General features: G+C 41.3%; 13 protein-coding genes and 1 non-coding gene across 17 annotated transcripts in view; 10 read left to right on the plus strand and 4 right to left on the minus strand.

Annotated features, from left to right (window-relative positions):
• The first annotated feature begins 700 nt into the window (after positions 1-700).
• On the plus strand, positions 701-8,122 carry matcap2 (microtubule associated tyrosine carboxypeptidase 2). The gene is made up of 7 exons (XM_076157163.1): positions 701-800; positions 2,265-2,947; positions 3,811-3,954; positions 5,289-5,421; positions 5,807-6,112; positions 6,300-6,397; positions 6,834-8,122. The coding sequence occupies exons 1-7, from the start codon at positions 776-778 to the stop codon at positions 6,990-6,992; spliced, it is 1,548 nt and encodes a 515-aa protein (XP_076013278.1). The 5' UTR covers positions 701-775; the 3' UTR covers positions 6,993-8,122.
• Positions 8,123-9,561: 1,439 nt separating this feature from the next.
• eepd1 (endonuclease/exonuclease/phosphatase family domain containing 1) lies at positions 9,562-30,295 on the minus strand. Of its 2 annotated transcripts, none has more exons than XM_076157141.1 (8): positions 30,097-30,295; positions 29,030-29,970; positions 20,806-20,857; positions 14,655-14,765; positions 12,999-13,133; positions 11,828-11,966; positions 11,137-11,331; positions 9,562-10,547 (listed from the first exon to the last, which is right to left on the minus strand). In XM_076157141.1, exons 2-8 carry the CDS (start codon positions 29,878-29,880, stop codon positions 10,360-10,362), a joined length of 1,671 nt encoding a protein of 556 aa, XP_076013256.1. In that variant the 5' UTR covers positions 29,881-29,970; positions 30,097-30,295; the 3' UTR covers positions 9,562-10,359. The 2 variants fall into 2 exon arrangements, with proteins under 2 accessions (XP_076013256.1, XP_076013257.1); XM_076157142.1 differs by having other exon boundaries at positions 30,235-30,261.
• Positions 30,296-33,749: 3,454 nt separating this feature from the next.
• Positions 33,750-47,871, minus strand: septin7a (septin 7a). Of its 2 annotated transcripts, XM_076157078.1 has the most exons (13): positions 47,775-47,871; positions 44,688-44,794; positions 40,449-40,549; positions 40,210-40,344; positions 39,250-39,367; positions 38,948-39,040; positions 38,600-38,696; positions 36,973-37,024; positions 36,708-36,833; positions 36,311-36,331; positions 35,219-35,354; positions 34,968-35,113; positions 33,750-34,775 (listed from the first exon to the last, which is right to left on the minus strand). In XM_076157078.1, the coding sequence occupies exons 1-13, from the start codon at positions 47,782-47,784 to the stop codon at positions 34,739-34,741; spliced, it is 1,179 nt and encodes a 392-aa protein (XP_076013193.1). In that variant the 5' UTR covers positions 47,785-47,871; the 3' UTR covers positions 33,750-34,738. The 2 variants fall into 2 exon arrangements, with proteins under 2 accessions (XP_076013193.1, XP_076013194.1); XM_076157079.1 differs by lacking the exon at positions 36,311-36,331.
• Positions 47,872-54,836: 6,965 nt separating this feature from the next.
• Positions 54,837-57,757, minus strand: ssr2 (signal sequence receptor, beta). The gene is made up of 6 exons (XM_076157240.1): positions 57,674-57,757; positions 56,758-56,915; positions 56,545-56,643; positions 55,984-56,092; positions 55,813-55,890; positions 54,837-55,215 (listed from the first exon to the last, which is right to left on the minus strand). The coding sequence occupies exons 2-6, from the start codon at positions 56,913-56,915 to the stop codon at positions 55,105-55,107; spliced, it is 555 nt and encodes a 184-aa protein (XP_076013355.1). The 5' UTR covers positions 57,674-57,757; the 3' UTR covers positions 54,837-55,104.
• A 2,602-nt stretch (positions 57,758-60,359) lies between these two features.
• Positions 60,360-69,178, minus strand: LOC143005778 (low-density lipoprotein receptor class A domain-containing protein 4-like). Its single transcript, XM_076157161.1, has 4 exons — positions 68,816-69,178; positions 64,732-64,883; positions 64,305-64,355; positions 60,360-63,838 (listed from the first exon to the last, which is right to left on the minus strand). The coding sequence occupies exons 1-4, from the start codon at positions 68,913-68,915 to the stop codon at positions 63,311-63,313; spliced, it is 831 nt and encodes a 276-aa protein (XP_076013276.1). The 5' UTR covers positions 68,916-69,178; the 3' UTR covers positions 60,360-63,310.
• trnar-ucu (transfer RNA arginine (anticodon UCU)) lies at positions 64,569-64,659 on the plus strand. Its single transcript is given in 2 exon segments — positions 64,569-64,605; positions 64,624-64,659. It is a non-coding gene; the product is annotated as a tRNA-Arg (tRNA).
• A 2,459-nt stretch (positions 69,179-71,637) lies between the features above and the next one.
• thap7 (THAP domain containing 7) lies at positions 71,638-77,105 on the plus strand. Of its 2 annotated transcripts, none has more exons than XM_076157160.1 (5): positions 71,638-71,708; positions 73,475-73,554; positions 73,740-73,877; positions 74,824-74,934; positions 75,049-77,105. In XM_076157160.1, the coding sequence occupies exons 2-5, from the start codon at positions 73,475-73,477 to the stop codon at positions 76,487-76,489; spliced, it is 1,770 nt and encodes a 589-aa protein (XP_076013275.1). In that variant the 5' UTR covers positions 71,638-71,708; the 3' UTR covers positions 76,490-77,105. The 2 variants fall into 2 exon arrangements, with proteins under 2 accessions (XP_076013275.1, XP_076013274.1); XM_076157159.1 differs by having other exon boundaries at positions 71,655-73,350.
• A 1,205-nt stretch (positions 77,106-78,310) lies between these two features.
• Positions 78,311-87,035, plus strand: LOC143005731 (uncharacterized). Its single transcript, XM_076157089.1, has 2 exons — positions 78,311-79,888; positions 85,051-87,035. Exons 1-2 carry the CDS (start codon positions 78,467-78,469, stop codon positions 86,500-86,502), a joined length of 2,874 nt encoding a protein of 957 aa, XP_076013204.1. The 5' UTR covers positions 78,311-78,466; the 3' UTR covers positions 86,503-87,035.
• A 10,558-nt stretch (positions 87,036-97,593) lies between these two features.
• LOC143005803 (zinc-binding protein A33-like) lies at positions 97,594-99,580 on the plus strand. The gene has a single exon (XM_076157191.1). The coding sequence runs from the start codon at positions 97,726-97,728 to the stop codon at positions 99,157-99,159; it is 1,434 nt and encodes a 477-aa protein (XP_076013306.1). The 5' UTR covers positions 97,594-97,725; the 3' UTR covers positions 99,160-99,580.
• Positions 99,581-104,585: 5,005 nt separating this feature from the next.
• On the plus strand, positions 104,586-106,196 carry LOC143005812 (E3 ubiquitin-protein ligase TRIM35-like). The gene has a single exon (XM_076157204.1). The coding sequence runs from the start codon at positions 104,737-104,739 to the stop codon at positions 106,165-106,167; it is 1,431 nt and encodes a 476-aa protein (XP_076013319.1). The 5' UTR covers positions 104,586-104,736; the 3' UTR covers positions 106,168-106,196.
• Positions 106,197-113,542: 7,346 nt separating this feature from the next.
• LOC143005819 (nuclear factor 7, brain-like) lies at positions 113,543-115,331 on the plus strand. Its single transcript, XM_076157214.1, has one exon. It carries the CDS (start codon positions 113,693-113,695, stop codon positions 115,124-115,126), a length of 1,434 nt encoding a protein of 477 aa, XP_076013329.1. The 5' UTR covers positions 113,543-113,692; the 3' UTR covers positions 115,127-115,331.
• Positions 115,332-120,929: 5,598 nt separating this feature from the next.
• On the plus strand, positions 120,930-122,919 carry LOC143005820 (E3 ubiquitin-protein ligase TRIM35-like). Its single transcript, XM_076157216.1, has one exon. It carries the CDS (start codon positions 121,086-121,088, stop codon positions 122,517-122,519), a length of 1,434 nt encoding a protein of 477 aa, XP_076013331.1. The 5' UTR covers positions 120,930-121,085; the 3' UTR covers positions 122,520-122,919.
• A 7,764-nt stretch (positions 122,920-130,683) lies between these two features.
• On the plus strand, positions 130,684-133,544 carry LOC143005801 (E3 ubiquitin-protein ligase TRIM35-like). Its single transcript, XM_076157189.1, has one exon. The coding sequence runs from the start codon at positions 130,790-130,792 to the stop codon at positions 132,221-132,223; it is 1,434 nt and encodes a 477-aa protein (XP_076013304.1). The 5' UTR covers positions 130,684-130,789; the 3' UTR covers positions 132,224-133,544.
• Positions 133,545-141,361: 7,817 nt separating this feature from the next.
• LOC143005795 (nuclear factor 7, brain-like) overlaps positions 141,362-142,875 on the plus strand; it is a 2,061-nt gene continuing 547 nt past the window's right edge. Inside the window, exon 1 of the mRNA XM_076157180.1 lies at positions 141,362-142,875. This exon is cut by the window's right edge and continues 547 nt beyond it. Within this exon, the coding sequence (XP_076013295.1) occupies positions 141,428-142,864 (1,437 nt within the window). The 5' untranslated portion in view covers positions 141,362-141,427 and the 3' untranslated portion in view covers positions 142,865-142,875.

A 142,875-nucleotide genomic window follows, 5' to 3' on the forward strand; every position in this document is an offset into this window, starting at 1 on the left:
AAGTCGATTAGTAAAATAAGCTATTTATTTTGAGCTGTAACGTACATTTTTTGCAATCGAAGCTACATATGTTGCACATTTTGCATAGTTATATCTGTATCCCTTTGTTTCAAGCCTGGTATGTTTTACATTTCTAAAGATCATCAAATGTGTTTAGATTTGCTGCTTTTGGTAAAAATATGGCATTACCCAAACTGCCACTGGGGGTCGCTGTAGGAGAGACGAAGTATCGTACTCTATCTTACAATAATGTATAATGTATAGCTTACATTATGTTATTTGCCGTTTTGGGGGCCTATTAAATATATGTTGATATTAAAGGGACTACGTTGAAACATCCTTTCCCCCAAAAACATGATTCATCAAACTGAGACTACTACAAATGATCTTTGCAGGCTGAGTCCATGTGCTCCTTAAGTGTCCATCCTTAAATAGACTAATAGAATGATGTGACAATAGGGCGTTTTGATATTAGAAACACGATTTTTGTTATTGTTATCCTCAGAGAAACTTCATTTCCCATGAGCCTCGTTGTTTCTGTGTAAACCATGGGAACAACGGAGCCCAAGCAGAGGCTTTCTGGAGGTTACGTCCCTGTTTCTCTGTGCGTCTGAATGAGTGTAGGCGGGACATGTAACTCCAGCTGGTCACCATGACAGTGTGGTCAGAATCATTCCTGCGACTTCTCTTCATGCGTCTCCACTGCAGATCATTCAACACTAGCTAACTACATCTACCCTGGGAGTGTTGACACATTAATTACCCTGTCCTGAGGATGTTGAAGCCTATAACCATCACAGGTAATGTTGCCTCTTGTGTTTTGATTGTTTATTATGATTTGTAATTTCGTGCTAATTTAATAATTCTATAAACAAATAACAAATTACTATACTGGTTACTATAACAATAATAAATATAACAATGGTAGTAATGTTCAAATCAATAAAATGTGTTGTATGCTAGAGGTCTGTTGTCGTGATTTATGGCAATATATGTATATATATACACTATATGGACAAAAGTATTGGGACAAACCTCTTAATCATTGAATTCAGATGTTTCATTCAGTCCCATTGCCACAGGTGTATAAAATCAAGCACCGAGCCATGCAGTCTGCCTTTACAACCCATTTGTGAAAGAATGGGTCGTTTTTAAGGGTTGATATCTCTGTATCTCTGATATTGTTATGGAGCAGAATAACTTTTGTTTGCAATCAGCTGTGTTACGTACAGTGATCGAGTCATTTTAAACTGACTATTGTATATACCATTAATAAAATAAACGTACTGTAGAGAAACAAACATTACTCATTATTGCATTCTTATTTTACTGTATACTCACGTTATTATTCACTCACTGTGCCTTATGAACCTTGATGGCATTCTGAAAAGGTGATATAAGGATGATCAGTCAAACATAAAGCTAAATATGTTTTTTTGAGAATGGCAATTTTACAGAACAGTAAATAATTATGAGGCAACTTATTCTTCAGTTTTACACAAATTGGAACATCCTCTAAGCAGGCAGGAGTAGAGGGAGGAATAGATCCAGCCAACAAAAACCACAGATGCTTCACACTGTGGAGATAAATGACACAATGCACCACACAAACTGTTTACAGAGTCACACATTTCATATTTTATATTACAAATGAACAGCATAACATTTACTGTGATGTGCATGAACTCTCTGGAGGATGTATTAGGTAATACTGTTTAATATGTTGGCTGAACACTTTGCATCCAGTAAGCAGATGAAACAAAAAATAGTTCATTTGCCAATCATTGGTGAGTCTATGAGGTCATAGGTCTGCACTCTTCCTGCCTGAGTGTTCCTGTTTGAATGGCGAGCGTGGTACCGAGTTGATCAGGTCATTGGGAGCCTGCGGTCTGATTCCTGGTCTATATGTCATTCTTGTTCTGATGAGAATTCTTTCCTCTTTTAACAGTTGAAGAAAAGTGATGATGCAGTGCAGGAAACCTGTCAGATTAGATACATCTACATGAGATTACATCATCATGACTGAATAGAAATGGAAGAATGTGCTCATGTTAAAGTTGTAAAGATCAGTTCATTACACAGCTCACCAGTAGCTATAAGAATATATTCAGTGTTTGTCTTGGCCTTGGATCTAATTTTATCCTGCCTTGATAAGATTACACTGTCTCGCTACTTATGAGAATTCTACATGGGGAGGGGATTTCAAAATAGATAGTACACAGTTGTATACCTCCTGATTGCATTCTCATTTTCATTTCTTGCAGAAAGACTTCACCCTCAACAGGTAGAAATGTCCAAAAAGTACATCTTCAATTCTGCTGATATGCCAGTGAGATTTAGCAATGTATACCTAGAGGAGATTACCTCTACTATCCTTAAAGACCTCCTCACCTCCAGCAGTTTCAATGTCCTGGTGCACACTGAGAAGAAAGGGAAGAGAATAAAGCAGTATACACTCAAGAGGCCAAAGATGTCGGTGAAATCGGCCTCCACGTGTATGAAAAGTAACACCAGAGCTCGGGACGGGAGCGATGAAACTGTACAGTCTGAGGATTTCCCCTCAGACGGATGCTCCTTTCTCCCAGAGCCAGAGCCAGAGCCAGAGCCTGAGCCAGAGCCTGAGCCAGAACCAGAGCAGAACATCACAGTTGTGGGCAGCAGCCTGACACTGTCCCCTCGCACTCCTCCGCAACTCAAGAAGGTGTGCAGCCTCTACACACCCCAAACTAAACTCCCGCCTTTGCCCAAAGCGACGGTTGCGCGGGAAGCGGAACATGTCAAGAGACTCTGCATCCTATCAGCCGTCAAGCCATCCAATGTTGAGAGGGAGAAAGCAAAGTTTTTCAAATCTGACTTCACCTACAATCCCCAGTTTGAGTACAGTCACGCTGTTCCTCAGCTCATCCTGGAACGATACAACAACGCCTCAGATCGCTTCCTCCCACAGGTGAGCATTTTTGCTTTATTCTTTATTTGACCAGCAGAAACTATCTGCACCGATTAATCCCGACGGGTGCCAGACAGTACAACTAGGCTAACTACGGCTCCAGATTGTTCAGAACCATGTAACTAGTCTGACCTACTTATGCGAGAGTTTGACCTGGCTGTCTGCATCTGTCTGTAAGGGGAGAGAGAAACACCTGAAACTTGAAAATGTTTTGTTTTTAACACTGTTAAAAACAAAGTGCGAGGAGTCACTAGTTTCAAAGAAAGATGATGAAATGGCTGGTGTTAGGCTCTTGACATGTCAGGGACCAGGTAGGATTTTGTCACCATAGAGACTCAAGTGTCAAAGCTGTTAATCATCAGGCCAGGAACAGGATGTAGTGTTTAGTTCAAGAGGAAGTGGGGATTCTCATCATGGTCACAGACTAAGCTTGGCCGAAGTGGTTCAAAAAGTCTTAACAAACGTTGGAGGATCGTTTATAAAACTAAATTATCCACACTGAGACATTATATGTTCCAAATCCTGTTTATTTGAAATAGCTGGAAATAATCCTAAAATATCGGATGATGACATGAGGCTCAAGTTTGGATAGAAGAGGAAACTGTTTAGGTAACACAAGTATACAAGTTGTAGGACAGGCATAGAGGAAGTAAGTAAAGTGATCTGTGCAGGAAGTGTATTCCTACTCCTGTGTAGTCTGACGCCAATTCACACGGGGTTTGCTTTGTAGTAATTTCATCGTCAAAACACAAATGAATGCAGTTCAAACCAAAATTGCAAGCAGACTAAATTAAGGTAACAAGTTGCTGTCAGTGGTGCATTGACGCAGCTATCAGACGAGCTGTGTTTCGTCCCTCCCGCAGGCGGTTCGCATCATGGAGCTCACCTTACAGCGGTACAGCAGTTACAAGAAGTTTGAAGAGGTCACAGGCGGCGATCTCCTTACCAGGGCCCGCATCTCGTACAACGTCAAGAAATACCTGGAGAAGGAAGGCTGCATAGGGGAGGTGAGACAGCTGGAGGACACTGGGGATTTGCTTTACGTACACACTCAGGTTTTTGCTGCCGTTTCTGTTTTCTCTATTTTTTCTATTTCCATATATTGGTGTATAGACAGCTTATAAGATGTGTGAGGGGAATGTGGATCATCAAAACAGTTTCTTACATTTCCCACAGCAAGTTAAGTACAGAGGTTTATGAAAGAAGGAAAGGTCATGGAAAGTCTGGATTACATCATAATGAGATTGTGCACAATAACATTACATTGACATTACATTACGAGCATTTGGCAGACGCTTTTATCCAAAGTGACTTACATTACATTACCACCCTTCGCAGAGGGGGGAGCAATTGAGGGTTCGGTGCCTTGCTCAGGGGCACCTGGGCAGGGGCTCGAACCGGCAACCCTCCGGTTCCCAAGCGGAAGCACTACCCACTGAGCCACTGCCTCCCAATAACATCACTAAATTACAGTTTTTTATATATTAGTTGTTTTATTATGTTCATATCTAGCATTTCCTGATTTACCTGTTTTTTGTCTCATTAAATTGATGATTGACAGATTGTGTGTTTACGTTGACACTGAGGCGATAATTGGCCATTTTTGGGAGAAAAGTGAAATAAATTGAATCTGTCATTGCCGCTTACATCTCTTACATACCCATCTGCAGAAACGTCACTGTGGATGTGTCTATAATAAGAGCAGGAACAGGCCTTCAAAGTTAATCTGCTGTAGGGAAAAGTCTCCTTGTTTGTGTGGAATTGTGTTTATATAACACATTATATGAGCCAGTTAGTGATGTTCCACTGAACATGAAGCTACATTCAGACTTAGTGCTCAATTCTGTGCTGTTCACATTGATCTTTGAACAAATCACACTCATGAAGTGACCCGCCTGCACAAAAGAATAACTTAACCTCACTAACTACAAGCTTTCCCAGACATAAACAATTGTCATCCAAACATGGAGGCCACAGTATTATTCGAAATTACAAAATGTAAATGCGCAGAAACCTTTGTATGTGCGCATGGAGGCTAAAGAGGGCTCAGATTTTAATGATGGCTTTCTATGCAATCACAGTAACTAATTCTGTAGAGAGAGTTACACAGGTTAGAGACTCATGAGAGTTTTCATTTACTCTTTGCATTTGTGCACAAACACAAATCTCAGGCAAAAGAGTCAGGTTACAATGCCATAGTAGTTATAAAAGTTGCTTTTAATTGTGAGTTAAAAAGTTGGAACCGGGTTTCTACTCTGATTTGCCAATTAAATGTAAGTCTTTCTGAAAGCCTGTAGTCTTGTCTTCAGCATTTATGCAACACTGCTGTCTGTGTACACAGATAGCGGTCCATGTGACAGATGACCTCCTGTCCCGCGCCTCCATGACTTCGGTGAACGGCAGACACACACTGAACATCAACATCTCCACTGCCCGAGAGTACTGGTTGGAGGGAATGCTGAGGCACGAGATCGGTGTGTAGCTTTCATGCGGAGCTCACATTGCATTCTAAATGATCCCTTCCACCCAGACATGTTATTTTCCACTAGATGTTTAATTTTGACTCTGCAGATTGTTGCGCAATATGTCACAAGGTTTCCCGTTCAGGAACAAATATGATACAATCACTATTATTATAAACTACTTTTATAATAATTATCCATCACCTCAGATGGATAATGACTATATTGATATATGATATATGAAAACACTCAATCAGTCTTGTTGAATTTACTTAAAGGTTGATATTGGTGAAGATTTGATCCAGTCCACTTGAAGTAATATTGACTTAAACTTTAACATGAACACATCTATATGTTGACACGTGTTTTTGTTGTGGTCTCCCTCTCTGCCCAACAGGCACACACTATTTCCGTTGCCTAAACAACCACCAGCAACCCTGGAGCAGCAGCACGGGGAGGAAAAAACACCACCTGAAGCCTGTGAACCCCACAGAGGAGGGTCTCGCCAGCATCCACAGCGTCCTGTTCAGGAGAGACCCCTCTCTGTGGCGTGCTGCCTTGCTTTATTACGCTGTTTACCAGGCCAGCCAAATGTCCTTCTCCCAGCTCTTCGACAATTTGGGACACTTTGTCCAGGACCCCAACACCCGCTGGGACTATTGTGTTCGTGCCAAGAGAGGCCAGACCAACACAGCACAGCCAGGTCAGTATCAACAGGAAATACCATCATCATATGTGCTATTTGTCACAAGACAGCAAACTAGAATCAAAAACGTTTAGCAGCTCACAGATTATACCAATATTTACATTCATTAAAAGATAGAATTTCAGTCAGTTTATCATACTATTAGACACTAATTGGACATTTTCTTTGTCTTCTCCCTTTGCAGGCTGCTTCAATAAGGATCAGGTTTACCTTGATGGCATTATCAAGATCTTGAGATACAGAGAAAAGATTAACTTCCCACTGCTGATGGCTCTAGGAAAGGTGAGGCTTTCACTCGTCTATGGCTTCATTTACACCTTCCACTGACGTGCATTCACATTATCCAGATATCAAGAACATATTGTGACCACACATAGATACGGATTGGATCTTTTGTCACAAGATATTCAGGTGTAAACGCAGCGCATATAGTGGAGGCACAAGTTTCTCCTCTTCCTGAGTCCACTTGCTCTGTCCATAAAGGTACTTTCAATGGTAGGTGTGATTGAATAGATACCAGGGATTGTGGACACTGAAGGGCCACACAGAGAATTGACGAGTAACTTTTTTTAAAATGGATGAAGAGCGTCCCCAGAGCCAGGAAGGAGGATGAGAATGAATAGCATTACGGATAGAAAGCATTCAGATAATGAAAACACATGCTGACGCAAAGTGTAAAAAATTTCACAACCTATTTTGTCCCCGTCTCTGTGCTCAGGTGGCGTTCGAGGATGTGGATCGGCTGAAAGGTCTTGGTCAGCTGGACAACGTTCGCATCCCGCACTTCATGCAGGACCGGGCCAAATATGCTGAGCAGCTGCAGAAAATCATGGCTGTCAATCAGCTGACCGACAAAGAGCTCAGGGTCATCGTCTGAGCCCGGATTCTGCTTTTGCACAACCCCGTCCAAACCGTGATCAACTGAAGGGCTGTGACACGCTTGAAAAAACTTTATTATTGACTTGATTTATTAATTTTACTAAATGAGCAAAACTTCTCAAATATATCAGGTGAATCAAGTGTGTATAAGTGGATGATTATTACTTTCTAGATAAACTAAATTGGTTGCAAATACATTTAGTCATGACTAAAACATCTGGACTTTTTTTGCATGAATATGACTCATAATTAGATAAATGTTAATAATTAGAAATAAACTTATTAACTAAGATCCCCCAAAAATACTGTATAAATCTTAATATTATTATATTATTAAAGGCTCATGCTATTCTTACTTATATAAATGATTTCTTTTCTTGCTCCTATGAGATAAGAGTCTTACACTGGACCTGTTGCACCTCTGTCTCTTGTCAACATGAACACATTCTTGCATTTTCGTCTCCTTTCTCCTCAGATATTCATATAACCTGTGGTGGCTGTTTCTGAGTGCAGTTTTTCCAGATTTAACATAGATGACTCAGGACAAAGATGGTGAGTGAAGAATGGTGCACAACTGAGATAATGATTTGAATCTCAGCAGAGTGAAGAGGAAGTGCTTCATCAGCGCTGTCAGCACTGTTCACTGCAGCACGTTGACCTTGAGCTGGCAGACTGTGTGAGGGTGTAGAGATGCCTGTGAGCTCCACGTGACTATTTATTTGCACTATCACACATTTTGAGGGTAGTTACTTTGTTGAGGCAATTTATAAAAATGAAGATATATGTTTTACGAAATATATTTTGTTGTGATTTGACTGCTAGTTGTTTGTATTGTTCGTTGTTTGTAAGAGTCATAAAGTTCAATATGTGACATTTTTCTATATGAATGATTTTTGTGATGTTTATATATAAATATTAAATGTAAAAGCTTTGGGTGGATGCATTTATAACAACATGTTTTTACTCCTGTGCACTTTATACATACAGAATTATGTACTTGATTGATATCACACTGTTGTGTATGGAAAGCCATTAACCTGGGTTCATTTTAATAAAAATACTTTTTATTTAACACACAATTCATTATTACCTCTGCCTGGATCATTTCAGATCTCTGTCTGATCCGTCTCTGGAGTTTCAGCTCCCAGTTTAATAGTTGTATTAGAATTCAGCCTTGATATTGAACTTAAATTCATGTGTGAATTCATGTTTGAATGTAACTATGTATTGGCCTTTGTTTACCTGATCCTGGTTGCTCTGAGTAATGAATATGATGTGTTCTTTTGTTTGGGACTTATTTTGTGTCCACTTCCCTGAACTATATTGGAATAGTTAAGTGTATTTTTTTTTTTAAAAGTTAGAGATCAACCCAACTTCAGCCTCAAAACAACACACACAGCATAGTATAACATAGTATACAGTATAGCATTCAAACAAAAGCTTGAAAAATAACAATCTTTGACTTTGAGGTCAAGCTTAAACAATCATGCCAATTACTACTAAAATAATTTGAATTTGGATGACTCAACGTCTCAATGTCCTCACCTACATCCGCTGCTGTCAGAAAACACTCTGCTGGCCTCTGATCCCTGAATAAAGGTCTAGTTTCAGTGGAGAACTGGAAACCATTGGGGGTCAGTGGTGACTGACACCTGCAAGCCATGACATGCTGGTCCAGAGCCAACGATCTTCACTCCAGTCACACACACACACGGACACACACCTCCACCTCTGCACACTGCATTCTCTCTTCATGTCTTCACAAAGACTATATGCAAAAAATAAGGCTTGAAAACATTATTATTATTATTAAATGAAATTTTCGATATTTGGTTGTAAAAACAAATTAAAAAAACAACTTTATATGTTTATGGTGAGGCCTGTGGGAAACCTAAGAATTACTTTTTTGAGATAAACCTCATCCCCCACTAGAGGGCAGTAGCAGATATTAGATTTACAACAAATACAAGATACAGTCATTCTTTTGCTGACATGAAACTGCTGACGCTCTTTGACTGTATCTTATCAGATATAGTTCATGTACACAACCCCATCAAGAAAGCACAACCCAACGTATCAGTGTATGATAAATAACTGCTGAGTTGCACCACTGTGTTTATTTGCAAAGTAAACAAAACAGGTTCCAAATATCTCTCATTCTGATGTTTTCATTTTTAGCAAACCTGGCAAAACACAGCCAGGTCAACCATTGGCTTACTCCCATTGATGTGTTTAGTAGGGTCACCTGCAATGTGTCCTGCTGCACAGGGACATCAGTTTTGATTGATTGAATGTGGTGACCAGAACAGTTTAAATGCCAGGGAGTGTCTACAAACTATTCAGCAGCCTGGCTCAATTGATTAGAGACCATATCAGCCCCTCACAGATGCTCTGGTCATCGCCCAGACAACCACCTCACTTACATCATCAGGAAGGCTTATATAATTCTAATGAGCTGCTCATCTGAGTGAACAGATATGTGTGAAGGCCACACACTGAAGAAATGTGTCATATGATTGAGAATAGATACTGCAGCTAACTGCATTAATGAGACTTCACACACAGACTGAACATCTATCAATTTAATTTCATTGTATATACATATAGAAAATGTTTGGCACAGGTCTTTAAAGAACAGCATAGATATTTTATTTTTGTCTCAATATTGTATGGCTCTATCACTTACCAGTTACTACTGATGACATGGATGCCACCTTCTAATTAGACATACTATTTAAAGAGTTTATACAGTGGTACACTTACTCGTTATGGCTTTATAGAGCTGTAACAACTTTTGGGTTGCCAAGTTACGATAATACCATCGGCTGGTTGTCCTCCCCCTCTATTGTTGGGCTTTATGTAATTTAAAGAGAAGCTACAATGGACAGTTTGATGTCTGATGACTTATTGAAAAGAACAACAAGGAATTTGGGAAAGAAATTGTGTATTAACAGTATAATAACATCGCTAATGAACATCATTTATATCAGCGGTGGTGATGGCTTCTTATAAAATGAGAATTCGATAACACTAATAATAACGGCCATTAATAAATTAGATAATAAGAGTTTTCTTCTGAACCAGCAAACCCAAAAGTTGTCCTGATTAATTTCATTACTGTTTAATAAATTACTTTATTAATTAATAAACCCATATTTTACATCATATAAACTGTTTATGAAGTATGCATTATTAGAAAGTGGTACCACAAAACTCAACCCAAAAGGCAATCTTGGCACTTCTTCACATTCATCCGGAAACTCTTCCAGCTCGGCACCCGGACGGGATCCATTCATGATGATGTCACAGGCTCTGTGTCCCTCTGATGCGTTCTCCAACTGTGGTCTGTGTGACTGTGGACTGTGTCATCGCTCGTGTTTGGGCAAAAGATCTTCTCTGTCCACCACCATGCCAGGCCTGTTTAGCTCCTTAGGGGCCACGTCAACAAAAAACTCAGCCGCAACCGGGCAATGATCCGACGCCACGCCGCCCCAGGACCAGTTGTCCGGGATCCAGGGGTTGGTTAGACCCTCCCGCACGACCATACAGTGGCCTGTGAAAGACAGAAGACTTGAGGTCACTTCAGAAGGACACATAGTGGTATTGTAGTTATTTGATTGCTGTAGATTTTAGTTTACATTCAATGTGAGAGCTCAAAGAACTCAAAGTTAAACTAAAGGTAACTATCAGGAACTGTTATACAACTTTATATTATAATGTATTCATTTATTGTTATTTATATTCATCACTTATTATTGATTGTTATTGTTATTGTTATTTGTTATTTGTTATTTGATTGCTGTAGATTTTAGTTTACATTCAATGTGAGAGTTCAAAGAACTCAAAGTTAAACTAAAGGTAACTATCAGGAACTGTTCAGTTTGATTATACAACTTTATATTAAAATATATTCATTAATTGTTATTTATATTCATCACTTATTATTGATTATTTACATGTGTGATTGAATATTGTGATTTATGTGTATTATTGGTTATTATTGCTGATGCTGTTTATCATTTATTTACATGTTGTAATTGTCTTGATTGTTCCTTTCTTGAGCATCAACATCAGGCATCAAACTCTCAGTTGGACCACCAGTTGCACCACTGTTCACACACACACCCACACAGTGCGCCTACCTGAGTAGATCTTCTTCAGGGAGCGGCTCACCCAGATGTTGTCCAAGCAGCGCGTGCCCTGTGGCGAGTGGGTGCTGATGTTGGTGAACTGGGAGAATGGAACCAGAGCGCAGAGCTTCTCCTTCCTCAGGATGTCCAACTCGGAGCTCTGAGGAGGCGAGCCAAAATTTCCGAGCACCAACAACTCCTTCTCACCTGCAGCAAGAGGGAGGAAGAGGAGGAAAAAGGGAGTAAGTGCAAATCCTCCTCTTTACTTTCAAGTCTTGTTGCACTGGCAATTTTACAGAATTACAGATGTTTCAGGATAAACTGTCGCGAAAAACACTTTCTAACTACACTTATTATGTATTATGCATGTATGTTTATGTATTATGTATGTCGAGGAGATGTTAGTGGCTTTTATAAGTGTTCCATGGATCCATTATAGTCTATTCTATGGACTATTAATATGGAAAGTGTACACCAAGTATCTCAAGAATGCTACAATATACAAATCAGTGACTTAGTTCTGAAAATAATAATAATAACTTTGTAGGATCCCCAGTGTTTAGCTTTCAGGCAGCAAATACTCAAATCCACATCATCACCAGGTGGACTCTCCTCATACCTCACACAATAACACACTCGTATATGGATTCCTATTAATTCCATGTATGTCTGTTTACAAGCATAAATGTAGTGAAAAACTGACCTCTGAGTGTTTCCTGGATGCTGGCTGCAAAGCGTTGGCTCATGGCTTCATCTGACAAATGGATCTTTCCATTGGACTCTCCAGGCTGTGTGGTGGTTTGCATGTGAACGTTCACCACAGTCAGTTCATATGATCCAACCTAATGCAAGACAACCGTAAGTACGATATCAGACATAAGAGATGATCCTGTCTAGGGGTGGGCTTAAGCAATATGTTGGATTGAAAAACCAAGGTTATCAGTCAAAAGGTGGCTATTTGTGGAAAAATGCATCGCAAAATCTTTGTTCTATGTTTGTTTTCAAGAGAAGAGGATTGAAGAAAGTATTGAAATATTAATGAGATAAATCAGATATTTATTGTGGGGTAAATAATTGCTATATTGCGTAATAAATATAATCTATAGATGAGTCGACTAATCGAAAAAAAATAATCTGTAGATTAATCGTTAAAAAATAATCGTTAGGTGCAGCTTTAGCTAATCCTGTCAGGATTCAACATACTTTTACAGAACACAATGTGGAGGTTTGATTGACACTGATGAACTGAATACAACAGTGACAGCAGTAACACTATAGGGTGCAATAATAAATCAGAGGGTATCTATAAGATCAGGTGTTCACTCAGGTGTGTTTTATTAGTAAGGAAGAACATGAGGAAGACCAGAGTCGTTGCTAATATATTGTATGTTGAACTATGCAATAGATAATAGTAGAAATAATATTTATGTGTGTGTGTATATAAAGTTAGCGATTAGACATCTATGGGTTTGAGAATGTGATAGTTATGATATAATCTAAACAATCTTCTGTGGTCATTATTCCAGTACATTCCAGTTTTTATGCAAACTAAACAAACCTCTATGCTGCATGGTTAACCATATTTAATGAAGCATGGAAACACATTCATCACAGAGCAGACTGCTGTACTTAAAGCTCATTTTGTTGCACATTTTGCAAAAAAAATCCCCAAAATTCATAATTTGCTGGGTTTTAGACAGTAGTGATGTAATTCAAGTGCACTGCATTCTCATCAGTTCAGGTTAAGATCTATAAGAGAACAAGTGCAGCATTTATCAGTAAATATAGGATCAGAAATGATGTATGACTTTGAACCAATATATCAACATATATGTAAGGTGCTGCTGTGTGTTGCGGAATTCATCATAACTTACGGAGAAGTGAGCCAGGTAGAGTTGGGGGTTTGTGTGATTGCTGTTGCCGTGGACAATGGGAGATTCCAAGACAGACGCACCCTTTAGTTCAATACCGGAGGAGCTGTCCCACAGAAAGCCAGAGTAGCTCGCTCCCTGAAAACAAACAACGGTTCAAAACAAAGCAAACAAAAATACACAACACAATACTGAGGATTCAATTACATGAAACGGTATTGTTATTATCTTATCTATATTTTTGGAGTGTTGTGCTGATTATAGTTGTATTGCATTGAAAATCCTGTGAGCTATTTTTCTAGCGTCTGTAGTTCCCTATCTTTTTTTTATGACTTGGTCAAATATTAAACTCCATTTCTATGTGTCTATTAACAAACCATAAAAATAAAGCAGCTGCATACAGGTGCCATTATTCAGAGCAGTACCTATAAAAGCTTTTATGATCTCTATAAAGGCTGAATCATCCCAGAGTCTCAGTCAGAGAGACAGTGAGCACAGGTGCCTGTCAAAAGGCTGCACTTGAGTCTACACACTGATGATGTATTCAGGAACAAGCACTCATGCATAGCAGTTAAACTGATGTGTTTCAAAGAGACATGATGGTGAATGAAAATGTGTTGATGAATCTTTAATAATATCGGGAAGGACATTTTACTCCCCTGACAGGTAGGTTATGTTTCTGCCTTGGCTTGTGTGTGCATGTGTGTGTGTGTGTGTGTGCGGGGTTTGTTTGTTTTAGGAAGTAAAAGACAAATGGTTATTGACAAATTTTTATGAGGCTTTGTGGCGAGGTAGGCTGTCGGCCAAGAACATCTAGCTATAAAACTTTTAATCTTATTTTTAGGTTAAAGACAACCATTCAGACTGCTTGTCCTCTGTTAATACCCGGTTACCACTAGATGATAGCAGGGACTACATAGCTACAGATACAGAGCTACATCCAGAACATCATTATCACATTATCAATTTACATTTACATCTCCTAAACTAATAAAGATTGAGATATTCAATTTATTATAGGGAGGTTTTCATGGTAAAGGACTTAGATTAGATTATAAATGACAAATGGTACACACACATGCAGATTTTGGATGTTTTGGTGAGTTAGTTAGTGGTTCAGTTGTGTAGCATTGTGATGGTGACTTGGGTGAGTTGCTGCAAGCTAGCACTTTCCTTGAAACCTTTCCTAGAGTCCTTGAAACCATAAAGCCTTGGACAAGAATTATAAAACATCCCATCTCATCTTTTACTGTCTGGAAGACGATACAAGAATGGATTTTGTTGGAATCAAAATGTCTTCATTGCTTTGTCCAAAACTTTTAGGATAGATTATTTTTAGGGCTGGAAAACAAGTTCACAATTCCTGTCTTTTCCAGGATTCTCAGAAACACTGGGCAATAAATAACTAACTGAAACCTATGACAGATCGCTGTTGCTTCACTACTCCATCTACCGTCACAGGCAATGACATCATCGAGGAGATGTAGCCTAAGGTGCTGCACGCGTGAAGGTGTAACTCCATAGAGGGCAGTGTAGCAGCACTTTCCCCATCGCTGATATACAGTATGTACATGTTTATTTGTGTATATTAAAGATGACAGGAGTGCTGTCCCCCTGTCTGTCTGTGTGTGTGTGTGTAGTCAAAGATGGCTGTGGTACCTTGCTGAAGTGTCCCGTTGGTTTTTCAGATACAATACTTTTCCACAGACCTCGTGGCCATTTCCACTTGCGTACACTGAGCAAGGTTCCCTGGTTCAGCTCCACACAGAACTGCAACACAACAGAGACAAGAAAAATCCCTTCAGTATCACGTTTGAAGGCAATAAAAAGATGTGACAGAACTTTGACGCAATAATACAGGTTGTATGTCTGCAAACATTCCCCTGGAACAATTAGTGAAGCCCAGTTATGTGTATGTGCACAATCAAGGAAGCTAAACATGTGAAGAATACTCTAAACAAGCCATACCAAGCCTGAAGCTCAAAGGACCCAAACTACACAATATTACTACGAGTAACTTTCAGAAGATCCCTTGCAGTTGTACTTTGGGCCAATTCTTGTTCCTAAGTCATTCAACAGTGGTGCTTTGTTCTTCTTCTTCTCCTGTAACTTCTCTAGCTTGATATTTTGTATGCCGAAGCTGCCCCTTCACCTCTGTCTGGGGACAATCAATCACAGCTGTGGATCATTTGCATGCAGTCAATGCAGTCAAACGGGAACACACTGGTTATTGTGGATTCTTTAGTCAACAAACGATTTACAGAACAAAGGCAACTATACAAACTTCATCAATCAGGACATAATTCCAAAATAAAGATTATTTTTTGTCTTTTTTTAATTGTTCCTATTTTAAGACAGCATCACAAAATTATTATCCAACTCATTAAATATAGAACTTGAACCCTGAGTCTGTCATCATAGAGGATTTCTTGTTTATGACTGGAAGCACATCGGTGAAGAAATGTTTATGTACGGACTGCTTACAAATAAGCCGACTGAGCATTTTTACACAGTAAAGGAAGTCATTCAAGTTCATATTTCATTTATGCTGCACCTCATTTCAAGTCACAATGTTGAGATTGCCCGCAGATACTGCTGAAACAACAAATTTCATTTCGCACTAGAGAAGCAAGAAACTGTTTTAGTGCTGGAACTGGAGCTGTGGAACATTCCTTTTAAAATAGCTGCTTTGTTTGTCCACAGGAAATCAACAATATAGAGATTTCAAGACTTTTGATGTGTACACAAACACTAGAGACTGTTTTAAACTGGAGTCTGATGAAGATGTGCAAGAGCTTCTATGTTTGTGCGGATAAGGACCTTGATCCCTCTCACACCTGTGTGTTTGTACAGTAGGGTAAGTACTGTCTGTGTCGCAATACTATATATAGACTTTTATTCTAATCCTTGTAAGCACGTCTCTTTATAAACTAGCTGCCTGCTCAGGGACGACAGGTGAGAATGAGCCTCTTTGCCTCGTTTACAGAAATGTTATTTACTGTATGAACACCTCACATTACAATGCGACCTCAGTATCCAGATACTCTGGCTGATGACATTCACACCTTTAATCAACATGCTTTCTTTCTCAGTATCTCTTCTTATCTGCACTGTAATCCGGTCTCAGTAGCCCATCCCATTACCAAAACATACCTGTGTTTATAACTCAAATGGAGATAAGAGAAAAACTGAATTATATGATGGAACTGCCGTGATCTTGGCTGTTTCATAGTTTAAAACGTTCAAAAACTGTTCAAACTAACCTGTTGAGACTTATATGGCTTTCACAGGAGCTCAATAAAGACGCTGTGTAGAATACAGAGTTTGAATATGTAACAGGACATGGGGTTAAGTTAGAATATAGTGCTTTCCTTTATTCTAACACTGGAGGGCAGATCACCATTTTTACACTGTACAAATACAGTCACTAAGAAACAATACAAAGTTGAATGAACTCTAATGACCCTCTCCTCTCAGAGGAAATACACTCAGAAAGAAGGAAGCCTTTGTGTGGACATAACCAAGCAGTAGTGGTGTAACGTGCCGGAGGACGTGTCTCACACTTGCAGCTCGGTGTTGAAATTAAAGACACAGAAGTATGTAAAGCGACAGACGGTGATTTCTAAGAGGAACCTGCTCAGAGGCTCAGACTGCTGCTCTGACGTACCACCGGCTCTAAATTTAACCAGTGAGGAAGATGAGTCTGATGGTGGGATGCCAGGCGAGCCAGAGGAACTTCCTACACAGAAACACCCACACCTAATGATGATCCACCGACACTTTGATACTACATGTCTGCCAAGAGTTGAAATAAATTAAAACTGACTGTCCACTGACTTCCCTTTATTCAGTATTTAATCAAACTGACACTGTGGTTTTAAATAAAGCAAATGAAAATGGTCTGGTCAAAAGTATTGACACCCATAACCTCATATTTTGCAGCACACCATCGCTGTAATCAAGCTGTCTGTAGCTCTGAATCAGACTTCTACACTAATTGAACTGAACTGAGACAGAGCTTTCTGAAACAAGAACAATAAGAACAACTATGTACAAACTCTGAACATTTCATCTTGATGTAGGATATTTGCTAGCTCTTTATATGTCCTGACAGCAGTTTGGTTTCAGTGGTGACAGATTTCTGGCTTGAGAAAGCAGCAAAGTGACATTACAGTACTTCCTCCACAAACTAAAATCTCTCTGACCAAGAGCTGCTTGTTGGTGTGCACAAGTATCTCTGAACCTGAAGTGCGCATCCAGGGGAAGTTTATTTTGTGGCCGATCATCATCCTGCTCAATAAAATGGCATATGATTACTATAAATGGATCGTTAACATTTTACGGTCTATATATAGGGAGGCAGTAGCTCAGTGGGTAGAGCTTCAGCTTGGGAACCGGAGGGTGGCCGGATCGAGCCCCTGCCGAGGTGCCCCTGAGCAAGGCACCGAACCCTCAATTGCTCCCCCCTCTGCGAAGGGTGGTAATGTAATGTAAGTCGCTTTGGATAAAAGCGTCTGCCAAATGACCGTGATGTAATGTAATATATTATATTACATGAGGCAAAGTCTGTAGAGTAGATAAAGCGGAGAAGGACTCGTCCTCTCTAGCTCATGTTGTACATTCAGACTCACTTCCTTTTAATAATTCAGTGAGTAGGTGAATTTGTTAACAAAACCAAAACACAACAATATCACAGAGTGAGGAAAATGAGAAGAAACTTGCTCTCGTGGTCTCTTACTTTTTGTTCCCTTTGGTCTAGCAATTTACAAAAGCCTATTTTTTTTGTGCTGCTGTTGCAGTACTTGTTGTTGCGGCAGCTGAGAGGAAGTAAACTTGGAAGTAAGCCGTTGCGTAGCAACCAAACACATACAGTACTCCTACATACAGAAACACACAGAGAAATGTAAATTGGAATGTGATACAAACACTACTGATCGTGCTGCTGGAGCCAGAAGGAGCAACCTGTGGAGCCAGAGTCAAAGAGCTTACATCCATTTTGACTGAATTATGTCAGCTTTTACTTGATGAACCAGGTTGTCCAACATTGTCATTCCAACTTTCCGACATCCTTCCTATCCCAAAGAAGCCCAGATCTTGATTCTATTGAACATGCATGTATGGACGGTCTCTCTGTGAATGTACAATTATTAAAATAAAAATTAATTAAAGTGCTCCTGCAATGCACTGCAACAAAATCTGAGTGAGCTGCAATGTGGTTGTATTAAACCATTACGGAATATGAAATAATTTAATGAATAAAGCTATTTTCAAACATCAGGAGGTTAGAAAACCCCAACAGGATTTACTTTCTTCATCATCATCCTCAGGGGCCACTGGGCCTCTGGGGTGCACAAGGATTAATTGCTTTTGGTAAAACAGAAAGCAACGTCATAATTCAGCCTGCCATTTCCAAAGAGCAGGCACAGCATGGCAGGGAGCCCGAGCCTGAAGGAAACACCCAGCAGGCCGGACAATCCTCCAGAGCAACCCAACAACCTGCACACACAACTGAGATCTCCCTCCAGTACATTTATGAAAGAAGTACAATCTAGTGCCTTAATGCTAATGATTTCATAAACAGAGAATGCAATACCCGTTTGCCATTATCTAAAATATAATATAGTAATTTAATCCATAAAACACAGCAACTAATCCATTGTATAATCTATATTCTGCCTCTTCTGCTTGTTGAAGCATCTTCATTGTTAAATTTCCCATGCTTCTGAAAAAAGGAAAGTTGGTTGGGGGAAACAGTTACACAGTACTTAACATTCATTTGATTAGCTTGATCAAGAGCTAGATTGTATTTACTGGTATCATTTTACATCCTGAGATGTTATTTCACATCTGCTTTTTCCATCCTTTTTGTATGTTTTAATTCACGTTTTTTGAGTTTTCTACATTTTATTAAGTTCTTCTCTACACTAGTTTTACCTTATTTACTTTTTTTTTTTGCTATGGTTTACACTTTATTAACTGATTTACTTGTTTTATCTGTTCATAAAAAAAAATTCTGATCTTTTACTCGTACTATTCTATTTCTATGCATTGGTCTCATCCGTCTCTATTGGCCTATTTCAGTTGTTCTTGTTTCTCTGATTTTGAATTTGTTCAACTGTTTGGGGAAAACACGTGGCATCCCTACAAAAAAAAGTGCTATACAAATACAATTTGATTGACATGTTATTATATGAGCCCTTCCAGCTATTTGTTGCACAGTAACAAACAACATTCTTTTAGATAACTACATGTCCCATTCCTTTATGATATTGGACAGATTGCCATGAAATCTGCTGTGGATTTTCTTTTAACCCATAGCATGAACATGTTGGTGTCCCCAGGCCTTTCCTCTAGTGGCACCATTGTTTTTGCAGGGGAAATGCTCTGAACCACTTCCATTAAGGTCCCTAAGGCTTTTCTGAGAATCATACAGTAAACAAGGAAGAGTAATAAAAAGAACAGAGAGTGTAACAACATAGAATCTATTGCAGAAACTATTAGAGTGCAGAAGAAGACATAAAGAGATATATGTATACATAAAATATATAAAATACAAACATTGATAAAAGTGGAAAGGCTCTCAACTTTGGACACATTCAGATAGAACCTAGTAGTAGAATAGTTTGTAGTATGTCAGTAGTTTTGTCCTCTGGTCTTTAAGCAGTCTCATGACACTGCATCACTAAAGGGTGAATAATGCTGCTCTGTATGATCACACTTTCACTTCCCTAGCTTAGGTTAAAAAGAAATTCTCATGTAGAGATGGGGATTCGTTCCTTGAAACACTTAAGTGAACACAGAGTCTATGGTGATGAAGGGGATGGATCCTAAAGTCTAAACTCAGCACAAATGTAAAGTGTGCACATCACCATAGGAAACCTACATTCTCTTCTCTACATGAGAGAAAGGGATGCAGAAGTTAATGCATGAAGAAGAAGCTCACAGACCCTAGAACCTGACTACAGATCAAGACTTTTCATTTTACTAGATGTAGCGGGCTTACAGTAGCAATCACATTTATGGATCACTGACCCAGAATACAGACTGAATGACATAACATGATTGTGTTGTGGGACACATTAAAGATGGTGGCGTCTTTTAAGGATTAACACCCAACGCTCCACTGTGATTTTTAGTAGATATGGGTGGGGAATGTAATATTCCTCGTGATATGAGACTAGATCTATTTTGGTTATTGTAACATTAAATTCTGTAACTGCCAAAGTAAGAAATAAACAATATAAAACAATACAATAATTATACTATGTAGGCTTTCTCATTTCCAGGCCCGTTCCTCTGAGTGTAAGTGCCGTCACGTGTGGTTGCATTTAGTCGGTTTGCATTTGAATAAAACCCACTGTTGTCCCGCTCAAGCCGTCATTAGTGGAACTTTAGCAACAGCTCAGAGTTAAGAGTTGTGAGATAAGCTGTTTAAATTCCACAAAATTCTACATGTAGAATCCTAAGAAATGTTGAAAATACGAAAATATGAAAAAAATATGAGATGGACGTTGAAATAACAGGGTTTGGCAACTTAAAATGAGTGGATTAGTATGTATCCAACAATGGTGTCGTTACTGTAGAGGACACAGTATTTAAAGCACTGAAAGCGCAGGAGGGAGGCATTTGCATAGCAACACAGTAAATAAATGGGCGACACTTCTGCAAGCGTTTCTGACGGCATTCCCCTCAACAATGACTCACTGCATTTACGAGGCTGCAAGTAAAAAAAAGCACCCAGCGTCACCCTCGTCTTCCCCACACCAGTGTAACAGTCAGAAAGCAGTGAGGTGCAGAGCTACAACGTTACCTTATCCAGAGCCTCTCGCTCCAGCAGGTCCTGCACCGCCAGTAACTTGATGCTGGAAAACAGACAGAGAAGATATTTATTTAAACATTTAAACATTAGATTTCCACTGATCCTAGACTAAAAATAGATGTTAATTCAAACGATTCAAAGGCTTTGCAGTGCAATAAAATGCCTCGATCCCTATGTCTTTACCTGCTGGCCTCAATTATTCCACAAAATACAATAGAAGCTAAGTTTATTAGGTAAAAAATAAAATAAAAGAGAACAAAATTAATAAAGATTTCACAAAGATTTGAATAAAGACTTCTGAATTTTGAGGCAGAGTGACATCGTTTCATTTCATACCATTGTATCTCCTAACCTTGAAACATGCCCAAACATCTCAAATCCTATGCTGTAGCTCGAAAGCAATTTATTTTAATAATCTATTTTGCAACAGAAGCCATCTGATGCCATCATTTGTTCCTCAGAAAAAGACTTGCAGAAGTATATGTAGATAAAAAAAACATTGATGATGAAACAAAACAGATGACACATTAGATTCTACAATCTCTCTCCATCACACTTTGGTGGCAGTTGTCAGTTTCTTGCACTTTTTATAATGTTCCAGTAACTCTATCTAACACTATTTCGTCCCACTAGTTTGTGAAGAACAATTGATTGTTTTAGGACAGATGGTAGAGTTCAGAGTTTCCATCTTGTGCATACTGGCATATTTACATTGAGTCATGTAGTCATAGTGATGTACATACGAGGTTTCCATACAACAAAGAGACTAAATCGAAGCAAGGAGGACCTCATAGATCATCACTGTAATCCATCAGCGTCACCCGTCAGTAACATGCATGAGTACTTACGCTACAAAACTGGCTGCAATTACAACACGAGAGTTAAATTCATTTGACTTGCACCCTTAACACATAAACCAAAACATTACTTCATCGGAAAATAAACGTCTTCTTAAGCCAGGAGAAAGAGAATCGAACTGACTGACAGACAGAGGGACTTTGTCCTACATTCAATGTGCCAACACGTTATTGCAGAGCAGAAGGAGGAGAGGGGAGGGGAGGGGGGGTCCACTGCCCAGTAAACATTTATCTGTTTGCTTTAAAATGCTCTTCTAGACCAACAGTCAGCACAATAAAAAGCAATAAATTTTTGAAGAGGCAGCCTGATTCTCTGTAAATCACCTCTGTCTTCAGCAGCTTCATTTGTTTTTAAAGGGGAACTGCTCTGCGGCGCAATTTACAGAAGTGAATAGAATCTTGCTTATGAGTTCATTTGGATTAGCGGCCTCCTCACATGAGGACAGTCATTTTGCAACTCATTAAAGTGCATACATACCTCCGCCAAGGCCCAACAGTCCTCCAATTATGGCTTTGTCTCTGAATTATAAATTGTAATTGGTTTATATCTAGACCATGATCAATTTTGACATTCTTGGTGGAGGTAAAGTGTTCGAAAGCCATTTATCATCATTTATATTCAGTTCCCCTTCACTATTTGTCTCTTGTGCTTATGTTTTATGTCAAAAGAAGCTTCTCTCATTGAGCTGAATAGAAAAGTTGACAATCACGGTCACATTGCTCAACTTAAAAGAATATGATTTATATTCTTTAGATCTATAATGACTTCTGCAATTTGTAATATGGCTGTATACCTTTCAGTCTAGACCTCAGTACAAAGATTTGAGATGTGAAACCCGAGCACTGGCTGCTGGTGTCAGTGATCAGCACACCTCAGCAGTGGATTCAGCTGATGAAGGCTTTGTCAGGTTAGTCAGTGAGACACTTCAGTCTCTTGACCCTTTGTGAAACCAGTTTGACAGACATGGTTGTTTGTGTTTGGGTTTGCCATATAAGTCCACGAAATGTATGACATATGCAGAGTTTAATTAGGCAGATGTATAAGACTTCAATGCACAATGTTACATTATAAGGACAGTGTGTTTCCAGCACTCACCCTTCTTATCAAAGAGTTGTTTTGGCTGTGCTTGTGACAAACGAGGCCTCACCAAGCTTCTCATTCACTACTGATCCAATAGCTGTGTGTGTGTATTCATCTGCTGGTATTATGTCATTTACCACCAATGTCTGTATTGTATTGTCCAAATTCTGACGCAATATGTTTCTCCAATCTCAAACTGCTCACTGTTCCCAAACTTATATGTTCCCAAAGGCTCATGCAGTTATCCTGAAGGTTTTAGTGTTTAGGTTTTTTGTATTTTCCAGGTTGTAACCGACATAATATGGCTCCTTAAATATGCATCTTGTCTATAAGAACAAACCTGTGATATGTTTCTGCTGATCATTCCAACAATATACCTATTATAATATATATATATATATTATATATATATTATAATGCTTAAAACGAACCAATATCTAAGCAACTTATCACGTGATAAGTAAAATGTCTCATAGCTTATTGCTTATCTTTGTCTTTCTCTAAGCCTCCACATCACTTTCATCAACTAATGTCAAAATGTGGATACAGTACAGTCCGCTAACTAAGCATGAAACAGCAAGTGGAAAAGAGTGACGTGACTTTCATATTTCCATGTCAGATTGCACAGATCCAGCCACAGCAGGCCTCAGCTTGATGAAGTCATAACAAGTCCAAATGGCTATAATTGTGCCTCACCTTAAAAATAAAACCGAGATTTTTGAACACGAGTATTTATAGGCCTTTTCTTAATTAGTTTCATGTTTCTGCTGCTTCACCGCCTGAACGGCCACGATATACTGTATACATCAAAGAGACTCGGTCTGCTCACAGGCAACAACTAACTCCTCTTACAACGGCCTCTATAATCAGTGAGTTCACAGATCCTGTTTTCAGAACAAACAGGCCTACAGTCACAAAGACAACACCCCTTTCCTCTGCTCTAGGTGTGAGCACAATGACAAAACCTCCCTCAAAGATCCTGATCCACACTGGTTGACCTTCAGGATCAGCACTGAAAAGCAAAAACCTGCAGCTCTCTCTTGCACTCTAGCAGTGCATTTAATAATACAGAGGTAGAAAATAACCTTTTAAGTGCATTAATAATAAAATCTCAGGTAGAACCTCCTGGGACTAATCTGCACTTTCACTGAAACAGAAAACCTTCAAGCAATCAAGAGGACACATGGTGGGATTTTCTCAGCGACACATCTGCTGAGGCCATGAAGACACAAACATGAGCCGATGACGCAAAACAGACCGCCTGTGTATCGTCAAATGAAGGCAATGTGAGGGCAAGGACGAGGCATTATCAGAGGAGATACCTTTGAACAGAAATAACACCTCAGTGATGGACTGTAGCCTGATTAAGAGCTGGAATATCCTCTGAGGACAAGCTGAACGAGCACTCGGACTGTGTTATGTTTGGGGAGGCGTCTCAGGGATTATCACTGTCAGCTGCAAACCATCAGGCCTACTTCTGTAAAGTTTACACCCAGACCAAGACTCCAGCTGTCTTATTTTGAGCTTGTTTATCACTACACTACACTTAAGGAATAGGTGTGTGTGTGTGTGTGTGTGTGTGTGTGTGTGTGTGTGTGTGTGTGTGTGTGTGTGTGTGTGTGTGTGTGTGTGTGTGTGTGCGCGTGCGTGCGTGCGTGCGTGCGTGTGTGTGTGTGTGTGTGTGCGCACATACTGACCAACTAAGGGGGGTTACTTATCTAACCTACTGTTTACACACATATGAGGCAAATACAGTTTAAAAAGGAGTGAGACAGCTCTTTTTTTAGGGCGATTGTTTTATGAATAGCTTACTGCTTGCCCAACATGGTAACGCTGCGGCTGATTTATGAATTGTCCCCCTCCCGTTATTACCAGATGAGACCATGCTGGATGTTCTATAAAGGCTCCAGTGAATCCTTGGTGGTGGGGTGTGTGCTGCCGGCCACTGCCCTTAACTCACTGTCCGGCCACAATAAAGTGCTATGGCAATGGAAATTTCCACATGAGCACCCAACATCCTGCGTCAGCTCAGCATAGCTCATTTGCAGCACCCATCCTCATGACCTCACCACCCATGCAGGCCACAGCCTCTCTTGCTTTCGCTCTGGATTGCTTTCATGAATCAGGGATACTCAGAACAATTCCATCACTCACACAAAAACACTGTGGCTGTGAAATATTGCTCTCTATGCTCTACACATTATCAATTATGTAAAGGCTTAAAACACATGCTGAGTGTACTTCTTGTAAATTGCATGCTGACTAAAATGGCTTACTACAGACGCTGTTAGTGGCTACACATAAATGCATCACCATAGGTGGCTAAGACATAATCCTCCCACATATAATATATGTGTTCAAAACGACTGGGAACTATATGAAATGGAACAAATACGGTTTGCACTAAGGCTTACAACATGCAACTTCATGAAGCAGAGTCCCTGAACCTAACATGACCCTAATAAAGTCTTTATTATTAGTAAAATCTTCTACTGGTGTCAACTAATTACTGGCAATTATCATCTGCATCTGTTTTCCTTTAACCTTACTTTTAAGTGTAATTATACATTTGAAGTCCTGAAGGCAGCTGGGATTAAATGGATAACGAAAGAAGTCAAAACTTGAAAACGTGCTGTATTGTATAAGTGTTAATATATAGTTGTTGGCAGTTGGTAATAAAATAGGTGAAGGATGTGTGAAAATAAGCAACAGAACCTTTAAGAAATGTGGTAAATATTGCGTAACTCAAATACAGATGCAGCTAAAGATGTTCAAAAAACATTCAAATGAAAAGTATTTACATATTCTTTCACACTGGGCCGGTTCAGTTTATTCTGATCAGGTGATTACATGTAAGATGTAAAAACAAAAGATCTAATTATCATATTCCCGGAATCTCATAGGTTTATGAGGCTTACAGTCCTGAAGAAAGTAATGATGATCTAATATGCAGCACACACTAATGAGCCACTAAAGGGATTAACAACAATGTGATGACAGCAGCTGTGATCTGTAAGATCCATGAGTACACATACCACCACAACCTCATTATCATTTCATTAGTGTATTGGCTGCAGTGTAAACACAAGCAGGCTGGGTTAATGTATGCTCTCTGACAGTATGATGGAATGAGTGACAGAAGGAATGAGTGAGAAATGAGTGTATGGTGCTTTGTTGTGTTTCCATTTTCACTCTTTCATCCATCATCATTATCATCATCATCATCAGGTAATGGTCACTTAGATCAGGGGTCAACTACGCACACAGCTGTCCAAATCAAAACCATGGGATTACGATGACGCAGCCTCAGGTAACCTTGCTGATTGGGTGAATAAGGCTTGGATGAGATCATTCATGCAACCAGATCAACACCTGCAGCTCATTTCACCATAAATCTATTGTTTTAAATCAGAAAAAAGTGCATCTTCACTCACTTCAATCACTGTGGAATTGAACAACTTTCTGATACGACTTTGAGACTAGTTGGGGTTAAAGACAAGGGAAGGAGATGCGATGACAAATTGGATCTTTACTCTGAACTTTGTCATTTTTAAAGAGCCTGCTTCAAGATCAGACCACAGGCAATAAGGCTCCTACCTGCTTTAGTTTGAGTCTATGACCCCAGTGCTTGAATAAGGCACAGACTGTACAGCAGATATCAATGGAGCAAAGGGAAGTGACCCAGCGTCTCTCTCTGAACACAACACTTACTCACTGCAATAACCTGATTTGATTTGGGGTTTAGGATCCGGTCTGCATGTAGAACGCGCTGTGAACGCTGATATAAACATTGTCATTGTCTCTCTTACAGCACCGCTCTCTCACAAATGATCCTGATTGTGAGCTGATCGGGGGCAAAACGACAAAGAGTCATTGAAAAACAAGTTAGAAAAGACGACGCAGAGAGCAGAACACTCCTGAAGCAAATGCATGAGTCATTCTGACAACTAACCGCTATTCAACACTTCAGCAGCATTTGCACACCACTGTCCTGCATTCCAAATCATACTAACAGTGGATTTTAAGGAGACTATTACCCAAAGAAAATGTATTTTAAAGGGTTTCAGTCATTATAGCATTAGGGAATTACTAGATATAACAGATCTGACCACCAAAGATCTCAAGAAAGCTTCTACTTACTATCTGACATACTACCGTCACAGAAATGTAGTGGAGAGTAAAGTACCATCACCTCTGATTGTAGATTTTAAGTCGTAACCTGAGTAAATGTACTTGGTTGATTTCACTTCTGCTGATAGCGACTGATTGACTTCACTGTGTGACTCTGACTAATTGCTGATTCTTCATCTCAGCGGGCCTGCGAGGCACAATGTGCTGTGGAACTTTTGGTTAGCAGGAGTTCATTGACCTCTTGTAAACTCTCTGCTTGTGCCTGGAGGAAAGCCAGATGTCTGTGTAAACTCAGCCAGGATCTTGTGATTGCTCTCACAGTGAAGCCCAATCTCTGTGCAAACATACAGTTTCATCTGAGCGGCCGCCGCCTCCTCCTCCTCCTCCTCCTCCTCCGGCGGCGGCGGCGGCTAGCTGTTCCTTCATAACAATCAACCCTCTAATCAGGGGTGTTACCCACGCTTGTGAACTTAGGGGCATTAGCGAGGCACAAAGTAGGGAAGTATTAGCAATTTATTGATGACTGAGTGATCCGAATCAGAAATCAAACCCTGCGTGCCAAAGACACACACTCTCTGTCAGGCTATGGTACAGCTTGACACAGTCACACTGTAATAAAAACATTTCAAAAACATGATTTGCAGGTGGCACCTTCAGCAAATAAAGGTCCAGACATGATCAGTGCGAGGCGTCAGTAAGCTAGGCAGCGGCTTGTGACCCAATCAAATGTCACATATAGGTTGAATGTTGATTGATTTGTGTGTCTGGTGCAGGTTTACAGGGAGCTGAATCCTGCTCTGGCTCAAAGGTACACAATGGAAATGTCACTGGTCTGACCCAAACCCTTAACCCTGCCTGGAGCAAACTAAGGGGACGACTCAGTCAGGCTGTGTTTCTTAATGAATACGATATAACTGTATGTCATAGAAAACGACAAACTCCTGTCCGGTCTTTGGGGTGGAGGTCAAGGCCTCACCAGAGCACACAGGGTTAAACCTGACTGAAGAACGTGTTTACGTACTGCTACGTATCTCAACAGCTACCGCACATCAATCAGTCAGAGCTCTTGACTGTGAGTTTCAGGCAAAAGCTGGTAAATCCTGTCTAGAAACTTGTTAATGATGACGGCCACAAGTTGAGTGTATTAGAAGCTCAATTGGTAAACAAAAGCTGTTGATTGAACAAAGACTTGTGACGTTTACAGTCAGTGATGCACCACAGCGAGGTAATTGTCTTCAAGCACATGTTGTCACTTTGTAAAGCAAATGCACCGTCACACCCAGCTAAGGAGTGTGTGTGTGTTGATAGCCGAGTGAGCAAAGTCAATAAAAAGTGTGTCATCGCAAGCAGACACACTCTCTTTATTGCTGATTGCATGTTCTCCCAGTAGCTGCACTACTTAAGGTCGGACACTGATCTCTACCTTAAATCATCTCTATGTCCGGCAGAAAGGTTGCACTCGGGACAAACGCGCAGTCTCTTTAAGTCGCTGGATGGAGGTCATGTTGCCGTGTGTTCACGTGTGTCACGCTGTCCCTACATCCTTTAGTTCAGACGGAAACAGGTTCAGCGTAGAAACGTGTCTCTCTTACAGATTGGACACGGTGCTGTAGGCTGTGCATCATACTACAAAGTGAACAAGCGGTACAAAGCCTGCGTCATCACAGGTCATAAATAAAGAAAACAGTTCAGTCATGTGTGGCTGTAACATACATGATGATTCATAAGTGTAAGATCACCCAAATTATAAACTTGTGGGTTCCATTATTGCATAATTCTATCTTCCGCTGATGCATTTGAGCCTGATTTTGCGTATTTGCGTATTGCTTTTTAAACGTTAACAGGCTGTTTCTGTTGTAAAAAGCCACTTTGTTACTTTTGTGCTTGCAAGAATCTCACAAAAAGTGTCTGATTCTATGAGAGTCGTGTTCTTTTGGATCAGTCTAACTCTGTGTCAGTCTCTTGTTTAACTTTAACCCACAATTCTATGCATTAAAAATCATTTGAGAGTTTGAGACCCTACCTGACTGCTTAATGGAGGTCACTACTCAGTTATTTAAAGGAAATACTGTTATACGATGAGATGTAACACGCTTAAGTTGAGCAAAGATCATGATGCGAGCACAGTAATCCTGAAGGTACTCACTCGTTCTCCAGCAGGGTCATGCATACCACCTCCCTGACCCCCGGGTTGTTGGCCTTATCACAGGAGCATCCCTGTAAGCTCCAGGTTGCCAGGCGCACCACGGGCTTCCCGTCTCTCAGCCCGGGAAGGGGCTCCACGCTGGGTCGCACCGAGGCGATCTGAGTCGGTCCTCCGAGCGGAAGGTCCAGATCGTCGCTCTTAAGGCTCAAGGAGGTCGGGCTGGAGTGGGACTTGGTGGTGATGTGGGTCAGCCCTCCGTTGGTGTTTGTGGATGGAGCCCTGGATCGCTCCACGAACACCTGGAAGCGGATTTTGTCCAGCAGGGAGCTGTTGATGTGGTTGACCCGCACTAGATCCTCGATACTCTTGAACGGGCCGTGTTCCGACCTGTAGGCCACGATGTTCTTGGCGATCTTCTCCGTGATGCCTCGGATGCTCATCAACTGCGCCGGTGTAGCGGTATTGATGTTCATGCCGGTGCTGGGCTGGTGATCCAGATCTTTGGGCAGCGATGACGGGGAGTGCTGGGATGAACTGGTCCTACTGGAGACGCAGATTTCCAGTTTGATCACCTCCAGTTTTGTGGCTCCGATCCCGCTCACCAGCGCCAGGTCCTCCACCTTTTTGAACCCGCCAATACAGTCCCGATACTCCACAATATTCTGAGCAACTATGCGGTTCACTCCCGGTAGAGTCATGAGTTCCTCCTCGGTGGCCGTGTTGATGTTCAGCCGCTCCTGGTTGACCATGATGTGACCAAAGTTACAAGCGGCGCTGAATTTACGTTTGCCGCAGCTGAAGTCCGTGGGATCTTTGGGAATGGAGCGGTGACAGCCCAGACTTCCACCCATGGCTGGAGCGGGCCAACCGGGGCTCGGATCAGAGCAGCGGACCGGTGCAGGTAGAGGGCCACGGCAGACAGCGAACACACACACACATACCTGCGATCAGAGACAGAGAGACAGAGACAGTCACGCAGAAATAAGCACACATACATGCAGATATCAGCTGTTTCATTAGATGACATGTTAACAAATTAAACCTTATATAATCACATACGCACGTACAGCAGTTTAGTCTGAGTCTTTGCTACATGCTGATTGACCGGCTCCGCGTCTGTCTGCGCACCGAGCACACTGCGTCTCACCGCGTCGTCCCCCCCGTAGGACAGATAAGAGTAGCGGGATGTGTAAACTTTGTCCTACCGGGTGTCTGTCCACAGGTCAGGTCCACGCACACTGAAGTGACAAGGACGCGACACACATCTGATCAATATAAACCACGGCGCACGACATGCGTCAACTGTACGTGGATTCAGCAATACCGGAAACCTGACAACGATGTTCTAAAAATAAAAGTCTGGACCAACTCGATATTAATGCCTATGGATTTAGAATGGGACGTTATAAAAGCTCTTTTAGGTGTAATGTGTACTCTAGGTGGCCCAATACTTTTGTCCATATAGTGTTATTGTATGTTATGAGAATTTAATTTTGTACTTATCTTGATTTCGTATTATTATAATGACGGTGGTGATGATTATGATTATGATTATGATTGTACCATTATTCGTATCATTAATAACAATCATAATCAACTCTTTTGCATAGCGTTTTATATATTTTATGTATCCTGTATCATTTACTTTACTTGGTAAGTAACGTCTGAATAAGATCCATAAACACAGGTCAAATGTAAACAATGGTTTCCATGACATTAAATGCAAGGCCCATAACCTCTTGATTTCCTTTTGTGCCCCGTGGTATTGAAAGGAAGTTCCGCTTTTAATTTGAAATCGACCCCTAATGCTTTCAAATGACGGTTCCCTCGCTCGGGGGAGTAGGGGGCGTGGCTCTAATAGGACGAGTTCAGAGGCAATGATTATGTAAAGCAGAGCAGTGAGATTGGTTGAGTTAACGGAGTGAAAGTGTGGGAGCTCACCGTGACACTGTGGTTAGAGTCCTACGACCGTGCTCAGTGTGTGGCGGACACACACTCAATCAGGTCAGTGCCATAGGAGCTGTCAGACTGACATACAGCTCTGGTGCTGCTTTAACACAATGGGAGATGTGGGGCTCTAGGTTGTACCGGACACAGTGGGGAATACAGTGGAAGTGTCTCCAAGTTATCAGCAGCAATTCAAGAAAGGTGCATGGGTGATGAAGAAGCTGTTAACTGTATATGAACTCACTCTATATTAGAGACCCCATTCACGTCAAATCACAATTAAATAGACAAAGCAACATGCCGGTCAATATGTCCTAACACGTGGACTATTGAGTCACCTATGAGGGGCCTGTGGCCAGAGTTCAACCAGTCCTGCGATGTTTCGATCAATGGTGACCAGGGGGAGGTGACACAAGTGGAAAGGTTCCACTCAGGACCAAACAAAAAAGAGCACCAATCAGAGCATGCAGCTGTGTTAAGATCACTACAGCATCTATATGGGAAAGAAGTGTGTTGCCTTTTATGTCATGGGTTCATTTCCACAAGGCATATCTAGTGAGCTCTACATTGGAATTGGTCCTGTACCTTTGATGAGTGCACTGCAACTACATACATATAGCTTTACACTGACGGGTAAAGAATGAGCAAAGGCTGATCATGTTCATTTGTTTAAGAACTGCAAGGAGAAGAAATTAGTTTATTCAGATGAAATTGGTAAAAGGACAATGGAAAAAAATTTGGCCAATTTGTGGGACTGTCCTAGTTTCAGATGAATTAAGAAGTAAACTAGGCTGCTTTTCAGATTTAGAATTATTTTAAGGAGCAATACTTATTTTAAACACAAAGTTCACAAGTTGATCTTGAGGCAGTGGACACTATCTTACTGAATGAATCCTCTTTGTCCATGTTGAAGGTGTCAGTAGAGGCAGGTGATGGGACTAATACGCCCCTGACCGTTAATATCTGATCTATCTATGAGATCGAAACTATGGCGATAATGTTTGACTCAACCTTGAATGAATCATCATTCTTCATGTTCCAGCCTCATGTATGAACAGTTCCTAACTTGTCATATGGGCTGAGCTGTGGGGCTTTTAGGGAAAACTGTTGTAACTGGTTGAAGGTTCCTTCACTGGGGTGACACTGGGGAAGCCGGCCAATCAGCAAAAAGCACAACTCGGCTGGGTGGATTGTGGCGTGATGGTGTGTGTGTGTGTGTGTGTGGCTGCAGCCTGGCAGTTTTTGAACAGGATTTATCCACAATGAATGTGAAGTTTATGGTTAAATGAATAAATGGAGCCAATACTAGTATCACTACCTCAATTGGGGACATTGGCAGATCAATGAACTTGAAGTGATCACGTTCATCAGTTCCTTTTTTTAAAAGGGCAACCTGATTTAAACTTTTACGTGTTGTGAGTTAGTTTGTCCTTGAAAGCAGCTTGTGGTTGTGTGGTGGTTGAGGATGTTTAGGCTGTACTAAGTTTGAAATGTTGTAGAAATGCAAAGGTGTACTATTAACTTCCCTTTTAGGTTCTTTCGGTTGAGTGAAATTAAAAATTATTTCAGGTAAACAAAAGTAGGAATGTATGTATTGGTTTGGAAAATGCATGTGTATGCAACCTTTAAGTCATTAGAGAAGACATGAGTGGACATATTTTTTTCAGGAGGTTTGGTTGCCCTTTAGTTTGCTTTAAAAACAAATTAAGCTTGCAATTGCTGTTATTGTACGTTCAATTGATTTATTATCTAATGAAGTAGTTTTTATTCTTTACTGTAGTACTTTCTGAAACTGAGATAAAATGACAACATTCCTTTAAATAAAGCAAATAAGATCACGTTTTAGTGTTGGTGGAGCAAAGCGTGTTATTAATTAGGCTTTGTGTATGTAGTTTTATATACTAGATGTATATACAGTAGGAATGTACAACATAGGGTTGGCGTCTCTTTATAAATACTATGTGAGCCCTACCATTAAAACTATAATTGTACCTTAACCAGTTCTTTTAAAAAAACATCTTTGGGCAGATAACAAATTTAAAGATGCAGAAAAAAAGGGCAGCTCTTTCAACTGACAAGGAATTAAAACCATGGGTTTCTTACACACTATGACCTTTCCGCTTTAAACCTAACTTCCCCTGTGTCAAAAAGCTTCTACCCATGGAAAACTGTTATATGGTTCTGAGGTCATGGTTGAATAATGCAGGCAAAGCATGAAACTGGATAAGTATAAATGACACACACTTCCGTTTGAGTTGAAATTGACATTTAGAGTAAATCTGCATAGTGTGGCATTTTGTCTGTAGCATTTTGAGTATAGTCTTAACAGTTTCTGTGAATGATGGTTGTATCAATGCACAGCCTGCAGATAACCAAAGACTATGTTACCGACAGCAATATAGCTTGCAGTCCTGATAAAACTCTAATCAGGGTTGTGTTTGCGTAGCGACAACATGCAGATGGTTTCAATGGGTGAAGGGCAGAGAGGGGCAATATGTTGCAAACACAAGCCAACAGTCAACAATCAAGCCAAGTTCAAAGTTCATACAGTCAGATAATTTACCTAGAAAGTCCCTAAATGTGTTAAGTGCTTTAAATGGAAGGATGGTGTAGTGCTGCCACCTACTGGGGGGCAAAAGCCACCATGCAACATTTGTTCAGAGCAACAGCAATTTAAAGATTCCTCCTCTTCCTCCTCCTCCCTCCCTCTTTAAAATCCAACATTTCCCATTTATAGATATAATAAATTCCTCAATAATGTCAACAAGATGCGTTTTCCCCATCACAATTTTATTATGTGACTTTGTACACTAAAAACAAACATAAAATACAGCTGTAGTACACAATCAGGGCCGAGTGTGATGTGAGGAAGAGCTGGTACGATGATGGAGTCTGTGTCGGTACAGCTGAGTGCCGTTTGACTGGAAGCCTCTCCGCTCCTGTTCAGAGTCCTACAGGCCAAACTCTCTGAATCTGCCCTTACGTTGCGTTAGAAAACAGCATTTATATACAATCGGCACCAGGATGTCAAAAAATCAAGGTGTGCTGGTTTAATAATGGATAAGCGTTGAGTTCTTCTTACTATTTTACACTCAGCATGAGTGAAGTCGGGGGGAATTCATGACGAGCTTCCAAAAAGGAGGGGATAAGAAAACACTGGCTATGATACAACAAAGTCAACATTTCAAAACCGGGGCCAATACGTAGAAAAAAGAAAATACACAAGTAAGAACACGTTACACAAAAAATTGAAAAAACATTGCTGTCCATGATTATACGTACAATTTATAGTACAATAGGAAACAACCTGCTCCGGAAATCTGAAAAGGTACAAAACAAACAAGTGCCTGAGGTGAACTTCAGCCTTATTAAGACTGCCAATGTGCAGTGTGTGAAAGGTTTTTGGTTGATTTGGCATCGAGGAACGCAGCACAAAGCGGTAGGAAGAACAAGCTAACTCTTTTTTTTGGTCGTCTTGTAGCACAAGTTGTGTTTTCTGTGTAAATGTTGTTTGCGAGAGATCAGTTGTTTTAAGGAGGAGGACGGGACGTTACACTTAAAGATAGTGGAGTGTTTGACAGGTCCCGACAGTGAGCTACATGTACACTGCTCCCTGGCTTTCACTTTATTATTATTATTATTATTATTATCATACAGTAATATGGTCAAACAGTGGATGTAGTCGACTGACGTGTTCTGACAATAAAGGCTAGTAGATTGACAGATTTAGACACCGTAACACCGTGAAGTCCTCCAAAATGATTAAAATATCTTCTTCTTTTTGTTCTTTTCCAGGGTCCTGTAACACCACAGACAAAAAGCACAGACGGTCAAACAACCAAACTGGTTCAAACAGACTGAACAACCTCAAGCTGCTGTATAGACCCGGGTTAGGAGCGTTCATCATTACTAATGTTACCTCGAATCGCCCCTGTTCCTCATAAACAAGTCAATAAAGTTAAAGAGAACTGGTTCACGGCGCAGGGTTTACCTGGAAGCTTCTAGTTTCTGCTGCTCCAGAATCCTCTGCTGGTTTTCCCAGTGGGCCTTCTCTTCCTCATGGTGGCGGCGCTTCTCCTCCAGTTCTTTGTGCTGGGCCTCCAGGTTGCGTTTCATTTGTTCGTGACGTCTTTGGAGCTGCGGGCGTATATATGAATCATAGATCAGCAGTGTAATTGAACAAACACAAACAAAGTAAGCATAGTAGGATCATTTACGATTTCCTTTTTTTGTTTTCCATACCTCGACCTCAGAGTCTCTAAGTTTCTGGAGTTTTTCTTTGACCTTCATCTCAAACACTTGTTCCATTTCCTGTTCCATCTTCTTCATCTTGGCCACGTGGTCCCTTCTCTCCTCTTCCATCTGGGCTAGAGGACTCCTGGTGACACACCGACATGTTCATACACACAGCACATGGTGTCGACAGATAAACACACACACACTGTATAAACACCTCCGGGTCGTCCTATGCCAGGGCTCACTGTCAAAATGTCCTGTTTGTGACATGTTGATAATGAGCCCTTGTATATAAAAGGTGTGGCTAGAGGTACACAACTCGCTGATCTCCTACACAAAGGCTTGGGCCCGTGTTACATCTTTGATTACTATATGAGGGGGAAGGGTTATGAAGCCTGAATTTACACAAAGCCATAGACAAAACGAAGAAAGAAGAAGAATGTTTGGGTGTGGAATACAGGTCGGGGCGCGTCGTCCAATATGTTCCTCAAACCACAGCAGAGTGATCTATACTGGGCAGAACATCCGTGTTTCTTCAAGGCTTTGATATTGTGATGAGTGGCATGTTGAGGATTTGACATTGGAGTCAAGAGCAAGCCAAAAAAGCACAACATCAAAGTCCACTATTTAAATGACAACACCCAACACCACCGCAATCATTTCCTCATTCTGCCCTTTCAAGCCTGGTTTGAGGAACAATTGATAAGTGATTATGTTAGTTATTAGTTATTAGTGTTATTATGTTAGTTATTAGTTGCATATAGCAAGTGGTTCAAGTGGCTCGACCTCAGTCAAGACACCGAACGTGGTCAAGAGGGAACGTGTGGTGAAAGTGCAAAGTCAGCTGTAAGTAACTCAGTGTTAATAAGCTTTAGAAAAGGGCAGAGATTAGATATGTTAGTGAAGGATTGTAGCGCTACTTGCAAACATGAAAAGACAATCTGAAAAGACATTTTTGCTATGATCAAAACAAATGTCATGGGGCTGCAGGTAATAAGGAGGCAGATAATATCACATGGGAGGAAAAATGAAAAGATGGTGGGAGAGAGAAATTCAATCTCTGGAGAGCTCGTGAAGAACTGAAAAAATAACACTTACATGCCATCGACCGTCTCAGGTCTAAAAACAAACAAACACAGACACTTAGCATGCAGTTATAATCCATGCGTTAGCTTGTGAGAGGATGCAGGTGATTCCCGCCGACGGGCAGCCTTTGGATCAAAAGTGTTATAGCAGGGAGTCACATGGTGTCGCCATACAGTTAGAGCTGTCAATCATGTCATGTGTTGATACTAGTGGCCTGATAGCAGGGATTAGTGCTGGGGTTTCAGTCAAACGTATAGAAAGGCTAGGGTCTCTAGAGAACTGAATATAAAATGTCGATGTCTCAAAGCACCAGGTGTCTGCTCATCGCATTTCCTGTCATCATCCATGTGCGAAGTATAAATCAGCCTCAACTTCACTTACAGTACAGTAATACTAACAACAAACTCACTTGGTTAGCTGCCCCTTGTTTTTGTTGTTGTCGACTCCATTGTACGTGACTGCTGCTAGTTTTCTGCTCCTGTAGTTTTCATAATGGACGTTGTTTGTTACATCCTTCAGGTCCTGCATGTGGGTCCTGCAAAACAAATACATGAACTATTTAAATCAGCCTCAACTGTAGACTTTATTCTGTAGAATAACTGGTAGACCAGTTGGGAAATGTTATAGATGCCAAACATTAATTCTACGCAGACATTGGGCTCGGAAGTGTTTACCTGATGAGCATGTTCCGAAGGATCGTAAAATCACAGTGATCTCCATTCTCCACTGTGAATAGAAAACAAAATTTAGTATGAATACTATGGATCGACAGATACGATATTTCGTTGAACCCTGACCCTGCTTTCCTTTCTTGAAAAAGCACGTAGAATAATGGAGCAACAAAAGTGACAAAAATGTATTTGACATAGTCACTTAAGTCCCTAAAATCAATAATAGAACACTGGGTGGTGAGTGTTTCTGTTCCATGATTCAACAAATCAAACCATACAATTTGCTGGGCTCTTAAATATGTGTAGTGTAAAATATGTTCTAATCCAATAGAATTAAATCCAATTAAGCCATGACAGAATTTGAGTTTGTTACGTAGACTATAGAAAAAAATAGTCGCTTATTTTTGAGTTTCATAAAGTGTTTATTTACTATTTTATTTGCTTACAAAACTAAGAGTGTCCCAGGGAAAGGACTCTTCTTGCTGCCCTGTATAAATCGTCTTTAAGATAAGTTTTACTTCTTAATTTAAACACCTTTTCCTAGCTCAGTAGGTCTTTGGATGGCTGCAGTTCCTCAAACTGACAGCAGGTGGCAGGTGGCCTTTTTTTTCCACTCCCACACTCACAGTAAGTCCCGGCTGCGGTCCCTTGAGGTTTGTGTTGGGCTGCTGTGGTGGAGTGACTTGCATAGCTTCACAGCGGCCTTGCCCTTGCACTCTCCTACCTCATTCCATATTTGTGCTGACATGAAGCCAAAAACATTTCTGGTATTTGGGAACGCACTGCCCATGGGCAGCAATCGTTGGCAGCTCACCCAGTTTCATAGTAGCAACTCCACAAGCCGTCCACTAGGGCGGGCAATGTTTTGTTTTATAGAACAGTTACATAGATCATGTCAATATTTGATTTTCCTCTACTGAAACAGTCAAACACTGTGGTTTCTTATCTTTTTTGGCCTACAAACACAAAAAAACACTTGATATACACGCGCTAAATCAGTTTCACAGTGTGAATAAGGAAAGAATGACCTTAGCAGGTCATCCTAATCCACTATTTCTGTAAAAACAATCCAGCGAATGAGCTCGGCTGCATTCACACCGTTGCTGTGACCTCAACTATTAAAGCGGTATCATGATAACGTGACTGCAACTTCCTGTCTCACACCAAAGCCTGCAGTTACTTCCGCTGCTGAAGAAATGTTTCAAAGCAGAAAGATAACCCGGTATCAGAGGTAAAAAAAAACAACTAAAAGCTAAAGTCTGTGCTCTCTGCTTAGCTGTGTGCTGTGTTTGTACTGCTTGCCGTCATGCGTTGTCATGCTTGTCAAATTCTCTTATTGTCCTTTTTTGAACAATGGCCAAACGCCTTTTCTGGGTAACATTTACAGAATTCATAGTTTATTATCCTTGAATACAAAGATCAGATATCTGATTTTTGTGATAGTGCTGTTCCACAAGTTTCATTGAAATGTGTGTGTGTGTGTGTGTGTGTGTGTGTGTGTGTGTGTGTGTGTGTGTGTGTGTGTGTGTGTGTGTGTGTGTGTGTGTGCGTGTGTGTGTGCGTGTGTAAATGTATGCAAGAGATCCGATTTAGCTGAGCAATATTAACGTGTTGACCTTCAACCTCTCACCTTCAGCCACACCCCAGGGGTACTGCCTCCCACGCACTCGTTTTCCGTTGACCTCGATAATGGTGTTACTACCGACCACAGCCAAGGGTAAACGATCCTACAGGAGAGGGGGGGGGGATGGGGAGACACAACTGTTACATGGTAGACCCATAATAGCTAAAAATACACCCCAGCCTGTGAGAGTGTACACGCACACACACACACACACACACACACACACACTGTACTCATGTCATAAATCACAAGACAGTGCATCAGGAAAACAGAGTGACGATATTAACAGAATTATGTGGAACAAAGATTATTAATAGCTTTACTTGGACATTTATAGATTTGTTTACTACAAACCTTGATTTTCTTGACCAGTCTCATCTCCTCTTCATCATCGGTCTCTGGGAAATCATAGATTTTGATTTTGTGTTCCTGAATTTCTCTCATGATCTATAGGAAGTAACGGAGAAGTATGAGAGGGGGAGAGATTGTTTGAATTGACGCAACGTACAATATCTGTACATCAATACACAGTTTGTCATAAGTTCACAATGTTGGCAAGTAATCAGTAAACATACTCGGTGATTTTGCTGACAGTTGCGGTGGAAAACGGCAAAACATCAGACAATATACCAGCAAAACATAAACCTGAGGCATACCTGCTTCTTGAACTGCTGACACTCCTCAGGCGTCATCGTGTCGGCTTTGGCAATGAGCGGAATGATGTTCACTTTCTCATGTAACCGCTTCATAAATTCAATATCGAGGGGCTTCAGCCTGGATAAGGATGATAGAAAAAAATAAAGATTTTGAAGCGAGTGGCTCTGGTTTCAGTTGGTTGCTTAGCAGTAAACCTCTGTCACACAGAGTCGACAGGCTTCATAACTACTCTCTAATGTAAACTGAAGATTTGGGTTGGAAAGGGTTTTGGGCAGTGTTTTAAAGGAGTACAGTCAAAATACTTCACTACAGCGAGTGTGTGAGTATGTCTAACAGAACCAGAGAGTGAAATATAAAGATTTTTGAATATACTTACTTTTTCTTCACTACAAATTAAAAGCAAATCTATACTTTTATGCCACAATCTTTGTCATCACAGGTACTTGCAACACTATAAATTCTACTTCTAAGGGCATTACCTGACCAGACACCAGATCAATCAGACGTTAATATAAAGACAATATTTACAGGCTGAACAGTGATTTCCTGCAGCACAAATTAGATCAGTGTTTGCAAACAGCGTGAGCGTGAGCGTTTGGCAGCGGCGTGAGCCAAGACACGGAATGGGAGCAGAGGGGTCTCCAGGTCAGTGAGCTCAGGACAGATTACACTAATGTTATTCCTCCCTGGCAGTTCTGGTGGGAGGCCACAGGCAGAGCTGCACGTCTGGGGCTTGGACTACTTAACTATTGGCCAGTGAGTAATTAAACGAGAGAGTTATGACAAAAACTAATTGATTATTGATCAGTACGGTGGTCCAAAAAAGTCAATTAGGGAAATTGACCAAGAGTTCCATGTAGAGTTCCTTGTAAAACAAAAATTTGGTTTTAACTGGACTTTGAATTTCTAAAAAGAAGGGCTTTTGATGAGCTGGACATTTCAGTCTGTGTGGTACATACCCATGTCCAGAGGGAGCGATGAAGTACAGGCAGCAGTGTACTCTGTTGTCTGGCATCAGCCGTCTGTTGACTCGAGACTCTGCGTTGAGGTAATCCTCGAACTTACTGTCGATGTGGTCGATGACAGGCTGCCAGCTGAGGACGGACACATCGGTCGTGGAAATGTAAAGAGCGGTGATTCTGCGTACAAACTGTACTGTGGCTCGCGTTGCACTACTAGTCAAGTTGGCTGAACTCACCAGTTACTGTTGTCAACTGCATCGCCGAACCCCGGGGTGTCAACAATGGTGAGAAGAAGTTGGACTCCCCCTTCCTTTATCAGGACCTTAGACTGTTCCACCTGCAACATCACACAAGTCCAGTCAAGTCTGTATTTTTACAGCCCAAAAGAGAGTTGTTACAACAGTCAATCCCAACATTTTTAGTGTTGTTAGTTGTGCTTATATAACATTTACAGGAATAGAAGCCAATGGGTTACATGGAATAATAGTTACATTTTGTTTTTGCTCAGCGTAACCACCAGAATTTTGACATTACCCCAGAAAGTCTTGGCAAATTGGAGGATTCCAAACAAATCACATTTGGTCTGATCCAATCAAACAGTTGTACATTTGCCCCTGAAAGCCCGGTCCATTCTGACATGTGGGAAACCAGACCCCAGGCTCAGGGGGAACAAAAACATAAATGAAACATCCAGGTCAAAAAAGGGGGGGGGGTCTTGGCACTGTATTCAATAAGAAGAATAATAAGAAGATGAAAGTTTATTATCCCGAGGGAAATTACTGACAAACACGCCCTGGGTTTGCTTCGGTTCATTTCAGGTGAAGCTTGAAGCTATCAGATATCAGAGACTAAGAACATATTTGTAAGAGTGTGTGTGTGTGTGTGTGTGTGTGTGTGTGTGCGTGTGCGTGTGCGTGTGCGTGTGTGTGTGTGTGTGTGCGCACATAGGTACAATATTTCCAGAAAGCTGCTTGGTTCTCAGAGGAGCAGGACCACATTTGAGTTTAACCTCAGCTAAACTAAGCTGTCACCTCCCACTTCAGCAGCCCCGCAGAACGCCCGCGGTACGGCTATTCACTGGGACTGGACGGCACGCACTCCCTACGCCACATTTATATGGCCACCGCAGTTACAGAACAGCCGGGATCTGAAAACACAGCAGTCTGCAAACCTCCTCAACCCACACAGAGAAGTCACTCAAGGAGAAAGACCACGAGCTGGAGTTTAGATGCTATTTTGGCCCCATTTGTTGTTGTTGTTGTTTAGATAACCCCTACAACAACTGTGACTGGCTTGTTTGCTAAGACGATATGAAAGTGGATTGAGAGAACTCAGCATCTCAGGATCTAGCTTCACTTCATCTTTAAGATTTCTGCATTTCCCAAAACATTCCTATGACTTGACAACCGTTTCAAATTTCATGATTTTCTAGGGTTTTCATGTTCATTGGGACCTTGGATTTAAAAAAAGGTTCCCCACCCCTGCCTTAGCTGAAAGGACAATGGATGCACCTACTGTATATAGAGGCAACCTGTATCAATCACTAAACTATGTGCTGGAATGCAAGCAAGACCAGTTTTGGTTTGCAAGATAAAATAACAGAACCTACAGTACGCATACCCGGCTGGTTAGGCCTGTTGCCATGCAGGTTTGCTCTCCTTTACTGCCTGGTAGAAATTGTTGGCCGGCATCATTGATCCCAAAAGGCTTTCACAGCAGACCACAACATGTAGGACCCAAATCTAGTTACTAACATGCATATGGACTGTACTAGAACATTCATAGTGAATAGTTATACATGTGTGGCTCAGTGTTGGTACTATTCCAACTAAAAAAAACAAACCAAACCTTAGATTCACATATTATCCTCTTATCACACAGCCTGTGTCCTAGCTGCTCTAAGCTAAACAGTTAATTTAGAGCAATATCTATATTATTGAATAGAATATGGGCTACAGGGGAGAGTAGGGTGGAGGCCATCCAAGCCCCAAAAAGAGGACAAATGATCAACATACCCAAATCCTGCTCCTTAAGGAACCTTGCTAGCCAGCAGTTGAAAGATGTCAGTCTACTAAACCTCTGACTGTTGACAGGGAGGGGGCCCCGAGTCAATTTCTCTATGTTAACACATCTTTCTAGCAAGGTCACAAACTCTAGCCAAGTTCAATTTAGATCAGGATCATGCCAGGCCCCCTTGTTATGCTGCTTTATAGGCCTAGACTACTGGGGGACTTCCCATGATTCACTGAGCTCCTCTCTCCTTCCTCCTCCCCTCTCTATCGCTGCATATCCATGTCATTGCATCATTACTGCATTTCAATAACTTTACGTCTTCCCCAGACTTTCCTGTGCTCTCTTGTCTCACAGGTTGGTGTGTGTGTGTGTGTGTGTGTGTGTGTGTGTGTGTGTGTGTGTGTGTGTGTGTGTGTGTGTGTGTGTGTGTGTGTCTCCATTTCTTAAGTTTGAATTAAGTTTCTTTAAATGTTCTGTGCCTGTACCTAATTAAGAAAGTTGAATTGGATTACTATGTGCAAGTAATATATGCGACTGGAAAACTTTTTTAACTACAACAAAGACATATCCTGCTGTGTTGGCGCTTGTTTTTCGCCCCCCCAACATATGCAGCTACCCTCCACCCACATTGACAGGTTGCATCCTCTACAACTGCCATGTTTTCAGAGGCCTGTTATTATCATAGCATCATGTGGGAGGCTCAAAGCTTTTCATTCAGTATGAGCCAAACCACTTTAAACAATCAGCAAGATTCTTTTAATTCTTGCGGAGCTGGAAATGTTAATGTGGAACAGATGAGCGAAGATAGATGAGAATATGCTGTGAACACACTCCCTGAATGAGACAAACAGAGATGCTTCTGTAGTATGTCCTACCCATTTACCTTCATCTTTAGCGTGTGTGGTACTGGGTGGACAAAGTAGTGAAGAATCATGTGAGCCGGCTCTCTCTCTCTCTCTCTCTCTCTCCATTTCATACTGAGATGAGACAGACATACCTCTAAACAAAACAGGCTGACCACAGACAGTGAGCTCATGAGAAAAGGAACCACCCTGTCTCAGCCATGTTCCCTAGGATCATAACAGACCTCAGTGCCATTACACTGTACAAAACTGACAATCAACTGGTCAGGGAGACAGAGCATCTATAGGTCTGTCCATATGTAGAGGACAGGCAATCTAAGATTCCAATAAAAAAAAAAAGGGTCTCCTTCACATCTTTCTCTTATCTTTTAAGAGTGAACTTCCAGACAACAACTAAGTAAACATAGTTGTTAGCTGCTGTTGCTTGACAAAGTGGTCAGACAAACAATCACAAAGCACTGACAAAAGATAGTTTTTCATTCTCTACAAAGAAACCTCTTTGTTCAGACACACAATGCTAAAAGGGGAAGTTGTATCACAGCGAGGACAACCAACAACTAAAACAACAGTGTTAATAGATTTAGGTAAAAATGACCCCAGCAGACACTTTGGAGAAACACTCAGCTGGAAGAAATGTGGTGTAAAAACCAAATTGTTTATCAAATCAGTGAAAGTTGAGGATGACGGCTCTCCACTCCAAAACATTCTGCAGATGGCAGACAAATCATTTCAAGACACATTCTATAGAGTGACATATTACGATCATTTAGCAGACGCTTTTATCCAAAGCGACTTACATTACATTACCGCCCATCACAGAGGGGGGAGCAATTGAGGGTTCGGTGCCTTGCTCAGGGGCACCTCGGCAGGGACTCGAACCGCTGACCCACTGAGCTACTGCCTCCCGACATATATGCATGCACACACACACACACATTGGCCCTCTGTCTCTCTAAACCTCATTTAAACTTAATAAGAGCTAAGGAGGTGTAATGGACAGGTAAACCAATTGGAAGCAGTACTGGTCTGCAGGGAGAAAGAGCTCTTTCTTCTTTCTTAACGAAGAGTTTTAACTAACTTTAACCACGTAAGAGCTTTGGCTCCGTGTATGATTTATAAGTTTTACGATCAGGTTACATCTCGGCAATATCCATGCTGAATTTGGGAGGGTTTTGCAGTGAAATATTCAATATGAGTTACTAGCATTAGTTACATCACTTCATACGCTGTCATTTATTTCAAATTTAGAAGAAAAAAAATGTTCGGAAGTTTAACAATTGTAGAACTTGACAAAATGTCAACAATAGAATTTCACCGGCCAGTTTCTATATGCCAAAAAAAATATTTCTTTGTTCGAGCAGATGAACCGGTTTCATTGTCGAACGCAAACACACGGGTGTCGATAGCTGGGAGGAGCAGCCTCACAAAACGCGATGTCACACGGCAAGTATTCAGCTGATGGCTGACACAGACACTGAAGGTTTAGGGCGCACCTGTGTTATAGCAGCCTGAGGGACTGTCCAGTGTCAGAGTGAAGGCTTTGGCCCATTATGGGGTTAACAGAGAAATGTGTTGGATAGAGGAGAACGAGAATATTACCTGTACAGTCTTTTTAATTCTGTTGGATGGGCCTGGGTATTCAGGGGAGTACAGGTCTGTCAGAAAGAGGGAGTTGATCAGCGTCGACTTCCCCAGGCCAGATTCTCCTGCAAGACAAAGAGAGGCAGCGTTAGTGGGTGGGAAAGAATTCAAGAGAAACATTTCACAATATACTTGGCCGGTGTTTGAGACCGAGGCACAACATGACACAGTCTCCAGATGTTTATCAGGTCAGATGTCTGTCTTGCTCTTAAGCATTCCTTACATGCTTTGCATTCAACGCATTTTAAGACACAAGATCGCTTCCTTTAACCTCCTTTAAAAAAGCTTCGACACTCGACGAAGGAAGAAACAGAGAATGGAAGTTCTTGCCTCCCAAATTCTTTTCCTTTCTGCATTTCAGGAATCTATTCAGACATTCATGGGAAGAGAGGGGGAGGAAGGGACGACGTTAAACTACCACACAGCAATGTCTCCGCATTGGTTTTTGCACATTCCTATGAAGGTATACATTACAGCCATTAGGTCATATTAGGAAGTTCAAATTTGGATCGCGCACCTGACTGACTTGTCTTTAACTATCACCGACAATTGACACTTAGTTCATAAAGGGTTTTAAAATGTTCTTGTATTCTCTTCTGGCCACAGCAAATCCAAATTCTGTGACAAATGGAAAAAAAGGAATTCAAATCTGAGCTCCCAGCTACGCCAACAGATCTCTGACATTACATTCAATACACCAACAATTTGCATGCTTTTCCTTAAGGAATGAAGAGGAAGGTAGAGTGGCCAAAAGCACGGAAACAAACTTTGAGTAAGACTAAAACGTATCGACAGTATAGGAAAGAGTAGTTGTATGTAGATGATTTGTCCCACAAGTAGCAGTTTCTCATTCTGAAACTCAGCTGATATGTGGAATATACATCATTTGAATATTGTGAACATAAGCATGGACTTGAAAAATGCTGATCCATTCATTTGGGGATCATTTTCTTCTGTAGCTTCAGCCATTATTGCGCTGCGTGTTGAGATGCAGACCTTAACATTTTAACAGCGGCATAAAGACAAATACAAAACCAGCCCGCTTTCAGAAAAATCTACGTTGCGTACGTCTTAACATGCCTGTCTAAAAAAGCCGTGGGACAGCTGCAGCTCATGCAGAACGCTGCTGCTCGAGTTCTGACTGAGACTGAGAAAGCAGAGCGCATCACTCCAGACCTCAGATCACTGCTCTGACTCACATGTCTGTCACAGGATTGATTTTTAAAAACAGTCTTACTGGTTTTAAAGCTCTGCATGGCTTAGGACCAAAATATACATCTGACATGATTCTGTTATTTGAAGCCTCCAGAGCTCTCAGGTCATCTGGTTGGAGTCAGAACAAAGCGGGACGAGGCAGCCTTTAGTGTCTCTGCTCCACAACTCCAGGAACAAACTTCTAGAAGATCTCTGTTCTGCTCCAGCTGTAAACTAAAAAAACAAAACAACCAGCCTTTTCTTTCTAGCACTGCTATAAATGAAACCAAATCCAATTTCAGCACTATAGCTGATTTTATATCTATATTCATCGTATTTTTACACGTCTTGCGCTTTTTGTTCTGTGCGCTTATTTATCTCAGCTGGCCAACCAATTCTGTGGTCTGTCGCTCTTCCTAGTCGGCTTGCTCATCAGCCAGCACACTTCCTTTAAAGGAAATTTCCAGCAGCTGTGTAAACCATGCCGTTTATTCAAAAAGCACTTTCCATTTGCAAAGAAAGAAGCTGGTGAAGGAAAAGCTATTGTCTCGTCGGAAACTATATTATGTTCATTCGCTTGATAGTGCTTCCTAAGACATCAGCAAATAACTTAAGGTGGAGTGAAAAGTGGGCTGTGGGGCTTTCCCTCCAAAAAGGTGGAAAATGCAGTAAAAGTTTAACAAGTGTAAAGCATACCGAAGGTGTTACACACAGTACACACACTATTCATAACGCCAACAATTTCCTTATGCATTCTAATATCAAATCTCCTGTGAAACATAATTGTGATTTCTGTCAGTCTATCTATACAGCGATGCCTGCGATGGACAACATCAGAGTCAATTCCAGTGTAAATCATTGACAAATATTGACTTTGGGCCAACAAAATGGCAGTGGCCCACTTTCTCTTGTTCAACAGGAACACACCCCACTGCAGTTACATGTATACAAACATAACGTACTTCAAACTTCCTGGGTTTCCCCATCATGGTTGGGACATTTTCTAATAGTAAATAAAAGCATTTTCTCAAACAAATATTCCTTCTTGGTGCGCCAGTGTTTTACTGTAGTGGTTGAATATGCTGCTTTCCGTCACACTTAGCTTATTTCTGCTTAAATGGAGAGAAATGCGAGAGAAATAAAGAGAGAAACTAAATAAAGACAGCACTAATATAACATAGTCTCCTCTCTCCTCAATAGATACTATTCAGATCAAGTTCACAAATGTCTGTTTCTGGAATACAGCTCTATAAATGACACAACACCCAATAAATAATCAGTGGGGCTGCTGTAAATGTGTTTAGCACTTTACAAACCCTCCCATTTTAGGCAAATGCTGCATGTGAAAGCCTCTTTCCTCAGAGTGCATACTGTGTGTATCCATTCAAATGTCTAAAAAGCAGACACCTGAGCTCTGACGCTGGGTGGTCACTGGAAGCCGTGTCTCCAGGGGAATAGGAAGTTACATCATCCAAGCATTCAGGGGGACTTCCTGCCAAAATACCTTTGGACCTTTGTGGCAAGAGAATAGAAGGGTGACACAGGTCAGCCGCTCAACTCCACTGCTGAGCCTGGAATGACAGGAAACTCCCGCCGCACAATTCAGAAAAAAAGTTGCACGCGTGAGCACCGGCACACGCAAGCAGCGGTGGATGGGGGTGTTGGGGCTGTGACCACAGCTGAATGGCCTCGGTAAACGTTTGACATTGTATAATATGGTATTTGTGTGAAATTCAACGCTGCACACATGAACACGGTGCGGTAAAGCCATACAGCGATGGCTTTAGTAAGCGCAAATGCACATATAGACTATTGAGAAACAGAAAAAAGGAGTGGAAAAGAAATACTCACCAACAACCATGAGTGTGAACTCAAAGCCCCTCTTCACAGATTTTCTATAAACTTGGTTTGGAAGATTTGCAAAACCGACGTAGCCCTCCAGGTTCTTCGGTTGCTGTGGACCAAAACCAAAATTGTTTAACTCAACTGGACACAAGCAAAAATGAGGTCAGAATGTAGCAACATGTATGATTACTAGTGACAGGGGCCTAAAATTCTCACAATTTAGGACACAGAAAGCCAGTATAAATAAATCAAAACATGGATTTTTTGTTTTTAGCCCCAGTCCCACCACTCTGCATTTGAATTACCTAATTATTACAGGTGGCAAAACATAAAAATAAGTTAGACTGCAGACTAATGGAAGTTGGTACTTACAGCTGGTTTGGAGGATGCGCGGAATATCATGATGACCAGAAGTGACATGGAGAAGCAGTGGACCAAGCAGGTGACACCCAAAGAGACAGGAACAAAAGCAGGGAACAGAATACGAGGAGAGGAGAGAGGAGAATTATTAAAAAATGATTCAGATTGAGCTAGGTGCAATGAAACACTGAGGCACACATCATCATCATCATCATCATCCACATCATCATCATCCACATCTGGTTCCGTCAGATGTGTGACTTCATTTCTGCGTGCAGCAAGCTTAGCCACTTGAAACTGACGACTTGCTTTGTCCTTTCTTTGATGAGTGGAAGTCACTGTTATAAACATACATTACTACAATAATAAAGGGTGAGCTGGGTTAAGCCTGCGCAACCCCGAGCACTTATTGATACTGTGTGTTTACGGCAGCTGTCAGCAGTTAAACACTTCACATGATGCATCCTGCACTCGCCACACCCCTCGTGTAAATACGCTCAGTACACAATACACACACAATTACATTCGGTACACAACACGCACCACACACACACACACACACACACACACACACACACACACACACACACACACACACACACACACACACACACACACACACACACACACACACACACACACACACACACACACACACACACACACACACACACACACACACACACACACACACACACACACACACACACACACACACACACACACACGACCCACATTCCTAGATTATTCCCCCTCAGCTTCCTCTGTTGGAGACAGTTGACAAAGTGCAGAGCAGTCACACATGCAGCCTTAAACTATGTGAAAACAGCCGCAAACACAGCCAGAAACCCATCCTTCCTGTGACAAATAGAGCAAAGACGCTGAGGGGTGTGCCAATATATGAATTCTACTTTTTACAAAGTTATACTGATACCCATAGTATCAATATTTAATTAAATGTTTTTATGTACAAAACGGTTTTTCCCCATTTCCTCTTTGTAGACGCTGCCCACTAAGTTTCAATCTGCAACATGGCAGAGGAAATTCTACATACTTCCTCAGCACTTAATGCATATGTGTGGCCTCATTCCTGTTTTAAAAAGAAATGAAGACAGCCAGGAATTGGACATGACGAATACAGTTTGTATTAACTAACTAAGCAACTATGCAAAACCAGAATAAGAAATTCTGTCTCAAACCTACAGCTCCCTACCATACCCAGGTAAAAGCTTTCCTGGTTTAACCTGTAGATCAAATGCAACTTAACGCAGACACAATTCATAGTAGTAAACTACCAGTGGGATGAGAGCACACAAAGAAAATCACTATTGCAGTAGTTTCTTTCATCTGCAAAGACATCCGGCCCTACCGCGTTGTGGAGAATGGCAGTTTTGGCACGTGCTAGATACGCTGGAGCCCTGAGATGTTATACATAAGCGTTGCTACATCACAGACACAGCTGCGCCTAAACTGTATGTAAGTGAAGCTGGTTCAGTTCTTGAATGCCTGAATAAAGCCGAAAGAGCTGCCTGGACATCTAGAGCCACAGGATCATGTGTGACGATAACTTCTTACTATGTCCGTGATGAATTGAAATTAGTTTGGCACGTATTCCCCTGAAGACACTGTAGAACTCACGAAAGGCTTAATGTCTGCCTATACTGAATTCAAGATGATGTCTGTGAAACACTGTGTACTCTCACAAATGTCCATCTTAAGTATTTGTGCTGTGCCCTTGTTATCTTGCTCGTCTCCTCAGCAGAAGCATCAAGTACACTGTGCTGGCCAGGCTGCCACGTCTAAGTCACACCTTCACATGCAGGTATTACTGTAGACAGCGTGTTGTTATTATTATGAAACTGCAGCAAACTCCATTTACGTCACTTTGTCAATCAGGTGAATCAGGTGAATTTCCATAAAACCAGTTTTAATTTGGCAAGCTAACCAGATGGTTTGCTCACACTGTTCTATTCGGTTTGGCACCGTCATCACACTGAAACGAGAATGAAGGTTCACTCCTTAAATTCATGTAAGGTGTGTACACAAATAAGGGATTTCACAATTTCCTGACTGAGATGTGTAAATTGAAGGCGTTGGGGCTTTTGTTTTTTTATGATTACTTCACTTGATTTACTGGAGCTGGTGGTAATATGTTCCAATAAATTAAAGCAACACTTAAGTTAAAATGCTTAAAATGCTGTCAGGAGATCACATTGTCAAAAACAAAAGCACCATGTGTGGCTTGTCTTCTACTTAACCTCTCCGTCAGTGACAACCACAAATGAAATCACTGTAGGAAGCAATGCTGCAGTGAAGTAGCAGACGTAAAATGCAAATTGCGCGTCGCTGTTTGCTGAACTACAGGAAAAAACGTGGTGAGAATGGCCGCCTCCAGTAAAGTGGAGTTACGGGGAGGTTTGTTGAGCCGGCGCAAAGGCCCAGGACCCTAAGAACCCAGTCAGAATTAAACAGCAGAGAGGATACTAATGCCCAGGCCCTTCCCACGACCTTAGGAGGGCTCAGACATGTTGTGCATCATCCCAGACTGTTATTCTTCTTCTTGATAAGGTTTGGCTCCGTTCACATTTTCTGAAAAAATAACACCGAACATATTTTTCCCCTCATTCAGTGCAGTGACTTTTTAAGAGGGTTGGAATGTTTACATAAACTATCTGGACCATTTCCTTGAGAAGGAAACTTCAATGAAATGTTAACTTGTGTGAATTTTAAATTATTAGCACTCCTCCACCTACTGTACAACATTTACAGACAGATCTAGTGTCATCTTATCAATGTTAGGGACAAGCAGGACAAGCAATTGTAGTGTTTCAATGCACTCGAGTCCAAACAGAAAGTAAATCTTACATCGATAATAAAATCTGCAGCTTGACTGATACGAGCGTAGAACTACAAACTAAGCTGGTGGCCCTGATCTGAATATGTAGGAGGAGAAAATGAAATTCAGTCAAGCATAGGTTGCCATCTAGAAGAGACGAGCAACGTAAGCTGTCATTCACACTCTACATGCCGTTATCAAGCTATGACCACAACCTCTGTAAGGTTTATGGTGTGAATGGAGCTTTGCTGATAGGTCGTTGAATTCATAGCCTGTCTGGCGAGATTCTTCCTTGACAAAGGACAGACTGAAGCGTTAAAATTACCAATCATGCAGAGCAACTTTATACTGGATGTAGATCTTATCTGTACACTTGACTGATTTGGATGAGGTATGACACTAATGAATGCAAGAGCAGGTGTGACTATGACTGTGAATCTATACATTTCCCATTTTTTCTATGATGTATCCAGTATATGATGCTGCATTTCTCAAATCTGACACCTCAGACTACGCACACAAAAACAGTTTGATACCACTTGTGGTGTGATTTGGTAGAATCTGACACCGAAAACACTGAAGAATCACTTAATCCATGTCGAAAAGCTTAAGTTGCAATGTTACATTATAACTTATTGCCTTGAACATTTGCTCAAAACAGTGAAAGCTTCCTTGTGTTGTTTTAGGAGGGCTTCTCTCAAACACAGCTTCTCGCCCATGACGATGAATACAGGAAATGCCAAGCTAACCACTGAAGCGACTGAGCCAAAATTATTAAATGAGACGACGTGCAGCAAGAAAAAGTCGGGCCAAACGCCATTCAAAGTCCTGCTTACAAAACGTGTTACTTAGACAAATTGTTTTACTGCTTCTCTGGTATTACAAAGTTACGCGAAAACACCGGGGAATTTAAATTTTGTGGTATTGTTTACCTATGAACTAACACTAACCCAGTTTGAACGTTTCAACACAACACATCGTAGACAGAAGCGAGTAGAGTGAACTCATTCTGAAGTTAGTTTTAACATCGAGCCAACTCAAGTGTACCTGGAAGACGAATATATTGTGAAAACATTTACCTGTCGGGAGTTTGGTATGACATTTTCCTGATGTAGCTACCGGGACTAGCCCAACATTAACAAAGCGTTACCTTTCTCGAGCGGGGTCTTGCTTAACCACATTTTCAAACATTTAGTTTCGATAACATATAAAGTGTTATCCCAACAAAATTTTTAAAAGTCCAAAGGTTTACCTAAACACACAGAGGAATAGAGTGAAATAATGAGGAAACTCACCCATTCTACTGTCGTTCGTGTCTGCTGCACTCACCAATCTCTCAACGCCCGACATTCTCTCTCACAAACTCTCTCTACCCATCTCACTATGAAGTCGTGGTTCTAGCTAACTACGCAAATTATTTTACGTAATGATAAATGTACACAGTGTGATTTACGCAACAACGTCACAGAAAATGCGTACGTTGTCCTTTCAGAATACCAGCTGCGACACATCGCGAGATTTCAACAAATCAGCCAAATAAATTAACTTTTAAATTATGATGATAATAATAAAAATAAGAGCGCCAACTAACTCAATACTGAAATAAGTTATAAATAAATACCGAAATAAGTTAAATCCGTCGAACTTCACACTACCTTAACATACACACGGAGAGCGAGGGATACAGCGAGCAAATATAGAAAATAAGAGTCAGCACTGCCATCTAACGGTGATTAGAGGGTACAGACAGAACACGGTTTCTCTGGTGGTTTAACTAAGAAAGAAAGAAAGAAAGAAAGAAAGAAAGAAAGCTTCTTCTTCTTCTTCTTTTCTTTGCGGCTGCTCCTTTCAGGGGTCGCCACAGCAAGTCATCTGTCTCCATTCACCCCTATCCTCTGCATCCTCTTCTCTTACACCAGCTAACCTCATATCCTCCTTCACACGCCATATTGCTGTTCACAACAACGCCGCCTGCTTCTGCATTGGAAATCACTCACCCCTCCCTCTATTTCGCAATGGCTGAAGGATACAATGTATTTTTTTAAACTCGAGAAAATCAAGTACACTATGAAGGGCCACACTGATAAGTTCTATCAGAGATGGCAACCGTTTCTGTCTTACTTCACAGATCTACAGGCTATGCCAGACCAGTGACTGCTTACCAGAACACCGAACAGTTCCTTTTTATTTTTTTCATTTTACATCCCAGGACTGGGTTGTATGGCTGCGGGGTTGTGTGACTGCAGGCTTGGAATGGCTTTCGGGGTGGGATGTCCTCTCTTTATTTTTTTTTGTTTCTCTCTTCTCTCCTTCTCTTTACCACAACCTATGATGCAAATTGTACTAGCCTACATTGCTGTTTGACATCATCCTGTAAAAACTGTATTTACCGTATTTGCAGGTACTCGTGCAAGTGTAGGTTTTGTGGATGACGAAACACGGAGTGGGTACTCTGTGTAAAAGACTGGAAGCTGTTTTGTCAATTGTTCAGATCTTGACCTGTCTGGATTTCCTGATACACTTGATGTGTCACATTGGCTCAGCACTACGTATAGGGTCTAGAAATATAATGTTTCGAAGTGGATTGTTGTATCAGGCCATCAAACAAATGTATTTTACTCAGCGTTGAAGCGAGGGAGAGGGTGATTGAAGCCAGAGGCCGGGAAGAATGGAGATCACATCTGTACCCTTCTTCACTCCTCAAGAATATGAGTCAAGATTTAAAAACGTTTCTTTATTCAGCGGTGCTATTGGAGGTCTCTGCAAAGGGTGTTAAGTGAAGCTGACGAAGCCATCAAATGAAAAGACTTGAAACTTTGAGAAAATGCCTTGTTTTTGCCAATATGTTGTTCGGTGCACAAACTAGCCTCTTTCCTTCCCTGTGTAGGCCAAAGATCACCAGGCAAGCTGACTAATGACAAATGGTAGGTCAAAAATGTGTGTATAATATCCTATACGATTATAGAATGAAAGCATGCATGCATACATTCAATTCAATTCAATTCAACTTTATTTATATAGCGCCAAATCATAATAAATGTTATCTCAAGGCACTTTATATACAGAGTATTTAAAGAAGCCCAACATTTCCCCATGAGCAAGCACTTGGCAACAGCGGCAAGGAAAAACTCCCCTTTAACAGGAAGAAACCTCAGGCAGAACCAGGCTGAAGGTGGACGGCCATCTGCCTTGACCAGTTGCCTTGATACATGCATGCTAGACACGTACAGCTACACATGTCCTTTATTTGTGCAAGCATGGACACCTCTATCATCTCTGCCTCCTCCATTTCCGTTGGTCCTGGCTCCCGACACCTCCTGCATCTCTGCCTCATACTGACTTAGAAGAGGCTACCAGGACCTTCTCCGGAGACCAGATCGGAGAACAGTCAGACAGGGTGGCGTCCATGGTCTTCCTAGATGCTGTTAAAAGTGAAACCAGTTGTGGGGATCACAGATAAAATCAAATATAATGTATGAATCCATGATCAGTGAGGACTTTGTAGTTCAACTTGGCATGGTTGGTGAATATTAAAGAGGTTTAGAAGCGGATCGGGGAGAGTGAAAAGAGTAGGAAGCATGCAAGCATCGTTTAAAATGTTCCTTGTCTTGTTTTCAAATGTGTGTGTGAGAAATACCTTCATATCTTAGATACAGGATGAGGTTTTAATATGATCAGTACAGCAAATAATTAAATAAAAAGGCACTGTAACAAATACATTGTGATCATTTTTGTTGCATCTCTATCATGCAAAGCACATTCCAAAAGCTGTTATGACCCTGGACTGCATGAGTGTGTATAAACTCAGGGATTGTACAAGAGTGACGAAAAAGGAACCTTTAAGTTCACCAAAAAAGTAAGTCAGACACAGCTTTATAAAAACCTGTCATGTTTTATTTATTTATTTAGAATCCATTAATCATGAAACGACACAATGAAGCTTTTCATATCACTCATGTTCATTCACATCAAGATTCCTTTAGGCTAACTCCTTTTCTTACTCCGTTCAACACAATTCACACCTGTGACGCATCTTTCACCCCAATGTGGGTTATTAAGCTATTTAGGTATTCTGCGGCCCCATCACTGACCCCTTTAACCCCATCCACCCCATCCCTTCAGCTTTAACCCGGTGAGGCTTCAGTTCTTTTTGGCCTTTGGTGAGTCGTACTTCCTCTTGCTGGAGTACCAGAGGAGCAGTGGAATGCCGATGGAAGGCAGAGTCATAACGCCAAATGCCGCCCAGTCCAGCTAGAAAAGGAGAACATGGGAAAGGAAGTGAGCCACGAGACATGCTGACGTAAATCTATTACGCTAGAGGCCCACACATCTACTATTCAAGATCCAGCTAATCTTTGTTCCACTTAGATTTCCAGTGCTTCGATCAAAAGACAGATTTTATTAAGCAAGCTCACATTTTTGGGTATTTTCCCATCATATGATGTAAAGAGAGAGCCAGGAAGCAGCTCGTGTGGAGCTGAGAGAATAATGTACAGTATGTGAGGAAGTTCAGCGCTATCGCCTGAGAACTACATCATACTTGTGACCTTTGACCCTGCTGCGGTCTCTGCCACACTTTACCCACCACTAAGGTATTCACTTGCAGTTACAAGCATGAAAAAAGACAAAAAATGTTCTAATAATATACTGACCCATAGAGAAAGAAACCACTTTAATTATATTATAAATTCTGGTTATGGTACCATGCTGTTGGATAATAAACTTTGCTGGCACCATTAAAGCTTGAATGTCTGTTTTAAGACAGTTGCACGGTGCTTCCACTGAACATCACTGACTTGAACACGGGCTCAGCCCACTTTGGAAGGCACTCTTGAGGACAACACTTACATAGTGTGGAGAAAAGCGGCGGTCAAACTCCCTCTGAGCCAGGATGCCTCCCTGGCCTGGAGCGCTGGTGTAGCCCGTCTGCAGGGGAAGAAGCACCAGATCACATAACTACACACACACGCACCTCAGCTGCTGTGTTAGGTGGACAAGGATGAAGGAAATGCCCCTTACCACAACCTGGCCTCCTTCCTGAGTGAGGTAGCTGACAGACGCAGAGGTAAAGTTGAAGTAACCTGCCTTCAGGGGGCGCAGTACCACTGTGTGAGAGACGTTGCTGGCACTAAGAGTTGAAGGGTTAAGGTGAAACCATATTGGGGTGACATGAAGTGACAAATAATTCTCCTGAGAAAACAAGAATTGGCTTAGCTCCATTAATTGAATAAACAAGAATTAACACACCTTCTGCTCCATTTAGGACCTGGCGGCAATCTAAAACCTGCCCAGCTAAACAAATAAAATAATACCTTTCTACTCAGAAGAGTGTTCTTGTTGTCAGTTGTAACTTTTGCCCTACCAGACGCAATGATCATCTTATCAGTTGTGTATGTGTACGTAAATGTGTGTGCTCTGATTGTGCTGATCCTGGTGAGTGACTGAGTGAATAACTTTTTGTTGTCGTTTTGTTTTATGTGGATTTCCTTTCAGGTTGGGTGCCGCAGAAAACACCAATTATTTTTTATGCGTTTCTTGTTGTTCTTGTTTGTGTATAAAGCATTGATGTTTTAAGGATACGGTGCGATCCTGTCCCATTTGACATTCAACATTCCTGAGACAATGCCAAAATCTTCAGGGGGGAAAGAATCATCCGACAGCTCGACCTCCAAGGCAGCACTGTAGAGACGGACAGAGGACAGACAAGTTCAATATGCTATGAAGAAAGGACCACTTTTTATCATATTTTCTATCTGACAACTATCTTCAAAAAAAGGATGTCATAGTCCTGACCTGGAGCCCACATTGTAGATGTTGTACTGTAGGGTGAGGTCTCTGCCCTCCACAGCGTAGCGGTTAAGTAATGACTTGGAGGCCAGCAAACGGGCTCCCTCCTCTCCTGAGCCCAGCCCCAGCAAAGTCATCACCACTAAGAAGTACAGCATCTTCATCTGGAAAAGGCAGGACACAAGTTGAATAAGTACAGTGGAGATGAATTTAAGGATTATCATGTCTTACCCAGGAACATGTTCATCTAACACACACACACACACACACACACACAAACACACACACACACACTACAGACAACTTCATGTGACCTTTACAATACAATACCTACAATATAAAGTGAATGTACCCGCAAACCATATTTAAGCATACCTATAAATTGAAATTGTGCCAAAAACTGATAATGTCCATGTTTATAACGTGCTACGAGACCTCAGAACCAGAAATGACAGTGTTATTCTGTAAATGTTATTATCTGTATATTATTCTATTACAGGACTTTGCTATAATCGGCTATAAAAACAAATTCCCTAATGTGCATATAGCCTTCGAGTTCTTTGCCGTAACAAACTGTCGTCAATGAACGACCTCGAGTAACTAAATAAATAATAGGAAATAAACTCAACTGAACCAGAAGGAGCCTTGTGTCGATTCTGTCCAGTTTAAAGACTTGATTAATTACAGAAACAACAGCTTGTTTTACTTCAAAGTCCAGACTCGGTGTTGATAAGTGATGCGATTTTTCAGACGCTTACGTGTACCTGAGGACCGGCTCTGCCCCACTAACGCACTATACAGCCTAAGAAGCATTCACATTTACATTTACATCGAGGAAATGTGACAAATACCGCAACCTCAGGCGGCATTAGCATATCTAACCAGAAGAATAATTGTAACAAAAGAAGAGAAGATCGCTTACACTCGACGTTTCCTTTAGTCTGTCAGATGTGGAAGGAGTTTCACACGCGCATGCTCAGATGCTTTAAACGGCGTTCGCATGACGTGTACGTGAGAAGGACTCCTAAGGCCGGGTTATCACAGCGCCCCTGGTGGCCGGGAGGACGTATTACATTTCCTGACGTGGCAAGGGATTGTGCTTCTTTGTTTTCAATTTGATATTGATATTGTATTGTATTGTATTGTATTGTATTGTGCTGTATTGTATTGTATTGTGTTGTATTGTATTGTATTGTATTGTATTGTATTGTATTGTATTGTATTTATAAAATCTATGTTGATTGCTTCCTGTAAACAATGCAGCTCTTTAGATGGCATTCATTCTCTATACATGCTTATCCTCGCAATCACTAAATGAGAGGAAGGGCAAACTCTGAAGAGCAGTTCACCAGTCCATCAACACGCCAAGCCAAGGCACAGAAACTGAACAGTTCACTAAAGTTTCAAATCCTGACACATCATGCGAGCTCCAAACCAGTGTCATCATCTGAGTGGTTCATTCGCAAGGAGAGATAACCAACATTTTTATGAAAATGTAATTTTTCTGCATTCCAGGGTCATGACCAAACCTTATGTGACATGAGTGTCTTTGTATTTTAAGTTGATTAAAATTATGATTATTTCATTCCAATAGCTTTGATCAATGTTACAGGGAATGCTTGGTAGGAAGAGAAAAAGCATGATTTTTAAGCCATTTTATAAAAACTGAGATATGTTTGTGTGAATTCACTCTTAATCCATAATTTGTTAAGTCTAAAGTTACATAGTGTAATGTTATATTGTCATCTAATGTAATCAAATGTATCTGGCACATACGTTTTTGGTTTTATGCAAAAATCAAAAGGTAATTATCCATCTGTTTATCATGTATAGCCTCTTATCCTTTCAAGGTTGCTGTGACGCTGGGGAAATGTTTCCAATTTACCTAAGCTGCATGTCTTTGGCGTTGGAAGGAAACCAGAGCACCTGGAGGAAACCCATGCAAACACATGGAGAACATGCAAACTGCACAATGAAAGAGACTGGGCGGGAATCAAACCCAGGACCTGCTTGCTTTGAAGCACAATGTTGGCCACAGAGTCAACATGTCATGTGCAATCTACCACAACAATAACAACCCTCTTAATTCGACGAAGAATACCTGTCTTTCATGAGCAATATGAACAATATTACTATGGTTGCTTATTTTCATCTCCACAATATAGCTGAGATTAGCTTGTTCCTCAGTATGGAAGATGCTGAAACCTTAGACCATATGTTACTTCTATACTGGAAGGACATAACCTGTAGATTTGAACCACTGCAGTTCTAGCCTCGCTACACTGGCTTCCTGTTAATGCCAGGACCCATTCTAAGCTTTTACTCTACAGAATATTACAAAGCCTTACACCGTTATACAGTATCTAACCAATGTCGTAACGGGAGCATGCCTATGATCCCTCAGCCCTATGTTACCTCAGCCCTATGTTCCCACATTTCTAAGATTGTTTTCAAAATTAGGCCCTATGTTCCCTCAGCCCTATGTTCCCTCATTTCTAAGATTTTTTTCAAAATTAGGCCCTATGTTCCCTCATTTCTAAGATTTTTTTCAGAATTAGGCCCTATGTTCCCTCATTTCTAAGATTTTTTTCAAAATTAGGCCCTATGTTCCCTCAGCCCTATGTTCCCTAACCCTAACCCTTAGAAATGAGGGAACATAGGGCCTAATTTTGAAAACAATCTCAGAAATGAGGGAACATAGGGCTGAGGGAACATAGGGCCTAATTTTGAAAAAAATCTTAGAAATGAGGGAACATAGGGCCTAATTTTGAAAAAATCTTAGAAAATGAGGGAACATAGGGCTGAGGGAACATAGGGCCTTATTTTGAAAAAAATCTTAGAAATGAGGGAACATAGGGCTGAGGGAACATAGGGCCTCATTTTGAAAAAAATCTTAGGAATGAGGGAACATAGGGCCTAATTTTGAAATAATCTTAGAAATGAGGGAACATAGGGCTGTGGGACCATTGGGCTGAGGGAACATAGGGCTGACCCCGTCATAACTGCCAATGTTCGTGGGTGTGCTCTAAGAGCTCAGCAGGCAGGCAGGACTCCTCAGTACCCCAAAAACAGAGACTACATCTTTTGGAAATAGAGTGTTCTCATACCGTGCTCCTTTAAGTTTGGTATAAACTTCCTGCACTTGATAAGAAGGAAAATTGTTAAACCCAGGCTAAAAACACATCTATTTTCTCTACACTTTGAATGTTATCAACCTGCTGTTAAACAGGATGTGAACGTAGGAGAGCCATTAGCTAGCCTCAGCTGTGATTTGGCGCTATATAAATGTAGTTTATATAAATTGCATGGTTAACCAGGACTGCATCACCCATATAACTTGTATCAAAAACTCCTTTTTCAGCAGCCAACCAAGTATTATTAAAACTATATTTTTCATTTGCCATTGTATGGATGACTTGAGAGAATCATCATTTTACAACAGATGTTTGTAAAATCAGTAGCCGAAAGCCGATTTCCACAAAGTAAAATTATCTTCATCGTTTTACCTTCTCAGGCTCTAGCTTGACTTGTCAACATTACAACCATTAATAAAACATTTCCACAACAAAACATTTGAGGTATTTCATTATTTAATATATTTTCCAACTTATGTTAAATAACCTGTACAAGTATTGTAGTTCCTCTATTCAGCTGTAAGTTGCATTTGGCGGTATTAATCTTTGATTGATCATCCATTGTTCCACCACTTTATTAATTTTTTTACATTTTAAGTCAACTAAATGTTCAAACCATGTCTTTGTGTAGTATCCAACAGATGGCTAGTCATTCATGACTGATTATGACTTCTGTCCTGAGTGATTCTATCATCAAAGTTGTATCCTTATGATTGTTGTGAAGTTGCATATTTCCCTTTTCTTCTTCAAATGACAAACCAGTCTAAAATAATTTGTATTTTTCTTTTTAATGTTTTCTTTACATTATTACAGTATTATCAAAGTTCTCATGGGTTTTACCTACCCACTGGGTAGGACATGTGCATAATATATTAAAGGTTTATACACAGCACTGTACAAATAAAGAAAAAGCACCATTGGAAGTGAGGCACAACAAAGGTGGGGCTTTCTGAGTGCAAGTGGTTTCCTGTGCCTGCTCCAAAATCACCATCAGGCACCTAATGAGCTCACATATTGTATACCATGCAAACCAAAAAACAAAACTGAGACTTTAAATTACAAGCACAAAATGTTGTTTGTGACGAGGAGACATAAAGAGCTAAAACATCTTTTGATACTCTGACCACAGCAATGGAAAAAGCTGACATACTAATGTGGATGACAGCAGCAGGAGCAGAAAGCAGCAGCATTGCAAACATAACCTGGATGGTTAACAAATGGAAACATATGAATGCAGTCACAGGCCTTTCTTCTGTTAGATGGAACAAGGCCTTTGGTTGCAGTGGAATTTCAGTGCAGATGACACAACGAAGAAGTACTCAATTTTGTTGAAATAGGACAAAGTTATCCAAGGCTTTGTCATTTGTGGCAAACAATCAATCAAAAAATATCAATCAAGATGTAACATCAAATAAATAAAAATAAATACTCTTTTACGTGGTTCTATTCAAAGCAGATCCCAGAAGTGTTTGTCCTGAAAACTTTGGTTCCACATTTGTTTACGTCACAAGATCCGTGAACCTTGTGTGAAACAGCTGGACCAAAGTTTCCCATTTATGATCTAAACTTTGTTGTGTTGATGTGGTCAGTTAGGGGTGTTATCAAACTCATTCATTTAATTTTGTTTAATTTCATCACATCTGAATTTGTTGCAGTGTCCCAATAATTGATAGTTGATGGGCACATATTGTAATGCTGAATTTAAATTCAAATTGACCTTTCTGAGAAATCTAAATAGTAAGAAAAGCAAAAAAGCACAATGCTATAACGTTTGTAGCTCTATAGCTACAATGACTTACTATATGAACTAAAACATGGCAAGTTAAAGTGCAGAAAGGTGCAGAAATGTCAATTAGCAGGTAAAAAACAAGCAGCAGTAGTTTTAGTTGACTCATCAATGTTGCCTGTTCATCTAAGTAACAAACTCATTCATTTGCAATAAGTTCAATAGTTTCCTATAAACTACATATAAAGTATCTGTATTGAATACAATGTAAAGACTAACATTGTTTTTGAGCTTAACTAGTGAGCATGAGCACAAACTCAAATCAATGCATTTGCATATGCATGAACCTGAAGTCGAGCACTAACATTCCCATAATTCCATCTGCTATTCAATCATTGTGAAAGCACGCTAGTAATCTAGATCTAATCTAGTTTGAGGGTGGTAGCGTTATGAACACGCTATCAACAAACACATGCAGTATGACTATGATGTGTCCCACTGCAAATGTGAGTTTAATCATAACTAGTAGGAATTATACTTATTATTATTTTGGAGGCCTGGGTGATAGCACAGAAAGACAAAGAGCACATCAGCAAATAAGATAAGCAAGTAAATTGCATTTGAAAAGGTTTTCACTCACACGACAGTTCAAGTAAGTGCTGGTTTAAGATACAGAATTGTAATATTTATGAGTGCCTTAGGAATGCTATGTGGGAAAGAATGGACAAGAAAGTGTGTTAATTAAAAGTAATCATATCAAAACTGCCTGACTATATTATAGCAAACAGCCAAAACCAATTAACAGCTATTTGGAAACATATTCAGAATATTCACTCAGTAGTGACAATATCCCATTTTACATATCCATCCAGAGCTTCTCCATCTTTCACTTGTTATAGTCACATTAATCTGTGGCAGCTACTTAACAATTCTTTATGGTGTTTTTCTCCTAATTTATAAAAGGGAAAAAGGTTTCATTTCCAGTTAACTTTGCCAGTCTGTGCTTCCTATCCAGATGTTCTTCAAATAAAAATGATTTGTTTAGCTGCAACACACTTGGTTACTGCTCAAAGTTGCACATTGTCAGCAGCGTATTCATAACAGCCCCACAACAGCAAATGCCACCCGCAGCAGTTGATTGCAGTGGGAGAGAGAATGGATAATGAAAGGGAGTTGCAACCTTTAAACGATTGGTCTCCAAGCAATGATGATAGGATGAGTCAATAAACAGAACTGAAGTATGACATTGTTTCACCTGTAATATCTACATAACTGAAGCTGGTATTTCTATATGTGAATAGATTCACACAAACTAAGCTTTTACCTGTCTTGCCTGCTACGTTCCCACGACGAATGAATTGTGTGCATCATTGCACTTCAAATTCTGGATTTGAAGGATTGTAAGGGTGAGTCAAAGAAAAGACTTCAATATATACACAATCTTAGCATACACACAAACAAAAAGCATTAAAAAACAAACAAAACAAACAAACAAAATGTTACTTTAAGTACAGAATTCCAGACAAACCTTGCAGTGTTATGGTTAGATAAAAAGGTTAGCTTCTAAGTTTGTATCATTTACTGTTTGGAGGGTGAGAGCATAGCTGAGTTAGTCAGAGCTACTCTCCTTTTATGTGGTGGAAACAGAGAGAGCAAAATAGGGGCTGCCATCTTTCCTCTCTCACTACAGGTTCTCCTATCAACTGTTCTTGTTTTGCCCACTAGTGGCCACTGTTGTGCTTTCAGGGCTGCTGCTGCCACTGTGGTATACCGTCTCAGAATCTGTAGTTCCTTGTAGTTCCTGTGTCTGGGAATTATTGATATACTGACAGTGAAAGTCTGTGGTACCAGCGTAGTGTCCCATTGCCTCACTGTAGGAGGGAGGGGGGTCCTCCATCCCAGCACTGGCAGCATCCACTCTGGAGTCACTGCTTGGGACCTGTGGACTCCTGCTGTGTATATACATGTCTATGAAGTCGCTATCAAAGATGGTCCTGTTTGGTGGAGCGCGCACTGAGGCCCGGCTCAACTCCAGCTGCTGCTCCGGGTCACGAAGCTGTAGGTTGCAGGTGCCTTTATAGGGTGGCAGCTCTTCCCCATCTGATAAGCAGATGATAGGGGGGAGGTCAATGATCTCCTGCTGCAGGTAGGGGTAGGTGGGCTGAAGGCGGCACAGTCGCTGCTGCATGAAGGATGGCAGGTTGTTGGTTAGGTGCTCACACATCACCTGAGCGCAGATAAACACACACACACCAAAATAAAACCAATTAAAACCACCAGGAAATGTAAATGATAACATTTAAAGCAAGCATTTGCAACAAGAATCCTCTTTAATGAAAACATCAATTGTTTTCAGGGCCTGCATTTCAGTCAGACTATTGAACATAAGGATAAGGGTTATTATCATTTACTGACAAGGCTTTCTCAAAGTTCCCTCATTGAATTTCAATATAAGGCCCATTTACCTCTTGACACATTACCCAGATAACAAGAATGCATACTAATGCAAGATATAAATGCTGACAGACTGTATTGTGAACAGAATACTATCTAATCTGCCTGACAACATACAGTACACATGTGCTTCCACATTCACATGTGAGCAGATATCCATCACAGGTAACTAGCTGTAAATGTGTACAATGAGGACGAGGACACATTTGTGCAAGTTTAAATGTTCTGAACTAACTTACCTCAGCAGTTCTCTGCTGAGCCAGGACACTGTCTGGCCACAGACTGGCATTCTGAGAGAGAGAAAGACAGAGAGACAGAAAGCGAGGGAGAGAGGGGGGAGAGGACAGTTGTTACAATCTGAGGTATGTGGGCTAGAGTGTGTGTGTGTGTGTTTTATCTTACTGTATGTATTTTTTGGTCTTTAAAAAATATGTGACAGACAGACAGACAGACAGACAGACAGACTGACAGACAGAAAGACAGACAGACAGACAGGTATATGTGGCTCTGTGGCGCAATGGATAGCGCATTGGACTTCTAGTCAACTACAGAATAGGCATTCAAAGGTTGTGGGTTTGAGTCCCACCAGAGTCGTGGTTTTGGGGCAGCACTGCTCACCTAACAACATCATTTCAGATACAGATAGATAGATGTAGTGTCACCTACCAGTTGTGTGGCCTGGTCTCTGTGGGACTGGCTGTGCCTGCTCAGGAAGGCCAGGGCTAACAGCCGGTAGTGGTTAAGAAGGCAGATGATCACCACAATCATCACGGTCATCACCACCACGATAATTATTATCTGAACAAACTCCAGTTCAGCTGAAAACAAAACAAAACAGATAATATAAACATCTTTAGATATTTTGTAGCTTTACACAGTACAACCCAGTGGCTTTGTAGTTCTGTTGCAAACCTCCTATCAACCATAGCTAGTCATTGTGGTAAGGCAGGAGACTGCTGCCTGTAATGTTTGATGATGGTAGGTCATGACAACCATTGCCCAACCCTGCCTACTAGCACAATGCAAGACAGAACATTCCAAACCAATCATTATATATTCACCCTAATATCACGTCTTTCTGGTCACCTCATCAGCATTCTACAAGTTCCCCTTAACAATATTGTTAAGGTCTTTATTTTCTATTGCTATCTGGGGCATTTGCTGTAGTTGCTTTGCTCTGGTCTAAACCAGGAAGTCATGTATGAACACTTGACAAGACATTTACTATGCCAGGATAAGTGAATGACATAACTGTATTGGGATGTATTCCTGGCGGTTGTCTGCACTTTACACAGCTCAGTTTAAGTATAACAAGTCATGACTACAATTTTACTTTAAATTACATCTCCAAATTCCATTAAAACTAGTCAGTATATTGTTTTGTTTTTTACTAGCAAGAAATGTGTTTTTATAGTCCAAATGTTTTGACTTCTCATATTCTACCATGGACTGCTACTGAATTTTGAATGTCCAAACAAACTGACCTAAGAGTGGGATACTTCAGGGTCCAAACAAAAGCTCCAGGTGAACTAGGAACTAAACTACTACTACCCATTTCTCCCGTTTTACTCTAAAACCAGTGAGTCATAGCCTGCAGGGATTAACTTCCCGCCACAATAGCATTTTCCTGTAAAAAAAAAACGCATCAAAACCACCACAAACTCTAACTCAATCACAGATATAGACACAGACATCCTTCTTAAACTGGCTAACGCGGGACTTAGGCAGGGAGAGAAATGCAGCAGCAGCATACACAAAGTAGTATGTGTCATAAATGAAGGACTGGATGTGCTTCTCTGTAAATATAAAAATATACTTCACGGTGCTTGTGTGTGTGATAATAGAGCTGTTTCAACATTCACTACTTAGGTGTAGTAATTATTAACGCTGTCTTTAATATGTAGATAAATATGAAAAAATGTTTGGAGATAAATATATATATGTGTGTACATTTCATTATATTGTGTGGGTTAAATCAGAAAACAGAGGGAAGACAAAGACTCTGGCAGTGACTGACAGGCCTTCACCTTTCACCCTGAGGAGGAGCCAAACCTAGACAGCAGCCGGCTGTAATGAGGAGTCTGGTGCATTGGTAATGTCCTTGGTGTCTGTGTGTAGGCTCTGTCTATGTCTGCGTCCTCTGCAGCTGCTCTGCTTGGGCCTGAGTCAGTCGCCTGTGCTCGCCTCACAAAATCACATTTGCACTGCTAAATCATATATATATTTATAATATGATAAGACATAAAGAAGTAACTGAACATAATCGTCATTTTTGGATGCCAGGTTTTGTCCTCACATATTGACATTTGTCTCCTTATACCCATATTCCCTTGGGTTTTGGGTTTGTTCCCACGAGAGGAGCTATGTGATTTTGCGGCTGGCTTGGAGGTGTGGTTCAATTGGCTCCATATCCAGCTCACTATCACACAAAAACATTACAAATTCAAGACTAATATTTATCTTAATTTCATCCCAGACGCATGTTATTGCTCATGTGAATGAGTGTCTTGTTGGGAAAAAAACTGCAGTCTGTTTTTTATGTATTTGTTTAACTTGAGTCAGTTCGTTTCATGCTTTTGTTTTGTTTTGCCAGAAAGAATGGAAAATTAACCAAACTTGATAGTGACAAGCAGAGAATCCAAACTTCCCTGACACGACAATACCACACCAACACGCTGCTTCTTTCACGTGAACACTGCGCACCATAAACTGGAACCATTAGAGCAGAGCTGTGGTGCAGGATATATTTTAAACAATCCAAACCACAACTGAAATCTAACACTGACATTAGCTTTAGAATTGTTCAAACAAATGCTACTGGGGCCGATGTAAGATAAGGACTGTGTTACCACAACATCACTAAAGCACCTCCACTGCTATTATCATCAGACACTTTCTTGGCTTTCTGCTGATCAGCAAATATATCTAACTTTGAGATTTTATATGTGTGTCTTGTTTATGAAGAAACAATGTGTACACTGTGTGCAGCAGTGCTTGTTCTGGTCACTAACCACAGCAGGGGGAAGTTAGTCAAATAATATACAAATGAAAACTAGCCATGGCACATTAACCTCTGTGCACAGTCCCTTTCAACCAAACTAATACACTAAACACTAAGCACCATACAACTGTATAGCTGTAAGATAACATGCTGTAATATTCCTGCAGCCACTTTTAGGATCCAGATCAGTCTCTGAAAACTGCTGTATCAACTGGCTTTTACCTTCCTTGGAGAAACGTCTGCACATGTATGTGTTTGAATTTGCTCTAGTAACACAACCAATTAAGAGTTGAGATTCTCTCTCTGCTCCTCTCTCTCTCAGAACTGCTCTATAAATAGCACTGTCTCCCCTGTGAAAATGGTGTCTAGTGGTCAGATAAAAGCCTCTACCTAAAATAAACAGGAAGTGGCTCTTCGGTACACTCAGAACACTGGACATCCCATGATATCACACAGCTAGAGGACAATTTCCAAAATTACCTCACAGAATACCATAATACTACAACTAATAAACTATCATGAATAAAAGATAAATAATGGCCAGTATCCTTGCTCATGACAGGATGTTGGGATCCTAAGGGTTAATTACCTGTAGTGGCTTAATGTGTTAAGCATCGTTGCTAACTGAACATATTTTTTTATCGATAATATTGATAAATAACTGCTTAATATTAATAATAATAACAATAATAATAATAATAATAATGGTTAATAACCAATGTAACCTTTCCTGTGTGATTTTGATTATTGTACTACAAATAATAACGTACTAAAATTGAGAAAACACAGGAACTCAGATTATATATTATCTCAAGAAAAAAAGAAATATGCCAACAATACTTTTCTTAATTACAAATACCTCTTAGAAAAGCACCTCCTGTATCACTACAATGGATCTGCAGATGATTATCATATGTAAATTATCAGTCTAACCTTATCTAGGAGCTGAATGTGTCTGTTACAGACGCATTGTGGGAGCTAAGTTGGGGTAGGTGACTGGTGTCTGAGTGTCAGATGGAGCAGTCTGGACCAGGCTGCTCTCATTTGAATATCACAATACATTTGGCCATTTGTCACCAGTGACGCCCCACTGGTTTCTATTACGGTCTTTGTCCTGCTGGGACCGGACTGTCTGGCAGCAGTCTGCCGGCGGGAAGTGAGCCGATGTGGGGGAGGGTGGAGGCCTCTGAGACCAGCCTGTCCACAGACACAACAAACAGGGCAAACTACGCAAAGTAAAAAACCTGCCGCAATGTAGCGCACGTCTAGCCAACTCTCAGCAATCCCATTAGGAATATGAGCATTTAGCCCAAACCCGCTCATGATCCACAGCAGACCCACACCAGGACCAACATTTCACCCAAACAAACAGATCTACAATTACAAAGCCACACAATATAAACAATATTGCGTCAACCAAGGCTTTGACGACAGTTAAATCTAAGTAAGACATTACTGTGGCCTGGAGAGTCACAGCCATCACTATGTCTGGCTTTACTTACTCCCACTGAATATACAGACTGTCCTCAATTATTTTACTACACACGCAGAGAATGTACATTACATCGAAGGTTAGTTTAGCTTGATTTGCGAACAAACTAACAAGAGCAGCCGGGTAGACCACTCTGTAAACTGCTGTCATTATGTAAACAGTATTTGTGGATATAAGCGCTTCGCCTCGCCCGGAAATGCGCAAAACTGTACATTTTGACCCAACCGTGTAAAAAAAAATCCCCGCGGATGACTCACATATATCCATGCCCTGCGGCTGGGATCCGGTGCAGTTGCAGGAGCAAAAACCATTGGAGTTTGTGTTGCTGGAGCTTCCCGGGACCGTTCTGTTTTGCATGAGACGGGGAGCGACAGGACGCCGGGGAGGGAGCCGCCAGCCGGCAGCCTGGGGAGCGCAGAGGAGCGGGCGGTCAGGCAGGCTGATGTCACCGGCGACACAAACCTTCACTCACGCAGCAGACATCACGACAATCGGCGGGGACGTGGACACATACACGGAGGCCCGTGTCTCACGCAGAGGGTCCTCATCTTGCCATATTTGTGAACGATTCCTTGTTTAGCTTCTGCTGCTTTCCCCCGTGTGGATCTTTCAGTTGAGTAGGGGACTGATCTGATCTATGTGGGATAGGATGTGGTCTGCCTTCACCCCGCCCCTCTGCTGCTGATGGGATGGGGGCGACGGTGACTCCTGTTTGCACTGTGTGTGTGTGTGTGTGTGTGTGTGCGTGTGTGCGTGCGTGCGTGCGCGTGTGCGTGTGTGTTTGGTGGAGGGGGTGGGGTGAGAGGGTCTACCCTTGCCTTGACCGGCCGATGTAATGGTTTATTTTATGCCAATCCCATCAAACATCTGTATCCAGGTGATCAGGTCAGAAACTCCGCCGCCCCCACATTAAGAGCGCACGCGGGCTCTCTTTTAAGGTAAACACATTGGGGGGAACTTGGCAAAGTTAGCGCAATGATACACAAGTAACTATGCCCGTTTTTCAAAATAAACTGCAAAGCTAGCGTGAGGATACACAGGTGACTAGATCCGTCTTTCAAAATAAGCATTTTTACCTAGAAATGTCTTGATGTCTGATATTTAAGGGGCTATAAAATTAAATTTCATTATATGTGCTGAAAATGGCCGATATGGTTGGGTTCAAGGCAACTCTGACTCCACACAGATACAAAATCAAGCACTTTACCATTTTGGAGGTTTTCAAAGTAAAGTCTGATATTTGTGGAGCTGAAAATTATTATTTCGCCAGTTAGTATAGTTATAATTACTGATATGGTTGTGTTCAGGGCAATTCTGACTACACACTTAAACAAAATCCAACACTTATACTGTACCATTTTGGAGAATTTGGTGAAAGTCTCACTTATTTCACCAGAAATAGTTCTACACGTGCAATTTGAGGGGCTATAAATCAATTCCACATAGCTAACTTTGTTGGTTAATTTGTAAATAATCTGAAAAGGAAATGGGGAATATATTATTTAATTAATTTAATGAACGTAAAATCTTGGTTCATGAAATCAAAGTCAAAGTCAAAGTCTGAGGTGTTTGAGACCTTTTAGTTATATTGTGATATTGTATAAATTAGTCACATTTATTAGTCACAGCACAGGTAGTGTTATTTCAGGCTTTACCTGGTAACCTGGTACACATCCTCCACTGTAGGCACTAAGCTTTCAGTTCATCTAGGTTAGCAAATATAGACACAGATAGAAACTAAACCAAAACACTGTAGGCACGAATCTTATCCTTTATTTTGCATCACATCACAATCACATTGCCCTTTGTAATTATTTGTTGCACACCACTGACATGCGTTTCTACTCCTACTTTAACACATTCAGTGGGATAGATGTTGCCAGTGGTTCCACACAGTGTCCCTGCACACAGCACAGCTTGAAAATGCCCAGAAAGGTGACTGGAACTGCTGTGCTCTCTTTAAATAACAATTACAACACTACAAACATACTGTACATGCATTTATGTGTGTTTAGGCTACCATGAGGACAGCAGCCTCAGATTTTGGGCAAATACAAGCATAAAACCTACAGAAAAATAATGTAAACACAAATACTAGAGCTAAAAAATGACTAGGGAATAAGGGGATACTAAAATCAATCCAGAGGCAAAGAAGGATTTAAAGTAACAGAAACAGGGATAAACAACAAAATAAAACAAAAAATGAACAAAGGACAACAAAACACAGGATCATGACACTGCCTTGAGTGACTTGAATGTATTTTTGATTAATTTTATGTGCTCTACTTTTGATTTTGTTTTTGTGAAACGGTGGTGTAATAAAACATATTTTACCTTTCATAATTTATCATTTTGACCTTATTTTCCTCTCACTGAAATTAATTACCATGCATATCCTGCCTGACTGATGCATATCCTGCCTGACTGATCCAGAATCCTGCTGACAGACTTTGTTGATCAGCGGATAGAAATTGGAAGGGCACCAACTCTTGAAGCCACATCTGTATGTGGCTGAACTAGCTTCAATATGGAGTGTGAGAGTCGTCTTAATTTGACACAAAAGCCTGTGTCAAATTAAAATGACAAACGTGCAGTTGAACATGTGGTATTGATTTAGGGTGCGTTTACGATCACTGCATGAAATTCAAACATTGTGATGCGTTCTTTGTTTTTGTGACTTTCCCATCATGTTCTCATGCGATTTTGAAAAAGGTAACTTTGTGTAATGCGTAGTCACAAATAGGTCTGTGTGTATGTTTTTAGTTAGATCCAATGAATCCAGGAAATAGTTTGATTCCATGACTTGACGTTATAAGTTATAAGTTATAAGTTGTAACGTTAAATATGATAAATGTCAAATGTATGATTGCAGTGCCACCATCAGCCTGTATGAAAATAATCGATAGTGAAGGTCCTGACACACACAACTCACATTACAACTCACACTGGGACTGCGTTCTCGTAAATAAGGTAATTGAGCTTGAAGAAATAGCCAGTGTGACTCAAACTCCGGTCCAGCAGGGGGCAGTAAAGTACTTCGGGTTATTTACCAACCGACAAAACAAACACTTGAAGAAGACTAGAGATGTCGTAAGGAGGGTGAAGGACCAGAGCAGCCATCTTCGTGAGGTCGAAATCTACACTACAAAGGTAATATTTGTAGTATTTACACATTCTGCATTGATCCCACCAGTCTTCACTGGACATAAATGTGAAACTTTACCCAACATCACGCCAGCTTGGATTGGGACTGGCCGGCTTTTGAAAACGAGTGAAGTGAGTGTGGATTCAAAGTTGCCTTGCAGCAGGTAAACAGAGCTGCGAAGCGTCTCCCGCGTCCCTAGTTAGGAGTTCCTTTAACTGAATTAACGTTAACCAGCGAGGGAGCGCGTCTGTTTCCCTTACGATTGTTGTCACTCTGAAATAGCCAATAAAAGCCACGATTATAAAACGTATTTTCTACTTTCCTTTGATCTTTAAATGGAAATCGTCATGAAATCAAAATTTAAGCACAAATGAAAACGTAAAAATTGCAACTGATCATTATTCAGCACCAATTTTACCAGCAACATTACGATTATATCAAAAGACTTCTCAGCACGGAATATTTACACTGTTAGAGAAGCAAGCGTTATGACTCATGCGACCAGCACATTGAAATAGCGTGAGTCCAGAGCTAATCAAGGATCACATTAAAAAACCCTTTATTATTTTAAACAAATAGGTCATATTTCAAAAATAAAGCCAAGAAAACTATAAAAGCATATTAAAGGGAATAAAAAAGGAAAATCAGATCAGTACACTTGGGTAAAGCGCTTGGTAGTGCATTTAAATGAACAGTAATGTCTCTCAGAAAGTAATAGATTAAGGGTCATCACTTTTGAAAGCAGAGACGTCGTATGTAATGGTTGTACTGATGCTGAGCCAAGCAAGATCAAACATTAGGGTTCAATAAGACACTGACATAATGTGAAAGATTGATTCACCTTTTTACAGTTCTGTATGTATGTGTGTGTGTTTGTAAAATACAAATGCAGATGATTAATTATAGAAAAAACACTATTTGTTTGCATCAACAATGGGACCGGAAATGATATTCGGATTACATGTCATGTTTCATGTTTGAGGTGTTTTGTTGAGATGCTCTGCTCAGATTGATGTATCCTCGGGGGTGAAAGTAGGGTCCAGTACACTATACCACTGAAAGATCCAGTGCCGGTACGTAGTAGCAGGAAGAAGGGACACCAAGGCAGAAAGCAAAGGGAGATGGCCGTGCTGACCATTCAGCTCTATGTCTCAGCCCCACCAGACACACTCCTGCAGCTATTTAGATCCATCCTTCAGAGACGGACAGCGGAGTGGAGCAGAGGATGGACACAGAGACAGTGATGTAACCTCTATATGCTATGTTTTCTAGCCTGGTCTTCTCTCCCCCAAAACAAATATTTTATGAAATGAATATTAGTAAAAACACACTATTTGTAATATTCTGATTACTGTTATACAATCTTTACATCTAAGAATCCTTGTGTTTTGCCTTGTTGCTTTGAAATTGAAAGACAGTTATTTGTTTGTCAATTGTTGATGAATTTAGTTATAAGTTTCTTCTAATTTAAAACAAAATAATGATTTTGAAAGTGATGTCAACATTCACAAATGATTCTGTGAAACACAATTTAAATAAATCAATCATCAAGTGTTTCTTATTTCAACAGCAACACGCGTGAAAAAATAGAATGTGTGTGTTCAGGGATGCATGATGCTGAGGATGGGAGGAGGAGAATATGAACCGGTGAAGATTGGAACTATTTTCACCCCTGTGTTTTCTCCTGCTGCTTGCCTCATAATCACAAAACTGAATCATGCTTTGAAGTATGTGACCTTAAAAAACAAATTTCTTCTTCTACTCGTTTCAGATGCCAAGACATTGCTCAGCAGGTGGCTGCAAATCACGGGACAACCGTGAGACTCGCAATGCTGGTATCACCTTTCACAAGTGAGTGTGTTGCTCAGCGCTCGCAGGATCGTTATGTCATTTCTGTGACTCAGATGCTTGTAAAAACAATTCCAGTCTGTGTGAATAAGGGAGATGTAGAATTGTTTTTCTTCTTCCAAAAATGGAATCCAGTTTCTATTTCATTTCAACATGATTGACATTTTCTTGACAATTTCTTTCACCAGATTACCTAAAGGAACTACTCGGAGGAGTCTATGGATCACAAATTCCCATCGCACAGACTCGTGGGATCCTCAGACTGACTTTGTCTACTTTTGTTCTAAACACTTCACCACAGAAAGCTTTGAACTGACTGGATGCAGGTCTGTAAGGCGATTTCCATTACAAACATTAAGATTACATAGTACATATACTAATACTTGAACTTACATTCCATTGACCATTGTCTGGATTTGCAGTATATACACTGTTCAAAAGAAAGAACACTTCATCTCAGTATAAAATCAAATCATCAATCAACTTCAGGGAAATCAATCTGTCCATTTAGGAAGCACAAGTGCTGCTTTGGTCCAAATGAAAGAGGCAGCAGGTGCAATGGAGTGACAAAAGCAAGACAACCCCCAAACAGTGAATGAATGGTTTGTGAGAGGAGAAACAGGAGGAGCACTGCCTTACAGGATGATCTCCAGCAGGCTACTAGTGTGTATGTTTCTGACCAAGCTTTCAGAAACAGACTACACGAGGGTGTCATGAGGGCCTGACATCCTCTAGTCTATTGGGTCCTGTACTCACAGCCCAGCACTGTGCCACTCGATTTGCAATGGCCAGAGAACAGCAGCGTTGGCGGATCCGCCGTTTGCGCCCTGTTCTCTTCACAGATGAGAGCAGGTTCACACTGAGCTCATGTGACAGGCGTGACATGTGAGTGTCTCAAGACTCTGAAGACGCTGTGCTGAACGTTATGTTGCCTGTAACGTCATCCAGCATTACTGGCTTGGCGGCGGGTTAGTGATGGTCTTGGGTAGAGGGTTGCTCCTACTACTCCTAAATCCAATTGAGCACCTATGGGACCGCCACATACTATCCAGGTGCTCACTGATGCACTAAATGGGTTGATGATTCTGGTTTCCATTGACCATTGTTACATCATCATTTTGTTCTCATCAAATTATACAGTGTACATCAGTAAAGACTTTGAACATTTAAATGATTTCAATGTTCCCTTAATTTTTTTGAGCAGTGTATTCGACAATGTTAAGATGTGCACAAACATATCGTACATTCTAACTTTTTTATTTATTTACACAGCGGCATCAGAAGACTAAAGATGGATGCATTTCCTACATTATTTGATTCCTCTTCAGAAGCCAAACGCAGAGGCCCGGGGGCACATCACAAACGAGGAAACAATCAAATCAGGTAACCACAGTCACATTCAGACATGGATTCACAAACTTTAATTTCATTATCTTGATGTAAATGTAAGCCGCTTTTTAACCATAGCCATGTTTTTTGTCTGCTTGTCCGTTTTAGGAAGATTGCTCACTCGTTGAAAGAACAGCTGATTGACCAGGAGCCCATTCAAGAAGATACAGCTGAAGCTAGAGAGGTAGAGAACTCGGTGCGGACATGTGGGGAGAATGAGCCACCTGAGGACCTGAATGAGAATGTACCCGTAGCTCCTTCAGAGACTCCAGAGGTTGCAATGGTCTCCCAGCAGGACCAGAACCCCCAGCCAGTTTCTCGCCCCCATTCTCCTTCGCGTTACATGAGACGCCTGCCCCCTCCTCCAGGCTTCTACTTGCCAAAAGAGCATAGCTATGCACAGCTCTGCCCCCTGCTATGGAGGAAGCGTTACGACCGGGCTATTGACAACTTGGAGAGGGCTTTACAACAATTACACGCAGCCAGGCGTCGAGAGAACCGCCTGCGGACCACAGTGTTGCGACTCCGTGATAAACACCTGAAACACACTCTGTTAGTCTCACAAGAGGGACCTCAGAACTGTGGAAGCTGGGCAGCAAGTGTGGAGAACAGACGCAGCAAAGGAGGTGGAAATGGAGCCGTGAGAGCATCTTCCTTGGCTAACCAGCGGGAGGGTGAGACAGATGCACAATCTGAGGATATAAGGTTACATGACGACAGATGTAGGGAACAAGGAGACTTTGCAGGGCATTTTCCTACAGACAGCAACAGTTGGTTTGAGGAAGAGGGGAGATACTGCTTTTATTGTGGGAGAGGTCAAGGGCATGATGGGGAGCAGGAAACACACAGAGTTGCAAAGACTGGGAAAGGTGGACAACCCATAGCTCATGACGAACAGAAGGGGGTTGATGATTGTGGCATAGGTGAAAACACCAATGACGTGCAGGGAGTCAAGCTGGAAAGGCAACGTGAGAAAAGCGTAAAGACCACGTCACATGTTAACAATGATACAAACCTAACCCAGACTCCCCAGGTCCTGCTGCAGACTCAGGGCCTTGGCCTGCAGCCGGCGGCACCCACTGGACTGTCGCTGCAGGATGCTCACGGGCAGAGTTTGAGATCGGAGAGAGGCTGTCAGCAAGAGTTACTCCTCTCAGACGTGTGCACAGTGGAGCCTGAAAATAGTGGACAGCAGCAAGAGGACGATCTGCAGATGCAGCAGGTGTTCATTCTAGTGCCCGTGTCCTCTGACGACGGGTTACTATGGAAGGAGAGAGCTGATGAAGAAGAAGCACGAACCATTTCTGTATCAGAAATAGGTTTTAAAAGAGACTCGGAGCACATGACAGAGAACACTGACGACAGATGCTTGGAGAGTCTGTCCAGAGAAGTGGGCATTGAATTCACCTGTGATGTGGATCACGGTGAGCAGCATTCAGATGTCTGTATCAGTAGCACACCGATGGAAATCAAAGAAGATATTCGGGAAAAACTGAAGGAACATTTGGAAGGATTTCACCTTCAACTGAGCACTGAGTTTATTAACTAAGGTCTAAATTGGCAAAACATTTATAATAGTATTTGGGGGGCCACATATATGATATTATATATATTAACTATGTTTAATTTCTGTCAGGCTTACAGCGTGTACTGAAGCAAATGTGTTTCACATGGTTTGCCACATGAATCAGCTCACTAGTTGTTAGCAGTTTACATCTTTGAAGAAGCTGTGTTGTTGGTTTATAACATTATTACATATGTATGTATTACTAGAATCTACATATCTTAATTTACTGTTACCTGGAGGTAGAGCAGGTGATGTCATATTCTGACCTCACCTACAGGAGAGAAATGTAGTGCTTTGCTGAGTTGACATCATTTTAGCTTTAACACCAGAGGATGCAGTGTAATGTGGCTCTTACATATGTAGCAGTTCATTAACATGCTGATTTTTATTGGCTTTTACCTGAGACACACCTAACAACAACATGTCAGTAATGGATACAGCTCATTTAGACTAAATAAGCTTCAATCAGGTTGGTGCTTATTCAGTGTTGCGCTGTGCAGTTACTGTGAAACCCCCACAGTCATACAGAGATGAAGAGATGATGTTTTAAATGTTGCCTTACAGATGTTGGATTGAAATAAATACATTTTATAAATAAACCCACTCAGTAGAGTACTCAGTCTGTGTAAATGGTTGATTAGTTTTGGTGTGTGCCCAGTGGCGTTGAGCCTCTCCCCTAAGCCTCAACCTCTACATTGGATAAGAGAACAGCATTGTACTTGGGCTTAACAATGTACAGGTCTGTGCACTCCACCAATGCAATCATTCTTTCTTTTTTTTTAAAAGGTAAAATCCTCAGGAAATGCAAAAACTAAAATATTAAAAATGCCATACAAACACGCACACGGTGGTAACTGGCTAGGGGCTGGACAGGAATCGAGGGGACCAGCCATTTTTGGCCGCCAGATGACAGCAGAGACCACAAAAGTGAAAATGAACTGCCCAAATCTAAGATAAAACCAATATTGATATTGATAAACTAATATTAAATAATTTAAAAGTATCATTCGATGAATGTATTGGTTAAATATATGATTTGTTTTTAGTCTTAAAAACCAAAATTGAGATCTATGTAGCTAGCATATTAAGACAGAACGCAAACCATTTTGGTACATCTTTTTAAGAAGCCACTCCAAAGAATCGCTTGGCCCCATTATGTCTTTAGCTCAAAATAGTTTGAAAAATAACTTATCTGGTTTTCAACAGTGTGAAAAGAGTCTCACCTGTACTAGTCTAAATCATCTCAATTCTGGAATGAGATAATGAAAACCCCAGACTAGAGACATGAACACATACTGACACACGGCCCAACTGTGTGAACAAGCGTTCCATTGTGTTGACTCTGTATTTAATAACAGTGTTTGTGAACTAATATATTACAAAATGAGAGTGAAACTAAACCACCACACAACCCTTTGACACCTTTACATGAAACTCTGCATCATGAGCCGTCATCTCTCTTTATAAACCCACAAAGTTCAATGAAAACCAACTTCCATTTAGTTCAATCTAATTACTCTACAGTTAGTATTCTCAGTGGCTCGGATGTTGTTTGTGTTTGTTGTCTGTGATCTCAGCTCCTTTAATAAGCAGAGAAGACACTATGTTTACATACAAATCTTACATAGTACAGCTTTAAATTCAGTTTAGTCCCTTACATCACAGTACAGTGATCCGTGATTTTCACCGGGAAGTGCGCGATAGAAGACATTTACAGGGTAAAATCTGAAAGTTGTGCTGTCACCACCATCTGCTGGTCACATTGTGATATTGCATAACTTCTGAATAAGAGGCCAGAGAAAATGAAAGTGTATTTGTTGTCGCTGAACAGAGCCGAGACGCCATTACAGGGAGTGAGAGCTCACAAGACATTTGTGTTGTAGGACTTCAAAAACAACGTTGGGACAACTTCAATTTGGTGAGTTTTGCAGGAAATAGACAATCTGGATACCAGAGAAAATGGCAGAGAAAATTGCTCTTTTGGAAAGTTTCCTGAGCTGTCATGTGTGTACAGAGACGTTCAGAGATCCTGTGACTCTGGGCTGCAACCACAGCTTCTGTTCCAGCTGCCTGGAACTATTCTGGAAACAAGCTCAAAACAAAAGCTGTCCGATTTGTAAAAGGAAATCATCAAAAGATAATATCGCAGTGAACTTTACTTTGAAGGAACTTGCTGACTCCTTTGTTGGGAAACTGAAGTTTGGACCATCTGACACTCAGAAAGAAGAGAAAGAGGAGGAAGAGGAGCTGGTGTGTAGCAAACATAAAAAAAAGCCTCAATTGTTCTGTAAGGACGAGCAGAGAGCTTTGTGTTCTGTCTGTGATTTTCCTCACCATCAAAGTCACAATGTGGTTCCTATAGAACAAGCAGTCAGTGAGCTGAAGGACCAACTGGAATCTGACTTAGAGTCTCTGCAGGACAAGAAGAAGAAATACAGAGAAGCTAAAGAAACATACAATGAAATGTTTCAACACTCCAAGAAGCAGCTGATGTCCACAGAGAAGCAGATCAGAGCCCAGTTCAACAAGCTCCAGCAGCTCCTGAAAGAGGAAGAGGAGTCCAGACTGGCAGCTCTGAGGGAGGAAGAGGAGCAGAAGGGGAAGGCTATGGCCAGAGAGATGAAGATGATTGAGGAGAAGCTCTCCTCTCTCTCAGACAGTATCTGTGCTGTTGAAGAAGAGCTGCAGAAACACAACATGTCCTTCCTCAGCAGTTACAAAGCCACTCAGAGCAGAACCAGATCCCAGTGCTCACTGTCAGATCCACAGCTGCTCTCAGGAGCCCTGATAGATGTGGCCAAACACCTGGGCAACCTGTCCTTCAGAGTCTGGGACAAGATGAAGGACAACATCACCTTCACTCCTGTCATTCTGGACCCAAACACTGCAAACAGATGTCTCTATCTGTCTGATGACCTGATCAGTGTGAGATATGGAGACACACACCAACAGCTTCCTGATAATCCAGAGAGACACACTAAATATGCCGATGTTCTGGGCTCTGAGGGCTTCAGCTCAGGGAAACACAGCTGGGAGGTGGAGGTGGGAGACTATCATGTCTGGACTGTTGGTTTGGCTAAAGAGTCAGCTGACAGGAAGGGGGAGATGTATGTTACACCACAATATGGATTCTGGTGTTTGCTGCATCGTAGTGGAAAATACACTGATGTTGTTGGTCGGACAGTGAGAGTGAAGAAGAGTCTCCAGAGGATCAGAGTCCAGCTTGACTATGACAGGGGGGAGGTGTCCTTCTACAACCCTGAAGACGCAACTCACATCTACACTCACAGAGGCACTTTCACTGAGAAACTGTTTCCATATTTCCATGTTGGAAAAGCTGCTGATGCAAAGAGCAAAGAGCTCAAAATCTGTCAGGCTGAGATTTCTCTGTGATTTTCTGTTTTGGTGGTGGAGTTAGACTTTTCATTATTCACTGTAGGAGAACTGAGATGAATGAAGTTTTATGACTTTGATCAACTTTATTCATGGGTTAAGTTTGTTTAAACATGAATGTCACGTTATAAACTAAGATTATGTTTATGGAAAATGATTTTAAACTAATTAAGGATCAAATTATTCCAACATTGATTTTGTTTTTCGTGTCTTATTTGTAGGTTTCAATCTGTGATCATTTGAGATTTAATCCAGAGAGAAACACTAAATATGTTGTGTTTTGCTGTCCGGGATGAAGATGTTGTGATGTAATCAGCTGTTTTCTGTTTACAGTGTGTGTGTGATGAGGCTGAGGTTCTCTCATGTTAGCTTGTGTTTCTCCATCTTGCAGCATTTAGAAAGGTTGAACGTCTGCTTGTTTCTCTGATGGAGGTTTATGATCCAGAGAAACATGAAGCACAAAGTCATGTGGAGGGTTGAGAGAAATACATTTGTCACCACTGTCACTGTTGAAATGTTTCATGGAAGTGAAATCATTTGATCTGTGCACAAATATTAAATCCTCTCTTTCATCATCTCTTTTCTGTGTGTATCCATAGTTACACAGTGCAACATGTTGTGCAAACGTATCTGCTGTAAACACACAGAGACGTTGACTTTCTATTGAAACTGTCATTTTATTGATAACACCTTAACACATTTTGTGTAAGTAGCAGAAACACGTGTAGCACGGAAGAGAACAGAGCAATAATCTGCAGAATCAGAGAACTAGAGGATGAATATGATCATACAGACCAAAGGGAGACAAAGGGGAAGAAGAGGGAGACACAGCAGAGAAACCAGAGAATCAGGCAATTCAGTAAATTCTGTCGATACAAAACTAAAATGAATCATATTCAGCTCAATACCTTTGCATAATGGTCTGGTAGATTTGTCTGTCTAATAACATCAGTCTGCTATTCAAATGTTGCTCTGATTGGTGCTTTACTCTGTGTGATTGCGCCCCCTGCTGGAGCTCCTTCCCTCCCTGCAGCGCCTTCATTCCTGTCAACTGGATCAGAGTTCAACAAGTTCTCCTCCAACTCTCTCAGTGACGTTGAAGAAGCTGCTGCTCTGCACTGACAACATGGAGCCGTGTAGTAAAGCTTGCTAAATAATCATCATCACATCACCTCATAGTCATCCTCTAATCACTGTCATCTTCATTATATCATCTAACCCTAACCAAAGTGGAAAGGTGTGGTATACCAGCATTCAGTAGAAAAGGTAAAACAAAAACACCAAAAACAAGTCGTCATGTTGATGCAGAGAAAATGCAGCTATGATAATAGTTGGTTGCAGGTGTGTAATACTGTGTGTTAAATATGTGACTCTTATTTTAGTGATGTTGAAGGCTAGTAAACACACTAAAGAAGAACAGAAAAACAACACCTTTGCATCGTACATGCTGCTATTTCTTCCTTTTTGGGTGTGGAGGGACATTTAACACCAACAAAGCTGGATCATTCAAGCATAAAGGTGATCAATGTCCCACTCAGGCAGTGATGATGACCTGAGTGGATCAAATCAATGGAGAAGATGAGCCAAAGGGAAAGTCCAAAACATTATAAATGTCAAGTTGATGAAAAAAATTAGCAGGGAACCAAAAATGATAATTCAAACAATGTTGGTTTGTGTTTCAGGTCACACTTGCAGGATACAGATTGGGTGCACTCTCCTTTCAAACACACTGGTGGTGTTTTACATGGAGCAGTGTCCCAACCACAGACATTACATGAGCTGTACAATAGCAAAGCCACATCTGGTGTGCATAAGGAAATGAAAGCTGAGCGGGAAAATCTGTTTTCAGCTTTGTGAAGTCCATGAGTTCATTCCCAACGACCCGGGCACAAGCACGTTACTGTGTATCACACAAAGTGTAACACAGGTCACAGAGCATGACAGTCCAAACACAAATCATGACAAATCACATCAAATCATGAGAACAGTTCAGTCCTGGGATGAAGGCAGAGGACTGATGTGTCCTCTGAAATAAAGCCTTCTGTTCCCAACCTTCCCCTCTAACATGACACATGCCTACCACACTCAGAGCATGGATGTACTCTCACACACAAACACACACACACATAAGTATGCACACACCCACTGCACCATGTGAGGAGGGACTGTCCTTAAGTGAGGAACCAGATGACAAAGCAAACAGTCTCTTTCTGCTCTTTCAGACAAGCTCGAACATTTTGTTGCAGCTTTCTGTCAATTAAAAGAAAATCATAATGAAATTAGATTTTGAAATTATTTAAATGATTAGATTTGGGAATGTCTGATGTTTCCATTTCCATACATGCAATTTGTTGCGATTCCATTCTTCTAGATTTCAAACTTTGAATCACACCACAGTTTGAGAACCTCTGTTCTAAGACAATTGTACTGCAGTGCCGGGCAGTAAAATTAGATCAACTTATCTTCATAAATAAAAGACCAATGTATCATGTTTCAGCTTTTCAGTAATAATGAAGAAAACTTAAACGTTCAGAAACAATTAGTTGGTAACAGAAAAGTCAGCAGGTGGAACAGGACTTCTGTGTCATGTTCAAGGGACGCCTCAACAGTAGGACCTGTTCTGTTAGTCATTTTCAATGGAAGACAAACACACTGATTTACAAACATACTGATATCCAACAGTTGTCTAGCAACAGCAGGAGCAGCCAACAGCCCCACCCAGGAGAAACAGGTTCCTTCAGTTCTACAAAGTCATTCCTTTTGAATAAGCAAAGCACAAACACACACACAAGCACTCACTCTCTAGAAAAAAACGCTTATGTTCCTGAATTGAAGTGCATTTTGATACAAAATGTGAGTGTTGAGTGTTGGATATCAACATTTTGTAAATGTTTACACAAAAGACGCTTATTCAGCTGGTTTGGGTGGAGAATCAGCCATGTGGATAAATGTTATGAATAATGTAAAACAGGAGTAGCTCTCCGACACTTTTATTTTGTCAAAGTAGCTCTCCGAGGCAAAAAGGTTGGAGACCCCTGCTCTACACTCAACAACTCACATCCATGAAACACACCCCTTCCAAAGAAAAAACAAATGTTGACCATGAGTTTGGGTGCAGTAAAAGATAACAGACATGAAGCAAATTACAAAAACTGCCAATATAATTTTCCACTTAATAACCACACTAAAAAACAGCCACTGTTAATATTGGGACAAAATCATGCTTCCTTAAAAAGATAGAGGAAAACTTAAAAAAATATTCAACTCTATGTACCACTGGCATCAAATTTGAATTATATAAATGACATCATATAATAATAACATTAATATAGTAACGATAATAATAATAATAGATATGACATCAAACTTTACATACTGTATTTCCAGTGCACTGTTTTTGTCACTCGGGTGTGGACAGAGAAAGTTGGTGTGACAAAAAAAACTTGAGGGGAAGGGAGGTGGGAAGTACAACAGGAAGAAGGAATCACACTGAGGAGCGCTGAAAGCAAATTCAGAAGTTCCAATAAAATCTTGTAACGCAGACTTGAAAAGCAACATAAATGGAATGAAAAAAAGTTTGAGGCATGTGCTGTAGATTTCCAGCTACAAACATTGCAGCTGAGCTTTGAAGGTTTGGAGTGAAAGTTATAACATGAGCATTGTGTATGTATTCAACCAACAGCAAGAAAAGGCAAAAGTCCAGCAAACAACCTTCAAATAAGCAACATCAGCTGTGCTAACCGCTGCCGTCATCTCGTTGTGGGAAACTAACAAACAAACAATTTCCAGGTGAACCTTTTTGAAACCATGATTGACAGTTCTAATTTTGAAGAGGTTTTGTTTCTTTCTAAAGGTATAGGCTCATATTGACAAACTATGACAAACTACAATAAAAACATTCATATGTTAGAGTTGCATTTATTTATGCCACATATATATTTATCTATCAGGGCCAGTGTTATGTCTGTGTGTGAATGTGCTAAGCTTGGTTTAGTCCACACAGGTAAAGTCATGATAGCTGTGCAGCTGAGCCAAGCTGGAGAGGATTGTTGAGTGCACATTTTTTGCAGAGTTCCCACGGTGATTCACCCATTTTGGAGCTCAGAACATGAGGTTTGAACTTGTCAGTGGGAAGTTTCCGTGGGACGAACATCCAACTTATGAACCGATCTCATTTAGGCCTTTATTACACACAATGGTTCATACTGATGAACGCCACACTTCAACACATTGCGTGCCTAGATGCGTCTATGACTGATTTTGTCGTAAATTACAGAATTTGATACTTCTTGCAATCCGTCTGAAGTTGACAATGGAAAGAACGTCTGTAAAAGTCCAAATGCAGCTGATGGAACACCAGTGTAGTTAGTGACACACTCACGTCAAAGTGAGGCTCTGTGGCTGCACAGCTCCACAATGTGATATGTTTAACACATTTTGAGAGTCTAAATCATCTCAATTCTGGAATGAGATAATGAAAACCCCAGACTAGAGACATGAACACATACTGACACACGGCCCAACTGTGTGAACAAGCGTTCCGTTGTGTTGACTCTGTATTCAATAACAGTGTTTGTGAACTAATATATTACAAAATGAGAGTGAAACTAAACCACCACACAACCCTTTGACACCTTTACATGAAACTCTGCATCATGAGCCGACATCTCTCTTTATAAACCCACAAAGTTCAAAGAAAAACAACTTCCGTTTAGTTCAATCTAATTACTCTACAGTTAGTATTCTCAGTGGCTCGTATGTTGTTTGTGTTTGTTGTCTGTGATCTCAGCTCCTTTAATAAGCAGAGAAGACAGTATGTTTACATACAAATCTTACATAGTACAGCTTTAAATTCAGTTTAGTCCCTTACATCACAGTACAGTGATCCGTGATTTTCACCGGGAAGTGCGCGATAGAAGACATTTACAGGGTAAAATCTGAAAGTTGTGCTGTCACCACCATCTGCTGGTCACATTGTGATATTGCATTACTTCTGAATAAGAGGCCAGAGAAAGTGAAAGTGTATTTGTTGTCGCTGAACAGAGCCGAGACGCCATTACAGGGAGTGAGAGCTCACAAGACATTTGTGTTGTAGGACTTCAAATAAAACTTCGGGACAACTTCAATTTGGTGAGTTTTGCAGTAAATAGACAATCTGGATACCAGAGAAAATGGCAGAGAAAAATGTACTTGAAAGTTTCCTGAGCTGTCATGTGTGTACAGAGACGTTCAGAGATCCTGTGACTCTGGGCTGCAGTCACAGCTTCTGTTCCAGCTGCCTGGAACTATTCTGGAAACAAGCTCAAAACAAAAACTGTCCGATTTGTAAAAGGAAATCATCAACAGATTATATCAGAGTGAACTTTACTTTGAAGGAACTTGCTGACTCCTTTGTTGGGAAACTGAAGTTAAGACCATCTGAGACTCAGAAAGAAGAGAAAGAGGAGGAAGAGGAGCTGGTGTGTAGGAAACATAAAGAAAAGCCCAAATTGTTCTGTAAGGACGAGCAGAGAGCTTTGTGTTCCGTCTGTGATTTTCCTCACCATCAAAGTCACAATGTGGTTCCTATAGAACAAGCAGTCAGTGAGCTGAAGGACCAACTGGAATCTGACTTAGAGTCTCTGCAGGACAAGAAGAAGAAATACAAAGAAGCTAAAGAAACATACAATGAAATGTTTCAACACTCCAAGAAGCAGCTGATGTCCACAGAGAAGCAGATCAGAGCCCAGTTCAACAAGCTCCAGCAGCTCCTGAAAGAGGAAGAGGAGTCCAGACTGGCAGCTCTGAGGGAGGAAGAGGAGCAGAAGGGGAAGGCTATGGCCATAGAGATGAAGATGATTGAGGAGAAGCTCTCCTCTCTCTCAGACAGTATCTGTGCTGTTGAAGAAGAGCTGCAGAAACACAACGTGTCCTTCCTCAGCAGTTACAAAGCCACTCAGAGCAGAACCAGATCCCAGTGCTCACTGTCAGATCCACAGCTGCTCTCAGGAGCCCTGATAGATGAGGCCAAACACCTGGGCAACCTGTCCTTCAGAGTCTGGGACAAGATGAAGGACAACATCACCTTCACTCCTGTCATTCTGGACCCAAACACTGCAGCCAGATGGCTCTATCTGTCTGATGACCTGATCAGTGTGAGAAATGGAGACACAGACCAACAGCTTCCTGATAATCCAGAGAGAAACACTCAATATGTCACTGTTCTGGGCTCTGAGGGCTTCAGCTCAGGGAAACACAGCTGGGAGGTGGAGGTGGGAGACCATCCTGACTGGAATGTGGGTTTGGCTAAAGAGTCAGCTGACAGGAAGGGGGAGGGGGATGCTTCACCAGAATATGGATTCTGGTGTTTGGCTCATCGTAGTGGAAAATACACTGATGGACATGGTGGGACAGTGAGAGTGAAGAAGAGTCTCCAGAGGATCAGAGTCCAGCTGGACTATGACAGGGGGGAGGTGTCCTTCTACAACCCTGAAGACGCAACTCACATCTACACTTACAGAGACACTTTCACTGAGAAACTGTTTCCATATTTCAACGTATGGAAAGCTGCTGATGCAAAGAGCAAAGAGCTCAAAATCTGTCAGGCTGAGATTTTTCTGTGATTTTCTGTTTTGGTGGTGGAGTTAGACTTTTCATTATTCACTGTAGGAGAACTGAGATGAATGAAGTTTTATGACTTTGATCAACTTTATTCATTGGTTAAGTATGTTTAAACATGAATGTCACGTTCTATACTAAGATTATGTTCAAGGAAAAGGATTTTAAACTAATTAAGGTTTAAATTATTTCAACATTGATTTTGTTTTCGTGTCTTATTTGTAGGTTTCAATCTGTGATCATTTGAGATTTAATCCAGAGAGAAACACTAAATATGTTGTGTTTTGCTGTCCAGGATGAAGATGTTGTGATGTAATCAGCTGTTTTCTGTTTACAGTGTGTGTGTGTGATGAGGCTGAGGTTCTCTCATGTTAGCTTGTGTTTCTCCATCCTGCAGCATTTAGAAAGGTTGAACGTCTGCTTGTTTCTCTGATGGAGGTTTATGATCCAGAGAAACATGAAGCACAAAGTCATGTGGAGGGTTGAGAGAAATACATTTGTCACCACTGTCACTGTTGAAATGTTTCATGGAAGTGAAATCATTTGATCTGTGCACAAATATTAAATCATCTCTTTCATCATCTCTTTTCTGTGTGTATCCATAGTTACACAGTGCAACATGTTGTGCAAACGTATCTGCTGTAAACACACAGAGACGTTGACTTTCTATTGAAACTGTCATTTTATTGATAACAACTTAACACATTTTGTGTAAGTAGCAGAAACACGTGTAGCACGGAAGAGAACAGAGCAATAATCTGCAGAATCAGAGAACTAGAGGATGAATATGATCATACAGACCAAAGACAAAGTGGCACAAGGAGACAAAGAAACCAGAGAATCAGGCTGGAAACAGAGCGACGAGGAGGAAGAGTGAAAGACGACGAGGGGAGCAGTCTCAGTGTTTCTAGTGCAGCTTAGTGAGTGTGTGCAGGAAGAAGATGGCCCAGGTTCAGAGTGACCACAGTCACTGCAGCTCATCTCAGTGAAGCTTCATGTGACTGAAGGCAGCAGAGCCTCACTGAGCTCAGGATGACAACAACAACACAATATTGGCTATAAAGGATGAAAAGTGGAGAGATGAAGATCATTTCATTTAAACTGCAGGAGGGTTTCAATTCATTTGCATCCAGATTGAATGTCCTTATAAATGTAAACGTTGTGTTTCCTGCTTGTTCAGTACAAAAGATCATCTGGAGCAAGAAGAGCTCAGACTTTGCTTCCATTGATAGAAAATAGAGAAACTATCATTGAAAACACAAATAAGCTTCTGTTTATGAACCAGAGTCCTTTAAAGGAAACTTAAACATTATGTGTTTAACCTTTTTCCTGCAGATGATATGATTATAATATGATTATTGATTTGAGTTATTAGATTTTCACTTTCCTATATTCAATGCAAACACGATTGTCTAAATATTGAACTTAATTCTGTATTATAATACTAAATTCCTCTTATTGTGCAGCTACATGAAAGCATCAGTCTGCCGTCCATCTGCTGCTCTGTTGGTGCTTTACTCTGTGTGATTGCGCCCCCTGCTGGAGCTCTTTCTCTCTCTGCAGCGCCTTCTTTCCTGTCAGCTGCTCTGGAGGTGTGCTGCTCTGCTCCTCAGTGTTGTTCTTTGCTTTGGCTGATTTGTGGAGGTTTTCCCTGATTTCTTTCTACATCTGCATTTGCTGTCTGCACAGAGTCACAGCAGAGAAAACCGTCACTGCAGCTTGACACTTTGATTCCAAATGTCAGTGAGACGTGCTGCCATGATGGATGCTTTAAAGGGAAATCGACAAACGAGAAAACTGACATGTTGTTTCCTCTCATTAGGACCACGTCAATACATCCTGCTTCTTATACAGCTTCTTACTAAAGGAACTCATAATTCCACAGAGTATATTCAACATATTAACAATACTTTCATTTAAAATGAATATCTGCTGAGGACAAATGTTCCCATTGGCGTCTCTCCGGCTGTCTGTGGCTGCAGGTCATGTGTGTGATGTAAACATGGGAAAGTGGGAGTAAAAACAAAGCAACATCTCCAGTGGAAAGTAGTTTGGAGGCGTCCAACAGTGTGGAAAGAGTCTCACCTGTACTGGTTCATTTCCTGCCTGCAGAGTGGGTCACCTTGCTGTTACACCAACATGCCTCAGGGTGTCGCCGCTGTGACTGAAATGAGTTTATGTGAATATTTATCTCTTGATGGCACATTGTTCTATGTGAAAGGTCCTGAAGGTCATCAGAGCCAAAGAGGTTTGAGGCACAGAAGAGGCTCATTCCATCTTACATTACATTACGATCATTTGGCAGACGCTTTTATCCAAAGCGACTTACATTATATTTACCACCCTTCGCAGAGAGGGGAGCAATTGAGGGTTCGGTGCCTTGCTCAGGGGCACCTCAGCAGGGGCTCGAACCGGCGACCCTCCGGTTCCCAAGCGGAAGCACTACCCACTGAGCCACTGCCTCCCATCTGTAAAGACTTTGAGGAGAGCTCAGCAGGAGCTCATACTGGGCAAAGACAAACACAAACTAAACTAGAGATGCAACATGCTGACGTTCATAAATGTGCAAGTAACAGATTATCTGAGGGGAATGACTCTGGTGGTGATTACAACACTGTTCTACTTCATCAACAACTCATAACAAAGGAATAAAAGAGAATGTATGGAATGTATATGCATAGAAAGCATGGAGAGGTGTTGAGAATGATGTTAAGTTAAATGAGGTTATTAAATAATGCAACATGTCCTTTCATTAAAGTGTGAACAGAGTGTGTGATCATATTTCTTGTTCTCTGAATGAGGCTTAGAAACAAGTCTCAGTTTCATCAGTCAGTATATTTTACATTTCATTAGTTAGAAGCTTTACATTATAATGAAAGTCCTGTATGTACTTGACTCATCTACATCTGGAGCAGTGGCAGCTGGAGTGCAGTGGGTGCTGCTCCTCTGTGAGGCTCCACATTACAGTCATGATCAGTCACACTTTGACACAGGAAGCATGAATACCAGGCTGCAGGGCCATTTGTCATGTTTAGGCAACAGGACCTCAAAGTGGATGGAATGAGTTGTGGATTTAATGTTGATGAAGAGGAGCAAACACAGAGTGTGAGCGACCGACCAGCCGTCTGCTGAATCCAACACAAGCACAAACCTCACTGTGGTTTGAGTTCATATTTAGTTTATGTTTTGTCCTTTGGCCTCTATGTTGAGGTCAGAGTTTGACGCTCGTATATCTAAAGCTAAAAGCAAATAAGATCAGAGGAGATTCATGTGGTTTATCTGGTGATCAGAGACACTTGGAGTCTAAAGTGCAGGATGATAAAAGCTAATAACGTGAGCTGCAACTATGAATGAGACTTTGATCGTCTAATAAAGTCTGATGGTGTTTCTTATTCTGAGCCTCCTGACTTTCACTCACACATTCATGCATTTTACTCTTGTATGCTGAAAACATCAGATGCCAAATTTGGTTCAAGCAGAAATCCTCCACTTCCTGTTCATTTGTCAGTCTTCATCTCTCACAGTGATGAAGTCACCAGACAGAGAGGAGAGGTCTGCAGTGTTTGGGACCAGAAGTAAACAGCTGAAGTCAATCCTGTCCACCCTGTCCCACAGCCTACAGGTCAGATCGTCCACGTGTTTTATTGGCTGCATTTGTAATGATTAATGATTAACTTGTGAAAGAGGAGGTGAGAATGAAAGTAGATTCATGCATTGTTGAACAGAGGATAGACGCCATTACAGGGAGTGAGATCTGCACTGAGAAACATCATCTGGTGGATTAAAAGAAGAAGATTTAGGGAACTTTCATTCAGTGAGTGGATATTCAACAATAATTTGGGTGTGAGAGAAAATGGCAGAGAAAATTTTACTTGAACGTTTCCTGAGCTGTCATGTGTGTACAGAGACGTTCAGAGATCCTGTGACTCTGGGCTGCAACCACAGCTTCTGTTCCAGCTGCCTGGAACTATTCTGGAAACAAGCTCAAAACAAAAACTGTCCAATTTGTAAAAGGAAATCATCAAAAGATTCATTTGGAGTGAACTTTACTTTGAAGGAACTTGCTGACTCCTTTGTTGGGAAACTGAAGTTTGGACCATCTGAGACTCAGAAAGAAGAGGAAGAGGAGGAAGAGGAGCTGGTGTGTAGGAAACATAAAGAAAAGCCCAAATTGTTCTGTAAGGACGAGCAGAGAGCTTTGTGTTCTGTCTGTGATTTTCCTCACCATCAAAGTCACAATGTGGTTCCTATAGAACAAGCAGTCAGTGAGCTGAAGGACCAACTGGAATCTGACTTAGAGTCTCTGCAGGACAAGAAGAAGAAATACAAAGAAGCTAATGAAACATACAATGAAATGATTGAATACTCCAAGAAGCAGCTGATGTCCACAGAGAAGCAGATCAGAGCCCAGTTCAACAAGCTCCAGCAGCTCCTGAAAGAGGAAGAGGAGTCCAGACTGGCAGCTCTGAGGGAGGAAGAGGAGCAGAAGGGGAAGGCTATGGCCAGAGAGATGAAGATGATTGAGGAGAAGCTCTCCTTTCTCTCAGGCAGTATCTGTGCTGTTGAAGAAGAGCTGCAGAAACACAACGTGTCCTTCCTCAGCAGTTACAACGCCACTCAGCGCATAACCAGATCCCAGTGCTCACTGTCAGATCCACAGCTGCTCTCAGGAGCCCTGATAGATGTGGCCAAACACCTGGGCAACCTGTCCTTCAGAGTCTGGGACAAGATGAAGGACAACATCACCTTCACTCCTGTCATTCTGGACCCAAACACTGCAAACAGATGGCTCTATCTGTCTGATGACCTGATCAGTGTGAGACATGGAGACACACACCAACACCTTCCTGATAATCCAGAGAGAAACACTAAATATGCCGATGTTCTGGGCTCTGAGGGCTTCAGCTCAGGGAAACACAGCTGGGAGGTGGAGGTGGGAGACCTTCCTTTCTGGTATGTGGGTTTGGCAAAAGAGTCAGCTGACAGGAAGGGGACGATTGATGTTACAATAAAATCTGGACGGTGTTTGGTGCTTCATAATGGAAATTACACTGATGGATTTGGTGGGACCGTGAGAGTGAAGAAGAGTCTCCAGAGGATCAGAGTCCAGCTGGACTATGACAGGGGGGAGGTGTCCTTCTACGACCCTGAAGACGCAACTCACATCTACACACACAGAGACACTTTCACTGAGAAACTGTTTCCATATTTCTGTGTTAGAAAAGCTGCTGATGCAAAGAGCAAAGAGCTCAAAATCTGTCAGGCTGAGATTTCTCTGTGATTTTCTGTTTTGGTGGTGGAGTTAGACTTTTCATTATTCACTGTAGGAGAACTGAGATGAATGAAGTTTTATGACTTTGATCAACTTTATTCATGGGTTAAGTTTGTTTAAACATGAATGTCACGTTATAAACTAAGATTATGTTTAAGGAAAATGATTTTAAACTAATGACTAAGGACTGTTGAATTAAGGATCAAATTATTTCAACATTGATTTTGTTTTCGTGTCTTATTTGTAGGTTTCAATCTGTGATCCTTTGAGATTTAATCCAGAGAGAAACACTAAATATGTTGTGTTTTACTGTCCAGGATGTTGATGATGTGATGTAATCAGCTGTTTTCTGTTTACAGTGTGTTTGTGATGAGGCTGAGGTTCTCTCATGTTAGCTTGTGTTTCTCCATCCTGCAGCATTTAGAAAGGTTGAACGTCTGCTTGTTTCTCTGATGGAGGTTTATGATCCAGAGAAACATGAAGCACAAAGTCATGTGGAGGGTTGAGAGAAATACATTTGTCACCACTGTCACTGTTGAAATGTTTCATGGAAGTGAAATCATTTGTTCTGTGCACAAATATTAAATCATCTCTTTCATCATCTCTTTTCTGTGTGTATCCATAGTTACACAGTGCAACATGTTGTGCAAACGTATCTGCTGTAAACACACAGAGACGTTGACTTTCTACTGAAACATTCATTTTATTGATAACACCTTACACATTTTCTGTAAGTAGCAGAAACACGTGTAGCACGGAAGAGAACAGAGCAATAATCTGCAGAATCAGAGAACTAGAGGATGAATATGATCATACAGACCAAAGGGAGACAAAGGGGAAGAAGAGAGAGACACAGCAGAGAAACCAGAGAATCAGGCTGGAAACAGGGCGACGAGGAGGAAGAGTGAAAGACGACGAAGAGGAGCAGACTCAGTGTTGTCAGTGCAGCTTAGTGAGTGTGTGGAGGAAGAAGATGGCCCAGGTTCAGAGTGACCACAGTCACTGCAGCTCATCTCAGTGAAGCTTCATGTGACTGAAGGCAGCAGAGCCTCACTGAGCTCAGGATGACAACAACAACACAATATTTTGGCTATAAGAGATGAAAAGTGGAGAGATGAAGATCATTTCATTTAAACTGCAGGAGGGTTTCAATTCATTTGCATCCAGATTGAATGTCCTTATAAAGTTAAACGTTGTGTTTCCTGCTTGTTCAGTACATAAGATCATCTGGAGCAAGAAGAGCTCAGACTTTGCTTCCATTGATAGAAAATAGAGAAACTATCATTGAAAACACAAATAAGCTTCTGTTTATGAACCAGAGTCCTTTAAAGGAAACTTAAACATTATGTGTTCAACCTTTTTACTGCAGATGATATGATTTACTTTCAATCTGATTCTGACTTATATTTGTAAATTATTGATTTGACTGATAAGATGTTTACAACTTTCTTTGTATTCAATGCAAACACTGATAAATTAGAAATGCAATTCTGTAGATACAAAACTGAAATGAATTATATTCAGCTCAATACCTTTGCATAATGGTCTGGTAGATTTGTCTGTCTAATAACATCAGTCTGCTATTCAAATGTTGCTCTGATTGGTGCTTTACTCTGTGTGATTGCGCCCCCTGCTGGAGCTCCTTCCCTCCCTGCAGCGCCTTCATTCCTGTCAACTGGATCAGAGTTCAACAAGTTCTCCTCCAACTCTCTCAGTGACGTTGAAGAAGCTGCTGCTCTGCACTGACAACATGGAGCCGTGTAGTAAAGCATGCTAAATAATTATCATCACATCCCCTCATAGTCATCCTCTAATCACTGTCATCTTCATTATATCATCTAACCCTAACCAAAGTGGAAAGGTGTGGTATACCAGCATTCAGTAGAAAAGGTAAAACAAAAAGGAAAACACGAAAAAAACAAGTCGTCCTGTTGATGCAAACAAAATGCAGCTATGATAGTAGTTGGTTGCAGGTGTGTAATACTGTGTACGCCCTCGTTTTAAATAAGTGACTTTTATTTTAGTGATGTTGAAGGCTAGTAAACAAACTAAAGAAGAACAGAAAAACAACACCTTTGCATCGTACATGCTGCTATTTCTTCCTTTTTGGGTGTGGAGGGACATTTAACACCAACAAAGCTGGATCATTCAAGCATAAAGTGATCAATGTCCCACTCAGGCAGTGATGATGACCTGAGTGGATCAAATCCATGGAGAAGATGAGCCAAAGGGAAAGTCCAAAACATTATAAATGTCAAGTTGATGAAGAAAATCAGCAGGGAACCAAAAATGATAATTCAAACAATGTTGGTCTGTGTTTCAGGTCACACATGCAGGATACAGATTGGGTGCACTCTCCTTTCAAACACACTGGTGGTGTTTTACATGGAGCAGTGTCCCAACCACAGACATTACATGAGCTGTACAATAGCAAAACCACAAAGAAAGAAAAGCAACAAAGAATTATTCACCACAATAAATAAATAAATACAGAATCCAAATAAATATGAACTTGAGGATGAATCACCAAATCAACCAACCGCCCAGTCTCATCTATCTTGGTCTGACCAATCAGGGCAAGACGACTGTGAAGGCAGCCAATGGTGAGAAATGAAAGCGGAATTGAAATATCAGTTTTCAGTTTTATGAAGTCCTTGAGTTCATTCCCAACGACCCGGGCACAAGCACGTTACTGTGTATCACACAAAGTGTAACACAGGTCACAGAGCATGACAGCCCAAACACAAATCAGGACACATCACATCAAATCATGAGAACAGTTCAGTCCTGGGATGAAGGCAGAGGACTGATGTGTCCTCTGAAATAAAGCCTTCTGTTCCCAACCTTCCCCTCTAACATGACACATGCCTACCAAACTCAGAGCATGGATGTACTCTCACACACAAACACACACACACAGAAGTATGCACACACCCACTGCACCATGTGAGGAGGGACTGTCCTTAAGTGAGGAACCAGATGACAAAGCAAACAGTCTCCTTCTGCTCTTTCAGACAAGCTCAAACATTTTGTTGTGGCTTTCTGTCAATTAAAAGAAAATCATAATGAAATTAGATTTCGAAATTATTTATATGATTAGATTTAGGAATGTCTGCATGTTTCCATTTCCATACATGCAATTTGTTGCGATTCCATTCTTCTAGATTTCACTTTGAATCACACCACAGTTTGAGAACCTCTGTTCTAAGAGAATTGTACTGCAGTGCCGGGCAGTAAAATTAGATCAACTTATCTTCATAAATAAAAGACCAATGTATCATGTTTCAGCTTTTCAGTAATAATGAAGAAAACTTAAACGTTCAGAAACAATGAGTTGGTAACAGGAAAGTCAGCAGGTGGAACAGGACTTCTGTGTCATGTTCAAGGGACGCCTCAACAGTAGGACCTGTTCTGTTAGTCATTTTCAATGGAAGACAAACACACTGATTTAAGATCATACTGATATCCAACAGTTGTCTAGCAACAGCAGGAGCAGCCAAAAGCCCCACCCAGGAGAAACAGGTTCCTTCAGTTCTACAAAGTCATTCCTTTTGAATAAACAAAGCACAAACACACACAAGCACTCACTCTCTAGAAAATAACGCTTCTGTTCCTGAATTGAAGTGCATTTTGATACAAAATGTGAGTGTTGAGTGTTGGATATCGACATTTTTGCTGATTCTCCACCCAAACCAGCTTATTCAGCTGGTTTGGGTGGAGAATCAGCCATGTGGATAAATGTTATGAAGATTGTAAAACACGAGTAGCTCTCCGACACTTTTATTTTGTCAAAGTAGCTCTCCGAGGCAAAAAAGGTTGGAGACCCCTGCTCTACACTCAACAACTCACATCCATGAAACACACCCCTTCCAAAGAAAAAAGAAATGTTGACCATGAGTTTGGATGCAGTAAAAGATAACAGACATGAAGCAAATTACAAAAACTGCCAATATAATTTTCCACTTAATAACCACACTAAAAAACAGCCACTGTTAATATTGGGACAAAATCATGCTTCCTTAAAAAGATAGAGGAAAACTTAAAAAAATTCATCAACTCTATGTACCACTGGCATCAAATTTGAATTATATAAATGACATCATATAATAATAACATTAATATAGTAACGATAATAATAGATTTGACATCAAACTTTACATACTGTATTTCCAGTGCACTGTTTTTGTCGCCCAGGTGTGGACAGAGAAAGTTGGTGTGACAAAAAAAACTTGAGGGGAAGGGAGGTGGGAAGTACAACAGGAAGAAGGAATCACACTGAGGAGTGCTGAAAGCAAATTCAGAAGTTCCAATAAAATCTTGCAACGCAGACTTGAAAAGCGACATATATGGAATGAAAAAAAGTTTGAAGCATGTGCTGTAGATTTCCAGCTACAAACATTGCAGCTGAGCTTTGAAGGTTTAGAGTGAAAGTAATAACATGAGCATTGTGTATGTATTCAACCAACAGCAAGAAAAGGCAAAAGTCCAGCAAACAACCTTCAAATAAGCAACATCAGCTGTGCTAACCGCTGCCGTCATCTCGTTGTGGGAAACTAACAAACAAACAATTTCCAGGTGAACCTTTTTGAAACCATGATTGACATTTCTAATTTTGAAGAGGTTTTGTTTCTTTCTAAAGGTATAGGCTCATATTGACAAACTATTACAAACTACAATAAAAACATTCATATGTTAGAGTTGCATTTATTTATGCCACATATATATTTATCTATCAGGGCCAGTGTCATGTCTGTGTGTGAATGTGCTAAGTTTGGTTTAGTCCACACAGGTAAACTCATGATAGCTGTGCAGCTGAGCCAAGCTGGAGAGGATTGTTAAGTGCACATTTTTGCTGAGTTCCCACGGTGATTCACCCATTTTGGAGCTCAGAACATGAGGTTTGAACTTCTCAGTGGGAAGTTTCCGTGGGACGAACATCCAACTTATGAACCGATCTCATTTAGGCCTATATTACACACAATGGTTCATACTGATGAACGCCACACTTCAAAACATTGTGTGCCTAGATGCGTCTATGACTGATTTTGTCATAAATTACAGAATTTGATACTTCTTGCAATCCGTCTGAAGTTGACAATGGAAAGAACGTCTGTAAAAGTCCAAACGCAGCTGATGGAACACCAGTGTAGTTAGTGACACACTCACGTCAAAGTGAGGCTCTGTGGCTGCACAGCTCCACAATGTGATATGTTTAACACATATTGAGAGTCTAAATCATCTCAATTCTGGAATGAGATAATGAAAACCCCAGACTAGAGACATGAACACATACTGACACACAGCCCAACTGTGTGAACAAGCGTTCCATTGTGTTGACTCTGTATTCAATAACAGTTTTTGTGAACTAATATATTACAGAATGAGAGTGAAACTAAACCACCACACAACCCTTTGACACCTTTACATGAAACTCTGCATCATGAGCCGTCATCTCTCTTTATAAACCCACAAAGTTCAAAGAAAAACAACTTCCATTTAGTTCAATCTAATTACTCTACAGTTAGCATTCTCAGTGGCTCGGATGTTGTTTGTGTTTGTTGTCTGTGATCTCAGCTCCTTTAATAAGCAGAGAAGACAGTATGTTTACATACAAATCTTACATAGTACAGCTTTAAATTCAGTTTAGTCCCTTACATCACAGTACAGTGATCCGTGATTTTCACCGGGAAGTGCGCGATAGAAGACATTTACAGGGTAAAATCTGAAAGTTGTGCTGTCACCACCATCTGCTGGTCACATTGTTATATTGCATAACTTCTGAATAAGAGGCCAGAGAAAGTGAAAGTGTATTTGTTGTCGCTGAACAGAGCCGAGACGCCATTACAGGGAGTGAGAGCTCACAAGACATTTGTGTTGTAGGACTTCAAAAACAACGTTGGGACAACTTCAATTTGGTGAGTTTTGCAGTAAATAGACAATCTGGATACCAGAGAAAATGGCAGAGAAAAATGCTCTTTTGGAAAGTTACCTGAGCTGTCATGTGTGTACAGAGACGTTCAGAGATCCTGTGACTCTGGGCTGCAACCACAGCTTCTGTTCCAGCTGCCTGGAACTATTCTGGAAACAAGCTCAAAACAAAAACTGTCCAATTTGTAAAAGGAAATCATCAAAAGATTCATTTGGAGTGAACTTTACTTTGAAGGAACTTGCTGACTCCTTTGTTGGGAAACTGAAGTTTGGACCATCTGAGACTCAGAAAGAAGAGAAAGAGGAGGAAGAGGAGCTGGTGTGTAGGAAACATAAAGAAAAGCCCAAATTGTTTTGTAAGGACGAGCAGAGAGCTTTGTGTTCTGTCTGTGATTTTCCTCACCATCAAAGTCACAATGTGGTTCCTATAGAACAAGCAGTCAGTGAGCTGAAGGACCAACTGGAATCTGACTTAGAGTCTCTGCAGGACAAGAAGAAGAAATACAAAGAAGCTAAAGAAACATACAAGGAAATGATTGAATACTCCAAGAAGCAGCTGATGTCCACAGAGAAGCAGATCAGAGCCCAGTTCAACAAGCTCCAGCAGCTCCTGAAAGAGGAAGAGGAGTCCAGACTGGCAGCTCTGAGGGAGGAAGAGGAGCAGAAGGGGAAGGCTATGGCCAGAGAGATGAAGATGATTGAGGAGAAGCTCTCCTTTCTCTCAGGCAGTATCTGTGCTGTTGAAGAAGAGCTGCAGAAACACAACGTGTCCTTCCTCAGCAGTTACAACGCCACTCAGCGCAGAACCAGATCCCAGTGCTCACTGTCAGATCCACAGCTGCTCTCAGGAGCCCTGATAGATGTGGCCAAACACCTGGGCAACCTGTCCTTCAGAGTCTGGGACAAGATGAAGGACAACATCACCTTCACTCCTGTCATTCTGGACCCAAACACTGCAAACAGATGTCTCTATCTGTCTGATGACCTGATCAGTGTGAGACAGGGAGACACAAACCAACAGCTTCCTGATAATCCAGAGAGAAACACTAAATATGCCGATGTTCTGGGCTCTGAGGGCTTCAGCTCAGGGAAACACAGCTGGGAGGTGGAGGTGGGAGACCTTCCTTTCTGGTATGTGGGTTTGGCTAAAGAGTCAGCTGACAGGAAGGGGACGATTGATGTTACAATAAAATCTGGACTCTGGTGTTTGGTGCTTCATAATGGAAATTACACTGATGGATTTGGTGGGACCGTGAGAGTGAAGAAGAGTCTCCAGAGGATCAGAGTCCAGCTGGACTATGACAGGGGGGAGGTGTCCTTCTACGACCCTGAAGACGCAACTCACATCTACACACACAGAGACACTTTCACTGAGAAACTGTTTCCATATTTCTGTGTTAGAAAAGCTGCTGATGCAAAGAGCAAAGAGCTCAAAATCTGTCAGGCTGAGATTTCTCTGTGATTTTCTGTTTTGGTGGTGGAGTTAGACTTTTCATTATTCACTGTAGGAGAACTGAGATGAATGAAGTTTTATGACTTTGATCAACTTTATTCATGGGTTAAGTTTGTTTAAACATGAATGTCACGTTCTAAACTAAGATTATGTTCAAGGAAAATGATTTTAAACTAATGACTAAGGACTTTGATCAAATTATTTCAACATTGATTTTGTTTTTGGTGTCTTATTTGTAGGTTTCAATCTGTGATCATTTGAGATTTAATCCAGAGAGAAACACTAAATATGTTGTGTTTTACTGTCCAGGATGAAGATGTTGTGATGTAATCAGCTGTTTTCTGTTTACAGTGTGTGTGTGATGAGGCTGAGGTTCTCTCATGTTAGCTTGTGTTTCTCCATCCTGCAGCATTTAGAAAGGTTGAACGTCTGCTTGTTTCTCTGATGGAGGTTTATGATCCAGAGAAACATGAAGCACAAAGTCATGTGGAGGGTTGAGAGAAATACATTTGTCACCACTGTCACTGTTGAAATGTTTCATGGAAGTGAAATCATTTGATCTGTGCACAAATATTAAATCATCTCTTTCATCATCTCTTTTCTGTGTGTATCCATAGTTACACAGTGCAACATGTTGTGCAAACGTATCTGCTGTAAACACACAGAGACGTTGACTTTCTATTGAAACGAGATGTCGGCTCATGATGCAGAGTTTCATGTAAAGGTGTCAAAGGGTTGTGTGGTGGTTTAGTTTCACTCTCATTTTGTAATATGTTAGTTCACAAACACTGTTATTAAATACAGAGTCAACACAATGGAACGCTTGTTCACACAGTTGGGCCGTGTGTCAGTATGTGTTCATGTCTCTAGTCTGGGGTTTTAATTATCTCATTCCAGAATTTAGGAGATTTAGATTCTCAGAATGTATTAAACATACTATTACTATATTGACTTTCTATTGAAACTGTCATTTTATTGATAACACCTTAACACATTTTCTGTAAGTAGCAGAAACACGTGTAGCACGGAAGAGAACAGAGCAATAATCTGCGGAATCAGAGAACTAGAGGATGAATATGATCATACAGACCAAAGGGAGACAAAGGGGAAGAAGAGAGAGACACAGCAGAGAAACCGGAGAATCAGGCAATTCAGTAAATTCTCTAAATACAAAACTAAAATGAATCATATTCAGCTCAATACCTTTGCATAATGGTCTGGTAGATTTGTCTGTCTAATAACATCAGTCTACTATTCAAATGTTGCTCTGATTGGTGCTTTACTCTGTGTGATTGCGCCCCCTGCTGGAGCTCCTTCCCTCCCTGCAGCGCCTTCATTCCTGTCAACTGGATCAGAGTTCAACAAGTTCTCCTCAACTCTCTCAGTGACGTTGAAGAAGCTGCTGCTCTGCACTGACAACATGGAGCCGTGTAGTAAAGCATGCTAAATAATCATCATCACATCCCCTCATAGTCATCCTCTAATCACTGTCATCTTCATTATATCATCTTACCCAAACCAAAGTGGAAAGGTGTGGTATACCAGCATTCAGTAGAAAAGGTAAAACAAAAAGGAAAACACCAAAAACAAGTCGTCCTGTTGATGCAGAGAAAATGCAGCTATGATGGTATAGTTAGTTGCAGGTGTGTAATACTGTGTACGCCCTCGTTTTAAATATGTGGCTCTTATTAAAGTGATGTTGAAGGCTAGTTAACACACTAAAGAAGAACAGAGAAACAACACCTTTGCATCATACATGCTGCTATTTCTTTCTTTTTGGGTGTGGAGGGACATTTAACACCAACAAAGCTGGATCATTCAAGCATAAAGTGATCAATGTCCCACTCAGGCAGTGATGATGACCTGAGTGGATCAAATCAATGGAGAAGATGAGCCAAAGGGAAAGTCCAAAACATTATAAATGTCAAGTTGATGAAGAAAATCAGCAGGGAACCAAAAATGATAATTCAAACAATGTTGGTCTGTGTTTCAGGTCACACATGCAGGATACAGATTGGGTGCACTCTCCTTTCAAACACACTGGTGGTGTTTTACATGGAGCAGTGTCCCAACCACAGACATTACATGAGCTGTACAATAGCAAAACCACAAAGAAAGAAAAGCAACAAAGAATTATTCACCACAATAAATAAATAAATACAGAATCCAAATAAATATGAACTTGAGGACGAATCACCAAATCAACCAACCGCCCAGTCTCATATATCTTGGTCTGACCAATCAGGGCAAGACGACTGTGATGGCAGCCAATGGTGGGAAATGACAGCGGAATTGAAATATCAGTTTTCAGTTTTATGAAGTCCTTGAGTTCATTCCCAACGACCCGGGCACAAGCACGTTACTGTGTATCACACAAAGTGTAACACAGGTCACAGAGCATGACAGTCCAAACACAAATCATGACAAATCACATCAAATCATGAGAACAGTTCAGTCCTGGGATGAAGGCAGAGGACTGATGTGTCCTCTGAAATAAAGCCTTCTGTTCCCAACCTTCCCCTCTAACATGACACATGCCTACCAAACTCAGAGCATGGATGTACTCTCACACACAAACACACACACACATAAGTATGCACACACCCACTGCACCATGTGAGGAGGGACTGTCCTTAAGTGAGGAACCAGATGACAAAGCAAACAGTCTCTTTCTGCTCTTTCAGACAAGCTCAAACATTTTGTTGTGGCTTTCTGTCAATTAAAAGAAAATCATAATGAAATTAGATTTCAAAATTATTTAAATGATTAGATTTAGGAATGTCTGATGTTTCCATTTCCATACATGCAATTTGTTGCGATTCCATTCTTCTAGATTTCACTTTGAATCACACCACAGTTTGAGAACCTCTGTTCTAAGACAATTGTACTGCAGTGCCGGGCAGTAAAATTACATCAACTTATCTTCATAAATAAAAGACCAATGTATCATGTTTCAGCTTTTCAGTAATAATGAAGAAAACTTAAACGTTCAGAAACAATGAGTTGGAAACAGGAAAGTCAGCAGGTGGAACAGGACTTCTGTGTCATGTTCAAGGGACGCCTCAACAGTAGGACCTGTTCTGTTAGTCATTTTCAATGGAAGACAAACATACTGATTTAAGATCATACTGATATCCAACAGTTGTCTAGCAACAGCAGGAGCAACCAACAGCCCCACCCAGGAGAAACAGGTTCCTTCAGTTCTACAAAGTCATTCCATTTGAATAAACAAAGCACAAACACACACACAAGCACTCACTCTCTAGAAAAAAAACGCTTCTGTTCCTGAATTGAAGTGCATTTTGATACAAAATGTGAGTGTTGAGTGTTGGATATCAACATTTTGTAAATGTTTACACAAAAGACGCTTATTCAGCTGGTTTGGGTGGAGAATCAGCCATGTGGATAAATGTTATGAATAATGTAAAACACAAGTAGCTCTCCTACACTTTTATTTTGTCAAAGTAGCTCTCCGAGGCAAAAAGGTTGGAGACCCCTGCTCTACACTCACAACTCACATCCATGAAACACACCCCTTCCAAAGAAAAAAGAAATGTTGACCATGAGTTTGGGTGCAGTAAAAGATAACAGACATGAAGCAAATTACAAAAACTGCCAATATAATTTTCCACTTAATAACCACACTAAAAACAGCCACTGTTAATATTGGGACGAAATCATGCTTCCTTAAAAAGATAGAGGAAAACTTAAAAAATTCATCAACTCTAGGTACCACTGGCATCAAATTTGAATTATACAAATGACATCATATAATAATAACATTAATATAGTAACGATAATAATAGATTTGACATCAAACTTTACATACTGTGTTTCCAGGGCACTGTAATTGTCACCCAGGTGTGGACAGAGAAAGAAAAAACTTGAGGGGAAGGGAGGTGGGAAGTACAACAGGAAGAAGGAATCACACTGAGGAGTGCTGAAAGCAATTTCAGAAGTTCAAATAAAATCTTGAAAAGCAACAAATATGGAATGAAAAAAAGTTTGAAGCATGTGCTGTAGATTTCCAGCTACAAACATTGCAGCTGAGCTTTGAGTGTTTAGAGTGAAAGTTATATCATGAGCATTGTGTATGTATTCAACCAACAGCAAGAAAAGGCAAAAGTCCAGCAAACAACCTTCAAATAAGCAACATCAGCTGTGCTAACCGCTGCCGTCATCTCGTTGTGGGAAACTAACAAGCAAACAATTTCCAGGTGAACCTTTTTGAAACCATGATTGACATTTCTAATTTTGAAGAGGTTTTGTTTCTTTCTAAAGGTATAGGCTCATATTGACAAACTATGACAAACTACAATAAAAACATTCATATGTTAGAGTTGCATTTATTTATGCCACATATATATTTATCTATCAGGGCCAGTGTCATGTCTGTGTGTGAATGTGCTAAGTTTGGTTTAGTCCACACAGGTAAAGTCATGATAGCTGTGCAACTGAGCCAAGCTGGAGAGGATTGTTAAGTGCACATTTTTGCTGAGTTCCCACGGTGATTCACCCATTTTGGAGCTCAGAACATGAGGTTTGAACTTCTCAGTGGGAAGTTTCCGTGGCACGAACATCCAACTTATGAACCGATCTCATTTAGGCCTATATTACACACAATGGTTCATACTGATGAACGCCACACTTCAAAACATTGCGTGCCTAGATGCGTCTATGACTGATTTTGTCGTAAATTACAGAATTTGATACTTCTTGCAATCCGTCTGAAGTTGACAATGGAAAGAACATGTTTAAAGTCCAAACGCAGCTGATGGAACACCAGTGTAGTTAGTGACACACTCACGTCAAAGTGAGGCTCTGTGGCTGCACAGCTCCACAATGTGATATGTTTAACACATTTTGAGAGTCTAAGTCATCTCAATTCTGGAATGAGATAATGAAAACCCCAGACTAGAGACATGAACACATACTGACACACGGCCCAACTGTGTGAACAAGCGTTCCATTGTGTTGACTCTGTATTCAATAACAGTGTTTGTGAACTAATATATTACAAAATGAGAGTGAAACTAAACCACCACACAACCCTTTGACACCTTTACATGAAACTCTGCATCATGAGCCGTCATCTCTCTTTATAAACCCACAAAGTTCAAAGAAAAACAACTTCCATTTAGTTCAATCTAATTACTCTACAGTTAGTATTCTCAGTGGCTCGGATGTTGTTTGTGTTTGTTGTCTGTGATCTCAGCTCCTTTAATAAGCAGAGAAGACAGTATTTTTACGTACAAATCTTACATAGTACAGCTTTAGATTCAGTTTAGTCCCTTACATCACAGTACAGTGATCCGTGGAAGTGCGCGATAGAAGACATTTACAGGGTAAAATCTGAAAGTTGTGCTGTCACCACCATCTGCTGGTCACATTGTGATATTGCATAACTTCTGAATAAGAGGCTAGAGAAAATGAAAGTGTATTTGTTGTCGCTGAACAGAGCCGAGACGCCATTACAGGGAGTGAGAGCTCACAAGACATTTGTGTTGTAGGACTTCAAAGAAAACTTCGGGACAACTTCAATTTGGTGAGTTTTGCAGTAAATAGACAATCTGGATACCAGAGAAAATGGCAGAGAAAATTTTACTTGAAAGTTTCCTGAGCTGTCATGTGTGTACAGAGACGTTCAGAGATCCTGTGACTCTGGGCTGCAACCACAGCTTCTGTTCCAGCTGCCTGGAACTATTCTGGAAAAATGCTCAAAACAAAAGCTGTCCGATTTGTAAAAGGAAATCATCAAAAGATACATTTGAAGTGAACTTTACTTTGAAGGAACTTGCTGACTCCTTTGTAGGGAAACTGAAGTTTGGACCATCTGATTCTCAGAAAGAAGAGGAAGAGGAGGAAGAGGAGCTGGTGTGTAGGAAACACAAAAAAAAGCCTCAATTGTTTTGTAAGGACGAGCAGAGAGCTTTGTGTTCTGTCTGTGATTTTCCTCACCATCAAAGTCACAATGTGGTTCCTATAGAGCAAGCAGTCAGTGAGCTGAAGGACCAACTGGAATCTGACTTAGAGTCTCTGCAGGACAAGAAGAAGAAATACAAAGAAGCTAAAGAAACATACAATGAAATGTTTCAACACTCCAAGAAGCAGCTGATGTCCACAGAGAAGCAGATCAGAGCCCAGTTCAACAAGCTCCAGCAGCTCCTGAAAGAGGAAGAGGAGTCCAGACTGGCAGCTCTGAGGGAGGAAGAGGAGCAGAAGGGGAAGGCTATGGCCAGAGAGATGAAGATGATTGAGGAGAAGCTCTCCTCTCTCTCAGACAGTATCTGTGCTGTTGAAGAAGAGCTGCAGAAACACAACGTGTCCTTCCTCAGCAGTTACAAAGCCACTCAGAGCAGAACCAGATCCCAGTGCTCACTGTCAGATCCACAGCTGCTCTCAGGAGCCCTGATAGATGTGGCCAAACACCTGGGCAACCTGTCCTTCAGAGTCTGGGACAAGATGAAGGACAAGATCACCTTCAGTCCTGTCATTCTGGACCCAAACACTGCAAACAGATGGCTCTATCTGTCTGATGACCTGATCAGTGTGACACATGGAGACACACGCCAACAGCTTCCTGGTAATCCAGAGAGAAACACTGAATATGCTGAGGTTCTGGGCTCTGAGGGCTTCAGCTCAGGGAAACACAGCTGGGAGGTGGAGGTGGGAGACCATCCTCAATGGACTGTTGGTTTGGCTAAAGAGTCAGCTGACAGGAAGGGGGAGAAGGATGGTACACCACAATATGGATTCTGGTGTTTGTTTCGTCAAAGTGGAAAATGCACTGATGGACTTGGTGGGAAGGTGAGAGTGAAGAAGAGTCTCCAGAGGATCAGAGTCCAGCTGGACTATGACAGGGGGGAGGTGTCCTTCTACAACCCTGAAGACGCAACTCACATCTACACTTACAGAGACACTTTCACTGACAAACTGTTTCCATATTTCGGTGTTGGAGAAGCTGCTGATGCAAAGAGCAAAGAGCTCAAAATCTGTCAGGCTGAGATTTCTCTGTGATTTTCTGTTTTGGTGGTGGAGTTAGACTTTTCATTATTCACTGTAGGAGAACTGAGATAAATGAAGTTTTATGACTTTGATCCACTTTATTCATGGGTTAAGTATGTTTAAACATGAATGTCACGTTATAAACTAAGATTATGTTTAAGGAAAATGATTTTAAACTAATGACTAAGGACTGTTGAACTAAGGATCAAATTATTTCAACATTGATTTTGTTTTTCGTGTCTTATTTGTAGGTTTCAATCTGTGATCATGTGACTGAAGGCAGCAGAGCCTCACTGAGCTCAGGATGACAACAACAACACAATATTGGCTATAAAAGATGAAAAGTGGAGAGATGAAGATCATTTCATTTAAACTGCAGGAGGGTTTCAATTCATTTGCATCCAGATTGAAGGTCCTTATAAATGTAAACGTTGTGTTTCCTGCTTGTTCAGTACATAAGATCATCTGGAGCAAGAAGAGCTCAGACTTTGCTTCCATTGATAGAAAATAGAAAAACTATCATTGAAAACACAAATAAGCTTCTGTTTATGAACCAGAGTCCTTTAAAGGAGACGTAAACATTATGTGTTTAACCTTTTTACTGCAGATGATATGATTTACTTTCAATCTGATTCTGAGTTATATTTGTAAATTATTGATTTGACTGATAAGATTTTCAGAACTCTCTTTATCTTCAATGCAAACACTGATAAATTAGAAATGCTATTCTAAAATGAATTATATTCAGCTCAATGCCTTTGCATAATGGTCTGGTAGATTTGTCTGTCTAATACAGGGGTGTCGAACTCAAATACTCAGTGGGCCAAAATAAAAAACTGGGCCTCAGTCGTGGGCCAGACTCCATATCTCTTGAAAAATAGTTTTCCCTTCTCTCCGGGTATATAATGATTAACTTTTTCCTATGGAAACATACTTAAGTTCAGCTTAAACATTAAGTCTGGAAAAAACACAGCTTAATATTATAAACACATGAGGAATCGATTTTCAAATAAGAGTAGCATTCGTTTCTTATTTTGATCTAAAAATAAAATTATTATCATGCCTCTCCATCTGTAACCTTTCAAGTTAATTTTCAATGGAAACGTTTTTTTCACATAACAGAACAACCCAAATAAAATTTCCCTCAATGAAAATCCAACAATTTAACTATTCTAGGTCAGGGAATACAAAAGTGCAGAAAGAAATGCTCAGTTTGCTAAACTCTGATTACTCTGATGCACACAGATCTATGCTGTCGAACATAGAGAGCATGTGAGCAGCTTGGGGACGGAGTTGGGGAATTGTGTCGGGGATGAAACGAGGAAACGGAGTCATACTTTGACTTGAGCGTGTCACTACAGTGGAGTTCAATCAGCTCCGGCTTTAGACCGGACAGTCCGGCTTTTCAATGCTCTGTCCGGCGTCCGGCGCCGGACGCGTATTTGTCCCCTTTTTTAGGCACTACCCACACAGCAAAAACACTCCACGGATTCGCCGCGGAGGTATCGCGGCTTCCGAAGCGGACACGCGAAACGGACCCGTATCGGCGTCCACTTGCCCGCAATGTCGGATCCGCTGATTGGCTAAGAGCGCTGTCAGATAAATATCCGCTATATCATTGGTTAAAAACGTAAACAAGTCTCCGCAAGTGTGTGTCAGTATCACTTATTACTGCACAGATGTGTACAAGAAGTTCATTGGAAACAAAAAGGAAAGAACAGAAGTAATCAACTATTTTGGTGAGTACACTAGTCTTATGATTTCACTGAGGGGCTACATGAAATATTCATATTTATTGGGTTGAAAACAATACAGATTTTTGAAGATTGATAACAGTATTCTTGCCATGTTGTTATTTGTACCAGTCCCTGCAGGATATAAACAGGCCGAGGGGCAGCGGGGGCTTGGAAGCCATGATGATAGAGGTGCTGTTGTCTCCTGAGCTGCTACATGTGAAGAGACCCAAATACTGACACACACACGCGCACACACACACACACACGCGCACACACACACACACACACACACACACACACACACACACACACACACACACGCACACACACACACGCACACACACGCGCGCGCGCGCGCACACACACACACACATACATACATACAGATGAAGACACTGAAGACAAGTCCCCAAATGATTGAAGCACTTTAGAAATGCTATACTTTTTGAGCAGTTGAATGTAAATGTTGTTTTCTTTACAATCTCCTTTGTTGTTAACATAAAAGTTATTTATGCTTTTCAAAAAAGCATTTTTTTTATTATTATATATGATATGGTACCTGTTTTTGATTTTTACATTTGAGTCGACACATGTTGTGTTTTGTGGCACAACAGATTCATCTCAGTGGTCAGTGTTTGAACACCAAAATGTATTGAACAAATTGAAATACTGTGAACAAACTTTTTGACTTTTCATTAATATTTTTTCCTATTCAGCTACACAAACATCTTCAAACCACACAACATTGTATTGTAAACGAGAGTATACCAGAGTCCTCTGTACACCATGGTCATTTATTGATATGCTGCATAATGTCCTCCTTTTTGGTGTTATGGAAATGGTCACCCTAATTATGAAGCACTCCAAACTACATTTCTGGGCTTCAAAGTCGGCAAATCGCCGCGTAAACTCGCCGCTGAGTACGTAGAGTTTTTCAGCAAACTGTGCACTTGACAACACGGAGGTAGAGATCTGCTCTTTCATGGTTTGGCGGCACGGAAACTGGCCCGAGTTTCCTTGCAGCGTGCTACTCTCCCACAGGCACAATTTAGTTTGAAGAGCTCTCACTTCAGCGTACGTGTCTGTGATGACACGGCCCAGCCCCTGAAGCTGCAGGTTGAGCACATCGAGGTGGCTCGTGATGTCAGAGAGAACGCACTCGCAGAGCATTCTGGGATGTGTAGTATTAGCGATGCATGCGCTATATACCAGCGGGCCAGCTCTAATAGACGTTTGACATGATCTCGCGGGCCAAATATAACTGCACTGCGGGATTTGTGCCAGATTTGGCCCGCGGGCCTGAGTTTGACACCCCTCAGGACTCTAATAACATCAGTCTGCTATTCAAATGTTGCTCTGATTGGTGCTTTACTCTGTGTGATTGCGCCCCCTGCTGGAGCTCCTTCCCTCCCTGCAGCGCCTTCATTCCTGTCAGCTGGATCAGAGTTCAACAAGTTCTCCTCCAACTCTCTCAGTGACGTTGAAGAAGCTGCTGCTCTGCACTGACAACATGGAGCCGTGTAGTAAAGCATGCTAAATAATCATCATCACATCACCTCATAGTCATCTTCTAATCACTGTCATCTCATTATATCATCTAACCCTAACCAAAGTGGAAAGGTGTGGTATACCAGCATTCAGTAGAAAGGGAAAACCAAACAGGAAAACACCAAAAACAAGTCGTCCTGTTGATGCAGAGAAAATGCAGCTATGATGGTATAGTTAGTTGCAGGTGTGTAATACTGTGTACGCCCTCGTTTTAAATATGTGACTCTTATTATAGTGATGTTGAAGGCTAGTAAACACACTAAAGAAGAACAGAAAATCAACACCTTTGCACCGTACATGATACGTGATGATGACCTGAGTGGATCAAATCAATGGAGAAGATGAGCCAAAGGGAAAGTCCAAAACATTATAAATGTCAAGTTGATGAAGAAAATTAGCAGGGAACCAAAAATGATAATTCAAACAATGTTGGTCTGTGTTTCAGGTCACACATGCAGGATACAGATTGGCTGCACTCTCCTTTCAAACACACTGGTGGTGTTTTACATGGAGCAGTGTCCCAACCACAGACATTACATGAGCTGTACAATAGCAAAACCACAAAGAAAGAAAAGCAACAAAGAATTATTCACCACAATAAATAGTTAAATACAGAATCCAAATAAATATGAACCTGAGGACGAATCAACAAATCAACCAACCGCCCAGTCTCATCCATCTTGGTCTGACCAATCAGGGCAAGACGACTGTGAAGGCAGCCAATGGTGAGAAATGAAAGCGGAATTGAAATATCAGTTTTCAGTTTTATGAAGTCCTTGAGTTCATTCCCAACGACCCGGGCACAAGCACGTTACTGTGTATCACACAAAGTGTAACACAGGTCACAGAGCATGACAGTCCAAACACAAATCATGACAAATCACATCAAATCATGAGAACAGTTCAGTTCTGGGATGAAGGCAGAGGACTGATGTGTCCTCTGAAATAAAGCCTTCTGTTCCCAACCTTCCCCTCTAACATGACACATGCCTAACAAACTCAGAGCATGGATGTACTCTCACACACAAACACACACACACACCCACTGCACCATGTGAGGAGGGACTGTCCTTAAATGAGGAACCAGATGACAAAGCAAACAGTCTCTTTCTGCTCTTTCAGACAAGCTCAAACATTTTGTTGCGTCTTTCTGTCAATTAAAAGAAAATCATAATGAAATTAGATTTTGAAATTATTTAAATGATTAGATTTAGGAATGTCTGCATGATTCCATTTCCATACATGCAATTTGTTGCGATTCCATTCTTCTAGATTTCACTTGAATCACACCACAGTTTGAGAACCTCTGTTCTAAGACAATTGTACTGCAGTGCCGGGCAGTAAAATTAGATCAACTTATCTTCATAAATAAAAGACCAATGTATCATGTTTCAGCTTTTCAGTGATAATGAAGAAAACTTAAACGTTCAGAAACAATGAGTTGGTAACAGGAAAGTCAGCAGGTGGAACAGGACTTCTGTGTCATGTTCAAGGGACGCCTCAACAGTAGGACCTGTTCTGTTAGTTATTTTCAATGGAAGACAAACACACTGATTTAAAGACATACTGATATCCAACAGTTGTCTAGCAACAGCAGGAGCAGCCAAAAGCCCCACCCAGGAGAAACAGGTTCCTTCAGTTCTACAAAGTCATTCCTTTTGAATAAGCAAAGCACAAACACACACACAAGCACTCACTCTCTAGAAAAAAACGCTTCTGTTCCTGAATTGAAGTGCATTTTGATACAAAATGTGAGTGTTGAGTGTTGGATATCAACATTTTGTAAATGTTTACACAAAAGACGCTTATTCAGCTGGTTTGGGTGGAGAATCAGCCATGTGGATAAATGTTATGAATAATGTAAAACAGGAGTAGCTCTCCGACACTTTTATTTTGTCAAAGTAGCTCTCCGAGGCAAAAAGGTTGGACACCCCTGCTCTACACTACAACTTTGGGAGGCAGTAGCTCAGTGGGTAGAGCTTCCGCTTGGGAACAGGAGGGTCACCAATTCAAGTCCCTGCCGAGGTGCCCCTGAGCAAGGCACCGAACCCTCAATTGCTCCCCCCTCTGCGTAGGGTGTAATGTAAGTCGCTTTGGATAAAGGCATCTGCCAAATGATTGTAATGTAATGTACACTCACAACTCACATCCATGAAACACACCCCTTCCAAAGAAAAAACAAATGTTGACCATGAGTTTGGGTGCAGTAAAAGATAACATACATGAAGCAAATTACAAAAACTGCCAATATAATTTTCCACTTAATAACCACACTAAAAAACAGCCACTGTTAATATTGGGACAAAATCATGCTTCCTTAAAAAGATAGAGGAAAACTTAAAAAAATATTCAACTCTATGTACCACTGGCATCAAATTTGAATTATACAAATGACATCATATAATAATAACATTAATATAGTAACGATAATAATAGATATGACATCAAACTTTACATACTGAATTTCCAGTGCACTGTTTTTGTCACTCGGGTGTGGACAGAGAAAGTTGGTGTGACAAAAAAAACTTGAGGGGAAGGGAGGTGGGAAGTACAACAGGAAGAAGGAATCACACTGAGGAGTGCTGAAAGCAAATTCAGAAGTTCCAATAAAATCTTGTAACGCAGACTTGAAAAGCAACATATATGGAATGAAAAAAAGTTTGAAGCATGTGCTGTAGATTTCCAGCTACAAACATTGCAGCTGAGCTTTGAAGGTTTGGAGTGAAAGTTATAACATGAGCATTGTGTATGTATTCAACCAACAGCAAGAAAAGGCAAAAGTCCAGCAAACAACCTTCAAATAAGCAACATCAGCTGTGCTAACCGCTGCCGTCATCTCGTTGTGGGAAACTAACAAACAAACAATTTCCAGGTGAACCTTTTTGAAACCATAATTGACATTTCTAATTTTGAAGAGGTTTTGTTTCTTTCTAAAGGTATAGGCTCATATTGACAAACTATGACAAACTACAATAAAAACATTCATATGTTAGAGTTGCATTTATTTATGCCACATATATATTTATCTATCAGGGCCAGTGTTATGTCTGTGTGTGAATGTGCTAAGCTTGGTTTAGTCCACACAGGTAAAGTCATGATAGCTGTGCAGCTGAGCCAAGCTGGAGAGGATTGTTGAGTGCACATTTTTTGCAGAGTTCCCACGGTGATTCACCCATTTTGGAGCTCAGAACATGAGGTTTGAACTTCTCAGTGGGAAGTTTCCGTGGGACGAACATCCAACTTATGAACCGATCTCATTTAGGCCTATATTACACACAATGGTTCATACTGATGAACGCCACACTTCAAAACATTGCGTGCCTAGATGCGTCTATGACTGATTTTGTCGTAAATTACAGAATTTGATACTTCTTGCAATCCGTCTGAAGTTGACAATGGAAAGAACGTCTGTAAAAGTCCAAATGCAGCTGATGGAACACCAGTGTAGTTAGTGACACACTCACGTCAAAGTGAGGCTCTGTGGCTGCACAGCTCCACAATGTGATATGTTTAACACATTTTGAGAGTCTAAATCATCTCAATTCTGTAATGAGATAATGAAAACCCCAGACTAGAGACATGAACACATACTGACACACAGCCCAACTGTGTGAACAAGCGTTCCATTGTGTTGACTCTGTATTTAATAACAGTGTTTGTGAACTAATATATTACAAAATGAGAGTGAAACTAAACCACCACACAACCCTTTGACACCTTTACATGAAACTCTGCTTCATGAGCCGTCATCTCTCTTTATAAACACACAAAGTTCAAAGAAAAACAACTTCCGTTTAGTTCAATCTAATTACTCTACAGTTAGTATTCTCAGTGGCTCGGATGTTGTTTGTGTTTGTTGTCTGTGATCTCAGCTCCTTTAATAAGCAGAGAAGACAGTATGTTTACATACAAATCTTACATAGTACAGCTTTGAATTCAGTTTAGTCCCTTACATCACAGTACAGTGATCCGTGATTTTCACCGGGAAGTGCGCAATAGAAGACATTTACAGGGTAAAATCTGAAAGTTGTGCTGTCACCACCATCTGCTGGTCACATTGTGATATTGCATAACTCTGAAGAAGAGGCCAGAGAAAGTGAAAGTGTATTTGTTGTCGCTGAACAGAGCCGAGACGCCATTACAGGGAGTGAGAGCTCACAAGACATTTGTGTTGTAGGACTTCAAAAACAACGTTGGGACAACTTCAGTTTGGTGAGTTTTGCAGTAAACAGACAATCTGGATACCAGAGAAAATGGCAGAGAAAATTGCTCTTTTTGAAAGTTTCCTGAGCTGTCATGTGTGTACAGAGACGTTCAGAGATCCTGTGACTCTGGGCTGCAACCACAGCTTCTGTTCCAGCTGCCTGGAACTATTCTGGAAACAAGCTCAAAACAAAAACTGTCCGATTTGTAAAAGGAAATCATCAAAAGAATTTATTGGAGTGAACTTTACTTTGAAGGAACTTGCCGACACCTTTGTTGGGAAACTGAAGTTAAGACCATCTGAGACTCAGAAAGAAGAGAAAGAGGAGGAAGAGGAGCTGGTGTGTAGGAAACATAAAGAAAAGCCCAAATTGTTCTGTAAGGATGAGCAGAGAGCTTTGTGTTCTGTCTGTGAGTTCTCACTCCATCAAAGTCACAATGTGGTTCCTATAGAACAAGCAGTCAGTGAGCTGAAGGACCAACTGAAATCTGACTTAGAGTCTCTGCAGGACAAGAAGAAGAAATACAAAAAAGCTAAAGAAACATACAATGAAATGATTCAACACTCCAAGAAGCAGCTGATGTCCACAGAGAAGCAGATCAGAGCCCAGTTCAACAAGCTCCAGCAGCTCCTGAAAGAGGAAGAGGAGTCCAGACTGGCAGCTCTGAGAGAGGAAGAGGAGCAGAAGGGGAAGGCTATGGCCAGAGAGATGAAGCAGATTGAGGAGAAGCTCTCCTCTCTCTCAGACAGTATCTGTGCTGTTGAAGAAGAGCTGCAGAAACACAACGTGTCCTTCCTCAGCAGTTACAAAGCCACTCAGAGCAGAACCAGATCCCAGTGCTCACTGTCAGATCCACAGCTGCTCTCAGGAGCCCTGATAGATGTGGCCAAACACCTGGGCAACCTGTCCTTCAGAGTCTGGGACAAGATGAAGGACAACATCACCTTCACTCCTGTCATTCTGGACCCAAACACTGCAGCCAGATCGCTCTATCTGTCTGATGACCTGATCAGTGTGAGACAGGGAGACACACACCAACAGCTTCCTGATAATCCAGAGAGAAACACTCAATATGCTGAGATTCTGGGCTCTGAGGGCTTCAGCTCAGGGAAACACAGCTGGGAGGTGGAGGTGGGAGACCTTCCTGACTGGACTGTTGGTTTGGTTAAAGAGTCAGCTGACAGGAAGGGGGAGAGGGATGGTTCACCAAAATATGGACTCTGGTGTTTGTTTCATCGTAGTGGAAAATACACTGATGGACGTGGTGGGACAGTGAGAGTGAAGAAGAGTCTCCAGAGGATCAGAGTCCAGCTGGACTATGACAGGGGGGAGGTGTCCTTCTACAACCCTGAAGACGCAACTCACATCCACACTTACAGAGACACTTTCACTGAGAAACTGTTTCCACATTTCAGTGTTGGAGAAGCTGCTGATGTGAAGAGCAAAGAGCTCAAAATCTGTCAGGCTGAGATTTCTCTGTGATTTTCTGTTTTGGTGGTGGAGTTAGACTTTTCATTATTCACTGTAGGAGAACTGAGATGAATGAAGTTTTATGACTTTGATCAACTTTATTCATGGGTTAAGTATGTTTAAACATGAATGTCACGTTCTAAACTAAGATTATGTTTAAGGAAAATGATTTTAAACTAATTAAGGATTAAATTATTTAAACATTGATTTTGTTTTTCGTGTCTTATTTGTAGGTTTCAATCTGTGATCCTTTGAGATTTAATCCAGAGAGAAACACTAAATATGTTGTGTTTTGCTGTCCAGGATGAAGATGTTGTGATGTAATCAGCTGTTTTCTGTTTACAGTGTGTGTGTGTGATGAGGTTGAGGTTCTCTCATGTTAGCTTGTGTTTCTCCATCCTGCAGCATTTAGAAAGGTTGAACGTCTGCTTGTTTCTCTGATGGAGGTTTATGATCCAGAGAAACATGAAGCACAAAGTCATGTGGAGGGTTGAGAGAAATACATTTGTCACCACTGTCACTGTTGAAATGTTTCATGGAAGTGAAATCATTTGATCTGTGCACAAATATTAAATCATCTCTTTCATCATCTCTTTTCTGTGTGTATCCATAGTTACACAGTGCAACATGTTGTGCAAACGTATCTGCTGTAAACACACAGAGATGTTGACTTTCTATTGAAACTCAACGCTATTTTATAGATAACACCATTACACATTTTGTGTAAGTAGCAGAAACACGTGTAGCACGGAAGAGAACAGAGCAATAATCTGCAGAATCAGAGAACTAGAGGATGAATATGATCATACAGACCAAAGGGAGACAAAGGGGAAGAAGAGAGAGACACAGCAGAGAAACCAGAGAATCAGGCTGGAAACAGAGCGACGAGGAGGAGGAGTGAAATACGACGAAGAGGAGCAGACTCAGTGTTGTCAGTGCAGCTTAGTGAGAGTGTGGAGGAAGAAGATGGCCCAGGTTCAGAGTGACCACAGTCACTGCAGCTCATCTCAGTGAAGCTTCATGTGACTGAAGGCAGCAGAGCCTCACTGAGCTCAGGATGACAACAACAACACAATATTGGCTATAAAAGATGAAAAGTGGAGAGATGAAGATCATTCCATTTAAACTGCAGGAGGGTTTCAATTCATTTGCATCCAGATTGAATGTCCTTATAAATGGAAATGTTGTGTTTCCTGCTTGTTCAGTACATAAGATCATCTGGAGCAAGAAGAGCTCAGACTTTGCTTCCATTGATAGAAAATAGAGAAACTATCATTGAAAACACAAATAAGCTTCTGTTTATGAACCAGAGTCCTTTAAAGGAAACTTAAACATTATGTGTTTAACCTTTTTACTGCAGATGATATGATTATAATATGATTATTGATTTGAGTGATTAGATTTTTACAACTTTCTTTATATTCAATGCAAACACTGATAAATTAGAAATGCTATTCTAAAATGAATCATATTCAGCTCAATACCTTTGCATAATGGTCTGGTAGATTTGTCTGTCTAATAACATCAGTCTGCTATTCAAATGTTGCTCTGATTGGTGCTTTACTCTGTGTGATTGCGCCCCCTGCTGGAGCTCCTTCCCTCCCTGCAGCGCCTTCATTCCTGTCAGCTGGATCAGAGTTCAACAAGTTCTCCTCCAACTCTGTCAGTGACGTTGAAGAAGCTGCTGCTCTGCACTGACATCATGGAGCCGTGTAGTAAAGCATGCTAAATAATCATCATCACATCCCCTCATAGTCATCTTCTAATCACTGTCATCTCATTATATCATCTAACCCTAACCAAAGTGGCAAAGGTGTGGTATACCAGCATTCAGTAGAAAAGGAAAACCAAACAGGAAAACACCAAAAACAAGTCGTCCTGTTGATGCAGAGAAAATGCAGCTATGATGGTATAGTTAGTTGCAGGTGTGTAATACTGTGTACGCCCTCGTTTTACATATGTGACTCTTATTATAGTGATGTTGAAGGCTAGTAAACACACTAAAGAAGAACAGAAAATCAACACCTTTGCACCGTACATGATACGTGATGATGACCTGAGTGGATCAAATCCATGGAGAAGATGGGCCAAAGGGAAAGTCCAAAACATTATAAATGTCAAGTTGATGAAGAAAATCAGCAGGGAACTAAAAATGATAATTCAAACAATGTTGGTCTGTGTTTCAGGTCACACCTGCAGGATACAGATTGGGTGCACTCTCCTTTCAAACACACTGGTGGTGTTTTACATGGAGCAGTGTCCCAACCACAGACATTACATGAGCTGTACAATAGCAAAACCACAAAGAAAGAAAAGCAACAAAGAATTATTCACCACAATAAATAAATAAAAACAGAATCCAAATAAATATGAACCTGAGGACGAATCAACAAATCAACCAACCGCCCAGTCTCATACATCTTGGTCTGACCAATCAGGGCAAGACGACTGTGATGGCAGCCAATGGTGAGAAATGAAAGCGGAATTGAAATATCTGTTTTCAGCTCTGTGAAGTCCATGAGTTAATTCCCAACGACCCGGGCACAAGCACGTTACTGTGTATCACACAAAGTGTAACACAGGTCACAGAGCATGACAGTCCAAACACAAATCATGACAAATCACATCAAATCATGAGAACAGTTCAGTCCTGGGATGAAGGCAGAGGACTGATGTGTCCTCTGAAATAAAGCCTTCTGTTCCTAACCTTCCCCTCTAACATGACACATGCCTACCAAACTCAGAGCATGGATGTACTCTCACACACAAACACACACACACATAAGTATGCACACACCCACTGCACCATGTGAGGAGGGACTGTCCTTAAGTGAGGAACCAGATGACAAAGCAAACAGTCTCTTTCTGCTCTTTCAGACAAGCTCGAACATTTTGTTGCAGCTTTCTGTCAATTAAAAGAAAATCATAATGAAATTAGATTTTGAAATTATTTAAATGATTAGATTTGGGAATGTCTGATGTTTCCATTTCCATACATGCAATTTGTTGCGATTCCATTCTTCTAGATTTCAAACTTTGAATCACACCACAGTTTGAGAACCTCTGTTCTAAGACAATTGTACTGCAGTGCCGGGCAGTAAAATTAGATCAACTTATCTTCATAAATAAAAGACCAATGTATCATGTTTCAGCTTTTCAGTAATAATGAAGAAAACTTAAACATTCAGAAACAATGAGTTGGAAACAGGAAAGTCAGCAGGTGGAACAGGACTTCTGTGTCATGTTCAAGGGACGCCTCAACAGTAGGACCTGTTCTGTTAGTCATTTTCAATGGAAGACAAACACACTGATTTAAGATCATACTGATATCCAACAGTTGTCTAGCAACAGCAGGAGCAGCCAACAGCCCCACCCAGGAGAAACAGGTTCCTTCAGTTCTACAAAGTCATTCCTTTTGAATAAGCAAAGCACAAACACACACAAGCACTCACTCTCTAGAAAAAAACGCTTCTGTTCCTGAATTGAAGTGCATTTTGATACAAAATGTGAGTGTTGAGTGTTGGATATCAACATTTTGTAAATGTTTACACAAAAGACGCTTATTCAGCTGGTTTGGGTGGAGAATCAGCCATGTGGATAAATGTTATGAATAATGTAAAACACGAGTAGCTCTCTGAGGCAAAAAGGTTGGACACCCCTGCTCTACACTACAACTTTGGGAGGCAGTAGCTCAGTGGGTAGAGCTTCCGCTTGGGAACAGGAGGGTCACCGCTTCAAGTCCCTGCCGAGGTGCCCCTGAGCAAGGCACCGAACCCTCAATTGCTCCCCCCTCTGCGTAGGGTGTAATGTAAGTCGCTTTGGATAAAGGCATCTGCCAAATGATTGTAATGTAATGTACACTCACAACTCACATCCATGAAACACACCCCTTCCAAAGAAAAAACAAATGTTGACCATGAGTTTGGGTGCAGTAAAAGATAACATACATGAAGCAAATTACAAAAACTGCCAATATAATTTTCCACTTAATAACCACACTAAAAAACAGCCACTGTTAATATTGGGACAAAATCATGCTTCCTTAAAAAGATAGAGGAAAACTTAAAAAAATATTCAACTCTATGTACCACTGGCATCAAATTTGAATTATATAAATGACATCATATAATAATAACATTAATATAGTAACGATAATAATAGATTTGACATCAAACTTTACATACTGTATTTCCAGTGCACTGTTATTGTCGCCCCGGTGTGGACAGAGAAAGTTGGTGTGACAAAAAAAACTTGAGGGGAAGGGAGGTGGGAAGTACAACCGGAAGAAGGAATCACACTGAGGAGCGCTGAAAGCAAATTCAGGAGTTCCAATAAAATCTTGTAACACAGACTTGAAAAGCAACAAATATGGAATGAAAAAAAGTTTGAAGCATGTGCTGTAGATTTCCAGCTACAAACATTGCAGCTGAGCTTTGAAGGTTTAGAGTGAAAGTAATAACATGAGCATTGTGTATGTATTCAACCAACAGCGAGAAAAGGCAAAAGTCCAGCAAACAACCTTCAAATAAGCAACATCAGCTGTGCTTACCGCTGCCGTCATCTCGTTGTGGAAAACTAACAAACAAACTATTTCCAGGTGAACCTTTTTGAAACCATGATTGACATTTCTAATTTTGAAGAGGTTTTGTTTCTTTCTAAAGGTATAGGCTCATATTGACAAACTATGACAAACTACAATAAAAACATTCATATGTTAGAGTTGCATTTATTTATGCCACATATATATTTATCTATCAGGGCCAGTGTTATGTCTGTGTGTGAATGTGCTAAGCTTGGTTTAGTCCACACAGGTAAAGTCATGATAGCTGTGCAGCTGAGCCAAGCTGGAGAGGATTGTTGAGTGCACATTTTTTGCAGAGTTCCCACGGTGATTCACCCATTTTGGAGCTCAGAACATGAGGTTTGAACTTCTCAGTGGGAAGTTTCCGTGGGACGAACATCCAACTTATGAACCGATCTCATTTAGGCCTATATTACACACAATGGTTCATACTGATGAACGCCACACTTCAAAACATTGCGTGCCTAGATGCGTCTATCACTGATTTTGTCATAAATTACAGAATTTGATACTTCTTGCAATCCGTCTGAAGTTGACAATGGAAAGAACGTCTGTAAAAGTCCAAATGCAGCTGATGGAACACCAGTGTAGTTAGTGACACACTCACGTCAAAGTGAGGCTGCACAGCTCCACAATGTGATATGTTTAACACATTTTGAGAGTCTAAATCATCTCAATTCTGGAATGAGATAATGAAAACCCCAGACTAGAGACATGAACACATACTGACACACGGCCCAACTGTGTGAACAAGCGTTCCATTGTGTTGACTCTGTATTCAATAACAGTTTTTGTGAACTAATATATTACAAAATGAGAGTGAAACTAAACCACCACACAACCCTTTGACACCTTTACATGAAACTCTGCATCATGAGCCGTCATCTCTCTTTATAAACCCACAAAGTTCAAAGAAAAACAACTTCCGTTTAGTTCAATCTTATTACTCTACAGTTAGTATTCTCAGTGGCTCGGATGTTGTTTGTGTTTGTTGTCTGTGATCTCAGCTCCTTTAATAAGCAGAGAAGACAGCATTTTTACATACAAATCTTACATAGTACAGCTTTAGATTCAGTTTAGTCCCTTACACCACAGTACAGTGATCCGTGATTTTAACCGGGAAGTGCGCGATAGAAGACATTTACAGGGTAAAATCTGAAAGTTGTGCTGTCACCACCATCTGCTGGTCACATTGTGATATTGCATAACTTCTGAATAAGAGGCCAGAGAAAGTGAAAGTGTATTTGTTGTCGCTGAACAGAGCCGAGACGCCATTACAGGGAGTGAGAGCTCACAAGACATTTGTGTTGTAGGACTTCAAAAAAGACGTCGGGACAACTTCAATTTGGTGAGTTTTGCAGTAAACAGACAATCTGGATACCAGAGAAAATGGCAGAGAAAATTGCTCTTTTGGAAGGTTTCCTGAGCTGTCATGTGTGTACAGAGACGTTCAGAGATCCTGTGACTCTGGGCTGCAACCACAGCTTCTGTTCCAGCTGCCTGGAACTATTCTGGAAACAAGCTCAAAACAAAAACTGTCCGATTTGTAAAAGGAAATCATCAAAAGAAACATTTGGAGTGAACTTTACTTTGAAGGAACTTGCTGACTCCTTTGTTGGGAAACTGAAGTTTGGACCATCTGAGACTCAGAAAGAAGAGAAAAAGGAGGAAGAGGAGCTGGTGTGTAGGAAACATAAAGAAAAGCCCAAATTGTTCTGTAAGGACGAGCAGAGAGCTTTGTGTTCTGTCTGTGAGTTCTCACTCCATCAAAGTCACAATGTGGTTCCTATAGAACAAGCAGTCAGTGAGCTGAAGGACCAACTGGAATCTGACTTAGAGTCTCTGCAGGACAAGAAGAAGAAATACAAAGAAGCTAAAGAAACATACAATAAAATGTTTCAACACTCCAAGAAGCAGCTGATGTCCACAGAGAAGCAGATCAGAGCCCAGTTCAACAAGCTCCAGCAGCTCCTGAAAGAGGAAGAGGAGTCCAGACTGGCAGCTCTGAGGGAGGAAGAGGAGCAGAAGGGGAAGGCTATGGCCAGAGAGATGAAGATGATTGAGGAGAAGCTCTCCTCTCTTTCAGACAGTATCTGTGCTGTTGAAGAAGAGCTGCAGAAACACAACGTGTCCTTCCTCAGCAGTTACAAAGCCACTCAGAGCAGAACCAGATCCCAGTGCTCACTGTCAGATCCACAGCTGCTCTCAGGAGCCCTGATAGATGTGGCCAAACACCTGGGCAACCTGTCCTTCAGAGTCTGGGACAAGATGAAGGACAACATCACCTTCACTCCTGTCATTCTGGACCCAAACACTGCAAACAGATGGCTCTATCTGTCTGATGACCTGATCAGTGTGAGAGCGGGAGACACACACCAACAGCTTCCTGATAATCCAGAGAGACACACTAAATATACCGATGTTCTGGGCTCTGAGGGCTTCAGCTCAGGGAAACACAGCTGGGAGGTGGAGGTGGGAGACCTTCCTCACTGGATTGTGGGTTTGGCTAAAGAGTCAGCTGACAGGAAGTGGGACGTTTATCATATACCGAAATATGGATTCTGGTGTTTGTTTCATCATAGTGGAAAATACACTGATGGACTTGGTGGGACAGTGAGTGTGAAGAAGAGTCTCCAGGGGATCAGAGTCCAGTTGGACTATGACAGGGGGGAGGTGTCCTTCTACGACCCTGAAGACGCAACTCACATCTACACTTACAGAGACACTTTCACTGAGAAACTGTTTCCATATTTCTATGTTGGAAAAGCTGCTGATGCAAAGAGCAAAGAGCTCAAAATCTGTCAGGCTGAGATTTCTCTGTGATTTTCTTTTTGTTTTGGTGGTGGAGTTAAGGATGAAATTATTTCAACATTGATTTTGTTTTTCGTGTCTTATTTGTAGGTTTCAATCTGTGATCATTTGAGATTTAATCCAGAGAGAAACACTAAATATGTTGTGTTTTACTGTCCAGGATGAAGATGTTGTGATGTAATCATCTGTTTTCTGTTTACAGTGTGTGTGTGTGATGAGGTTGAGGTTCTCTCATGTTAGCTTGTGTTTCTCCATCCTGCAGCATTTAGAAAGGTTGAACGTCTGCTTGTTTCTCTGATGGAGGTTTATGATCCAGAGAAACATGAAGCACAAAGTCATGTGGAGGGTTGAGAGAAATACATTTGTCACCACTGTCACTGTTGAAATGTTTCATGGAAGTGAAATCATTTGATCTGTGCACAAATATTAAATCATCTCTTTCATCATCTCTTTTCTGTGTGTATCCATAGTTACACAGTGCAACATGTTGTGCGAACGTATCTGCTGTAAACACACAGAGACGTTGACTTTCTATTGAAACTGTCATTTTATTGATAACAACTTAACACATTTTGTGTAAGTAGCAGAAACACGTGTAGCACGGAAGAGAACAGAGCAATAATCTGCAGAATCAGAGAACTAGAGGATGAATATGATCATACAGACCAAAGGGAGACAAAGGGGAAGAAGAGAGAGACACAGCAGAGAAACCAGAGAATCAGGCTGGAAACAGGGCGACGAGGAGGAAGAGTGAAAGACGACGAAGAGGAGCAGACTCAGTGTTGTCAGTGCAGCTTAGTGAGTGTGTGCAGGAAGAAGATGGCCCAGGTTCAGAGTGACCACAGTCACTGCAGCTCATCTCAGTGAAGCTTCATGTGACTGAAGGCAGCAGAGCCTCACTGAGCTCAGGATGACAACAACAACACAATATTGGCTATAAAAGATGAAAAGTGGATGGATGAAGATCATTTCATTTAAACTGCAGGAGGGTTTCAATTCATTTGCATCCAGATTGAATGTCCTTATAAATGTAAACGTTGTGTTTCCTGCTTGTTCAGTACATAAGATCATCTGGAGCAAGAAGAGCTCAGACTTTGCTTCCATTGATAGAAAATAGAGAAACTATCATTGAAAACACAAATAAGCTTCTGTTTATGAACCAGAGTCCTTTAAAGGAAACTTTAACATTATGTGTTTAACCTTTTTACTGCAGAGGATATGATTATAATATGATTATTGATTTGAGTGATTAGATTTTCACTTTCCTATATTCAAAATAAACACGATTGTCTAAATATTGAACTTAATTCTGTATTATAACACTAAATTCCTCTTATTGTGCAGCTACATGAAAGCATCAGTCTGCCGTCCATCTGCTGCTCTGTTGGTGCTTTACTCTGTGTGATTGCGCCCCCTGCTGGAGCTCCTTCTCTCTCTGCAGCGCCTTCTTTCCTGTCAGCTGCTCTGGAGGTGTGCTGCTCTGCTCCTCAGTGTTGTTCTTTGCTTTGGCTGATTTGTGAAGGTTTTCCCTGATTTCTTTCTACATCTGCATTTGCTGTCTGTACAGAGTCGCAGCAGAGGAAACTGCAGCTTTGACATTTTCATTCCAAATGTTAGTGAGACGTGCTGCCATGATGGATGCTTTAAAGGGAAATCAACAAACTAGAAGACTGACCTGTTGTTTCCTCTCATCAGGACCACGTCAATACATCCTGCTTCTTATACAGCTTCTTACCAAAGAAACTCATAATTCCACAGAGTATATTCAACATATTAACAATACTTTCATTTAAAATGAATATCTGCTGAGGACAAATGTTCCCATTGGTGTCTCTCCGGCTGTCTGTGGCTGCAGGTCCAGTGTGTGATGTAAACATGGGAAAGTGGGAGTAAAAACAAAGCAACATCTCCAGTGGAAAGTAGTTTGGAGGCGTCCAACAGTGTGTAAAGAGTCTCACCTGTACTGGTTCATGTCCTGCCTGCAGAGTGGGTCACCTTGCTGTTACACCAACATGCCTCAGGGTGTCGCTGCTGTGACTGAAATGAGTTTATGTGAATATTTATCTCTTAATGGCACATTGTTCTATGTGAAAGGTCCTGAAGGTCATCAGAGCCAAAGAGGTTTGAGGCACAGAAGAGGCTCATTCCATCTGTAAAGACTTTGAGGAGAGCTCAACAGGAGCTCATACTGGGCAAAGACAAACACAAACTAAACTAGAGATGCAACATCTAAAAGGTTTTCTGGCCTGGGTTGGCTGCTGACGTTCATAAATGTGCAAGTAACAGATTATCTGAGGGGAATGACTGTGGTGGTGATTACAGCACTGTTCTACTTCATCAACAACTCATAAGAAAGGAGAATGTATAGAATCTATAACAAAAGAGAATGTATAGAATGTATATGCATAGAAAGCATGGAGAGGTGTTGAGAATGATGTTAAGTTAAATGAGGTTATTAAATAATGCAACATGTCCTTTCATTAAAGTGTGAACAGAGTGTGTGATCATATTTCTTGTTCTCTGAATGAGGCTTAGAAACAAGTCTCAGTTTCATCAGTCAGTATATTTTACATTTCATTAGTTAGAAGCTTTACATTATAATGAAAGTTCTGTATGTACTTGACTCATCTACATCTGGAGCAGTGGCAGCTGGAGTGCAGTGGGTGCTGCTCCTCTGTGAGGCTCCACATTACAGTCATGATCAGTCACACTTTGACACAGGAAGCATGAATACCAGGCTGCAGGGCCATTGGTCATGTTTAGGCAACAGGACCTCAAAGTGGATGGAATGAGTTGTGGATTTAATGTTGATGAAGATTACATTATATTTCATTACGGTCATTTAGCAGAGGCTTTTATCCAAAGCGACTTCCAATAAGTGCGTTCAACAAAGGTAGATAAAAGAACTTCAGGTCACAAAAAATCGTAAGTGCATTTCCTTCCAAAACCAACAGCTAAGAGCATAACTAGAGTTAGAGTAGAAGTGCAATAAGTTAGGTACTATGATGAATGAGAAAAAAGGACAAATTAGAAAACAAATAAGTGCATCAGAAGAGCTAGGACAAAATTGGTGATGTCCTAAGAGGGCGGATCTGGGTAGTGTTTCTTGAAGAGATGGGTTTTCAGCCTGCAGCAAAAGATGGGCAGCGACTCAGCTGTCCTGACATCAGTCGTGAGATCATTCCACCACTGAGGTGCCAGAACAGTGAAAAGCGGCGACCGTGTCGATCGCAAGCAGGGGCCGCTGAGCGCCGGGGCAGCCAGCCGCCTGGAGGCAGCAGAGCGGAGTGGCACCAGAGCCTTAAACTTGATGCAAGCAGCTACAGGGAGCCAGTGAAGAGAATGGAGAAGGCAAGTGGTGTGAGAGAACTTGGGGAGGTTGAACACCAGACGAGCAGCAGCTTTCTGGACGAGCTCCAGAGGTCTGATGGCGGAAGAAAGGGCGCCGGCAAGGAGGGAGTTGCAGTAGTCCAGGCGGGAGATGACAAGAGCCTGGATCAGCACCTGCGCTGCCTTGTCGGTGAGGAAGGGGGGAATCCTCCGGATATTGTAGAGGAGGAATCTGCAGGAGCGCGTCACTGATGCGATTTTTGCCGAGAACGACAGTTGGTCGTCCAGGGTCACACCCAGATTACTCGCAGTCCTAGTTGACGTCACCACGGAGTCATCTATGGTGATGGCCAGGTCTCGGTGCGGGCAGCCCTTCCCCGGGAGAAACACCATCTCAGTCTTGTCAAGGTTGAGCTTCAGGTGGTGCCTCGACATCCACCCTGAGATGTCTGCCAGGCACGCAGCAATGCGCGTCTCCACTTGGGTGTCAGAAGGGGGAAATGACAGAATCAGCTGGGTGTCATCGGCATAGCAGTGGTAGGAGAAGTTATGGGAGTGGATAACAGAACCAAGAGATGTTGGGTAGAGGGAGAAAAGAAGATGGCCCAAGACCGAACCTTGTGAGTGTTACCTGGTAAGAGCGACCTGTCAGGTAGGACGCGAACATGGAGAGCGCAGAGCCAGAGACACCCATTCCCTCCAGGGTAGAGGGAAGGATCTGGTGGTTCACCGTGTCGACTGCTGCAGACAGGTCCAGGAGAATCAGGACAGAGGAGAGAGAGTTCGCTCTAGCAGTTTGGAGTGACTCGGTCACTGCCAGGAGGGTCGTCTCAGTCGAGTGGCCCACCTTGAAGCCGGACTGGTGGGGAGTTGATTGAAGACTGCACGTTCAAGAGTTTTAGATAGGAAGGGTAGAAGGGATACCGGTCTGTAGTTCTTGATGTCTGAAGGGTCAAGAGTTGGTTTCTTTAGAAGTGGAGTGACTCTAGCAGTCTTGAAAGCAAAGGGGAAAGAGCCAGAAGCCAGAGACGTGTTGATGAGGTGGGTCAGGTAGGAAAGAAGATCCGGTGCAGCAGACTGAAGGAGAGAGGAGGGGACAGGGTCAAGAGAGCAGGTGGTGGGGCGGCTAGATGTGATGAGGTGAAGGACCTCCTTAGCAGAGAGGGGAGAAAATTGGGACAGAGAGGGAGGTGGGGAGGGAGAAGATGGAGAGGGTGGTAGAGACAGGACTGCTGGGGGATGATGGAAGGAAGATCGGATGTCGTTGACCTTCTTGTCGAAGAAGTTGGCGAAATCGTCTGGGAGGAGAGAGGAGGAGGGAGGAGGGGGTGTGGGTTGGAGAAGGGATGAGAAAGTTTGAAAGAGTTTTTTGGGGTTGGAAGCAGAGGTTTGAATTTTCGTGCAGAAGAAGGCAGCTTTAGCAGCAGAGAGAGAGAGGAGGAGAAAGAGGAAAGTAGTGATTGGAAGGCATGAAGGTCCTCTAGGAGTTTGACAGACGACTGTGAGGGCAGCCAATGGTGCATAAGGAAATGAAAGTGGACCTGGAAAATCTGTTTTCAGCTTTGTGAAGTCCTTGAGTTCATTCCCAACGACCCGGGCGCAAGCACGTTACTGTGTACCACACAAAGTGTAACACAGGTCACAGAGCATGACAGTCCAAACACAAATCATGACAAATCACATCAAATCATGAGAACAGTTCAGTCCTGGGATGAAGGCAGAGGACTGATGTGTCCTCTGAAATAAAGCCTTCTGTTCCCAACCTTCCCCTCTAACATGACACATGCCTACCAAACTCAGAGTACAAACACACACACACAAAGCAAACAGTCTCTTTCTGCTCTTTCAGACAAGCGCAAACATTTTGTTGTGGCTTTCTGTCAATTAAAAGAAAATCATAATGAAATTACATTTCGAAATTATTTATATGCTTAGATTTAGGAATGTCTGATGTTTCCATTTCCATACATGCAATTTCTTGCGATTCCATTCTTCTAGATTTCAAACTTTGAATCACACCACGGTTTGAGAACCTCTGTTCTAAGACAATTGTACTGCAGTGCTGGGCGGTAAAATTAGATCAACTTATCTTCATAAATAAAAGACCAATGTATCATGTTTCAGCTTTTCAGTGATAATGAAGAAAACTTAAACATTCAGAAACAATGAGTTGGAAACAGGAAAGTCAGCAGGTGGAACAGGACTTCTGTGTCATGTTCAAGGGACGCCTCAACAGTAGGACCTGTTCTGTTAGTCATTTTCAATGGAAGACAAACACACTGATTTAAGATCATACTGATATCCAACAGTTGTCTAGCAACAGCAGGAGCAACCAACAGCCCCACCCAGGAGAAACAGGTTCCTTCAGTTCTACAAAGTCATTCCATTTGAATAAACAAAGCACAAACACACACACAAGCACTCACTCTCTAGAAAAAAACGCTTCTGTTCCTGAATTGAAGTGCATTTTGATACAAAATGTGAGTGTTGAGTGTTGGATATCAACATTTTGTAAATGTTTACACAAAAGACGCTTATTCAGCTGGTTTGGGTGGAGAATCAGCCATGTGGATAAATGTAATGAATAATGTAAAACACGAGTAGCTCTCTGCGGCAAAAAGGTTGGACACCCCTGCTCTACACTACTACTTTGGGAGGCAGTAGCTCAGTGGGTAGAGCTTCCGCTTGGGAACAGGAGGGTCACCGGTTCAAGTCCCTGCCGAGGTGCCCCTGAGCAAGGCACCGAACCCTCAATTGCTCCCCCCTCTGCGTAGGGTGTAATGTAAGTCGCTTTGGATAAAGGCATCTGCCAAATGATTGTAATGTAATGTACACTCACAACTCACATCCATGAAACACACCCCTTCCAAAGAAAAAACAAATGTTGACCATGAGTTTGGGTGCAGTAAAAGATAACAGACATGAAGCAAATTACAAAAACTGCCAATATAATTTTCCACTTAATAACCACACTAAAAAACAGCCACTGTTAATATTGGGACAAAATCATGCTTCCTTAAAAAGATAGAGGAAAAATCAAAAAATTCATCAACTCTAGGTACCACTGGCATCAAATTTGAATTATACAAATGACATCATATAATAATAACATTATTATAGTAACGATAATAATAGATATGACATCAAACTTTACATACTGAATTTCCAGTGCATTGTTTTTGTCGCCCAGGTGTGGACAGAGAAAGTTGGAGTGACAAAAAAAACTTGAGGGGAAGGGAGGTGGGAAGTACAACAGGAAGAAGGAATCACACTGAGGAGCGCTGAAAGCAAATTCAGAAGTTCCAATAAAATCTTGTAACGCAGACTTGAAAAGCAACATATATGGAATGACAAAAAGTTTGAAGCATGTGCTGTAGATTTCCAGCTACAAACATTGCAGCTGAGCTTTGAAGGTTTGGAGTGAAAGTTATAACAGGAGCATTGTGTATGTATTCAACCAACAGCAAGAAAAGGCAAAAGTCCAGCAAACAACCTTCAAATAAGCAACATCAGCTGTGCTAACCGCTGCCGTCATCTCGTTGTGGGAAACTAACAAACAAACAATTTCCAGGTGAACCTTTTTGAAACCATGATTGACATTTCTAATTTTGAAGAGGTTTTGTTTCTTTCTAAAGGTATAGGCTCATATTGACAAACTATGACAAACTACAATAAAAACATTCATATGTTAGAGTTGCATTTATTTATGCCACATATATATTTATCTATCAGGGCCAGTGTTATGTCTGTGTGTGAATGTGCTAAGCTTGGTTTAGTCCACACAGGTAAAGTCATGATAGCTGTGCAACTGAGCCAAGCTGGAGAGGATTGTTAAGTGCACATTTTTGCTGAGTTCCCACGGTGATTCACCCATTTTGGAGCTCAGAACATGAGGTTTGAACTTCTCAGTGGGAAGTTTCCGTGTGACGAACATCCAACTTATGAACCGATCTCATTTAGGCCTATATTACACACAATGGTTAATACTGATGAACGCCACACTTCAAAACATTGCGTGCCTAGATGTATCTATGACTGATTTTGTCGTAAATTACAGAATTTGATACTTCTTGCAATCCGTCTGAAGTTGACAATGGAAAGAACGTCTGTAAAAGTCCAAATGCAGCTGATGGAACACCAGTGTAGTTAGTGACACACTCACGTCAAAGTGAGGCTCTGTGGCTGCACAGCTCCATAATGTGATATGTTTAACACATTTTGAGAGTCTAAATCATCTCAATTCTGGAATGAGATAATGAAAACCCCAGACTAGAGACATGAACACATACTGACACACGGCCCAACTGTGTGAACAAGCGTTCCGTTGTTTTGACTCTGTATTCAATAACAGTGTTTGTGAACTAACATATTACAAAATGAGAGTGAAACTAAACCACCACACAACCCTTTGACACCTTTACACGAAACTCTGCATCATGAGCCGTCATCTCTCTTTATAAACCCACAAAGTTCAAAGAAAAACAACTTCCGTTTAGTTCAATCTAATTACTCTACAGTTTGTATTCTCAGTGGCTCGGATGTTGTTTGTGTTTGTTGTCTGTGATCTCAGCTGCTTTAATAAGCAGAGAAGACACTATGTTTACATACAAATCTTACATAGTACAGCTTTAGATTCAGTTTAGTCCCTTACATCACAGTACAGTGATCCGTGATTTTCACCGGGAAGTGCGCCATAGAAGACATTTACAGGGTAAAATCTGAAAGTTGTGCTGTCACCACCATCTGCTGGTCACATTGTGATATTGCATAACTTCTGAATAAGAGGCCAGAGAAAGTGAAAGTGTATTTGTTGTCGCTGAACAGAGCCGAGACGCCATTACAGGGAGTGAGAGCTCACAAGACATTTGTGTTGAAGGACTTCAAAAACAAAGTTGGGACAACTTCAGTTTGGTGAGTTTTGCAGTAAATAGACAATCTGGATACCAGAGAAAATGGCAGAGAAAATTGCTCTTTTGGAAAGTTACCTGAGCTGTCATGTGTGTACAGAGACGTTCAGAGATCCTGTGACTCTGGGCTGCAACCACAGCTTCTGTTCCAGCTGCCTGGAACTATTCTGGAAACAAGCTCAAAACAAAAACTGTCCGATTTGTAAAAGGAAATCATCAAAAGATAATGCCAGAGTGAACTTTACTTTGAAGGAACTTGCTGACTCCTTTGTTGGGAAACTGAAGTTTGGACCATCTGAGACACAGAAAGAAGAGAAAGAGGAGGAAGAGGAGCTGGTGTGTAGGAAACATAAAAAAAAGCCCAAATTGTTCTGTAAGGACGAGCAGAGAGCTTTGTGTTCTGTCTGTGAGTTCTCACTCCATCAAAGTCACAATGTGGTTCCTATAGAACAAGCAATCAGGGAGCTGAAGGACCAACTGGAATCTGACTTAGAGTCTCTGCAGGACAAGAAGAAGAAATACAAAGAAGCTAAAGAAACATACAATAAAATGTTTCAACACTCCAAGAAGCAGCTGATGGCCACAGAGAAGCAGATCAGAGCCCAGTTCAACAAGCTCCAGCAGCTCCTGAAAGAGGAAGAGGAGTCCAGACTGGCAGCTCTGAGGGAGGAAGAGGAGCAGAAGGGGAAGGCTATGGCCAGAGAGATGAAAATGATTGAGGAGAAGCTCTCCTCTCTCTCAGACAGTATCTGTGCTGTTGAAGAAGAGCTGCAGAAACACAAGGTGTCCTTCCTCAGCAGTTACAAAGCCACTCAGAGCAGAACCAGATCCCAGTGCTCACTGTCAGATCCACAGCTGCTCTCAGGAGCCCTGATAGATGTGGCCAAACACCTGGGCAACCTGTCCTTCAGAGTCTGGGACAAGATGAAGGACAACATCACCTTCACTCCTGTCATTCTGGACCCAAACACTGCAAACAAATGGCTCTATCTGTCTGATGACCTGATCAGTGTGAGACATGGAGACACACACCAACAGCTTCCTGATAATCCAGAGAGAAACACTCAATATGCTGAGATTCTGGGCTCTGAGGGCTTCAGCTCAGGGAAACACAGCTGGGAGGTGGAGGTGGGAGACCATCCTGACTGGACTGTTGGTTTGGTTAAAGAGTCAGCTGACAGGAAGGTGGAGAGGGATGGTACACCACAATATGGATTCTGGTGTTTGTTTCATCGTAGTGGAAAATATACTGATGGACTTGGTGGGGCAGTGAGAGTGAAGAAGAGTCTCCAGAGGATCAGAGTCCAGCTGGACTATGACAGAGGGGAGGTGTCCTTCTACAACCCTGAAGACGCAACTCACATCTACACTTACAGAGACACTTTCACTGAGAAACTGTTTCCATATTTCAGTCTTGAAGTATCTGCTGATGCAAAGAGCAAAGAGCTCAAAATCTGTCAGGCTGAGATTTCTCTGTGATTTTCTGTTTTGGTGGTGGAGTTAGACTTTTCATTATTCACTGTAGGAGAACTGAGATGAATGAACTTTTATGACTTTGATCAACTTTATTCGTGGGTTAAGTTCGTTTAAACATGAATGTCACGTTATAAACTAAGATTATGTTTAAGGAAAATGATTGTGGCAGTTTCCCCTGCCACTGGTAACGCACTACATTAGCACACCTCTCTATCATTCAATATACTGGCCACATGTTAGCCAGGTAGCATACTATAGTTAGTTTGGTGGGTGCACACACTGAGCTCCACGTTACATCTGAAGTTTCCTGTGCTAGTTACTTTCATACAGTTTGCAGAGTCACACACAAACACGGTTATTGTTTAGGGGTATCACTTTATTAGGTGAATATTGGAAAGGCCTAATTGTTTTCTTATCACAGTGCTTCCCGGTGCTGGGCAGGGATAAAGGACCCGAGCCTTGTTGTAGGCGGCCTTTTGTAATGCCTGAGTAGCCTGTAGGGAGCATGCTCAGTCCATCTTAGTGAACCCTAACCAATGTGGGGTTAAAAGGGGTTTGTAAGCTTATTTCTGGATTGAGTATGTGTGGTAAATAAGTGTGAACAGTATATAATGATTTCTGGTGTGGTAAATTACCTGTGGGGTTTATTGATTATGTGATTGATTCCAATTAAAGGTGGTACGGTCCAGTGGGACGGGCCAAGCCTTTAAATGGAGGGGATGGTGGTTTGCGTGGTGCGTTGTAACTATTTGTTGTGTTTTGACGGATGCAATTTTGAGTTACTTTTTGCTCACAAACTGCCTGGACTGTATTTGAAGGACAATAATCCACGTCATCTTTCGCATCCAATGGACTCTGTTTCGGGGACTTTTTGGACATTTGAAGGTCAAACTACACCGTTTCCAGTTAGCCTCCAGGCTCACTACCCACACTCGAGGGCGGAGTGTGACAATGATTTTAAACTAATTAAGGATCAAATTATTCCAACATTGATTTTGTTTTTCGTGTCTTATTTGTAGGTTTCAATCTGTGATCATTTGAGATTTAATCCAGAGAGAAACACTAAATATGTTGTGTTTTACTGTCCAGGATGAAGATGTTGTGATGTAATCAGCTGTTTTCTGTTTACAGTGTGTGTGTGTGATGAGGCTGGGGTTCTCTCATGTTAGCTTGTGTTTCTCCATCCTGCAGCATTTAGAAAGGTTGAACGTCTGCTTGTTTCTCTGATGGAGGTTTATGATCCAGAGAAACATGAAGCACAAAGTCATGTGGAGGGTTGAGAGAAATACATTTGTCACCACTGTCACTGTTGAAATGTTTCATGGAAGAGAAATCATTTGATCTGTGCACAAATATTAAATCATCTCTTTCATCATCTCTTTTCTGTGTGTATCCATAGTTACACAGTGCAACATGTTGTGCGAACGTATCTGCTGTAAACACACAGAGACGTTGACTTTCTATTGAAACTGACATTTTATTGATAACACCTTAACACATTTTGTGTAAGTAGCAGAAACACGTGTAGCATGGAAGAGAACAGAGCAATAATCTGCAGAATCAGAGAACTAGAGGATGAATATGATCATACAGACCAAAGGGAGACAAAGGGGAAGAAGAGAGAGACACAGCAGAGAAACCAGAGAATCAGGCTGGAAACAGGGCGACGAGGAGGAAGAGTGAAAGACGACGAAGAGGAGCAGACTCAGTGTTGTCAGTGCAGCTTTGTGAGTGTATGGAGGAAGAAGATGGCCCAGGTTCAGACTGACCACAGTCACTGCAGCTCATCTCAGTGAAGCTTCATGTGACTGAAGGCAGCAGAGCCTCACTGAGCTCAGGATGACAACAACAACACCATATTGGCTATAAAAGATGAAAAGTGGAGAGATGAAGATCATTTCATTTAAACTGCAGGAGGGTTTCAATTCATTTGCATCCAGATTGAATGTCCTTATAAATGTAAACGTTGTGTTTCCTGCTTGTTCAGTACATAAGATCATCTGGAGCAAGAAGAGCTCAGACTTTGCTTCCATTGATAGAAAATAGAGAAACTATCATTGAAAACACAAATAAGCTTCTGTTTATGAACCAGAGTCCTTTAAAGGAAACTTTAACATTATGTGTTTAACCTTTTTACTGCAGATGATATGATTATAATATGATTATTGATTTGAGTGATTAGATTTTCACTTTCCTATATTCAAAATAAACACGATTGTCTAAATATTGAACTTTATTCTGTATTTTAACACTAAATTCCTCTTATTGTGCAGCTACATGAAAGCATCAGTCTGCCGTCCATCTGCTGCTCTGTTGGTGCTTTACTCTGTGTGATTGCGCCCCCTGCTGGAGCTCCTTCTCTCTCTGCAGCGCCTTCTTTCCTGTCAGCTGCTCTGGAGGTGTGCTGCTCTGCTCCTCAGTGTTGTTCTTTGCTTTGGCTGATTTGTGAAGGTTTTCCCTGATTTCTTTCTACATCTGCATTTGCTGTCTGTACAGAGTCGCAGCAGAGGAAACTGCAGCTTTGACATTTTCATTCCAAATGTTAGTGAGACGTGCTGCCATGATGGATGCTTTAAAGGGAAATCAACAAACTAGAAGACTGACCTGTTGTTTCCTCTCATCAGGACCACGTCAATACATCCTGCTTCTTATACAGCTTCTTACCAAAGAAACTCATAATTCCACAGAGTATATTCAACATATTAACAATACTTTCATTTAAAATGAATATCTGCTGAGGACAAATGTTCCCATTGGTGTCTCTCCGGCTGTCTGTGGCTGCAGGTCCAGTGTGTGATGTAAACATGGGAAAGTGGGAGTAAAAACAAAGCAACATCTCCAGTGGAAAGTAGTTTGGAGGCGTCCAACAGTGTGTAAAGAGTCTCACCTGTACTGGTTCATGTCCTGCCTGCAGAGTGGGTCACCTTGCTGTTACACCAACATGCCTCAGGGTGTCGCTGCTGTGACTGAAATGAGTTTATGTGAATATTTATCTCTTAATGGCACATTGTTCTATGTGAAAGGTCCTGAAGGTCATCAGAGCCAAAGAGGTTTGAGGCACAGAAGAGGCTCATTCCATCTGTAAAGACTTTGAGGAGAGCTCAACAGGAGCTCATACTGGGCAAAGACAAACACAAACTAAACTAGAGATGCAACATCTAAAAGGTTTTCTGGCCTGGGTTGGCTGCTGACGTTCATAAATGTGCAAGTAACAGATTATCTGAGGGGAATGACTGTGGTGGTGATTACAGCACTGTTCTACTTCATCAACAACTCATAAGAAAGGAGAATGTATAGAATCTATAACAAAAGAGAATGTATAGAATGTATATGTATAGAAAGCATGGAGAGGTGTTGAGAATGATGTTAAGTTAAATGAGGTTATTAAATAATGCAACATGTCCTTTCATTAAAGTGTGAACAGAGTGTGTGATCATATTTCTTGTTCTCTGAATGAGGCTTAGAAACAAGTCTCAGTTTCATCAGTCAGTATATTTTACATTTCATTAGTTAGAAGCTTTACATTATAATGAAAGTTCTGTATGTACTTGACTCATCTACATCTGGAGCAGTGGCAGCTGGAGTCCAGTGGGTGCTGCTCCTCTGTGAGGCTCCACATTACAGTCATGATCAGTCACACTTTGACACAGGAAGCATGAATACCAGGCTGCAGGGCCATTGGTCATGTTTAGGCAACAGGACCTCAAAGTGGATGGAATGAGTTGTGGATTTAATGTTGATGAAGATTACATTATATTTCATTACGGTCATTTAGCAGAGGCTTTTATCCAAAGCGACTTCCAATAAGTGCGTTCAACAAAGGTAGATAAAAGAACTTCAGGTCACAAAAAATCGTAAGTGCATTTCCTTCCAAAACCAACAGCTAAGAGCATAACTAGAGTTAGAGTAGAAGTGCAATAAGTTAGGTACTATGATGAATGAGAAAAAAGGACAAATTAGAAAACAAATAAGTGCATCAGAAGAGCTAGGACAAAATTGGTGATGTCCTAAGAGGGTGGATCTGGGTAGTGTTTCTTGAAGAGATGGGTTTTCAGCCTGCAGCAAAAGATGGGCAGCGACTCAGCTGTCCTGACATCAGTCGTGAGATCATTCCACCACTGAGGTGCCAGAACAGTGAAAAGCGGCGACCGTGTCGATCGCAAGCAGGGGCCGCTGAGCGCCGGGGCAGCCAGCCGCCTGGAGGCAGCAGAGCGGAGTGGCACCAGAGCCTTAAACTTGATGCAAGCAGCTACAGGGAGCCAGTGAAGAGAATGGAGAAGGCAAGTGGTGTGAGAGAACTTGGGGAGGTTGAACACCAGACGAGCATCAGCTTTCTGGACGAGCTCCAGAGGTCTGATGGCGGAAGAAAGGGCGCCGGCAAGGAGGGAGTTGCAGTAGTCCAGGCGGGAGATGACAAGAGCCTGGATCAGCACCTGCGCTGCCTTGTCGGTGAGGAAGGGGGGAATCCTCCGGATATTGTAGAGGAGGAATCTGCAGGAGCGCGTCACTGATGCGATTTTTGCCGAGAACGACAGTTGGTCGTCCAGGGTCACACCCAGATTACTCGCAGTCCTAGTTGACGTCACCACGGAGTCATCTATGGTGATGGCCAGGTCTCGGTGCGGGCAGCCCTTCCCCGGGAGAAACACCATCTCAGTCTTGTCAAGGTTGAGCTTCAGGTGGTGCCTCGACATCCACCCTGAGATGTCTGCCAGGCACGCAGCAATGCGCGTCTCCACTTGGGTGTCAGAAGGGGGAAATGACAGAATCAGCTGGGTGTCATCGGCATAGCAGTGGTAGGAGAAGTTATGGGAGTGGATAACAGAACCAAGAGATGTTGGGTAGAGGGAGAAAAGAAGATGGCCCAAGACCGAACCTTGTGAGTGTTACCTGGTAAGAGCGACCTGTCAGGTAGGACGCGAACATGGAGAGCGCAGAGCCAGAGACACCCATTCCCTCCAGGGTAGAGGGAAGGATCTGGTGGTTCACCGTGTCGACTGCTGCAGACAGGTCCAGGAGAATCAGGACAGAGGAGAGAGAGTTCGCTCTAGCAGTTTGGAGTGACTCGGTCACTGCCAGGAGGGTCGTCTCAGTCGAGTGGCCCACCTTGAAGCCGGACTGGTGGGGAGTTGATTGAAGACTGCACGTTCAAGAGTTTTAGATAGGAAGGGTAGAAGGGATACCGGTCTGTAGTTCTTGATGTCTGAAGGGTCAAGAGTTGGTTTCTTTAGAAGTGGAGTGACTCTAGCAGTCTTGAAAGCAAAGGGGAAAGAGCCAGAAGCCAGAGACGTGTTGATGAGGTGGGTCAGGTAGGAAAGAAGATCCGGTGCAGCAGACTGAAGGAGAGAGGAGGGGACAGGGTCAAGAGAGCAGGTGGTGGGGCGGCTAGATGTGATGAGGTGAAGGACCTCCTTAGCAGAGAGGGGAGAAAATTGGGACAGAGAGGGAGGTGGGGAGGGAGAAGATGGAGAGGGTGGTAGAGACAGGACTGCTGGGGGATGATGGAAGGAAGATCGGATGTCGTTGACCTTCTTGTCGAAGAAGTTGGCGAAATCGTCTGGGAGGAGAGAGGAGGAGGGAGGAGGGGGTGTGGGTTGGAGAAGGGATGAGAAAGTTTGAAAGAGTTTTTTGGGGTTGGAAGCAGAGGTTTGAATTTTCGTGCAGAAGAAGGCAGCTTTAGCAGCAGAGAGAGAGAGGAGGAGAAAGAGGAAAGTAGTGATTGGAAGGCATGAAGGTCCTCTAGGAGTTTGACAGACGACTGTGAGGGCAGCCAATGGTGCATAAGGAAATGAAAGTGGACCTGGAAAATCTGTTTTCAGCTTTGTGAAGTCCTTGAGTTCATTCCCAACGACCCGGGCGCAAGCACGTTACTGTGTACCACACAAAGTGTAACACAGGTCACAGAGCATGACAGTCCAAACACAAATCATGACAAATCACATCAAATCATGAGAACAGTTCAGTCCTGGGATGAAGGCAGAGGACTGATGTGTCCTCTGAAATAAAGCCTTCTGTTCCCAACCTTCCCCTCTAACATGACACATGCCTACCAAACTCAGAGTACAAACACACACACACAAAGCAAACAGTCTCTTTCTGCTCTTTCAGACAAGCGCAAACATTTTGTTGTGGCTTTCTGTCAATTAAAAGAAAATCATAATGAAATTACATTTCGAAATTATTTATATGCTTAGATTTAGGAATGTCTGATGTTTCCATTTCCATACATGCAATTTCTTGCGATTCCATTCTTCTAGATTTCAAACTTTGAATCACACCACGGTTTGAGAACCTCTGTTCTAAGACAATTGTACTGCAGTGCTGGGCGGTAAAATTAGATCAACTTATCTTCATAAATAAAAGACCAATGTATCATGTTTCAGCTTTTCAGTGATAATGAAGAAAACTTAAACATTCAGAAACAATGAGTTGGAAACAGGAAAGTCAGCAGGTGGAACAGGACTTCTGTGTCATGTTCAAGGGACGCCTCAACAGTAGGACCTGTTCTGTTAGTCATTTTCAATGGAAGACAAACACACTGATTTAAGATCATACTGATATCCAACAGTTGTCTAGCAACAGCAGGAGCAACCAACAGCCCCACCCAGGAGAAACAGGTTCCTTCAGTTCTACAAAGTCATTCCATTTGAATAAACAAAGCACAAACACACACACAAGCACTCACTCTCTAGAAAAAAACGCTTCTGTTCCTGAATTGAAGTGCATTTTGATACAAAATGTGAGTGTTGAGTGTTGGATATCGACATTTTGTAAATGTTTACACAAAAGACGCTTATTCAGCTGGTTTGGGTGGAGAATCAGCCATGTGGATAAATGTTATGAATAATGTAAAACACGAGTAGCTCTCTGCGGCAAAAAGGTTGGACACCCCTGCTCTACACTACTACTTTGGGAGGCAGTAGCTCAGTGGGTAGAGCTTCCGCTTGGGAACAGGAGGGTCACCGGTTCAAGTCCCTGCCGAGGTGCCCCTGAGCAAGGCACCGAACCCTCAATTGCTCCCCCCTCTGCGTAGGGTGTAATGTAAGTGGCTTTGGATAAAGGCATCTGCCAAATGATTGTAATGTAATGTACACTCACAACTCACATCCATGAAACACACCCCTTCCAAAGAAAAAACAAATGTTGACCATGAGTTTGGGTGCAGTAAAAGATAACATACATGAAGCAAATTACAAAAACTGCCAATATAATTTTCCACTTAATAACCACACTAAAAAACAGCCACTGTTAATATTGGGACAAAATCATGCTTCCTTAAAAAGAGGGGTGAAAACTTAAAAAAATATTCAACTCTATGTACCACTGGCATCAAATTTGAATTATATAAATGACATCATATAATAATAACATTAATATAGTAACGATAATAATAGATATGACATCAAACTTTACATACTGAATTTCCAGTGCACTGTTTTTGTCACTCGGGTGTGAACAGAGAAAGTTGGTGTGACAAAAAAAACTTGAGGGGAAGGGAGGTGGGAAGTACAACAGGAAGAAGGAATCACACTGAGGAGCGCTGAAAGCAAATTCAGAAGTTCCAATAAAATCTTGCAACGCAGACTTGAAAAGCAACATATATGGAATGAAAAAAAGTTTGAAGCATGTGCTGTAGATTTCCAGCTACAAACATTGCAGCTGAGCTTTGAAGGTTTAGAGTGAAAGTTATAACAGGAGCATTGTGTATGTATTCAACCAACAGCAAGAAAAGGCAAAAGTCCAGCAAACAACCTTCAAATAAGCAACATCAGCTGTGCTAACCGCTGCCGTCATCTCGTTGTGGGAAACTAACAAGCAAACAATTTCCAGGTGAACCTTTTTGAAACCATGATTGACAGTTCTAATTTTGAAGAGGTTTTGTTTCTTTCTAAAGGTATAGGCTCATATTGACAAACTATGACAAACTACAATAAAAACATTCATATGTTAGAGTTGCATTTATTTATGCCACATATATATTTATCTATCAGGGCCAGTGTTATGTCTGTGTGTGAAAGTGCTAAGCTTGGTTTAGTCCACACAGGTAAACTCATGATAGCTGTGCAGCTAAGCCAAGCTGGAGAGGATTGTTGAGTGCACATTTTTTGCAGAGTTCCCACAGTGATTCACCCATTTTGGAGCTCAGAACATGAGGTTTGAACTTCTCAGTGGGAGGTTTCCGTGGGACGAACATCCAACTTATGAACCGATCTCATTTAGGCCTATATTACACACAATGGTTCATACTGATGAACGCCACACTTCAAAACATTGTGTGCCTAGATGCATCTATCACTGATTTTGTCATAAATTACAGAATTTGATACTTCATGCCATCCGTCTGAAGTTGACAATGGAAAGAATGTCTATGAAAGTCCAAATGCAGCTGATGGAACACCAGTGTAGTTAGTGACACACTCACGTCAAAGTGAGGCTCTGTGGCTGCACAGCTCCACAATGTGATATGTTTAACACATTTTGAGAGTCTAAATCATCTCAATTCTGGAATGAGATAATGAAAGCCCCAGACTAGAGACATGAACACATACTGACACACGGCCCAACTGTGTGAACAAGCGTTCCATTGTGTTGACTCTGTATTCAATAACAGTGTTTGTGAACTAATATATTACAAAATGAGAGTGAAACTAAACCACCACACAACCCTTTGACACCTTTACATGAAACTCTGCATCATGAGCCGTCATCTCTCTTTATAAACCCACAAAGTTCAAAGAAAAACAACTTCCATTTAGTTCAATCTAATTACTCTACAGTTAGTATTCTCAGTGGCTCGGATGTTGTTTGTGTTTGTTGTCTGTGATCTCAGCTCCTTTAATAAGCAGAGAAGACAGCATTTTTACATACAAATCTTACATAGTACAGCTTTAAATTCAGTTTAGTCCCTTACATCACAGTACAGTGATCCGTGATTTTCACCGGGAAGTGCGCGATAGAAGACATTTACAGGGTAAAATCTGAAAGTTGTGCTGTCACCACCATCTGCTGGTCACATTGTGATATTGCATAACTTCTGAATAAGAGGCCAGAGAAAGTGAAAGTGAATTTGTTGTCGCTGAACAGAGCCGAGACGCCATTACAGGGAGTGAGAGCTCACAAGACATTCAAAGGACTTCAAAAACAACGTTGGGACAACTTCAATTTGGTGAGTTTTGCAGTAAATAGACAATCTGGATACCAGAGAAAATGGCAGAGAAAAATGCTCTTTTGGAAAGTTACCTGAGCTGTCATGTGTGTACAGAGACGTTCAGAGATCCTGTGACTCTGGGCTGCAACCACAGCTTCTGTTCCAGCTGCCTGGAACTATTCTGGAAACAAGCTCAAAACAAAAACTGTCCGATTTGTAAAAGGAAATCATCAAAAGATACAATAGAAGTGAACTTTACTTTGAAGGAACTTGCTGACTCCTTTGTTGGGAAACTGAAGTTAAGACCATCTGAGACTCAGAAAGAAGAGAAAGAGGAGGAAGAGGAGCTGGTGTGTAGGAAACATAAAGAAAAGCCCAAATTGTTCTGTAAGGACGAGCAGAGAGCTTTGTGTTCTGTCTGTGAGTTCTCACTCCATCAAAGTCACAATGTGGTTCCTATAGAACAAGCAGTCAGTGAGCTGAAGGACCAACTGGAATCTGACTTAGAGTCTCTGCAGGACAAGAAGAAGAAATACAGAGAAGCTAAAGAAACATACAATGAAATGATTGAACACTCCAAGAAGCAGCTGATGGCCACAGAGAAGCAGATCAGAGCCCAGTTCAACAAGCTCCAGCAGCTCCTGAAAGAGGAAGAGGAGTCCAGACTGGCAGCTCTGAGGGAGGAAGAGGAGCAGAAGGGGAACGCTATGGCCAGAGAGATGAAGATGATTGAGGAGAAGCTCTCCTCTCTCTCAGACAGTATCTGTGCTGTTGAAGAAGAGCTGCAGAAACACAACGTGTCCTTCCTCAGCAGTTACAAAGCCACTCAGAGCAGAACCAGATCCCAGTGCTCACTGTCAGATCCACAGCTGCTCTCAGGAGCCCTGATAGATGTGGCCAAACACCTGGGCAACCTGTCCTTCAGAGTCTGGGACAAGATGAAGGACAACATCACCTTCACTCCTGTCATTCTGGACCCAAACACTGCAAACGAATGGCTCTATCTGTCTGATGACCTGATCAGTGTGAGACATGGAGACACACACCACCAACAGCTTCCTGATAATCCAGAGAGAAACACTAAATATGTTGAGGTTCTGGGCTCTGAGGGCTTCAGCTCAGGGAAACACAGCTGGGAGGTGGAGGTGGGAGACCATCCTGACTGGACTGTGGGTTTGGCTAAAGAGTCAGCTGACAGGAAGGGGGAGAGGCATGGTTCACCAGAATATGGACTCTGGTGTTTGTTTCATCGTAGTGGAAATTACAGTGATGGACTTGGTGGGACAGTGAGAGTGAAGAAGAGTCTCCAGAGGATCAGAGTCCAGCTGGACTATGACAGGGGGAAGGTGTCCTTCTACAACCCTGAAGACGCAACTCACATCTACACTCACAGAGACACTTTCACTGAGAAACTGTTTCCATATTTCGCTGTATGGAAAGCTGCTGATGCAAAGAGCAAAGAGCTCAAAATCTGTCAGGCTGAGATTTCTCTGTGATTTTCTGTTTT

The sequence above is a fragment of the Genypterus blacodes genome, unplaced genomic scaffold (genome assembly GCF_046128005.1).
Source record: "Genypterus blacodes isolate CSIRO-AG114 ecotype Tasmania unplaced genomic scaffold, CSIRO-AGI_Gbla_v1 ptg000072l_1, whole genome shotgun sequence".
Taxonomy (NCBI): Eukaryota; Metazoa; Chordata; class Actinopteri; order Ophidiiformes; family Ophidiidae; genus Genypterus; species Genypterus blacodes.

Bases quoted from the DNA above. Each gene is read 5' to 3' on its own strand.
- matcap2 (XM_076157163.1), top strand. From the start codon at position 776: ATGTTGAAGCCTATAACCATCACAG. The intron at 6,113-6,299 runs GTCAGTATCAAC...CTCCCTTTGCAG, and splicing joins GACCAACACAGCACAGCCAG to GCTGCTTCAATAAGGATCAG. The intron at 6,398-6,833 runs GTGAGGCTTTCA...CTCTGTGCTCAG, and splicing joins TGCTGATGGCTCTAGGAAAG to GTGGCGTTCGAGGATGTGGA.
- eepd1 (XM_076157141.1), bottom strand. From the start codon at position 29,880: ATGGGTGGAAGTCTGGGCTGTCACCGCTCCATTCCCAAAGATCCCACG. The intron at 11,967-12,998 runs GTAAGTTATGAT...GTCTTGCATTAG, and splicing joins TCTACCTGGCTCACTTCTCC to GTTGGATCATATGAACTGAC. The intron at 10,548-11,136 runs GTAGGCGCACTG...TGTCTTTCACAG, and splicing joins CCTGAAGAAGATCTACTCAG to GCCACTGTATGGTCGTGCGG.
- septin7a (XM_076157078.1), bottom strand. The intron at 40,550-44,687 runs GTAATATTCTCG...GTGATGTTGCAG, and splicing joins GAATTAAAAAGACTGTACAG to GTGGAACAGTCTAAGGTCCT. The intron at 36,332-36,707 runs GTGAGTTTGTTG...GTTTGTTTTTAG, and splicing joins AACAAGGGGCAGCTAACCAA to ACCTGAGACGGTCGATGGCA.
- ssr2 (XM_076157240.1), bottom strand. From the start codon at position 56,915: ATGAAGATGCTGTACTTCTTAGTGGTGATGACTTTGCTGGGGCTGGGC. The intron at 56,644-56,757 runs GTCAGGACTATG...CCGTCTCTACAG, and splicing joins ATCTACAATGTGGGCTCCAG to TGCTGCCTTGGAGGTCGAGC. The intron at 55,891-55,983 runs GTAAGGGGCATT...CTTCCCCTGCAG, and splicing joins AGGAAGGAGGCCAGGTTGTG to ACGGGCTACACCAGCGCTCC.
- LOC143005778 (XM_076157161.1), bottom strand. From the start codon at position 68,915: ATGCAAAACAGAACGGTCCCGGGAAGCTCCAGCAACACAAACTCCAAT. The intron at 64,884-68,815 runs GTGAGTCATCCG...TTTTGTTTTCAG, and splicing joins GCCGCAGGGCATGGATATAT to CTGAACTGGAGTTTGTTCAG. The intron at 64,356-64,731 runs GTAGGTGACACT...TCTCTCTCTCAG, and splicing joins GAGACCAGGCCACACAACTG to AATGCCAGTCTGTGGCCAGA.
- thap7 (XM_076157159.1), top strand. From the start codon at position 73,315: ATGATGCTGAGGATGGGAGGAGGAGAATATGAACCG. The intron at 73,555-73,739 runs GTGAGTGTGTTG...TTCTTTCACCAG, and splicing joins GCTGGTATCACCTTTCACAA to ATTACCTAAAGGAACTACTC. The intron at 74,935-75,048 runs GTAACCACAGTC...TGTCCGTTTTAG, and splicing joins CGAGGAAACAATCAAATCAG to GAAGATTGCTCACTCGTTGA.
- LOC143005731 (XM_076157089.1), top strand. From the start codon at position 78,467: ATGGCAGAGAAAATTGCTCTTTTGGAAAGTTTCCTGAGCTGTCATGTG. The intron at 79,889-85,050 runs ATTTCTCTGTGA...TGCAGTAAATAG, and splicing joins TCAAAATCTGTCAGGCTGAG to ACAATCTGGATACCAGAGAA.
- LOC143005803 (XM_076157191.1), top strand. From the start codon at position 97,726: ATGGCAGAGAAAAATGCTCTTTTGGAAAGTTACCTGAGCTGTCATGTG.
- LOC143005812 (XM_076157204.1), top strand. From the start codon at position 104,737: ATGGCAGAGAAAATTTTACTTGAAAGTTTCCTGAGCTGTCATGTGTGT.
- LOC143005819 (XM_076157214.1), top strand. From the start codon at position 113,693: ATGGCAGAGAAAATTGCTCTTTTTGAAAGTTTCCTGAGCTGTCATGTG.
- LOC143005820 (XM_076157216.1), top strand. From the start codon at position 121,086: ATGGCAGAGAAAATTGCTCTTTTGGAAGGTTTCCTGAGCTGTCATGTG.
- LOC143005801 (XM_076157189.1), top strand. From the start codon at position 130,790: ATGGCAGAGAAAATTGCTCTTTTGGAAAGTTACCTGAGCTGTCATGTG.